We start from the raw sequence: 122,711 nt of genomic DNA, 5'->3' as shown, positions 1-122,711 counted from the left end.
TTATATATTTATTCTAAAATAATTGCCAACACGTGCCCTATCAGCGTCAATCAAGCCAAACAGAGAGCTTAAGAGTGTGATAGAGAGGGGGAGAGGGAGAGAGACGAAAGCATCAGTGGAGAGGCTGGGAGGATGGGGGAGAACTGTGTAGAAAGAGTCTTCGAGCAGAGGGAAAACGTTTTCGCACTTATGCACATCATTTAGTGCATTCACCGACAACCCGCATACACGGAAACACACACGTACTGCACTGAAAGAAAACAATTTAAGATGAATCCATGGAAATGAGCTTTCATTTGATTTCTCTGTGATATTCTGAACGACTCTTGCGTTTTCCATAAAAATCGCCCTGTGACATAGGGATATATTATTTTCTCTCAGTGCATGTGTATTTACTCGGGTGGTTGTTGAGTGTCCGCGTTAAGTAGCCGGCTAGCAACAACAGCATCTGATTTGGCGATAACGCCTCCCCCTCTTGCACCCCCCGTACTCCTGTCCCGCTGTGCGTTTCTGTGGCAATTTAATCAAATTAATTTTCTCACGTGTCGTAAGGTTCTCTGCTCTTTTGACACTCTCACAGCAGGTACCGCGGGTACCCCCAGCGAAAACCCGGAACGGATAAAGAACTCCACGGCTAATGGAAACGATGGACATATGGCACGGCAACCGCCTTCTTTGAAGTGATTTTTATTAGCCAACTGGAATGGATCGGTGGACTATAACAAAAACTATACAACTTCCTACAGGTCCTACGGGGCGTCCTTAAAAACCCCGTAATGGAACACCTTCTTGGTCCCACAGCCAACAGGGTTTTGTATATTCTTTGTACACATAAATAAATTAATTTTAATCAGATGAATTTTTGGAAAAATTTGTATTTCATCCATGTTAACCTGTTCAGCACAGAGAAATCCATTGTGCGTTGTTCTTGGTTGACATATAATTTTGAGATAACCTTTGGGAGGTCACTGTCCCTTCTTTGATATGATATTTATTTGCCAACTCGAAATAAGCGGTGGAATTTTGGCAAATTAATTTAAATCAGTTGATATTTCCACTCATTTTCATTTCATCGTTCTTGAGCTGTTCAGCACAGAGAAATCCACAGCTTTCTTATATAAATCAGTTGCATTTTGTATTGTGTTGAGAGAAGTACTAGCAATGCAATGTTCCATTGTATTCATATTATTTGCGATAACCTTCGGGAGATCCCTGTCAGGGCATTGTGAGGTGAGTGCAACATTCAGTTTATTGACTACATAAATCTAAAGAACATTAATGCGCCCCAATAGGTGGATGAATCTCAACACGAGTGCGGAGGATACTGTTACGTAGCTGTGAAACCGGTGCTGGAGTACTCGCCATCCTTCAAAACCGAGTGGAGTCCTACGAGGCCAAACAGCCCGCAGATACTCTATCAAGAATCGCGGAAATGGACAAAAAGTTGGAGGCTCTAGGAAGAGAGTTGGCAATCCAGCAGGAATTGAAAAAGAGCTCCCAACAGGTAGATACTCTCTCACCACTGGCCGAAATTGAAAAAAACGAAAAACTAGAGGCAGGATTAGAAAGGATCCAGCAGGAGTTGGAAAAGAGCTCCAAGCAGATGGAAGATACTCTATCAAAAATCGCGCAAATAGACGAAAAGCTATACACTCAAGGACGACAGATAGAGATCCAGCAGGAGTTGACAAAGATCACCCACATGCGACTTCAAAGATTGTTGGTTTTCGAAAAAATTGGTTCCAAATACTATTACATAGAAAAAAAAATTAAAATGAACTGGAGCGATGCATTGCACAAATGCCGTGAGATGGGAGCTCATTTGGCGAGTCTGCAAAGCGAGGATGAGATAAAGGCACTCTACAGGGTGCTGCAGCCAAACCAGTGGTATTGGATAGATTTGAACGATATAAAAAAGGATAGAGAGTTTATTTCGGCCACCACTGGCTTGCCGGGAACATTCTTTCACTGGAATGAGAACGAACCCAATAACAAGGACAACTCTGAACACTGCGTCGAGCTATACACATTCACATCCACCTCCCAATCGTTGATGAACGACCAATCGTGCAGTGACGGAAATTTTTTTATTTGTCAGACATCTTGGGATAAAATACAACATAAGACGACTCAGATTATATTACAATAACAACAAAAATGTTAATCCCTCTTAAACTAGCGTGTGAATTGATTATTTAGTTGGGCCGAAATCCCGGCGGTACTGCAATACCGGGCCAACCCGCGACAGAGGTGGAGCAAGCCCCTAGCACTCCGTCTGATTCCAAAAATCAGTTTAACATTTGTTGTTCTCCAATGGAGAAACTATCAGATGTTAAGCTGATAAGAACAGATACTACACTTTGATCTTAGCCATAAGGCCGAGAAGCGATAACTTGAAGCTGGAAATCAGCCACCACCTGATGACTGTGCGGCTAGAACTGGTTGGGAATTATAGTGGCACAAATTGATTTCAACTATTATTGCTTACTTCAAGGGGTGGAATTTCATAAGGTTTATGGGCATATATATCTGCAGTGCTAAAGCCTCTGATTCAGCAACTAAACGATTGGATTGAATGGAATAGAATAAAGAATTTAACTGTTTTAACTTTAAGAATCAGTATGAGGTTAGTATAAGTCATTGTGTTACCTATGGAGAGCTGCATTAGCTAAATTTGAGGAACGTTTTTCATCATTTATGATTAGCTAAAGGTTTAATTTCGTTCCGGTGAACAAGAAACCCCTTTCTTTTATAGGTATTTAAGAGACCCTCCCAAGCTATAACAAATATCAATTAGTCTTAATATTTTCTTTTTATTTATATGCGTTAAATTAGTGTTGTTTGTAATGTTTCATTATAAAATATGTTAATGCAAAGTGTGTACTTATTCCATGACATCATCCATAATTTCTCATCCTCACAATTCATCTCCTATTCCAGTTTAATGATTGATTGATCTTTGCTCCTTTCATAAATAGTTTTTTTTTTAAGCGTTCTTTAAATTTTTTCCGCTATTCTTGTCATTCTCAGTCAATATGCAATATAATTGTGTATTCTTTCGTTTCTGTTTTCTTTTATTTTTTTTATCAAAATATATCAAATGCTAACTTATGTTTTAAAGCTTTCTATTTAGTTATTGTATTACAATTCTGTTAATTTCCTTTATTTTTCCATTTTGTGGTCTTTTCGTTTTTGAATTAGGCTTTCAATATAAAAACAATTTGGCAGCTGCTTCTGGAGTCAATTGAAAATGCAATTACTTGTTTTATTTGATTTTTATCTGCTTTTCCGCCTTTGAATACACGAGTATACATATATGAATTTTATCTAGTAGTCAAATCTAAGCACTAGCCACACATTAAAATTCCTTTAGTTAGTTTGTCTTTTAGTGTTAGCTCTCGTTTTAGTTTATGTTTGATTTGAAAACATTTTTGATTGGTCAAAGATAGGATTAAGGGGTTTATGCTAATCCAATACTGTGTACGCGCTCAAAAACAAGATAGATTTCCTTTGGGTCTCATACAACTTTAGGCTCAAACTTACAGGGCGGAGCAAAATAAGACTTTAAATGAATGAATCTTTAAATCCATTAAAAAATATATTCAGCAAGTTTCGAATACTTGAAAACATGTGCACTATTTTAGTAGTACAATTGGGAATCTAGAAAAGATTTTATTACGAATTCTAGTGTAGAAATAATGTATAACTAAGAAAAAGTAAAAAATAAAGGATAATCTCTACATATCTCTAAGAAATACATATATGCTTTTTCAACTATATTCAGCAATTGATGAAAAACACTACACTGCTTTTGTAGTACAACTAGGAATCTCAAAACAGACTGGAATTAGATTTCAATCGTACAATCAAATTATTAATTCATATAAAGAAAAAGCAAATATTTTGTACAGCATTTCTAGGTGAAAAATCTATTATATTTCCAGCTTTTCATTTCATAGCGAACTGTTACCAGTAAATGTTTCTTTTGTTCATGTAGACAACCATTAAGTGTGTTAATTAGTGTTACTACATCATTAGGACTTATATTAGTAGAGTATTTTTTGTTTTTAATTATCTTGAAAAAACCTCTATCAGACCTCAATCAAGTCGCGTACACAGACTTTTCAACTTGTACTGTAGATATATCTCTAGTTTTGTGTTATAGTTTTTATCCACTTAAAGCAACATTCAAGTGAAAAGCAAAGCCAAAGAACGAGTATTTACAAAGTGTATTTATGGATCGAAGTGGGGACAATGCAATCGAGTTTATTGTTTTAAAAGATATAGTATGTATAAATTAATCGTATAATAATTAACTTAAATACAACTCGCTCAAAGTTGCTTGCAAAATGCTTACAGAAAGCTCTTACGCGTCAAAAGAAAAATTAGAATTACAGAAAACATTCGAGAAACAAACAAAAAATCACAAAAATACAAATAAAAACCGAAATTTAATTAACTTTTTCAATGAAACGTAACACCTTTATGGGGGTATGAAATGCATTAACAATTTTCATCCACTTGGGGGGTATAGGATGGTCTTTTAGTTCAACTTTCTCTCTTCCATCTTGATGCTCTTCTTTCTCCAAAACAAAATTGAATTTTGCATACGATTTCAGGGCGCAAGGCGTTGTCATTATCATTATATATTATTCTTGCTATCCAGATCCGAATCCTCAGGCGGCATTTTATAGTATGTAGCTGAAAGTGTCTTTGGGGTTGCCGCTCGCGCCAGATATAAGAGAGAATTTCCAATGCTTAAAAGTACATGTTTTAGAAAACTAAATAAAATATATAGCATATATAATTCGCTGCCGAATCCATTATTAAATGTGATTATATATATAGCAGAAGGCGTATAACCGTCTGTCTCATTATTTCGATGCAATTTAGTTGGTAAGTTTTGTTCTTTACTTAAACTCTATTGGTTTTGTGAACGAGATTCGAACATCGCTGTCACATCGCGTATTGAGAATTGTGGTGAGATCTTTTCTCTGTTGCTGCAAGAGGGATATATGGTGCATATTAATAGTCATAAAGATCAATGGGATATCTCCATTTAACACTCACTTGGCGCTCGCATTGCTCTCGGCTGCCAACGAATTCCTTTGTGGCATGCGCTCACGTGGCAGGGGCTGCGGTGGTGGGCCACGCACCAGCCCAGACGACGATGACGACGACGATGCTATCGATGCTGACGATGATGGAGCTGCCTTCTGGTTGCCGTATTTCTGGGCAGCCGTTTTTACACTCAGAAGCGTTGTGCCCACACCACCTCCACCTGCAACTCCACCACCACTATTGGTATCACAATTTTGATTCTTCTCATCGGAAATGCTACGCACACGCTGCTGCTGTTGTCCCTGCTGTCCATTTCCTTGCCCCACATAATCGCTGGGTACTGTATGTAGTGTGCTCTCAGAGCCACCGCCCGGTACACGGGCCAGTTGCTTCAGATTCATGTCCATGTCCTTTTGCAGTGAGTGCATATCACCGCGTGACTTGGATTTAATGCGCAACGACTCCGTGGCGGGGAAATTACTGTCGTCCGTTGAGTTGAGTTCCGTTTTGGATCGCGACTTCAATGTGTCGCCATGGTACTTCTGTGTCAACTGCTGGCGTCGCTCCTCCTTGATCTTCTCAATGCGCTCGCGATCGAGAATCACTCCCGCGACCACACTCTTTCGTCCGACAGGTGGGGGAAACGGCGTAGCTGATGCTGGCTGATCTTTGGGTACATTATTCTGTATGAGGGAAATGCGATTCTCTGTGGTGGGAGTGATGGCAATCGGTTCGGGTTCGCCGCCGCCGCCGCTGCCGCGCTTCTGACAAATCTCCTCGGTGATGCTCATACCCGGCAGCCTCTTTGGGGGATTCAAAGTCTTGGGACGCGTAAAATCGAAGCTCTTGCGGCGATTGTTCATTTCTGGCAGTTCTGGCAACTTGCTCAGCGACAGATCCTGCAACTGTTTGCCCCCAAACTCACGCACAAAGGCATTCTCGTCCAGCGAACGCGTGATCTTCTGTGCGTTGTTGAGTTTCTTTAGTGGAACAGGTGCGGGCATGGCCTTGGGCATGGACAGAGGCACACTCAACTCATTTGGCTTCTTCATGGAGCCGCCGCGCACCGAAAAGTCAAAGCTGGGCAGCTGCTCCACCGGAGAACTCTCGAATTTATTGGCCAACTCCTTGACACTGAACGATGGCGATTTGCTGACTGGCATGGCTGGCATTGGTGCCAGATGGAGTTCTGTTGGCAGCTCGTGCTCCTGTTCCATGTTGTCGGGCAAACTGTCGAGACTATCCAATTCGATTCGATCACTGTTGACGACTGGTTTGAGGTCTGGCTCTAAAATGAGTTTCATTTCCTCGCCACGTAGATTTTCGTAGACTGTTTTCGGTTTTCGTAGCTCAATGTTTTCGTACAGCAATTGGGATTCCTGCTCATCGTCTTCGGTCAGTTCCTGATGCTCCAAGAGCTGTTGCTGTTGCTGCTGCTGCTGCTCCTTTTCCAATTGGAGCAATTGCTCTGTCATCTCTTCCGCCTTGCTGGCACACACATCGTGCTCCTCCTCCTCGATCTGCTTCAGACAGGGCGGTCGCGTCTCCTGGTCTCTCAGCATCATCTGATTGACTTCCGTCACCGAATTGCGGAAGAGCTTCACCTGCTCGTACACGATATTCTCGTCAAAGTTGGTTTCCAGCAGCTTCTGCTGGGGCTTCTCCTTCTCCGGGGACTTGTATGTGATGCTTATGGTTGACTTAATGGGACTTGTGGCTGCCACCAGTTTGTGCAGTCCATTGCTGGGCGTCTGCTCAAAGTCCTCGTACACCGGGGAGCTCTCCTCTGTGGCCAGCAGCGAGTGCATGCTGAGATGCCGCTGCAAGTGCTGGTAGCCGTATTCGCTGGGCGTTACCGACTGACTAGTGTTGTCCGTGAAATTCGAATTGTTGGGCGAGGCAGCGGCTGCTGCTGCCTGCAGTTGTTCCTTCACGGGCAATGTGGCCGCACGATTCGCGGGCTGCGGCAGGCGTGGCTGCACTGGTTGCAAATCTAAAGACAACTCTCGTTTCAGGGCATTCATATCACGCTGATCCATGTCTTGGTGATTGTTAAACTGAAACACAGATCGTTAGAGTTGGAAAGAAGTATTGTTTCATTCACTTACATGCTGCCCCAGACTCTCATGAGAGCTACCGCCTCCCATCAGCAGCTGCTGCTGCATGTTGGAGGATACCCCAGAGATGCCCGACATGGCTGAGGTTCGCATCAGTGGCTCCATATCGTATTGGGGTGTGGTCACAGCCGAACTGTTCTCAGAGCTCTCCTCCGTGTCGCACAGCAGCAGGCTGTATCGTGGACTCCTTTGAGGCGTTGTGGGTGTGGCCACCGATAGCTTTCCCTGCGAATCGGTGGCATCTGGCGGCAGTTCCACTCGGGGTTTGGTGCGCATTGGTACCGTGTTATTGCTGAAAGAGATTACAGAGGAATCACAGTTTATACAGAAGCGCTTCTTTTGTTCCATGATCTACTCACTGCACTGCGGGACGTGGGGTCTGCTCTGGCTTCCCCCCTTGCTGCATGAACGTCCCCTGATAGCTAAATCTCTCCTTGGCCGCCTGCTGCTCCTTTCGCTTGGCCCCCAATTGCACTGACGGATAGCTATACCGCGCCGAGGCAGGAGATGTGGGTCCTGGCGCATGCGACCTAGCGGGCTTCGGTGGCGGATGCACTTCCACGCTGGCAAACTGTTGCTGCACCGTCGGCGCATGCTCGGGCGTGCCGCAATCAATAAACTGTATATCGCAGAGCTGATCCTCCAGTTTGTAGCGCTTGCAGCAGTTCTCCGCACCCGCTGGCTCGTGGCCGCAATGGTGCTGCGGCCCCGGTTGAGCCGCTGCCGCCACGGCAGTGGCTGGCAATGGAAGAGGCAGGGCCCTGGCCGACGAGGGAGACAATAGATTGAGACGCGGCTGCTTCTTGGGACTGGGATTTACGCTGTTCGTCTGACTGGAGAACTCCTCGGGGCGGGCGCGCATTATCCTGCGCGTGGCGCATCCCGACGCCGGGGGGACGTTCTCTTTGCCCACACGCGGGGAACTGACGAGCGATTCGCTCTCCGAAAAGATGCGCATCTCCGGCTCCTCGCGATCGAAATTGAGCCCCAGCTCTGAGAGCTCCCTCGAGGGGCAGGTGGTCACGTGTCCCCGCTGGGGGGACTGCAGCAGATCAAAGTACGAGTCATGGGAGACGCTGCGCGAATGACCCACCGTCCGCAGGCTGTCAATGGAATTGGAGCGTATGCACAGCTCCATGGGCTTGGGCTCTCGTTCGTGTGTTGTCTCCAGCAGCTCTATAGATTTGGGCTTGTCGTGCTTCGAGAGCTCCTTACTGGCATGCGCATGGGAGGCCTGGACAAAGCTAACGCGCGAAGACACAGGATCCAATTTTCCGCCACCCGCTTCAATGGTGATCTTGTGGCTGGGATCGACATTGCCCTGACGCTGACTGCGCGTAAAAATCGACTTCCATGAGGGCGTTTTGTCTGGTTTACGCTTCTGCCAGCTGCGTGGCGCCGACAGCACTGTGTGGTATTTGTCGGGGAGACTGGAGGGACCTCCGCCCACCTCGATGTAAGATCCTATATTGGTGGCTGCGTTCCCAGCAGCAGCAGCGGCATTGGTGGTGCTGCTGCAGCTGCTTGCCAGCATGCTAATCGGCAGCGAATGCTTCAGATCTCCCCCCTCGATGCGTGAGTGTCGCTCTTGGGCCTCCTCCAGGCTGATGAGCTTGGCTCCTCCCGTGCTCAGGCTCTTGGGGCGCTCTACCATACCCAAAGATTGATCCTGTTCGCGTTGTTCCACCAGCAGGCTCTCGCAGTCGGTGAGTGACTCCAAACGGAGCTCTACTCTCTCGCTAGGATTCAGTGCCACTGCCACTGGCAGCACACTGTGACGCTGGTCCTCCAGAGCATCGAATATGTTATGGCAATTCCGTATCAGGTACTCGGTGACCACGGCCTGGACGCCAACGCCTCGAAGGGCGGCCACCCCACCAGACTCGAGGGCAGGGGAACGCAACAAATTGGGGGCCCAAACAATGGCCAGGTTCTTGTCCGTCATGCCAGTGCGTTCGTGATGCTGCGAGACCTTGTACAAATGCTCAGCCAGATATTTGAGGGTTCTACGGAAGGGAGAAAGAGTTATTATTTATGGAAGATCTCCTGCAACTCCTCCGATCCCTACCTGTAGTGTGGCGGCGGCAGCTTCAGTACCGTCTCCTTCATCAGCCTCAGACGCTCATCCGCCTCGTCGGCCTTCACCTGTATGGCCTCCACGAAATTGTCGTAAAGCTGGTAGGTGCACAGAGGATTTGGCAGCTCACGGAAGTACATTTTTAGCAACGAACTGACGGCATGGATGTCCTGTTTCATCTCCGGATTGCCTAGATCCGGGACTCGTTCCTCGTCAAAGGCGCGTCTCAAACGCTGGATATTCGAGGTGATGCCAGAGAGTCGATAGATGCCATCGATGACACCATAGTTCTCTATAAACTCCGCACAGGATCGCAGGACCATGGGTATATCCTGGCCGCTATTCAGCAAATGTTCCGACAAATCGCAGTTGAACACCCGTTCGCGGTAAATGCCGCTCTGTTTGAGCCGTCGCCGCGACGGACGCGACAGGATAAAGGATCGAAAGAAGGCTATCAGCTTGCCATGTTTACGCAGCACTGGCTTCGTCGGTGAGGCATCCAGATGGCCCACTAGGGGCGCTGGCATGGGGAAATTCCTCGGCACCTTGTCCCCAATGGTGGCCACGCACGACTGCGGAAAGAAACCCACCTCGTAGAGGGACTTTTGCAGATGGGACTTCTTGCCGCGCCACCAAATCGACTCGGCGGGACTGGGCATGTCGATCACTGAGATCATATCCCCCACTTCGATGTTTATTTCGTCCGGGGCCTGGGCCTGATAGCGCCTCACGCCATAAGCTGCCCCCACCGCCGGGGTGTTGATGGTTCGCTGCGTCTCGCCATCGGCCAGGGGCAGGCGTCGCCCCTTGTTGTCCAGCTGCAGCCACGTCAGGATGGTGCCGCAGGTCAGGGAATCAGAGGCAATCTTCGAGAAGCGCTCCAAGTACTTGCCCACCGCATACTCCACATCCGTTTCGCTCGGCAGCTCTTCGGCCAGCTCTGCCATGTTCCTCAGGCCACTGATCTTTCGATCGTACACACAGCGATGCAGCATTTCGTCGAGCAGTTGCATATTCTCAAAGGATCTTTTGATCAGAAAGGGCTCGCAGCGCTGCGGACACACACGAATGATGAACCAACAGCTCTCGGGGGAGAAGCTCCTCAGCGAGCTGTGCGGCAGATCGCCGCCAATCGACTGGGAGGCTATGCTGCTGCCCATGTGCTCGGACTTGTCATCCAGCAGCTGGACAGAGAGGGGTCCCAGTTGTACGCGCTCGTAGTGGAAATGTGCGCACTCCTCTAGCTTGGGAAAGCGACACGATTTCTAGGTAGACAAATCAAAACATAAATCAGTCTGAATACTGATGGAAAACTCAAGGAAACACTTACGGATGTGGTCAATGGCTGCACAGCCATATGCTGGCGACTGGGCTTTGGTGGCGGGGGCCCCATTGGCACACCCAATCCCAGACCCAGTCCCAGTCCCAATTGTGGACTGCAGCTGGAGGATGCCTCGGTGGAGGCATTGGAGATTTGTGATGTGTTCATGGAAGCAAACATCTCCTGGTAGCTCAGGCCGGGCAGACTGTCCGCTGGCATTATTTTGAAATTCAACTGCGCACTGATTGCCGCCGCCGGGGCATCCATTTCGAACTGCAGCGGGGGATGGGCATCCTTTGTGGTGGGATGGTGGCAGCCGGCAGCGGCGCCACTTCCGTCGGTTGTGGCCAATGCATGCGAATGCAATTGCGATGCCAAGGACGCGCTCACCTTCTCGGACATGATCGCTTCGGCTCTCAAACAGTCAGCAACATCTGTACAAATAAATCCAGTAATAATAGAAATATTAGTGATATTTTGTGACTGTATGTAATTTATATATTATTCTCTAGTAATTTTCACAGATCTGTAAAATTAAAATCCCCCAACAATGGGGGAGACCTTCAACTACTATTCTGCCTCTCAGGTTGCCTTTCGATTCCATTTGCATATACGGTGTACACTGCACACTGTACAGTGTGTTGACAAAGTATATGGCCATGTCTGTGGGAATTTCGACGAAATAATAAGAGTTCTAAAGAGCATAGCGCTAGCAAAATGTAAGAAACCCATGAGAGACCCAGCATGGAAACAGTAATTACTTGAAGCCGGCTCCCAGTCTCTGACTATCCCCAGTAAGCTCCCACAGAAAGCACAAAACTGAAGGAAAGTACACTCGTACTTCCCCGAGGCATCGTTTAAGCATTCAATGCTCGTTTAGGCCCGAAATCGCGTTTACTTTCTAATGGCACGCACGATCTGTTTCTTTTATCAATTAACCCAAGCCCAGACCCCAACCCAGAGCCGCGACCCAATGGAACGGAACCAAGCCCCGGTCGGTGTCTGTCTGACAGGCTGCCCGTTCCAATATGTTCTACTTTTTGGGGGGCTAGCGAGCGGGCTTCCACTCCACTCTCTCCTCCTGTGAGACCCACTCTCTCTCTGTCTCTCTGCCTGTGAAATGGAACTCTCTGTGGTTCTCTGCTGCTGTTCCAAATGAAAGAATAAGGTCACTGGCTCAGACATCCTTTGTGGCATGGATATATGGCTGTGGCACTCGCATATATCGCATCGTATCGTATCGTATCGTATCTCTTTCTATAAGTATATACAATAAATATTTATTAAGTTCAAGCCAGTTGGGGAATGGGGGATTGTTTATCGAATGCGAAATGCATGCAGCAGCAGCAGGACAACCGATGATGACTCTTTCTTTGGTTCCAGACGGGCAAAGTAAGAGTATTCGCTTTTATTAAGTATATAGATTCCAGATTGGGTTCCACATTGGAGTATAGCCCACATTTAGACTTGGAATTTGAAATATATTCAAAATATATTCTTAAGAACCAAATATGCTTCCTGTCAGGGTATCAGCATCGGTGGCACTCACAGAAAAGACTTTTTCCTTTCTCGTTTTAGATGATCATCATGATGTTGTACGTAGGGGGGGATGCCTAGCGGTAGTTCTGATTTACAGGCAACACGAAATGCAATCGCCGCCAGGCTTTGGAGCATTTAAACTTTCATAAATTAAACAGAAAGACAGACAGACGGCTGGGATGTAGGAGAGTGGGGTGAACAGGGGGAGCTGGCAGCAGAAACAGAGACAGAGACAGAGCCCCAACGGGCCACGGGATGTGGCAGACGCGACAGACGAGACACCAACTTTTGCAGCCAACAAAATCATAGAGCGGGACGGATAAACGGGTTTTTCAACTCTCATAGGAGAGGCGATAGGAAGAGCTGCATCTCCCCACAGAGAGAGAGAGAGGAAGAGAGGGAGAGACCATGCTCTGGGGGCCGTTCATCAAATGCAGCAGCAGCTCCCCAAAGCGCAACAAAACCATTAAAGCAAATGTTAACGCTAACGGTCTCAAAATGCAGCCACATAAAGAAACGAAAAACAAAACAAAATATAAAAGAAAAACCAACGAAAAACGAGAAGAGTAAAGAAAATAAATGACAAAAAAATAATCAATAAGTGTGCATATAAAATCGGATTTAAACAAACGGCAACGACCTGCCAGGGAAAAAATATACACACACATGGACAAAAAAAATACAACTAAAGGCAATCGAAATAGTCCCATGCGACAAGGCGATACCCTCCCTATTAATGGGTATCTGTAACTGTAACAAAAATATATGAAATATGATTCCATTTGAGTGAAAAATACACGTATCGAAAGCTATGCTTAAACCATTTCTATTAGGAGGGGAAAAAATCATATGAGAAGAGTTCTTAAAAAAGTTCTCATTAACAAAAGTGTACCCTTTAATTTTCATTTTATTATAATGATTTAGGTGTATACGAATCTTGCAAATAAGAACCGTTCTCTAATTTAAAGATTCATACAAAAAATAAGAATAAAATGAATAATTGATCAGAATCGGCAACTATAGCTATTATATGCTCCGAGATCCCAAAGAAGATATGAACAAGGTCTAGATCGAATAGATCATGAATATATTGCATATTAACGTACTTTATAGTTCCCTTAACACCTGTCATCTGTCATAAGTATACACAAATGAAATATACCCTCCTCATACCCTGCAAATATCAGACGTCAACGACCTAGGAGGAAAAACAAAAGATCTAACCATCGAAATGGCGCTCGTAATCCGTTATCCAACAAATGAATGAATGAGTGTGCGATAATATGACAGAATGTTATTCCAATGAGTTTCCAAAGATTTCCTATTGTTCTCTGCCGTTGGGAAATTTTTAAAGAATAGAATATGATTTTATCTTTTTGTTAATTTCACAGGGGATCCACCATACCACACATATTAAGTGATGGAATAAAAAGAACTGAGAAAATATTTACAAATGGATTTAAAATTCATTATTTAAATGAATTTAATTCCATTAAAATGAAGAAAATATTGCCAGCGACAACAAAAAAGTAACAGGCCATAATGCAAAAAAAAGCCACCGATATTTTAAAAATTGCATATAATTCCAGACCTGGATTTATTTATAGAAATCTTTTCTCCACGAATTGTGGGTTCCCTAAATTCATATTTTTTTAAAGTAAGATTAAGTTTATTTTGAACTTTTCAAGGAAAATGTAATTGGAATTTGCCAAAATTCAAAAATAAGTTTAGGCGGTTGCAGGCAACTTTCAGTGTGATCTGATCGATGATCAGCGGTTATAGGTTTCTTTCTTCTACGATATGATTTTCCCCCGCAGAAATTTGAACATCGAATTAACGTCTTTTGCACCCGAGGAACAGATCGCCTCAGATTTCCCAATCAATAGGTCTCCTGTAGTTGTTTTTGCTGTAGAAAACATGTTTCCATGCTCAAACATTAAATTAATCTTGAAAATCAAGTGTTTGGCTAAAAAAAAAAACACAATGTAACAATTGATTGCATCAAAAGTTGTTTGGAAATACACGTATTTTCATCTCTCACAAAAGTTATGCTTCAAAAATCACATAATCAGACTTGTTCACATAAGAGTCTGTCTGAAAACAAAAAAAAAACAACAAAAAGCCAAAATCGAGAGATGGTTGGTTGTTTTTTTATCTGCTGGCTGTAGCTGCTGTGCATATTCAATTTTCTCGATTGCTTGATTGCCCGATTGCAATGAAGACATTTTCCCAGCCTCGAAGCTACGTTTTTTGGTTCATTTTGCTGCGGACCGAGACCGAGTCCGAGACCGGAGAGCCTCACTTTCTCCAATCAATTAAACACTGTCCATGTCCAACAGTTAGATACCATGTCCAACAGTTTGTTTCGGGGGGTAAAACATTTCAATCGAGAGACTCATCTAATACTATGAAATAACTTAATATTGGACAATAGTTAATGGTTTTTTAATGACTGTGTTTTTCTTCTGTTTTTCAGCTCTACTTTGCTGCTGCTGCCTCCTCCATCTCCATCTCCATTCCATCCCGTCGCTGTATTCTGACCCAATTCGATGGAGAAACTGAAAGCTGAAGTACATTTGACAATGATCTATAAAGAAAAGCAAGACTGGAATTGTTGGTGCGTGCGAGGAGGAGGAGTGAAGTCTAACTAGATTCTAGAGAGAGAGAGAGAGAGGAGGAACAACATGCCACATGAAGTGGCATAAAAGCTGATTGTTGTTGTTGCTGTTTGTGCTAATTTATGGCTTAAAGTGGGTCACTCGTTCACTCGGCAGAAGCCTAGAACCAGAGAGCCAGAGAGCATTTTCTAGAGCAAACAATTGCAGTGAATGATGCCGACCATAAAAGACTTACGGCTACGGCAAAATGCATGCATAATGTGTGCTTAAAGCTAGCATTCGACTCTGAGTGTCCGCCTGTCTGTCTGTCTGTCTGTTTACCAGTTAGTTAGTCAGCCAGTCAGTCACTCGTGACATTCATTCAGTCATTCACTCACTCAAACGACAAGTGCCCCATAAAGAGGCTGCTGCCCGAATGATGTGCATCTAAATGAGACGGATACGCCGAGGGGCAATTAAATAGATCTCTTTAGGATTTCTGCAGCTCACACATTTCCAGTTTAATTATGAGAGCATTTATTTTCAAGACAGGCATCCCACATCCTGCATGTAGAGCCAGAGTCTTCTGCCTTAATCTAGTATTAATTAGATCATATGTTAAGGCATGCAAGCGACCACTAGAATGTAGGTTAAATCAATGCAATAGCTGGTTTGAAACAAACCAAAAAAAGTGACCAGATAATGAGGATTAATTGAGAGAAATTACTTGGAAAATTAAGATTTATTCAGTGAGAGAAAATGGCATGGCAAAAAGAAAACCCACACTCTTTAAATTAAATAATAATAATAGTTTTAAAAATACAAACAAACTGAAAATTTAATAGAAAAAGTGATGTCTAAATATAAATAATAATAAATATAATAAGTAATAATATATATAATGAATAATAATAAATAAAATAAATAATAATAAAATAATAAAGATGATTTTAAATATAAATCAATTAAAAGGTCTGGGAACTGGGTGCTCTCTCTATAAGGATTTCTGGCATAGCTGTACAGAAGGAGAGGAGAGGAGGAGACTTCTCCTGTCCAGCTCTTAGCTCCTCCAACAAATACCACAATGTATCCCAGAAAGAAACAATGGAGAAGGAGAGCACTCTTAGAGAACTCTTAGACTCCGATACCAGCTCCTGCGTTTACTTATAATTATGATTAAATACATACTTAATATACATTAAATAATAATCATGTCAAGGGGCAATCAGGAATTTCTAGGAATTAAATAATTGTTGTAATTTTTCGACTCGCTAAACTAATTTCTGTCCCAAAACTAGAGAATCGCTTTGGATCATTTCTAAAGAATACTCTCCACCACAGTTAACGGATTTTCTAGGAAAATTTGAGAGCCTAAAAATCACAGTATCTTTGCATGTATTAATATAATCAAATTAAGCAAATATTTCATTTAAATATGAAATTTATTTATTTATATATATATATTTTTTTTTTTTTTTTTTTGTCGTCTGCGGCTTGCCCTGCATTGATTTGCGGAGCAAATCGATTGGTTTAAATGTTTTTTTCTTTATATTTAAAATGTAAATAATGTTAGGAGAGCACTGTTTCTTCCCTTTCTGATTAAGCATCGTGTTAGAACCTTTTCTGACCATTAGATGACACTCTTAAACACTCGATTGTGGCCATAGATGATTCACATTAAATTTTAGATGAATGTAAAATGATATACGATATAGTCAGAGAGACTCTGGAGAGACTCAAATAAAGGCAAACAGAATAACAAAATGACTAATGGCTGAACATCAGAAGTGATTAAACGACGGGACCAATTTATGCCGATCCTATAAACTATGCGATCTGTCGCCTCGCAGCCCCTTCTCCCCCAACGAGACGAAAATCATGGAACAAATTGCAGCCCAAGGCTAATCCGGTTGCTGTCTGTCCCCCCCTCTTGGCTCCATGGCTCCATGGCTCTATGACTGTTTGCTGTTGTCGTTAATCTGTTGAACAGCATCGTCGCCGTATCAATCTACGCCCCACAATCGACTGCCGACAGGCAGACAGACAGACAGACAGATCTCTGTGGCACTTGTACTTTTGGGTGCCACTGCCCCAGTGCCACATGCCACAGAGCTTCTGTTGGAGTGCGGAGCGCCACTGTTCGATGGTAATCTGATCTGCCCAACGCTTCGGTTGACTCATCATAAGGGAGATTTGCTTACATTCGATACGATTACAATACCTACTATATATGTATTGTTTGCAGGGTTTTGTGGAGTACGAAGGGTATAGAAAGTATATGTGACAGCATTCCAGTAATTTCCAAATCTATCTTTTACTGGACACAGAATACTGGGGAATCCCAACCAAAAAAAATCGTTTTACATATTTTTTAAGCTCAACAGAAATCTACAGAAACTTGTGCTGCCTACAATTTTCCAGCGATAAAGCTTAGTTTTGGTGTGATTATACATAGAGATATTATCAAAATAAATAACAAAAATCAGCTTGATCGGATAAGTATTACATATGTATGGATGGAAATAGGTGTAGCTGTCACATTTCAGAAGATAGAAAGCTCTGATTTGGTATGATTGCGTATAAAGCTATAATCTACTTAAATACCAAAAATCATCTCGATTGGAAAAGTATTTTAGAGTAGACTAGCACTGTACTTCTTAGGAATTTCCAATTTCAATCCCCTGTTGAATACCTATTCAATGATTGTTCCTTTAGTTTATCCAATTAATTTGAGTATCGCTCAAAAATGTTCTCTGTTGGGTTTTTCCTCGAGCAGACCAATCGATACCCCACCCTAAAACCTAGAAACCTCTTCTGGATGACTCACAATGAAAAGTATTGGGACCCCGGACCCCGTGGTGGGGGCTAAAAAGAGAGCAACAAATGCAATTAGTCGTAACTGGCATATTAGTCAACGCCTCTGCTCTTGGCCTCCGCTTGGAGTCCGCTGTTGGCCCAAGCAGCTCTAGTCGATTTCATTATTTCTAACCAACGGACACACGACTCCCATGGACGGGGCAGACCCCACGGCGGACGTCTCTTGATTGTCGGAGCTTTTCGAACTTCCGTTCACACAATTATGCACACACGTACCCCAGCCACCAGACCGGACCTGAACAATCGCACGAGAGTATATGTGCACCTATAAAGCAGGTGCCCGCCCCATAGAAAAAGCTTATGAAAGAGGTAGAAAACCTTTGGCGGATGAATGAAATTTGTATGCCCTAACCACGGCAAAGGGAGGTATTTAGTTATGGTTCAATCATGATTAACAGATGTAACAGAGGGCAATAGATCTTGCAGATAAGCCCTTGATATTAGATTAGATATATTTCGTTGTAAGTTCAGTTATCTCTTTGCCAAATTGTTTGCAATGTTTAAATATCGTCAAATACCAGATGAAAGATGTGTCTATCCTGTGACAAGTGTCTCAAGCTGTAATCTGGATATATATCCAGAAAAACAACGTTATGTGTAGTGTATATTGTATGTAATTCTTTGATATTGGTGGGTTCTCTCTTTAATACTCAAATTATTATAACTACCTATTACAAAACATTTTTATTAGCCAAAACCAGTGATACCTTGTAATGTAATATGTATGGCAGTATGTTAAAAATGCTTTCAACTTTCAACATAACGAGTATCTTCATGGAAAAAACTCATCAAGAGACATTTGTAAGGGGATTTACGCAAGAAGAAAAAATAGGAAAAAGTTCAGCCGATAAAAGGGGAAAAAAGTAGAGAAAATAAATAGAAAACAAATATTAACAAGAAAAAAAAAGTAAGAAAAGAAAAGCGAAATCGTTTGGATGTAAATTTTCTACTTTGACATTTTGTTGCAGAATTTCGCTTCCTCTGGGGTATGGGGTATGGGGCATGGGGTAATGGCCCCTGCCTCAACAGCCCTGCTCTATAGAGATAGATACCCCTTGCCGCTGTCCCCTTCTCCATAAAGATCTCCGCCACTGCCCCTCAATGAGACCAACCATAAAACCTAGCCTCCTAATGTCATTTTAACGTTGACGACAAAACAGGTACACCATAAACGCACACATAGATACATGGACAGATGCATAGATACAAATACGCACACACAGATACAGATACAGCTACAGTCACATAGACCCAACAAAAGTTCGTATATATTTTTTAATGGAAGTGAAAGTTTGATTTTTTGCGAGTAAAAATATAGAAAACACGGAGTGGACACAGGCGGCATAACTAAATATTTAGATATTTCGTAGCGCCAGCGCACATGCCAAATATTTATAAAAACAACAACACAACGAGATAGAAAAAATCGAAAGCAAAAAAAAAGTGTAGAAAAGTTGTACAATAAAAATTCACATTCCAACAAATATGTGAAGCAGCTGCTGTCCGGCTGGAGGAAGGCACCGAAACAGCGACAAAAATATTTAGAAACAAACGTCAGAAGCAAAGATACACAAACCATAGAGACGGAGACCACAGACAGAAGCCGGCCGTTTAAATAATTTAATTTAATTATTATTCATTTCTCTACGAGAAGCTGGCAGCAGGCGGCAGACGGCGAACGGAATACGAGTGCCTCGTGCATATAAATTGTTGAAATAAAGTGTTGAATTTCAATATGAAACAATAGCAATAACGAGCAACGATCGAGGGCAATTGGCACAAGCGTCGAATGAGAGTTCCATAAACAAATAAAATACACTAAACAATGCGATAAACAAATATTGTATCTTTCTTTTTATATGAAAGCTTTTATGGCTTGTTTTTCAGATTATTGTGGGATCCGCAATAATTGTGGGGCTCTATGAGAACTCTTAATCGATGGTGAGAATTATTTAATCTATAGGAAATCGGTATTTATATGTATTATATTTTATTATTTTATTTTATTATTCTTTTTTTATTATTATTTTTATTTTATTATTATTATTTCTATTTATTATTACTATTTTTATTTTATTATTATTATTTTTATTTTATTATTATTTTTATTTTATTATTATTCTTTTTATTTTACTATTCTTTTATTTCTTTTGGAGAACTATTTTTTCTAAAATGTTTGCGACGCTCTATAATTGGTCTCTAAGGTTTATCTGGGTATCGAACGGGCAGTAAGAATCATAAATTTATAATAATTAACAATAAATAAAACATTTATTATAATTACAAGAATTTAAAAGAATTAACTCATGCAAAGCTCTACCAAGTCTATTCTATTAACTATTCTATATTTATTTTATTCTCTATTTCTCTGCAAATTCATTCAGAATTGTTGCTCTAAAGACTTTGTGGCGGCATGATCTATCTATCTATCGATCTACAATCTATGCCTTTAGATTATCCTGTGCATAGGAATTTGGTATTTCGATTCTCTATCTTTAGCATATCTATTAATACAACAAATGAAGCAGCAGCAGAGGTAGCAGCTAAATAGTTGACAGAGCGACAGGAATTCCTATGGTTTATTTTCTCTATAAATAGGGCATTGATCAAGTCCGATCACACGATTCAAAAGTAAGAGATTTCACTTTTCACTGATTCAAGAGATAAACCACTAATTAGGTGGGTTTATCGATCAAGTTTTTAATCAGAGAAAATACCCAAAAACGTTGAAAGAGAGGCACAGATTTAAACAACGATTTTGGCTTATAAATGATCAAAAAATTTAGTTTTCTTTTACTGTAATTATTTCTGATAAAACGAGTCATTAGTTTACTGTATAAAGCACACATTTTGATCCATTAATCTAGAAGTACATATATGTGTTATATTTAAATGTTGATCTTGGATGAATGAATTCCTGAGTGACTGATAAGAGACTTTTGTGATCAAGCATTCAGTTTGCTAGATGGGATTTTCATTTATATAAATAGGAATATGCTATAGAAAACCCATAGGAAAATCCCTATAAATGGGAAACTTCAAAGAATGTAGAATAAAAGTTCCTCCTGGAAGCCATAGAACGAAAAGGTAGGGTGGAAGAAAAACCCTCTGATATGAAGAGAATGAGGACTGTTCTGTGCAATCCATAGAAACAAAAGTACTCTCCAGAGCAGCCATAAAAAGTAAAAGTACCTTCTGAAACCCCTGAAAAATCCTGGGTACTTTTTTTTAGCATATCTCGATTTTATCTATTTTCAGAGATAAGAGTGAAAGTGAAACCGATATTTGTTTTCCCCTGTTTTTCCATGATTCATTAACGTGTGACACACAATACGGAATGTTCTTTTTTTTTACTGTTTTCATCATCGAAACACGTGTATAATTTACCTCATGAATCATCGACGCGATTTGAATGGAATGTAGAATAATAAGATCTATAATTTCATGCAATTATTATTCAAGAGGTATACACCGAGTCGGTGTTTGATGTCTGTATGATATCTCGTATGTAGATCTCGTAAATTTTAAGAAGGTGTTTCCTTATATGGTACTGTAGACGACTCTCCCCGTAGATGGCCCCCGCAAATCAATAACAATACAAATTATCTAGATATATGGGCTTCAACACTCTATAAACAGTCGTGTCTATGCGATCTAACAGTTTTAAATAACAATCGGATTAAAAATAAGGCAAACATTGCCAAAAATGGGATTCCGGTTTGGGAAAACAAAACAAGAATTTTTGGAAGAGAGATAGATCGTTTAGGTTTTCAAGGATTTATGAATCTTTTTACTCAAAAGTAGAGAATTTCCATGAATTCCAATTGAATAATTTCCCTTTGGATGAATCTATTTTCTTTTGATGCATGCATTTTCCCTCTTTACCCTTTTTCTTTTTATATAATTTCCAATGAGGAATGAGGTACAATCCCATCAGTGCATTCCCCATTCGATGCAGTCCATCAAGCACGAAACACGAAGAGCACCGAGCCCCACGCAGACAGACAGTAGTACATACATCGAATCCAACATTTGAGGGGCATTTTGATGGTTTTTGTTTCATATGAGTTGGCACTAACGACCATCGGAACAACAACAACAGCAACCACAACGAAATCATCAGCCCAGTTGTCAGTTTTAATTGAAATCAATTGAGCTCAATTATTTGATATGCGTATATGAAACGAAAACCCCCAACAGAAACCAGGCAGCACAGGAGGGAAGAGGGCCTATCATTGATAACCGAAGCTAGGGATACCCTTTAAGGGCCAATGTCTTGTGGTATAGATTCTTGTGGTATAGATTCTTGTGGTATAGATTCTTGTGGTATAGATCTTGGAAGAACTTTGAAAAATCCTTTTAAACTGCAGGATAATCTTGAAAGGAATATCTTTAGAATAGGGCTATCAATGGATGGTTGAAGGTGGGCATACCTTGAAGATAAATCAAACTTAGCTTAGCTAAACAAACAATTTAATAAACAATGAAGTTTTCTTTGCGTAAATTCTATTTATAACCAAACAAATCCATTCCGAAATGTTCCCAAATCTATTCGTTGTGGTTTCTAATGTTGGTTTTGTTCCTAATGATCAAGAATCTATAGATTATGTGCAAACCCTTTCCTTTTTCTTCTCTTCCCTGAACACATCTCGTCGTAAGAGCCATACCCTCTCTTTGGGGAAGGGTACAACAAATTAGAGTCCCAGTCAAAGGCAAAGCCGAAGCCAAAAAATTCTTAAAGTGTTGTGTGGGCTTGGCATGCGTTGCCTCCTCCCCTCCCCCAGCTCCAAACAACAATAAACCCACTGGTACTGGGGGGCGCGTCAGTAGCCAAATATGGAGCGAATTTAAAAAGAATTTTTTGTTGTAACATTTTCATGTAAGCAAAAAATAACAAAAACTAAATGCGAACATGAGACGACGGTGGCGGCGGCGGCGTCGGCGTCAGCCTGGGATTCCGATTCGCCTACGGAATAAACAGGTGTAAGCGGTCATAAGAGACAACAGGCGAAACGAGAGAGAAACAAAACAGAGACAGCGAGAGACAGAGAGAAATAAAAGGAGGGAAACGACAGAGCAACGAAAGGCAGAGAAAAAGAGTAGAGGGGAAAGCAGCAGTTTTTTTGTTGCTGTTTATTTTTTGCCATTTCTTTGTTGCTTTTGTTGGGTGGTGTTTTTGTTAACTCATGAGGAGGGGTCAGACACTGGACAACAAAAGTTGGGAGCAATAATTAAGTGTGCAACAGACAGTCTGCAAAAAAACATTATAATTAACTCTAAGTGATATGCAAAAGTACTTTTTTTGAACCAAAAATTACACAAAACCTGCAAAGTCATGCAACAGCTCTAGATAATATTATAATATCTTAAGATCAGTGGATTTTCGTACCTGTAATACGATTGGATCTTGATATGGGTGCTCTGTTTCGCAAATATAAAGCTATTGTCTATCGGAGAACCAACAAATCATTCAAATCGGATCAATTTTACAGTCAGAAAAGTAACATTAATGTGACATAAACTCGTTTCATATGGAATTCCCATTGTCCTACCATTTTCTCCCATTGTTTAAGTATTTCCTGAATATTTCCCGCCATTTTTACATTCCAATAAGATCACTTACCAATGGAATACAAGCCCTGCATACGATTAGGGGTTCCGGTTATCGTAAAACTGGAATGTGGACTCACATTTCAACCCCCTGGCTGCAGTCTAGTGTGTAGTGCAACCCCTGCTGTCTAGTGTAGTGCAATGCCGCTTCCAAAAAACCAAACCAGATGCTCCCTGCCAGGCCATGCAAATGTAACCCTAGAGAAAGGGGTTTCTGGTATTGTGATATTGGGAGATACGATGTTATACGATGCCTGACGATGGAGCAGTGGCATGGGGGGCACACACGGGGGGCAGTGTGGCAGATGTGGGCAGTGGGTAAATGTAGTATAATGTGTAATAAGGTTAGGTCCCCGCTGCGACGAGGTAAACGCTCTGGTACCCTGCAGCGGCGCTGCAGAGCGGATGTTTGAGTTGAGTGCACAGCTACCGAGGCGCAACGAAATTAATCGAAGCTCAGAAGCTCCCAGACAGACGGCTCTCCGGCACTCGTCTCACTCTTCTCTCTCTCTATGGTTATGCTCTTGCACAGCGACTACCATATATGAATGATGTGTAGTATATATGGAGGATGGTAGTAGATATATCTGGCCAACTTGACACGTTTTTTCTGCAACAGGCAGTAGTCAACTTTGCTCTCGTCATCGTTGGGGCAGAGCCCCACAGAGGCAGCAGAGCGCGGGCGGGGGGCAACACGGGCTATGAAATGTGCCATAATCGTGCGCAGTCGCAGCGCGAATCTTTTTTCCCAAAGACGTGAGCCACATAATAATAACAGTATGGCTTATACATATGTACTCTTCGTATGATGTACATGTACATATGTACGAGTATGTATATTTATGTAGTATGTATGTACTTATGTACGAATATCAGACATCGTAATAATAAACGTGAAAGCTTGGCCCCGCACATTCCCGCACCGCCATAGAAAAATGAGTCAACGCGAAGTGAAAATGCTCTCATAGGATGCATAGCAAAGAAATCTTCAGATATGATAAACTTGGGGGTTGATGGACAGGTGCTATAGGAATAAGACATATTTAATAGAATCCCCTAAATAGAGAAGCAAAAGATCTACCCATAAGGGAAGATAGATCTGCACTAATTGTACTGATCTTTAGGATATTTTCCCAATCATTATCCAATTGCCTCCTTTCACCGAAACTCTTTGCGGTGCCAAAAAGGGTATAAGGAAAAAGTAAATGTGGCCGAAAAGCGAGCGAAAAAAATGAAAGGCCCGGCCAGGAGCGGCTTTTTTTTGGAAAGTAACGGCAAAGTCAGTCAACAGAGAGGGGTGGAAAGAGGGTATGGGGCATTAGCGAAAGAAGTGGGAAAGAAAACAGAGAGAGGAAGAGAGGGAATGAAAGGAGGTACAGTACGAGGATAGGGAGGGAGAAGACACTCTGCAAGAGAAATAGAGAAGGAGAAGGATATTCACTGAGAAGGCGAGAGGGAAAGAAATCCTCTTAGAGAGAGAGAGAGAGGGAGGTAGGAGGATATCCTCCAACAGAGAGAGCGAGCGAGAGAGAAACAGATGGAGAGTTCAATGTCAACCACAAAACTTTTTTATGCCTGCTTCCGCTTGAATCCGTGGGGATCCATGTAATACACATACATTTGTACATGTTACATGTGTGTAAAGCACGACCACACCTAAACATTAAAAACAAGAAAATAAATTTCCTTTTTTTTCTGTTGACCAAAAACAACAACACGTAAAGGCGGCGGCAGACGCAAACAAACACACACACAAATACTTGAACACACAGCGAGTAAGAGAGATACACTGCAAATGGGGTGGAATGACAGACAGACAGAGAAGACAGATAGACGGCACGGCGGACAGTTAGGCGCAAGGCATATGGTGGAGTTGTCTCAGGTGTGTGTGTGTGTGTGTGTGTGCGCGTATGTAAGAGGAGAGCGGCGGCAGGCAGCAGCAGGGTGACAAAAATTTAGTGTGAAAAACGCTCATACACAGACACTCATGAATAAAGCGTAATCATAAGTATATGAGTGCCTGATAATGCTTTCAATTCGACAAAACGACGCCGTAAGATGGTAAATATGGCTCCAAACTGTATTAAATGTAATTACCCTCTTTAATACAGTTAAATACAGTAATTTCGCTGAAAATTTTCATACATACCAACTATTCCAATAGCAAAGCGCGAGCATAATGCGTGGGAAACGAAACAACACACTTAAACAATGGGTGAGAAATGGAGATACAGGATGGATGATGACAGCAGCAGAGCTAGTCCTCTCCTTCCACACGCACACACTTCAACTTGCCCTTTCCCGACACACACACCACACACTCTTTCACACACACTTCACTATCATCCCGTCAAAAAGCGGGGAATAATTTGCTGTTATTTGGCACAAAACGCGTCTTGGAAATTGGATGATGGGAAAAAATACTGGAAACAATGCCACAATTAAAAGACCTCTTCAGGGGTCTCCCTTTGGGAAGACGTCGTCGCCAAAACGGTGCTAGAGCTATTATTTATTATATCTTGTTGTTGCTGCTGCTGCTTATGCTCTTTTTTTTCTGCTGCCGCCGCACAATACACTGACACACATTTTTAAATAGAGAAGAGATACTTTTCTTTCCTCTTCTTCTTCAGCTTTTCAGCATATCTCTTTCTTCTTTAGCTTGACACTCTTATGTAGGGGCGGGGGGCAAAGTGAACAATTTTACACACCTCTCGCTATGTCGAATGAAACACTGGTCGTGTAATAAGAGTAATATTACAACATTTTATCAGGGCTTTGACTGGCAAAGAGCAAGAAGCAAAAAGACTTTAACGGATCGCCGTTTGCGAACGGCAACGCGACAAGACAACAAATGTGCGGCCCGGTGTGACCGCGGAGTAATCAATGGAATATACCGTCCGACCCACAGAAATATACCGAGACAGCGTCAGGTTTCTTAGATATACCGTAACTATACCGATGAAAAGACGAACTTAGACCACTTAGGCGGATAAACAACTAGAGTTAAGCCACGGAAAATAATACTGTAGACCCATCCAATCCTTCCTCTTTATTTCCAAAAATACCACTATTTCTTTTACCTGAACTGTGCTAAAATTCTTAGTGTCCTAATTTTCGCATGGTGTATTTTAATACCCACTGGTCGACAATGGGTTAAGCGTTTAACATATTCATCAATTTGAACGCTAAGCCCTGAACAAATAGTTGTATGCGAATGATGACTTAATTTCCTAGATGATTGGCTTATTTTAAGGAATGAATTTTTGAATTTGTGTATCGAGCTAGAAATCAGCTAAGAAAACCTTTTATCGACTTCTGATTTCAGTATTTAATTGCATGGTGTGATTGTTTTTATACGGTCACACTGCTAAAACATAAACAAACTGAATTGTATTTAATTTTTAATTTACATTAATAGCTAGAAAAGCAAAATGAATCCCCTAACAAATATGAAAAATGTGCTAAAACTCAGCGAGCAGGACCTGAAACAGGGGGTGGGGAAGAAGAGCTGGCACGACATGTACCGCGACTCGGCCTGGATCTTCGTGGCCGGCTTCCCGTACAACCTCTCCGAGGGCGACATCATCTGCGTCTTCTCGCAGTACGGAGAAGTGGTAAACATCAATCTGGTGCGCGACTCGAAAACGGGAAAATCCAAGGGCTTCTGTTTCCTGTGCTACGAGGATCAGCGCTCCACTGTGTTGGCCGTGGACAATCTGAATGGCATAAAAATCATGGAGCGGACATTGCGCGTGGACCATGTGCTGGACTACAAGCCGCCCAAGGAGAACGAAAAGATGGACGAGGAGACACTGCGACTCTATATGGAGGGCTGTGCGCCCAGGCCACAGATGGGCGATGTTAAGACTGAGAAAAAGGAATACAGAAACAAATTTAAAGGCAAATAAAATTGAATTTAACATAATTTTAAAGATATATTTCAATGTAAAACAAGTTGAAGCATTTTATTTATCATCGGCACTAGCAAAGGAATCCTCATCATCATCGGCATCGGAGTCCAAGTCCTCGTGACTAAGCTGACTGCGGGGGTTCAAGCCCTCCTCGACCTCACGCATAATGCGACGCCTATAACGCTCATAGGCACTGCCACGCTCGCGATCCGTGTTGCAGAAATCCACATCATCCGCAAAGCTATCATTTGAGGTGTTAATTGAATGGATATAGGGATCATGATAGGTGTTATAGCCCTCCGAATCGCTTGAGGTGACATTTCCATCTTCATCTTCATCGTCGTCTGAAGAGAAAGTGAAGGACTCTTATTAAGCATTAAGGATTGTTCAATATATGCCACTTACCGAAAACAAACTTGTTCATTTCACGGGCCAAATCGTCATCAGAGCCCATGGCTGCTTCCTCATCATCGGGATAATCGTTGGCATAGTAGTTCTCCTGATTGGAGTCCTCTGAATCGTACTCTTCATCGGCATCGTTGTAGCAATCCTCTAGGATTATATCTCCCATGGGTATAACGCTGTAAATATTGCGAAAAATGCATTCACAGTTGAGACCTTTTATGACCGTATAGAGTATGTAATTCTGGTTTAGGATGATGAGCGATGTACTTTTGTTGAATTCTAAGCAAATTGGAGGCTCATTTTTGTTGATATGTAGAGGAACCCCTCTCAAGATCCTTCTTAAATTGGAAGCTTTAAGAATTCCGTGCCAAAGGTTACTCAAAAAAGTATTATTACTAAAGAAATTTCCCTCGAAATATTTGTTTTTTGTTTTGCATTCATATCCAATAAAATTCTATCAAAATTTGAATTATTTATTATAAATCTATCACAAAAATCGTTGGAACTAAAGTAAGCTGAACACATCGGTGGAAAATATAGTATTTGAACAAAACCAGATGCATCTACACCATACATCTACTATAGAAAAATTAACCAAAGCGATATAGTTTCATGTTTTTATTTAAATCTCTACAAAATATTCAATTCAGATGCCTATATTATGCTTCTACCAAAAAAGCATTCGACCTTTAGCCCCTGAAGCTAGTCTTTTATTTCTTTCCTTCATTGAAACATCATAGTTTTTTTTATTTGGTTTATTTATTCAGTTTATTTTTTGTAATCACGGGGGCAGCTCTAGACCCCAACAAACACTAAAAACTATGCACTTAATTAGACTTTAGCACAAGAGTTTCTCGGTTTACGGGCTCTGATTTCTGGGTTTTGTTTTGTATTTTTGTGTGGAATGAAAGGAACATTAACGAAACGAAACGAAACGAAAAGAAAAAAAGATCACTGGCGGGCAAACTGGCACGAAAATAATGGAAAAATCAACACAGAGAATATGGTATGGTGTGCGTATGGTCTGTCTGTGGTGTGTGGCATGTGGAACATATAGTACCTAAAAGCTATACAAATCGAAATAACTTATGCTAGGAAATGGCATAGGATTAAGGCTCTACCGATTGATTGGTTCGTATGATGGGGCAGAGGGCAGGAGAGTCCAGTGAAGAAAATGTTTTCCTTTTCCATCTTTTTCAGGCACTAAAATGGCTTACAAAAACAGATTGTTCTACAGAGGTTATTATTATTATTGTGATATAATAATGTAAGAGTTTTCTCTAATTTCTTTACATTTTATGGAACTTTGGCACTAAAGATTTGGGACATTTATGGGATTTTCTATTAAGTTCTTAGCTTAGTTTTATGCTTCTCCATAATAGCGATACTTTGGGGCGGGGACTTGCCTTCTAGGAATTATCTTTCACATCGAAGAGATGCCTTGTCCTCTTACGGATTGCACTTAAGTCAATTTATATTATTTCTTAGGTTTGGGGAACAACTTTTTGCATTCCAGCAATTTATTTTGCCCTTTGAAAATGTTCTCAAAATTGGTCAGATGATTGTTCCATATAATAGATGAATCTTCCTCTTGTGTATACGAAACTTATGGAATTTTTCCTAGATTTCTTAGACGTATTTTTGATTTTTATAATATAATTATACCCAGTACTCAAAGATTATAGTTTAATTTTTTAATGTTATAGATGCATTTTCCACTTTAACCTCTTTTAATCTTAGGGAAAATCAAGGGGTTTTCTACGATCTTGTATTTCCGATACCCAAAGAGTATAGAGCTATGCTATATTTGTTCTCGCTGAATTTAGATCCATTAAATCTTTAGGTTGCAGTAGCACGTTTCTACAACAAGAACAAAGAGTTTTCTAAGGACCACAGTGTTATTTTCCGCACAACTCAAGTATAGAATCGTTTCTTTTACTGCTTGATTTCATTTGAGGATCAAGGCGATCTCTTTCGGTATATGCAGATACGTCTTTTTCTAAATCTGATGTTTACTTAAGGATCAAGCAGTCATGTTTCAAAATAGATGCGTCTTCGTGTCTCTGAACGACTTTATCTACAAAATGTTTAGTGATGTTTTCAGCAAGCAGATTATTTTGATTATAAATGCATTTCCTGCTTATAGATGTATCTATCATCTAAGATCAAGCAGTGCTCCTTCGACGAATTGAGGGATCAGTTTTGTTTTTTCGTCAACATAGAGTCATTTCCTTTTAAGTATCTGAAGATCAAGAAGATTCTGTTTCTACGTAGATCCATCTGGCTCCTTCATAATCATATATTCCGCTAAATACTTGGCATTCCCCTTCGTCATAGAAGGCTCAGCCGCCTGCTGTGCATTGACTGCACCATACATATTCGTACATTCATATCTCATATATCTAATGAATTATAAACCAATCAATCGATAGAATTTTAAGCACTTTTTGTCATATTAGTGGGCGCCCACAGGAGCTGTGGTCGTGTGTGGCAGTCCTTTCTTTCTTTGGATGGGGGTTTTGTTTCTGCAGTTGGCCTCTCGCTCTCTCTGTCTCTCTTTGTGGCAAGGCTCTCTCTGTGGCAAGTTGAGCTGTGTCCTACCAGTAGCAGGTGTAGTAGTAATTAAACGGATAATTTAACCTTTTATAGAGAACGGAATCGATACGGAGTATGGGTGGATTATTGAGCAGTAGACATGATTGTTTGTTAGCTTTTTTTTGAATTAACATTAAAATTATTGGATAAATGCATAAATGAAACGACTGCCACGAGGACTACAAAATACACCACCCAACGAACAGGAGCGGGGGAGGAGGCACACACACACACACCACCCACATATATACACACACACACACACACACACAATCAAGCACCTACAAATACAAACAGCCATAACCGGAAACGGAAATGGAGAATGACGATGGCTTATCCGCTCTACATAAAGGTATTCGTGATGCTAAACGTTTGCTCATGTGGTTCAATGTGTATGACGAACCTTAGATAATTGTCATCCATCATATCGACATAGGCCGCCTGCATCTCATTCTCGGGTACATATAAATCGTAGACATAGCCAATATCCGAATCTGCTGGCTGTTGTTGATCCTGCTGTAGGAGGCCTCCTCCCGGCTGCAGTTGCTCATCCTCTGCTAGCTGTCCTCCTGCTGCTGCTGTTTCTGTACGTTGCTGCTGCTGCTGCTGTGATTCTATATCCAGAATTGTGATCTGTGAAGCTTCATCTGTACTGCTGCCGCCTACCGCACCCTCGCTCTCATTGGTGTCATCGAGTGTGGTCCTTAAACAGTTTACGACACGGAAACGTTGCTCGCGTGTGGTTTGTTGTGCCTCCTGGCGTTGCCTGTCCCTGCGCAGAGCACTGGCAATGGCCGCATCATTGGATTTCTGCTGTACCAACTCCTTGGCCGTGGCTTTGTTGAGTCGCGCCGCTGCAAATTGTTTTGTGGCGCTGTCATCCTACCAAAAAGCAGACCGAAACCTTTAGATCTACTAAATATCTATACCTCATGTATCCACTCACCTGCTTTGCCAGAGTGCCGGCAAATTTCAGCACGGTTGTTAGCTCGTCTTTGTCTGCGGCGGCTGCAGTCGGATCCGCCCCCGGCAGTACTTGTGCTGTGGCCAAGGAATTCTCATCGTTGTGCAGTCGTCGCCGTTTCCCGTTCAGCACAAAGGCCGTGTGTGGTTCTTCATCAATACGCCGTTTAATACGCACCACGGCAGGCATTTTTCTTGATTTTTTCGTTAAAAATGTACAAACAATTCAATAAAACGATGTGGCAGTGTGACCGCAGATTTATCAATAGAATATACCGTCCGACACTCAGAAATATACCAAAATATACGGTATCATTTTAAGAATATACCGTAAATATACTGACGAGTTCAAGCTCTATTATTAATAATTATTATTTTGATATTCCGTCGAATATTACTATCTATATAGAACATTTTGCCATGCCCACTTAATTTTATACGATTGATGAATCTATTTTTTACTTAACTGGCTTGTTTTAAATACTTGCTTTTATTGGATGTTGTCTAAAAAAAGGTTTCAGGTTTCTTAGCTTTGCCCACATAATTTTTGTATGATTGACTAATTCATTTTGTTCAAGATTAACTATTTTTAAGTACTCTCATGCATTTTATTTTGACAAAAACACGGTTTCAACAAAAAAAACAGTAGCAAAGTTGTGTCGTCATATTTAATGGTACTTGAAGACTTATTTCTTGTCAACAAAAGTATGGGCGTTGTATATTTTTTCAAGCTGCTATCAAACGAAATTAATAAAGACCTTGTCTTAGATTGCACTTTTTTGGCCTATTCATGAATTTGAAATACATATATTTTTGTATATTTGCCTGGCATTTCCTAATTCCATAATATCCTTCCCTAGGGTATGTTTTTTCCATGTTGCAGCAGCAACATATAAACTTAGTTTTTTCAAATATAACGCCAAATAAATGGTTAAAACGGACGACGCGATTTTTGCTTCCAGCCAATGAAAATCGTCAAAAAGGAATTGCAAAACATGTTGCTGTTGGAAAATAATATGAAAAGTATAACACTTGAAAGGTATAAAGGAAGGCACCTCGGTATAATATTACGAGGTACAGGACGAGGAGGTTTTTTATACCATATGTTATTGAATACACCTTTAAAAAAGAAAATTGATTAAATATATCATTATATACCGATATATGTAGTATAAATACATACTTTTGTAGAACACGAGCGATTAAAGTATTATTATTATTGTTACTGCAACGCAATATATTGATGTTTTGGTGTCTATCAGGTGTCCATTTCTACTGGTTTAGCTTCTTAATGTTATATGCCAGGTGACAGTGTCCCTCCTTTCTTAAAGTGAGGAGTCGCACTATTAAATTTTGTATGATTTTTGTTAGCTAATAAAAACAACAATTATTATGGGTATTCCCTATATCAATAATGTCTTCGATAGTTTAAAAGACGAACCGTTTACCAACACTTACTGGTCCAGCAAACAGCTGTTTCGCGAATAGTGGTTTTTTTGTTGAAAGTCCTTGCGAAAAAACTACTACAAAAACTTAATTTGGTGAGCAATGTACTGGGTACTACAGGTACCGTGACAGCGTAACCGGCATCCACCCCTCAATCCACAATTGCAATGAATCTGCGGCCGCGCTGCCGCAAATGGTTGCCGCTGGCAACGCAGCAGCTCCGTCTCCGCAACCTGACGCGTATCCAGGGATTCAACATTGTGTGCCGCCAATTGAGTGGAGTGACGGAGGCGGAAGTGGAAGCTGAGGCGGATTCGGAGGACGTGTTGCTTTACTATACGCTTCACACAGATAAGGCTAGTGAAGCACTCTACACGAGCGAGCGGCTGCCGCAGCGCCATCAGCAGCAAAAGTGGGCGGAGATCGGTGCAGACGGCGATGCCTGGCGGAAATCTAATGCGCAGTGTGTGTGCGTCAAGGTGTGGAAGCACTGTCCGGCAGCCAAGCGATCTGTTGGCCAAACAAGTGAGACTGACGATAGGACGAAGGACATGTGCGGGTAAGCGAGAGGTTCGTTCAAGGTTGTCGGCCAGTTCCGTAACGCTTTCGCCTTTCAGGGAGCATGGGAGACGCCCCGAACTGCTGTTCAGCTGGGGCGTATACTTCTCCGGCCTGATACCCCTGGCTCCTCTAACGATTGCCCAGTGCGGCCAGAACTGTTTGATTTTCCAAATGAATGGCGAACAGTTTGTGTCCCCGTCGATGATCAGCGAGCAGGGCCTGCATGCGCAGCTGCATCTGCACTATCAGAATTACGGGGAGGAGGAGAAGGAGGAGCAGCCGAAGGACCAGCTCGGCATCAACTCTCCCAACACCAGTCGCAGCGCGAGTCCCGTCCTGAAAATGAGCACGATGCGGCACGTCCAACTGAAGTGCCATCGGCAGGAGATTCGCCGCAGCTACAACCTGGACAAGCTGCTCTTGCTGCAGCGCCTGCAACGACTGCAGCAGCAGAAGCTGCGCCACATGACTGAGATCGGCAAGGAGATTGCTCGCCTGAGCGTTCACTGCGTCACCAGGAACGAGCTGCGGCTCAAGCCCCGCACCACATCCCTATCCGGAGACCACTCCCACCACATTCACCATTCCATGGGGCGTACGCTCAGCGTTCTGCTGGCCGAGCAACAGCAGATTGCCCCCCTGGCGCTGTACAATGCCCAGCAGCTCACCAAGCAGATTGAAGGTCTGCGCTGCAAGCAGCGGCTGCTCCAAGCGGAGCGCGAAACCTGCCAGCAGCGAAACGAGAAAGCCACCCTTCGTCTGGAGGCACTGGCTGAGAGAAAGGAAGCCCTGCAGCAGAAGTTGCACAGGCAGCGGCATCACCTCGAGAAAGAACGCCTAGAGCTGCAGTTGCTGCAGCCCCAGCACCTGGCTCAGCGGGATCAGCGACGCCAGATTATGCGGCAGATGGAACGGCGCATGTCGACTTTGGTGCTGGAGCTGCAGGAGATCTACAACATCCAGAGCGTGGGCGGGGGTCAGCAGCTCAGCATTTGCGGAATTGCGTTCCCCCACATGGAGCAGTACACAAGTGATTCGCGGCAGGCGGCCAATGCCCAGGTCCTTGAGAATGTCTCACCGCTGGCGGTGAGTGCGGCACTCGGCTATGTGGCTCATCTAGTGCAGATGCTGGCCATTATCATGGACAGGCCCCTGCGGAACCGCATCCTCTACGAGCCCTCGAAATCGAGGATTGTGGACGAGATCAAAGAACTAACCTACACCACAAGAGAGTAAGTGCAGGTGTCGTATTTGAAAAGTATTCCTATCTTGAAATGATGCCCCTCTTTCGATCAGGTTCCCCCTCTATACGCGCTCCGTTCTGCCGTCCCAACAGACCAAATATGCCATCTACCTGCTGCGTCAGAACGTCTCCCAGCTATGCTTCGACATTATCGGTCACTGTGATCTGCGCAACACCTTCGGAAATCTCCTGGAGCTGTTCAGCACCTTGCGATATATCGAACGCACCCAGAGGGGCGACGAGACGGACAGTGGCAGGACGCGACTGGTAAATGGTCTGACAACCCCGGCGAACGCGCACTTGTCCCAGTCCCATTCATCGGTGGACATGAATCATGTGGCGCTGCCCACCACCGCAAATGCGGCCAAAGATGCCCTGCTCCAGCAGCTGCTGCCACCGGGCGTGAGTCAGGCTCTGGCCATCGAGGGTTATGCGTCAACGCAGCGGTATGATAAATAAAGTTATAGAGGGACCACTAATAATGATATCTTTATAGCATTTGTCGTTCAGTGGGTTCCTACTCGGATGGCGAGGATGAATTTCGACCCAGATTGGAGCACAACTATTCCAATTCGGACTCAAACATAGCCCTCCAAACGGAGCGCAGCTGAATGGGGAGCACCATACCAATATATCTGATGTATCGAGCGTCTATACTCGTATTTAAACACCCATACTCCCCGTACCATAGCCTAGCGATTAAAGCCCCCCAAAAATCAAAGCAATCTGCACAGCTGTATCCCAAAGTGATTGTATTAGTTGAAACACATTTGTTCTCCTTTAAATTATTATTAGATCGGATGTGTGATTGCTTTGAGAACAGCCCAAAATACGGACCGCGTCTACTGTGTGCATATTATTTTTAGTAGTCTAAGATCTCTATGTAAATGGCCGTTTATTGTTTTTTCTGCTAAACTAAGCTATAAATAAACATTAAACTTTTTATACAAATTTGTTGATGCTTCAATCTTAATTCTTGGTTTAAATTTGAATGTAAACTTACCGCCAATCAGTGCTGTGTACTGTTAGCAGGTTTCATTTTTTATCCTCATTCAACTATTTAATAGTTGAATCGGGATCAGGATATATATACAGAAAACAGATCAAGTGCAGTAATATGTCAAAAACATGAGAATCTGTGAAAACGATATAGCAGTAGCAACAAGGAAGCATGAAGAGCAGTTCTTTAATATTATTACGAAAAGGGGTATACAAATGTCCATACTTCGGTTGACAAGCAACAAGTCTTCAAATGCCACTTTGTTTTTGAGGATCTTTTTGCTTAAACCTTGTTTTAGACGCAATACAATAAAAAGGAGTTCTTAAAAGTAGCATATCTTGTGAAAAATGTATTCATCAATGTAATAAAATTGTGTAGGCAGACTTGAAGGTTCTATCTAGCTAGTAATATTTGACGGAATATCAAAAACGCAGAATATGTATGATGGAACTTAAATAATTCGACAGTATATTTACGGTATATTTAGAAAATAGGACGGTATATTTCTGCGGGTCAGACCGTATATTTTATAGCGAAGTCAGGTCACACTGATATTCTTTCCCACACATCTCGCAAATTGCACACATCTCATAGTATTTTCAGGTATTTTAAGACGCATTATGGCTTTACTCTCCTGTGCAGGTTTTCACACTGGCGCTTCCATGTGGTTTATATGAAAAAAACGGGCAAACAATTTTGAAACGTACACATTTCCCCTTCAGGTGTCGCTCCTGATAATTACTCAAAAATGTAGTTAATATTTAGCAAATGTGTGTTGAACGTGTATTTACCATGCAAGGAAATGAATTTAGTGGAAATTGTTGTTTGTTTTAACCTTATTTCAAGCAATGCAGTATAGACGAAAACTTAAGTTTAGGAAGTCTTGTAGGAAATTGATTTAATAATCGGATAAAAATTTGAGTTCAGACCTGAGGGTTTTAGCTAGCTAGTAATATTCAACCGAATATCCAAAACGAGGAATATGATGCAACTTGAATAGAAATAATTCGTCAGTATATTTACGGTATATTTTGAAATTTGTGACGTACTTCGGTATATTTAAAAAAAAAACAAAAACGTGTCACAAAAACAACAGAAAAGTTACAGTAAAATGTGCAATTCGCTCTTAAAAATAAATAAAGTAAACCCCAAGCGTAAATGTTGACGAAATGTGAAGAAGCGGAAGAAAAGTTTTTATTGCAGTGTGTGTGTGTGGGAGCTCTCGCGGGTGTGTGTTGGCTGTGTGTGTTTGCCAATGGCCTTTGGAGTTTACGAGTTTATTAACAAAAAATCATGTAGTCGGGCGTTCGATTGTTCGGTATCACTGGCGTTTATAGTGACGAATGGTAGCCGGCAACCGTTTCTGATGATAAGAAGTGTTTTAATCGTGCAACACCACTACGAAATAAAGGTGTTTTGTTGATAGATGGAATTTACGGTTTTATGACAAACACACACCCACATGTTTACCGTTCAAACAAATCGAGAGAGGCGGCAGGCTGATAAGGAGCAGACTACTTCCAGCACGTGAATAGCGCCTTGAGGGGGGTCTCTCAGGGGAAACGTGGCAGAGAAATATTTGAAATCAACAGACTGAATCGACTTCGAAATCATAAAATATATAAGCAAATGCAATGCATATTTACAATTAGGTTAAAGGCAAAACATCAAAATTCCCCTATTTGAGGCAGGCGCGCAGCCAAGCAACAACAAAAACACCTGTGTAAACTCTCTTTCGCTCTCTTAAGATGGCTGAAAACAATGTGCCGCTACGAGACTTTGACGAAGAGAGCGAAACCGACTCTGAGACAGAATTACTCATACGCAGAGACGTACGGACCGCGAGCTTCGCTGCCGCCAGCAGCAGCATCAAGAGCAACAGCAAAAACAACAGCAGGGGCAGACACCGCAAAAGCTCAACTGGTTATAGCGGTGTCGTCAACAGCAGCAGCGGCGGCGGCGGCAGCTTTCTGGGGAATCTCTTTGGGCACAGTCTTGGCTCTGCCGCCGGACAAATACGTTATAGAAATGAGCGAAGTCGCGAGCGCGCGAAATACTCGAACAGCAGCAGCAGTGTTTCGAAACTGGCGCAATTAACGCAGACGTCAGCGGGTGGCAGCGCTGTTGCTGGTTCCGCTGCTTCCGGCCCCAGCGGGGGTGCGGCCACAGGTGTGGGCGACAGTGCGGGAGTTGCAAGCGATCTTGGCAACGGGACACACAGCACCGTCATCGATCCGGAGAACGGCTCGGCCACCGTCTTCTACCAGAACAACCGCCGACGGAGCAAGGGCCGCAGCTTCGGAAGCATCTGCAAGCTGTGCCTCTGCAGGTGAGTGAATGCTTGGGGTGCCACGTTGCGTATGCGCAATATTTACAGCAAGTGTGGCAACAAAAAACTACAATAAAAAAACAGATGTTTTAAAAAGAATTGTGGTATTTACTGAGTTTAAGTCGGAGATAAGAGTATGTGCACCCAGATGGGTTCTTAAAAGCGGTTTCTAGGAAGTAAATGGAGTGTTCCATTACTGTTTCCGCCTTAGGAAAGTGTCCTCAAAATAAAGATTGTTTTACTGATTGTAAGCCATTCTCTGAGGCACCGAATCATCGACCATTGACCTTTCTTCTTGACTTATTTCAATAACTTTTCCTATGCCAAATTGTTCCCTTCTAGACAACTTGTTGCCCTCCCTGCCACTGTTCATTATTACAGTGAAATCTCTATTGAAAGGACGCATAAACTGGGGCTCCGCAGATGTCTTTCCACATATGATTCGCTGTATTTGGGTTTCGAAATTGTTGCGCCATAAGAACAGGCAACGTCTTCTGCTGCAGTGCGATTTTCTTATGGTCGAAAGCTTTTACGAAAAACATTTCCAAGAAATCGTTCTAGTGTGCTCTCTCGGTGAATTTTGAAATGTGAGTCGCGATGTGCCACACATTGTATATGTATATGTGTAGCCGATCCCGAGATATATTTTTAATTTACCTAATTAGAAAGGAAAACGCTAGAGAACATGGGAAAGGCAGGGCACGGGCACACACTTGTAAGTGGCTGGGGAAAAATAAATTAAAAACATTTCGAACTGCAAATCGATAAACGTGACAGACAGATCCCCGGTCCGTCGACCGTCGCCGTAGACCATTCCAGCTTTGTGTTGGGTGAAAATGTTTCAACAAATAGAAAGAAATACAAACCAAAACAAGACTATAAATAGTGTTCGAGCGACAACTGTCGGCTGATAGGCAAAAAACAAAAGGAAAAACTCTTGTTGGACTCCAAATGTTGCAAGCCCCAGCCCAGACCAACCCAAACCTCCCCCAAATTTCTCTCTCTCTTAAATCTAATCGATGTTTGCCGTGCCGTGCAATTCGTTAACTCGAAAACAGCTCGAGAAGTCACATAAAAAAAAAAAAAAGACTCACAAAAACAAAACCAGTTCCCATCATATCCATGGGCACTGGCTTAAAAACAATACACGAAATGCTGTTTTCAAGGTTTCTAAATTATACAAACGAGTTCCGCAGAAGAAGAAGTCGCTTAAAGGTGTTTGTTCCCCTTTTTGTTTTTTGTCGGTCGATTCTTTTTGTGTCAAAAATTGAAAGTTTTGTTCCTCCGTGCGGCGGCTAATCAGAAGCAGGTCATTCTTTTAGCCGCAAAAAAAAAGGAGCACAGAAATCCGCATTGCGTCGAGAGTCAGCTTGTAAAAATTATGAGTGTGCGTCTCGAAAAAGGGTTGGGCATACTCCATAAGTTATCATTTCATAAAAGTTTAAACAAATCCAATTATCTGCCAGAAATATAACTGTACTGAACAAAGAGAATAAAAGAAGAGTAAGAAACCAACACTAGGTGACGTTTTACAACACTTGTGACCCTTCTATCACCGAATCGTTCAATCAGCAAATTACAAGCGTATGAAGTTCTGATTAGTAACTGATTAGTAGTTATTCCTTATAATATATCAGAACTCTTTTGACCCTTGCGGTCTGTGCAGAAAATATTTTGTAACTATTTTTATCATTAAAATAATTAATTGTAAAATACTTGTACATAGCTCTCCTTGAAAATATACCGTCTGATTCACAATAACAATTTACCCACAATGTTTCATTGGCGCAAAAAAATCCCTGAGAGATAGATAATACATCAGCAATATTTATAAAACAAAAGTGCAGCAATCTGCTGTTGAGATTGTCTCTGGCTTTGTAATCATGTGAGCAGTAAAATGTGTAATTCACTTTTATTATTGAACCTACGAATGGGCTCAATGTCATCTCTTTTGATTATTTGTTCAAGCATTCAAAATCAGCGTCTTTTTCGATACCACTGACCATGATGAGAGTCTTGAAACCCTCGCACTGGCTTCAGCTTCATCTTCAGTTTTTCTCCAATTTTTCGACACCCATTTGCTGGAAGGTTTTTGTTTCTTTGCGGCCCGGCTGTTGCCTGGTTGCCTGGCTTTTGTCTAGGTCTAACTTTTGGTTGGGCTTTTCGCTTGAATTTCACCGCTCGACTCGACTGGGCTCGACTCCGATTGCCGTTTCGGTTATATGAGGCTCAAAGATTTCGACAGCCCGATTAGAATTGCAAAGTGAGGAGGCGCCATGCGGCACATTCGTTGTTGTGGCAGCACTGTAGTGAAACCAACAGAGCGTTTATTTCCCCTATTTTCCTATTCCCCCACACATAGTATTTACAGCTACACATTTTTTCCATACGCAACAGATGTGGATATAAATTCCATTTGTGCCGAAAACGCGGCAGACGGTGATAAGGTTTTTCCATCTCTATTCTCGGACTGTTGTACTATATTGTTTCGGCAATTCATTTAAAACTAGAACTGAACTATACGTACTTCCATAAGCAGCACATTCACTTTTGCGGATAAGGTTACCCTGTATCAATGTGTCCCTTCACTTATGGGAAATTTGTACAGCGAAATCAAAACTTTCATGATTCTAAGAATTCGCCTAAACGAAACAGGTACATCTATGGAATATTTCTTTGGGAATAATTAGGGGATGAAAGAGGTACACGAGCAGATGTTCATACGCTGATATCAATCTCGTAGTCAATTCATACCACAGGGAGAATAATCGTGCTATTCGATCATTCATTTTTCCAACATATATATCTATTGTTTTAATAAGGGCATGAAGTTCCTTCACAGCCAATAAATTGATTGGCAATCGACGTACATATGTATGATTAAACTGATTGGTTGGAATATTGCCCATTGGAATATTATTGCTCATATTAGGAAAGAGGCTTAGGCTGAGAAAATGTACACTATACAATCTCTGTAAATCGACTCTTTATTTATTTATTTCCATCGCCAGGATATTTTGAACTATTTAAGCCACTTTTGCGGATTTCTAGAAATCACCCGCCCACTCACGGGGCTAATTGGAATTGGCATTAAATATGGCCATTTCCAACTGGCGACAGACTTTTCCCGTGCTCGTGTTACCGCCATCGCATGGAAATTAGTGCGCCGCCAGGCCCCACATGCCCACATGCTCCACCCCCCTGCTCCACGTCAAACTGTCAATGGCAACGCCTCATAATATTATTTTTAGTTGTTCTGTTGGCTGTTTGCGAATGCAAACAGTTGGTGGGAAATAGAGGAAAAGCGACAACGATTGACGCCCGCAATGGGCTCTGCCACTGCCAACGCTCTGCGCCACCCACTGGGAATGTGGGCTAATAACCAAACGCCAGAAAGTAACATGTGGGCTCACTCGTCATATCTGCTGTACCTTTTACTCTTTTTCATACCCTTTTAAAGGGGGGGTAGAAAAAAGGTTTTAAGCTCCCAGCTGGGGCAGACCCTCCCGCGTTCTTTTTAAATAATCTTGGTTTGGAAAACCTTCATACTTATGTACACAACTCAGCCAAAATGCTGCCCGTATAGTTTTATATGAGGCACTCAAACCCTACAGGGGCTATAAAGATTAGATATATTAGTAGATAAAATCTGGATCAGGTTAGATTAATATTATTTAAAGAATTAATTAAAGAATATGCATTTTATGGGACTTTTGGCCTGATCATCATTTGAAGGTTGAACTTTACTTCTTTTACCAACTTCATAATATTTTCCATTGAAGGAACTGTAACAATAAGAAAATAAATATGATAAATCGTAATTATAAAGAGCGTTATTTCTGAATAAAAAATGTCTACCATAATAAGCAATCAAAAAACCACCAACCACCTCCTTGATTATCCGCGCAGTATCTTGAATGTCTATTGAATATCATTATCCCGGTCCAGTGTGGAAAACTTAATTTTCAGATGATTACTTAGTAAATCTCCGCCTGTTCCTGAATACTCTCCCACCGATTTGAGTTCGTAGACTTCGCCTTCGCTCCCTACTTGAAATCACCGAAATGAGCATAGCTTGTGGCTCCGTGCCCATCTCGAAGTTTTATGTATAACTCGTGTGGTTGATTTTGGGTCATTATATAGATTTTTCCAGTCCCAGAAAGAATTCTCCCCTACTTTCCTGCGTTGAATGTCAGCAAAAGCCAAAATATGATCAATGCCAAGCCCGAGTTCCGCAGGTTCCACTTGACTCTCTCTTGACTAATCTGATTTCCAATGGAAATCTCATGTTAATATTTTAATTCAGCAAAGTCTGATAAGAGTGTGCAGGATTAATAAAATGTGTACCTTGACCCTGTTGACCTATACACCCACTCATACCCACTCACTTATGTACTTAATATGAAATATGTTTTTTATTAATTTCATATTTAGATTGAATATTTATCGTAATTTAATTATTTAGCCGTACTCGTAGCTTTCAGCTAAAAATGTACCATCCTCAGTAGATACATACATAAGTACGTTGAATATGCCACCCAGCCATCATTCATTCATTCATCCATCTGCAAAGGCGGCTCCTCCTGGGCGCGAGTGCGCCAGGTGGTGCATAAATTATACAAATCATTCACTCAGTTCTTCAATTCTGTTCAGCGACTATTGTACTTTCGATGGGAAAGAGAAACCTGCTGTGCCCGGTCTGGTTTGGTAATAAGTGTGGAAAATTGTCCACCACACACTTTTCCGGGCATTCCATTGTATTGCATGGGGAAATCTACGAAGATTGGTGGATATTTTTACTCATTTCTGATGGATCTACAGGCAGATAGATTCTTAAGCTTGAAGATGATTGAAATCTTTCCTTCAGACATCCAATAAACTGGATTGGAAATGGTTCCCACTCTATGCATTCCCTTCCTCTAGCTAGATTTCATTTATCCCTTGAAAACTGCTTATAAGAATTGTTGCAAGTGCGGATGCACTGCAAACGATGGACAGTTAATGGGAAATGGCGTATGCAATATCGGATTGAGCAATCCCATCCATCCACTTGTGTCATAATCCGCTGATGTCTACGAATTGTTTCGAAATTTCCAGTTAATTACTCAGACTGAGATGCAGTGCTGTGCAGTGTACTTATTTTTAATGTCAACGAATGCCATTTTATTCAAATCGAAACTGAATGAGTACGCGATTGAGTTGAATCACATTGGCCGATAAGTGAATCAGGAAAGGCACATAAATGTTCTAGGCACATACACTCGTATTTAACGACAGTGACACACTTTGTGCTTATGGCAGAAACTTTAAAGCTAAAAAGCGCTGAAATCTTGTCGGCTCTCCGTCCCTTTGAAGTGCCCTGTGAGTCATTTACTGAGGGCCATAAGATGGAAAAACAGTGCCAGAAGATTGTAGAAGGTGGAAGGCAGAAGGTGAGCGAATTCCTGGCCCTTTTGTCTGGGCAAATTCTTTTGGCTGTCGCCAGTCATTGAACTCTTATGTGGTTGTATGTAGCTGTTGCTGTGGCTCTTCTTTTTTGATGGCGTTTTGGCAACTTTTTCTTATGAGATCATAACACGAAATCGTGCTAAGAATGTGCGTGTTATTGACAAAACATTCAGTCGCAAGAATCCAAATAGAATTCCTATTCTATAGCGATAAACATCTAGAGAGAAAACAAGTTTACACAGAGCGTCGAGAGAGAGAGAGGAGTTGAATGGAGTTGGCACAATCTCATTATGCCACAATATTGCGCTGATCTAAGCAACTTAAATGTAGACAACCAGCCCACCGACAAAAGCTTATTTAATTAACGTCTCGGTGCGAACGAAAGCGATGTGAAGCTGCTCCGTCAGCAGTCGGCGACAGCGACAATCGTAAATTTCCATAACCCGTCCGATGGCATTTAAATAGAGCGCGCTCGACAGGGTTGCCAGTGCCCAGGCCGCAGTCATGTGGCAACTCATCAGTGAATTGTTTAGTGGTCTCGCGTCTCTTTCCCACTCGCAGGCTACTGCTTGGCTTATATTGATTTCTGTTTTCATATGGAAATTTTCAATTTAAGTGCAGCTTATCGAACAAAAATATCGATATTACTGAAACAACAGAAATATGTTGTCTCGACCATTGTCGACCAGTGGTCATTAAATATACAAGAGTAATTCTTATTAATATTATTATTCTACTCTTTGACTCAAGTTGTTATCCTGTTTAAATAAAGGGAGCTTAAGTGGGCTAAGCTCGTTTTTTCATCGGTATATTTACGGTATATTTTGAAAATGAGACGGTATATTTCGGTATATTTCGGATGGTCTGACCATATATTCTATCGCGGTCACACTGTACGGAATTTTTCATGTTTTGTGCATAAGAATTTTGCAATTTATTTTATTTTTCAAGTGCTTTGTGTGTGCGTCATGCCCCTGGACAACAGTCGTGTGCCCTGAGCCGCGCGTATAAATATGTAAAAGCCAAGTTTTAGCGAACTAAAAGCAAAACAAAACGAAAAGCAGCTGCCGCAAAGAACAAAGGACTTCAAACAGCAGACTGCATTAGATTCGATTAGGAAAAGCCATATGAAATCCACATCAAACCAGATGGATGATGCTACATCGCAGACCTCGGCTACAACGCCCATGACACGGGAGAATATTCCGTTGCTAAATCGCCAGCGTAGTCGCTGGTATCTATTCAGGTGAATCATCGTCATCCCCCGCTGGCCGGACGTCATGTTGATTTTCGCATTACTTAAATTGGGGGCAGGAGGGAAGTGTTATCATATTGGCACACATAAAAGCTTTGGAAGCAGACAACAATTACAGCTAATCGGTTCCCTGTCTGACCACCTCTCGTGCCCGACTTTCTCACTCCCACTCACACACCCACACAAATTCTATTAAGCACTTCTTAAACGAGACAGCAGCTGATTTGCAGAAATCGTGACGTAGTTGGGATAAGTTTTGTGTGTACGCAGTGCACATTTTTTGCGTGGAGAATTCCGTTGCATTAATGCAGATGGATTTGCATTCTCATTGACTGCTACCAAGCAGCTGCTGTTTCGTTTGGCCAGTGCTTAATGGCTGTCGTGTGAGTTTTCACTTTTGTTTCTTTTCGAGTTTTTATTATTGATTTTTTTTCTGTTCAAGGTCGCCTCCCTTTGCATATTGTTATGGACTCGAGGGGAAATACGATTGAAATTTTAATTAGCGTGAGACTGTAGGGGGAAAAGCGGAACGAATGATAGATACTGATATGATAGAAAATAAATTAACAAAAGAAAAAAGAAATAGTATTTTTAAATTTAAAACAATTTGTATGCCTCCCTGGATGTTCCGCTTGTGCCCTCCTTCGAAATCGTATCAAAAAGAGGGCCAGTCAGAGTATGCGGAACGGCTGACAGACAGAAAATTTTGACTTTGATTTGGGAATCTGGGCAGAAGAATGCTCCTTGGCTTTGGTCGGATTAAGAGCATCTATATATTGATTTTCTTGTGTCTTTACAGCTGCTGGCGAAAATGGTTCAGGCCACGGGAACTGCGGGCCCGCACCGTCAACCTGGGAAGGGTGAACACGGAGAAGTTTCCGCCGAACGAGATCCGGAACCAGAAGTACAACTTCATTACCTTCCTGCCGCTGGTGCTATTCGAGCAGTTCCGCTTTTTCCTCAACCTCTACTTCCTGCTGATGGCCCTTTCGCAGTTCATTCCGGACATACGTATTGGCTATCCGTACACCTACTGGGGACCGCTGGGCTTTGTTTTGATGGTGACCATTTGTCGTGAGGCCGTCGACGATTTGCGGCGGCACCAGCGCGACCATGAGGTCAACTCCCAGAAGTATAAGCGACTGTCGGCGACCAATGGCAGCGGCTATGAGATGGTTCCCAGCTCCAAGCTGAAGGTTGGAGATGTCATAATTGTAGAGAAGAACGAACGAGTGCCCGCGGATCTTATCCTGCTGCGCACCAGCGATCGCAGTGGCTCTGTCTTCGTGAGAACGGATCAGCTCGATGGCGAGACGGACTGGAAGCCCCGCCTGGCTGTACCGTACACCCAGAAGCTCAGCCGCGACTCCGAGCTGCACAGCATCGATGCTAGCTTCTATGTGGAGAAGCCCCAGAACGATATACACAGCTTTATTGCCACCTTCTGCATGACAGACGGCAGCGAGGACACCGGCCTGAGCGTGGAGAACACGCTGTGGGCCAATACGGTGGTGGCTGCCGGCACAGCCACTGGCATTGTCATCTACACGGGCTGCGAGACTCGCAGCGTGATGAACAACTCCCAGCCCAGGTCCAAGGTGGGTCTGCTGGACATGGAGATCAATGGATTGACAAAGGTAACAGAATCTACCTACTAAGAACAGATTTAATTTGTTTTTGCCGTTCTTTCAGGTTCTTTTCTGTGCCGTGTTGGGCCTGTCGCTGGTCATGATGATGCTGAAGGGTTTCGGTGGACCCTGGTACAGATATATGTTCCGTTTTGTCCTGCTTTTCTCGTACATCATTCCGATCAGCCTGCGGGTGAATCTGGACATGGGAAAGGCCTTCTACTCGTGGCAAATGCAGAACGACTCCAACATCCAGGGAACTGTGGTGCGCTCCACAACCATACCGGAGGAGCTGGGCAGAATCTCCTATGTGCTGACGGACAAGACGGGCACCCTCACCCAAAACGAGATGGTCTTTAAGAAGATCCACCTTGGGATTGTCTCACACGATGCGGACACCTTCCATCACATTGGCCACATTATACAGAAGCTCTCGGGCAACATAATGCAACAGCAACAACAGCAGCACCAACAGGGCAGCGTCTCTAGCTCCAGCAGTGGGGAGTCCAACACCGCCACCAAACCTATTATGTTTGCCGGCAATCGCATGCGGCGACCCGAAGGCTGGCGGGAGTGGGAGGCGGTGCGCGCTTTGGCACTGTGCCACAATGTGACCCCCGTTAGTGATGAGGAGGACAATCGGTCTGTGTCCACGGCATCCACGGTCACGGGCGGCAACAACTCTCCCACCAAATCTGTGATAAACATCGAGGCCCCAGGCAGCACAGACACAGAGCATCAGTACCAGGCAGCATCGCCCGATGAGATCGCGCTGGTCAAATGGACGGAGCAGGTGGGATTGACGTTGATTGCCAGGGATCTGAATACCATGACGCTGCAAGTGAAAACCCCCAGCGAGGACAGTAAGTAGCGACAGTCGTGTAGCACTCGTATCCCAAGTAAATGCCTTTTTTTCCAGACGATATCCTACTACACTATCAGATCCTGCAGCTGTTCCCCTTTACCAGTGAAAGCAAACGCATGGGCATCATTGTGAGGGAGAGCAAATCCGGTCAGATAACGTTCTATTTAAAGGGCGCCGATGTGGTAATGTCCAGTATTGTGCAATACAATGACTGGCTCAGCGAAGAGTCGGGCAACATGGCCCGCGAAGGTCTACGCACATTGGTCGTGGCCAAGAAGGTGCTCACGGAGGAGCAGTACTCCGACTTTGAGATGCGGTACAATGCGGCCCGCTTGAGTATCACAGATCGCGTGGCCAAGGTGGCTGCCGTGACCGAATCGCTGGAGAGGGAACTGGAGCTGCTCTGCCTCACTGGGGTGGAGGATCGCTTGCAGGAGAATGTGCGACCAACCTTAGAGCTGCTGCGCAATGCGGGTGTTCGGGTGTGGATGTTGACGGGAGATAAGCTGGAGACAGCCTGCTGCATTGCAAAGTCTTCGCAGCTAATTGGCCGGAACCAGGGTCTGCATGTACTGCGCTCCGTGAAGACGCGCACGGATGCCCATCAGGAGCTGAATAGCTTCAGGCGCAAGCAGGGCCATGCCCTTGTCATTGAAGGCGAGTCTCTTGAGGTTTGCCTGCAGTATTATCGACCAGAGTTCCTTGAACTGGCTACCGCCTCCCCGGCTGTCGTCTGCTGTCGATGCTCGCCCACCCAGAAGGCCCAAGTGGTGGCGCTCATCCAGAAGCACACGGGCAAACGCACTTGTGCTGTGGGCGATGGCGGAAATGATGTCAGCATGATCCAGCAGGCGGACGCCGGCGTCGGCATCGAAGGACGCGAAGGCAGACAGGCCTCCCTGGCTGGCGATTTCAGCATTCCGCAATTCTCACACATTGCCAAGCTGCTACTGATCCACGGTAGGCGGAGCTACAAGCGCTCGGCGGCTCTTTCCCAGTTCGTCATCCATCGTGGCTTGATAATCACCACCCTGCAGGCAGTCTTCTCGGCAGTTTTCTACCTCAGTTCGGTGGCTCTGTATCAGGGCTTTCTCATGGTCGGATATTCGACATTGTATACCATGTTCCCGGTGTTCTCGCTGGTGCTGGATCAGGACATCACCTCGGAGACGGCTGTCACGTATCCGGAGCTATATAAGGATCTATCAAAGGGTCGGAGTCTCAGCTATAAGACCTTCTTTATTTGGGTTTTGATTAGCATATACCAAGGCGGTGTCATCATGTACGGCGCCCTGATACTCTTCGTGGACGAGTTCATACACATTGTGGCCATCAGCTTCTCGGCTCTGATCATGACTGAGCTGATCATGGTGGCCCTCACTGTGCGCACTTGGCACAGGTGAGTTCCTACGAAAAATACGAGCTATGAGCATTCTAAACTGTACCTTTTTTTTTGCAGACTAATGGTGCTGGCAGAGCTTTTCAGCTTGGCCCTTTATCTCATTTCACTGGCCGTCTTGCACGAGTATTTCGGTAAGTCTGCGACACTTGACTGGGCAGAGCCTGCTACATTACTAACCTCGTGTTTTTTTGGCCCGCAGACTGGGAGTTCATCTGGTCGTACGACTTCCTTTGGAAGGTGTCGCTCATCACGCTAGTGTCCTGCTTGCCTCTGTACATAATCAAGTTCTTGCGCAAGAAATGTTCCCCGCCTTCCTACTTGAAGCTCTCTTAGATCCGATGGCTTCTATTCCTCAATAGTTACCCCCGCCTAAAGATTTAATTTCTGTGTTTGTGTATGGTTTAATGATTATTAAAATCTATTACAATCTGTCGTCTCGTTTTGCCAGAGCCCAACCCAATCCCCATATACGTGATATAAAGTTAAATTGACTCTCCTTCGACACCTTTGCACTCTTCTTGTTTGTTGTTTTTGTTTCATTTGTAAATTTTCACAAAAATGCAAGAAGAAAAGTGAGGCATTCTACCATCGTTTGATTATTAAACAAAACTAATTTTAGTTTATAGGCGTGTGAGGAGTAAAAGAAAAGTTTATTATTATATTTTGTCATTTTTTTGTATACCTGTGTGTATTTGATTAATATTTAAGTCGCAGTAAACCAAATTATGTTACTAATTATTTAATGTTAAAGAAAAATAAAATACTAATTGTATCTATGACTAAACTTAAAAAAACACTGAAATCAATTATGAGAATGTACGAAACAAAATGTAAAACGACAAATAGATTTTTGTATTAAGGTTTAGAAATCGCATTGGATTGTGAAATAATGACTTATAAATAAATATAAAATATATATCTCTATTTACATAAATGCAAATCACTTGTAGACTGAAATCTGAGGTTTGTTGGCAAATCTTGAGGTATAAGTGCAAAGTTGTCATTGGGTTGTCTCCAAACATATATGTATTCTGCCTATGATCAGCTGGATTTCCTTATAGACCACATTGAACGCGAGTGAAGAGCTCTACGGCAACTTTTCATATAAATTACATCGTAAACTGATATTAACTTAAATTCTTAAATTGTTTGAAATATTTTTAATTACTTAAATTATGTTTCTTGGTTCCCAAGTCATATGTGAAGCATAAACTTTGATATTTTTTATGCCCATAGTCGGACATTGGATTTTTCTAGAACACATAATTCGAAAATTTCAAATAAAATCATACGCGAAGATCCTTTTTGTCATTGACAAAAGTACTATGGGTCAAACAGAATAAGGGGTCATCGCAGGTATGAATAATAATAATAATAATAATATTAATAATAATGAATAATACTTATTGTATCTAATCTGATTTGGACAGGTAGAAGGACTACACACAGATAATGGCGTCAAGTACACCAATAAAAAAAACACCGGCTTGTTTGCAAAACGGTTGTAGATAGCTTTCTTGTTCCGGTGGCAATATTTGGTCGATCGGTAGGTGCTAATCCTTAAAAAAAATAATTAGGCAAGGCCGAGACGACAATTAGCAAGACCAGGTCATAAAAGAGATTCCCTGGTCCACACAAAACGAATATTTAATAGTATGGTATGGTATTACCCAATAAATGGTATCACATCCTTTTTTACCTGATCCGTGTATAAAAGCAGGTTAGAGCAGAGAGTCAACCATTCACTCAGCAAACATCTGGAGAACAGCATCGTCATCAACCGAAATGGATAACTCTACGACGACCTTAAGCTACACCCACAAGCAGCTTGACCAACGCCCAGAATCGAACACGGATAGTCTGACGTACCAGGAGAAGCAATCCGCCAAGCGCCGCCAAACCAAGGAACTCTTCCGCCCCTGGCTGGACAAGGCATCCCCACCCACAGCCTGTCCACCAGAGTCCACTGCTCCCGCCTTGGGTCCCACCTTCAGGCCGACACTCGCTGAGACGCCCCGCCAGCTCAGCCCCCGGGAGCACCAGCGTCGACATCGCAGTCTCCTGGCCAGTCGCCGGGCCGAGCAGGCACAGGCGCAGTACCTCGAACTTATGGCCGTGCTGGAGCAGCAGGCTCACACGAATCTCTACTACCGTCAGCTGCTGCCTCGGCAACATCAGCAGTTTCTCAAGCAGATGGCCCTCGACCAGCAAATGCTCGCAAATGGAGCACAGCAATAATATGGACGGCGAGGCGAAGAGGAGATATCTATATTGATTATGGACCATAATGTGATTTAGACCCTAATTTAATAAGCCCTAATTTTTTTATTGAATAAAAAAATCTTTACTCGGTGTTAGTTTATCTACTTTAATACTTTGCTCAATGAAAGGGTTCGAATGGAGTTCACTCGAGGCATTGCAGCCAGCAGTACTATAAAGTTTGAGGGAAAATTAAGCCTCTTGTGCCTCGATTCCTAACATAAGGGTTGACCGTAAATGTTATAAGTTTAAAAATAACAAATAACAGTCTAACAATTAGTTCCCAATTTTTATTAAAAAATAAAAAAAAAACCATTATGTTGAATGCAAAATCGTAAAGTATACGATATTTCTTTCCTGCACTCTGTGCACCACCACCACCAACATTATAACGGTTTCCATACTGAACTGTCTCCCAGTATTTCTTTCTCCCTTAATTTCTCTTCTTACCAAAGAATTCTGCACACAAAATCGACTCTTATATGTTAGTCCCTAAGCCTGGCCATATGCAGGGCGGAGGGACGGACGGATATGGTTCTATCGATTCCGTAAATAAGATCTAAGAGCCAGTAGCTATTTGCAGTGTCAGAAAAGGATTTATTAGCTTCCGTTTCTTCATGCACGCCAATTTTCATCGTCCCAGTGCGATATTCAGTAGTTCCGGGTGGCAGATGGATCCAGAAACGATGCTGATGGAATTTTCTGATTGTTGTGATTAACAACTTAACTAGTTTTTGTTTACCTTTTACATTCTTTATTTACCACCATTTGTTTGCCATTTTTGTTGGTTTAATACTAATTCACAATTCTTTGTTTTCAAATACATAATAATAGTTAATAATAATATATATGATGCCTGTACGTACACGGGCATATACATACACATACACGTTGTACGTTTTCTAATGAATTTCGAGTTATACTTTTCTGTTTCTTCTTGCTGGTAATACATATTGTACCTTTAAAATGCCTTTCCCTTCCATCATTAGCGTTAACATTTTCATGCGTTTTCTAACGATTTTATTAGTTTTCCTTTCGAATTTTGTTTTTGTTTTTGTTAGCTTGTTGTTGTTCATTGAAATCTTGTTTCGTTTATAATTTGAATGTGTTTTCGTATTTAATTGGTTAACAAAATTTCGACACATTTAATTGGAAATGTTGAACCATTTGTTTTTTACGATTTTGCTTAAATGCGCAGAAATACTCGTACTTTTGAAGTAAACAATTTGCTTGCTTGTTGTAGTTGTTGTGGTTTTTCTTTTGCATTTGGTTGTTAATTTAGTTTTAGTTACTTACTCGTAGATTTCACTATTACTCGTACGTTGAAATTTAATTTATTCTCCTTAGCAATCCACGACCGCATGCAGCTTATTAAAATTTTCATTTTGGTGTGCTCTTGTTAATAACAGTTGAGTGAATGATTTGTTTTGTATACTCGCATCAATGCCTGACATCTCCTCACATCTACTAATGCCCGTCCCCTGTTGAGCAGCCGTCCATGGGACGACGACCATGTACGACCCTGGATGAGCCAATGGATGACTCCGATTGAGCAATTAATTCAACTTTTATTGGAGCGTGTAAATGTTTCGTCCAACCATTTGGGTTTCTTAAAGCTTTTCCATTCTCTCGTTTGTTTCCCCAACAACTTCTGAACAAACTCTCGCCTCGGGTACAGAGAGCTACATGTCTATACTATGTATTGTATATGCAGGGATGTGTGTACTGTATGTACTGTATGTATGTATGTATACAGGGGGTATATATTTTAGATATATGCTGTCCATGTTCACGTTCACTCACTTCTAGTTTACTAAAAATCTACAAAATATAATATTTGAATTTGTCTCTCTTTGCTAAATATATTCTGCATATAGTACATATACTCGTATTCGTATTGTAATGATTGTTTAACATTTATACATACATATTTCTTTATGCAAGTTTAAACATTTTGGTTTGTTTGGTGTTTGGTGATTCTTGATGAGGTCAACTTTGAATTTGTTTACTTTGAAACGTTTGCTTTCCGTTTAATTTAATTTAATTTAATTCATTTGATTTAATTTAATTTATCTTTTGCTTGCTTTTTCTTTAATTTTCATTTAAGAATGATCTTGTTTAATTATTGATATGTGCTTACTGTTTTACGTTGTGGTTAATATGAACTCTGGCTTTAGTTTTTGTTTATATTTTTACACATTCCAAAAAGGTTTATTCGCTTCTTTTATATATATTTTTTAATTATTTTTTTTTTGTTAGATTTTCTTCTTTTTTTAATAATATTCAGTCTATATAAACATACATTTATACATTTATGCTAAATGTTGGAAAACAAATTGGGAGAAACGAGGCGAGGGAAACTGACACGAAAACGAAGCACATTTTCAGTTCTGCTAAAAACCTAAACCAAAACTGGTTAAATTTATCTAAAAAGAAACTGGGAAAAAAATAACATCAAAATGCTGACATCAAACATCAAACAAAGCATCCTGGAGATCTGCTAAGGATCCGATCTGTCTGCAGTTCTGCTTCTGTGTGAGAGGTCTCTAGAATATGAGCTATGAGCGTTCTGTTTATGTAAATCTATCAAAAATTAATTGCATTACTTTACTAGGCTTTACATTCTTGTATTTGCATTTGTATTTGTATTTGCATTTGTATTCGTGTGTGTTTTTATTTGTATTTTTATTTATTTATTTATTTTAAGTATGTGTGTATGTACGAGTATGTATAGCTAGGGGATGCTACTCGTATTTGGTTGCACTTTGACTTCTGTATATTTAGTTAAATATGCTTTGTATTTGCATTTGTATTTGGTTTTGCTTTTGCTTGTTAACACATTCCTCTTGACGAGTTTTATTCATTGCATTTGATTTTGGTTTTTGGTTTTTGGTTTTGGTTTTCGTTTCATTGTTGCATTTCGGTTTAAGTTGACTACACTTTTATACGAGATTTGATTTCATTGTTCAACAGCTTCCCTCCCGTCATTGGGGGTCGCCTATGCATTTGAATATAGATAGAATTCGCTCAACATATATGAAAACAACTATTTACATACACATAAATATACGTACATATACGTACGAGTATGGGTACTTCCATATTTCCATTTCCATTTGGCTGTAACTCTAATCACTTGCTAAGTGTTTGCATTTTTGGGTTCTTAGGGTACTTAGGATAATGCTGTAATGGTGCTGTCCGTATGGTTCACAGAAACAGAAACCAACAAAACAGAAAAACTGAAATCATTCTGAGCCCCTCGTTAGGTACAGTAATTTCGTTAATTTGTTTGTTTCTTTGTTTGTTCTGAGCAAAAAGTATAGGTCCTAGTTATTTACTTTCAACATTTTATGCTAAAATATAGATATACATATATTCTTTTTATATTATTTTTCGGTCGTGCTTTATATCGTAGAGTTATTTTTGCAGCGTAGTGCTTGCGCGGAAAACATCCATTGAAATAATGTATTTTATTTGATCAATTTACTAAACACTAAGCAACTCAATGCCAAGCATATCTTAAAGTTAAACTTTACTCATCCCATCCTCTATATTTGCGCCACTAAAACTGCCAATTAAATTTGTCAAGTCCAAGTCCATGCACAGTGTTCCCCAAGAGCAGACAAAAACTATTATAATTTTTTTATTGAAATATTTTAGCAATAATTTGTTGTCCGACTCTGGCTGATCTTGGGGCCACTGATCATGTGCATGTACTTGCTTTACACCTGCACCGATATATAAAATTTAGGCGGATAAATGGGAAATTAACTATGTAAAAATTACTTAAGCAACATAATTTTAGGCAGTATGTGTTTGACATTTCGGTTGTTTGTTGTTCTTCATAAGGAGTATGGGCCGAACGTATTGTAACTATTTGTGGAACGACAATCTTGAACACAATTGATGCATTTTAAGGTATAAATATAACTGAGCTTTAACTTAAGGTGCTACTAGTATGAGTTGTAACATATCCATGTTCAACTTAGTCCATTCAAAGTGTTTAAAATTGTTGGAAATTGCATCCAGCATACAGCATATAGCATCCAGCATCCAGGAGCAACTACAATACGGATATCCCCCCCAGCTATCGTAAGGGGATATCGTAAGGGGATGTTGCTAAAGGAATATCCCTAATATTCTAAATTTATTCAATATTATGGTCGACAAGCACTCCTACTCCTCCTTCAAGTCGCTAGCAGACAGAACGAGTCTACACATTTAAAAAAAAACTGGCAAAGCTTTTACAAAATTACGAAACTACGTTTACAAACTACAATGCCGTACAATACCAAGTGCAATACTGATTCGATCCGATCTGATCTGGCAGATACCTAGTTGGGAATTTGATTTGAGCAACTTCAAAGCAACTCTAAAGCTAACCACTGTGCCCGCCCCCGCCCCCGCCATCAGCGAGGTGGCGCTGCTCCTCGCTGATGGCGTTGCGCGTCGCCTCGCACTGGGCACAGTGCTTCTCCAAAAACTTCATGGACAAGTGGAACGTATACCGGTGCCGGGTGCAACGCCTTTACATCTTATACTCGACGATCTTGTTGGGGTTAAGGAACTGCTCCCGCTGCGACGCATCTAAGTGGGCTACGGTGCGCGTCAATGCCGAGCCCGACCCCGAGCCCGAACCAGAGCCAGAAGCAGACTTGTGTTTCCCGGAACCATCGGCCACGGCAACACCTACACCGCCTCCGCCCCCACCACTGGTTCGTCCGGAATCTGTGCCAATCGGTTGATACACTCCCTCCGCACTGATCACCCCCACATTGACGCCAGCAACCACGGGCTGCTGCAGGTAGCCAGAGTACTGAGGCGGAGCCTGGTAGTTGGCTGGCGGCTGCTGCTGCTGATGCTGCTGTTGATTGCCGGCCCGCGGCTGCTCCGTATGCGGAATGGGGTATTGCTGCTGGTGGGCATAATCCTGGCTGCTGCCACCGGCGCCAACACACACAGAAGTAGCGGCCGCCACCGAACCACTGAACCCGCCTCCAGTACCGCCCACAGTGCCACCGCCGCCTCCTCCGCCCATGCGAGAGCCCGAGTCATCGTTGAGACCCTCGCCCATCTCCCCGTCCCGATTGTGGCGGCCCCGAATGCACAGCTTGGTGAACAGCCAGACCCGGCCCCGGTACAGTAGGTAGCAGCAGAAGTGGACAAAGAAGGTGAAGATTATGGCACAGGCCGTAACAATAATGGCCTTGCCCGGCTTGGTCCAGTCCATCATAGGATAGATGGCAGTTTGATTTTTCCTAAGAATCAGAATAAGAAGCCATTAATCAGGCGGACTGCCGAGGAAAGTGCTGACCACTCACCTGTCTGTGCCGCCGGCCAAGAAATAGATGCCAGTGAATATGGCATACGCCAGTCCAATGCCCGTGGTAAAATAGGCGTGGCTCATCTTAATCGGATGCCCAACAATGGCCAAATCAATGAGCATTATAATCGAGTTTAGCACATGCACCATAATGTTCAAAGTATCAATTTTGTGGATTTCTGAAAGGGGATTGCAAATATTAAAAAACTAGAATTCGACTTTGATGTTTAGCTTAGGTTATTCTTAATTTAAGGTACCACTAAGTACTACTCTCAAATGAAATGATTTGCACCCAAGCAATTACTCCTCAATCGTTTCCATTAATACATACGATTACTATATATTTCGGCATTCATAATAGTACGAATACTATGCAATGTCGAGTACATTTTAGTAATTTAGTCTTAGAAGAACATTCCGATTATAAAAATGCTCTTCCGGCTGGGTTGCCCGCGGCTCATATTCCGCTCCTCCCGACACGGGCCATGAGTCCTACGGTCTCTGAGCGAAACAGTCTGTCGTAGGCAATCTCGATATCGTCGACAGCATCCAGGAAGGCATAACAGGCCAGAAAGTCGATGAGCAGAAGGATCGAGCAGAGCGGTATGTCCAGATAGGGTGACTCATTGCCCCAGTATCCGTTGATCACCTGCGACTGGAAAAGCAGCAGTGGGCAGATGGCTGTCCAGAGAACGAAGCGAGCTATCCACACAGCCACTTTATCGTGGTTCTCGTCGGTGTGGTCCGATATGATTTTGCACAGGAAAAAGGCTATAACCGCTAAAATGAACGAAGTGAGGGCAATGTAGAGCAGCGGGTGACACTTCGGTGGCAGCCAGTAGCCGAGCAGTAGAAGGAGGCCCATCATCACGATTACTTCCAGGGCCAAGAGAATCACATGGCCGGCCGTCTGCATGCACAGCATAGAGGCAGTGCCCAAACCGAAGACAACAGCCATGCTGCAGCTCATTATCCAGTTGATCGGAAACTTGCGCCGCAGAAACATCATGTTCATATAGAAAAACAAGGAGAGTAGGCCGAGGCTGAAGAAGGAGAAGGCAGCCGGGCAACAGCTCTTATCGGGCTCGTTGTTGATGAAGCCAAAGGATATGATTAGCAGGATGCTGATGAAAATAAACACTAGGGCCGTTCCATAGATCCACAGATACAGCCGCAGTTTGGAGTGGCCCCTTAAGCCCCTGTGTGGATCACTCATCGATGTGAACCGTTTTTGTGTTTTTGCTTTTATCGTTTGGCTCTGTCATCTGTCTGTGTGTTACTTTGGGGCACTGAATCTGACAGGCAGTATGTCAATTAATAAAAAATCTGTACACAGCCCGACTTCGCATCGGATATCCACAGCGACGCAAACGGATGTAACGTCGAGGCCGGACGAGTACGACGATGTATCTCTTTATGACGCGGTTGATCCCAGTCCGAACGATTTCTTTCCATATGATGACGATCCATACAACAATGAGCCGTATCGGGACGGACCATATGAAGAGAGTCCGCAACAGGAACAAAAACAAAATGAAGGATCGTCCCAGCCACGGGTTAGTCCCTATGGAGACACTGAGCACGACATTCAAACGGAGACCATATACCTCGACGTGGATGAGGAAAAGAAAACTATACTGACAGGTGCCCGAGGACCCTCCCTCTTGGCCTTTCGCTGTTACGTGTACGTCCTCATCTTCGCCCAAGTGTCCCTGGCTTCGCTGCAGTGGATGATCGTCACGTACGCCTGGAAGCCCAAGCTGTACCACATCGAACGGAATATGAATGTGCTGCTGCTGTTCTTGGCGTGGCTCAACTTGACCCTGGGCTTCTTCGGGTTTCGGCGGCTGCAGTTCACATTCCCCCTAAATTGGATCATCTTCGGATGCATCTTCGAGAGCCTAACCCTGGCGGTCATGTGCTTCAGCCTATGCGAACTGGCACTCACCTGGCACTTCGTTCTCGCCGGCATTAGTGTGCTACTCATCTACACCTTACTGGGTCTGTGGGTGCCGAAAATGCTGACCGCGGACCTTTGGATTCTGATATTTGTGAGCATCACTGTGTTGATAGTATCCATTATTACCCTCCTCTCGGGGCTTGCTATGCACGTTTATGTGCCCTTAACCTTATGCTTGGTGATCTTCGGACCTTGGGCTATGTACATGTCTCAAAAGCTACATTCAAAAAAGCGATCCGGTTTCACCACACACCAGTACCTGGATGCAGCCGCCAAGGTGTACATCAACTACGCCATGACTGTGGGATGTATTGTCATGGCGAGCCATATGTCTGACTACTATCTCGAAAACGACGAATGTAAAGACAAATGGTTCTGTGATAGACGGTTGTTGGTAACCTAAGACTTAATTACTTTTTGTTGTAATCGATGCTTTGTCTTGAGTATGTCCATCTATTTTTTTAGAAAATTGTAGCAATAAATTAAACTTACAGAAATCTGCTTAACCATATCTTTTCAATGCTGTCAATGCTATACGTCCTTCAAAGCCAGCCGCCAACACTCTTTAAGAGTACTTCTTCATCCACCCTATAGGGTCCCCGAAACTTATAAGTTTCAGCATCTCAGCCACACGAAAACCTAAAACCACTTGATAAAATATTCGACAACTGAAAATGTACATTTTGTGGGGCGGAGATGGAAGTACAATAAAAAACCCCATTTAATCGCAGACATATGAGATTGTGATAAAATTTAAACTGGATATTTATAGTTAAGGTATTTGAAGTTAAGTAGTTATTAGTTGGTAATATTAAATAGTGTATATCGATCGACTCACCTGAATTGTGGACCAGCAGCCAATAGCACATGGTGACAATGAAGGCATAGACAGTGGCACAGGTGTAGAGCACCCAGTACAGGTGATGCAGACGACTCTTCTTGGCTTGGCGCACGATCTCAAAGTCCTCGCGCTCCACCATCATACCCTGGGTGACTATCCAGGCGGCCAGCCAGGCCTGCACCGTGCAGAAGAGCAGGCCCCAGTGGGTCAGATAGATCCACCACTTGGCATAGTGATGCTCAAAGTGCTCCTCGGTGCGCCCTATGTCCAGCAGGGAGCATACCAGCGCCGCCAAACAGGTGATGGCCGTTATCCAGCGATAGAACAGGTACACAATGCGCACCTGCGTGTTCCGCTGCCACTAGATGGGGAGAGAGAGTGATGGGTTTAGTCTTACGACTTAGTCTTATGTGGTGCGACCACATTACCTGGCACAGATAGAAGTTGTGCCGATGGACATGGTCCGGCGTGAACTCCGGGAAACAGCTGTTCCACAATTTGCTAACCATCATTCTTTGGTTGCCCAGACAGCTGCTGGTGTCGTTGGCGAAGTGGTTGAAGCCCTCGCAGCTGTCCTGCGATGGATATTGGTACGAGTGGTACGCCTGTTGCTGATGTCCCTGCGATTGCTGCGGGGTCTGTTGGAACTGCTGCTGCTGCTGCTGTTGTTGCTGTTGCTGATGATGATGATGGTGGAATTGCTGCTGCTGGTGGTGATGCTGCTGCTGGTACTGGTATTGGTGATAGCGTTGCTCAACCGTCTCGCGTTGCGACTGACCGACGCCACCACCGCTGATGCTGCCTCCTCCTTCCGTGCCGCTCACGCCCCCTCCTCCGCCTGTAGTAGCTCCCCCTCCCCCTCCGGCTGCGGCTGAGCCGTGCTCCGTCTGGTATTCGTGTTGCGGCGGCGTCTTGTGGCTGTGTATGCTGCCCCTGCTGCTGCCGCCTGCGCCGCCGCCGTAAGGATGCAAAAAATCGGGCAGGTCAAGTATGTGTGCCAACTGTGTGGCAACCTCCTCGTCGTCCTCGTCGTCGTCCTCCTCTGCCTGGTGCTGTAGAAAGCGCACTTCCTCGAGACTGTCGCAGTCCGTGGAGAGTAGGGCCGCCGGCAAGCACTCGTCGAGTAGGTCCTCCTCGTCTTCGGTTGTGCTGGCAAAGCCCGGCAGGTAGCCGTAGTTGTCGTAGGCGTCGTAGCGCCTTCGGGGCGTGGCCTTGTAGCGATAGCCAGCTTGCAGCTCCTCCGCCGCGTTAGCCGTGTACTCTTGGAACGGCGATAGTCTGGCTGCCGATGCTGCTGCTGCTGCTGCTGTTCCTGTGGTGGCTCCTATCGCCGTTGCCGCTGTTGGTTGCGGTGGAAGCGTGCGCGTGCTCCGGCTGCTGAAGTAGTAGTCGGTGGCTACGCTCGGCGCCGGGGGCGGCGGGGGTAGGACTGCCGGCACAGGGAGCGGCGGCAGATAGCCAGGCGAAGTCCCAGCTGATGCTAGTAGTGGAGTGGGCGAGGCATCAAAGTTGATCAAAGCCGCTGCAGGATAGCCGCCGCCGGAATAGGCTCCCAGTCCGCGGTACGGATATGGGTACGGGGTTGTACCTGCGCCGCCGCTGCTGGTTGTCCCGATGTAGATGTGCGCCGACGTGGAGGGCAGATGGTACCTAAAATACCAGAGCATCCAAGATAGTTCGATGAAACAAGTAGGTAATACATATATGGTGGCGTGACAGCCACCTATAAATTAATACATTACTCAAATAGTACAGGGGTATATTAGATTTGTGGTGAAAGAGGATGTGTGTAACACCCAGAAGGAAGCGTTTGAGTATCGGGTATCGTTCCTTTTGCAAGGAAAATTTTACATTTTTGAGGATCGTTTTTAAGTGAGGCAGAAATTGTGCTTGGGACCATAATTATGCATCGAAACTCAAGAAGAGGATACATTAGACGGAAAGGGAAAGCTATGAGTTACTTTTTCGAAAAAGAGATTGATTTCATGAACGTTTGATGACGTCAGGGTCAGGATAATGTACATACCAGCTGGCTAGGTTGCCGCTGCCCAGACCGAAGCCCAGGCCCAGTCCCAGACCCAGGCCGGAGCTGGTGCTGGTGCTTCCCCGACTGAAATAGTAACTATATTGCTGCTGTTGCTGCTGTTCTTGTTGCTGCTGAAGATGCTGCAGATGTTGCTGCTGCTGATGCGGATGCGGATGCGTTTGTTGCAGTTGCGGCACAAGTTGCTGCGGTGCGGCGTAGTCGTAGTGGCTGCCGGAGAGCCAACGCTGCCGCACGGGAGGGTAGCTACACTGTGCCTGTCGCTGGCTGTATAGAAGCTGCTGGTGCTGCTGCAACTCCCGTTCGATCTGTTGCAGCAGCAGTTGTTGCTGCAGTTGCTGGATTTGCAGTTGATGCTGCTGTTGGGCTAGCAATTGCTGCTGCACTATCTGCTGGTGTTGCTGCTGCGTTTGTTGCTGCTGTTGGCCACTAATTGGCACCGGTCTAAGGTAAAACTGCGCGTAATCCAATGTGAAGGCGTTCCTCTACAACTCCGCCGCACGTCCACCGCACTCACACTTTCCAGTTAATACTCGTACTCTCTTGTGCTTGTTGCTTCTGCTCCTGCTGCTGTGTCTGTGGCACGTTGCAAGTGGTCTCGCCTCGGTGTCTGTGGCTGCAAGTAGACGGTAAGCAAAGCATAATGATAAGCGTTGAGTTGAGTACTGACTGCCTTTCACATATGACTTCATAAGACACTAATTAGGCAGGCATTAAGCATACGCCATGTAGCCCAAGATGGCGCAAAATGAAAAAAGTTCTTTGCTTAGAAAGCACTTTTCTGTGACACTAATTTGCAATGGCAAAGACGCCCTCAGCTCTGAAAGAGCTTGAATTGAAAAGAGCCGAGATAGACAGTTGGAAACCAGGAGAGTACTAGTTGAAAGTAGTTTAGTTACAGCAAAAAAAAAGAAGTAATCCCAAGAAAATTCTCTTGGCATCGGAAAAACAAGTCCCGGGTAATAAGAAATACACAATCTGGAGTTAAAAATAAAGCGTCTTAGTTAGAGGCGCTTTATTTTTTAGGAAAATAACAATACTTCAGAGGATATCACAGAAATCTATTCAGATTCTTGTTTGCTCTCGAGATCAACATTTAAATTACTGTCTCCGATTGTATCTCTATAATTAGTCGAGTATTGAAATCTGCATCAATTTCATCGGCCCTCCACCAAAAAACAGAAGAGCAGAAATTCACTATTCGAAATTATAGTAAAAACTTACAAATTACTGAAATTTCTCTAAATCAAATAATTAGCGAGTTGAGTAGATATATTGTGTCTGTAAGTGTCCATAAATACTCGTATGGTATGTATAGAATTATCCCGACTTAAACACACTTTTGACGAACTAGCAGAAATCATTGCAAGCTCCCCCACATAAACTTATCAAAAATAGATTAGGGGATAGCCATAATAAGTAGAGAAGAGGAGAATGCTGCATGTAATACTCGTATGTACATATGTTTTGGCCAAGTCTAGGCCAAATTGCAACTGTTGCTCGTGAGCAGCGCCTAATGGCCTTTGCCAGAGTCTGAAGAGCAGAGCAATGAAATCAAATCAAATCGCGCGTGCCTCAGCGAAACGCAAAATGGCGGCCAGGAAGGCCCGTTGCGGCCATTTTGGTTGCGTTGCTTCCTCGTTTGTGAATTGAGTTGCCGTCAGTTGAGTTGTCTGCATGAGAGTACAGTGCAAGGGCGGAGTGCGGAGTCAGAGTAATGGTGCGGTGGGGCGGGGTAAATGGGGCAGCTAAATGCATTTGGGTGGTTTCTGTGTCTCTTTCTCCGTGTGTGTGTGTGTGTGTGGGTGCCTTTTGACGTCATCAGCAAATACTTTGCTCTTGTTGCTGCTGTTATTGCCGTTGTTTACACAGCTGCTATGAGGGTCGCATTTAGTTGTTGCAGGCGACTGGTTGTTGCAACATTTACATTGGCAATTTGCTTGAAAAAGCACTTACACCAACAGCCTCCTTGTGGGAGCACACACACATACACACACACACAAACACACCACTCATACATTGAGCGCACTGACACAGACGCTTACGTGCACACTTCCGGCCACAAGTCTGTGCTTGGGCCTAACCCGAACTTCCGACATTGCCACCATGTAGTGGATACACTTTATTCCATTGGGTCCACTGTCAGTGGAGTGGACACAGACAGTGGTCATGTATCGATTTCGCACTAGTTTGTTAAATATGCAAATTCCCGAGAGCCATTCGAAATTTATCTTTCTGCTAAGTCCCTGATTGCGGGACCATTGCGATAGACAACTTTTAAGGGGGATACTGATACTCGTACAGTAGAGTTATTTGTATTTGTTATTTTAAAAGATTTTCCATTTGAGAGCATTCAAGATTCGTTTAATTCACACTGTGATTGTTTTCTCACTTTTTTCCCTGCAACTTGATTCAACTTTTTGTTTTCTTTTTCTTTGCTCGGTTTCAGAATTTTTTTTTCTACTCACTTTGTGTTTAAAAACTTCGTTTAACTTGTGTGCAAACTTTTTGCTTGAATCATTTTTACTTTCTTCTGTTTGACGGCAGCCAGAAGAGAAAGAGACGGCAAGTAGATATAGAGAGAGGTAGAGAGTAGAGAGAGGAAGGGAGATGGAGACTGGAAGTGGGTAAAAAGTTTTGTTCAACATTCTGTTAAAGTCTGCAACCCTGGGTGTTTATTTATAGCCCTCTTGGCAAAAATTTGACAATAGTTTGCTCGCAGTGGCAATTAGGAGCACGTAGCCACGCCGTTGCAGGTCATAAAACACGGAATGAATTACGCTACAACGTTGCAATTGAAATGAAAATTGAAGTTTAATTGCTCCGAGCAGAAATCGCACAGATCCGAGTCCTGGGCAGAGCAGGGGAGCGAGGGAATAGCTCAATAGTCGAGCAATTGTGTGCATAAAATGCGTCATAAATTCACTCAAGTGGCCAGGGCACGGACAGCACGTCGTATGAGCGATATTTGATGAAGCCTCCACGCAGAGGCGAAGGACGAGTGTGACGGAATGTCGGAGCCGTAATCCCAGCGACAGCATTAATGCTAATTTAATTACAAAAGCGTGTCTATGCCTGCCTCTCGGGCATTGTCTCTGCTCTTCCGCTTCTCTTGTTACCCTCCTCCTCCTCCACCCATGTGTGGCTGGTACTTTCTTTAATGTTGCAAACGATTTCTCAAGGAATGCTCCCTTCTGGGCGAGTAAGCGACTTATTAGAAAGAGATTTCCTTTGTTAAAATACCTAACAAACATTCTCTGAAATTTACTCGTTAATTATTTGACTGAAATTCCCATTTGTTGGCTCAAAGTATAGCTATTCTGACAAATAACTTACGGAGCTCATTCATAGTAGAGCCTTGGACGATGGAGAAGAAATCTGCAGCATTTTGCCCCAAGACACTCACTATACTACGCGTACTCTCTGCCTCCGCCCCAAGGAAATGAAAAGAAATTTTGTTCATTTTAATTAAATTGCATTCTCGTCGCTGTGCCACTCTCATCTGGCCGCTGGAGGGGAAAACTTTAAGACAACCTCCACCTCCACCTCCACCATGACACCAGCAAAACCAGCAGCACCAGCCGCAGCCTCACTCCACTCCCCGGCAGGCAGACTTACACTTGGCTGACTCGGAATTTCTGTTAATCAAACGCAGCGTTCAGTGTTCAGCATGAGAAAATGCTTAATTGTATTATTACATAACTTTCGCTGGGATGAATGGAGAGACACTCGAGACAGTGGAGGGGCGGCTGTGCCCATAATTCATTTACCACTCGATACAAAAGTCGTTGGCTATTAATTCACGCGTTTGCCAGGAATAAATCGATGTGGCCTCAAAGGATAATTAATGCGTCACCAGAGCCAGGAGGCCTGCAAATGGCAGTTCGCAAATCCCAGCCCTATACGCTATGTGGTATAGTGCATCAGTGGATCATCAGTGCCATTACCTAAACATATGTTTATTAGGCATTCGTAAATGATAAAAACATTAAGTTCCAAATTGTAAATCATGGCTTTCGTATAGCATTGTCAGTGCTGTGCTTATCGGGGCACTAAACTTTCTCTAGAGTGTCCTCCACCCCCACACACACACAAATACGCACGCGAATCCTAAAGCCCTCTGATGCATACATATATTCTGTCTATATATATATATATATAAAGAACAAGCGCAGTTTGTGCTTTTGTATTGAAAACAAAATCCTTGTTGAGCTAATGTACAGTTTTTTTTTTTTTTTGCAAAAGTTGGAACCTTGTGGGCAGGGAGGGCTGGCTGTGGCATCAGACACATTGACGTGTTTGCTTATGTAAACAGGAAGTGGTGCGCTGCAGGCTACACAGAAACAACCAGCCCAGCCCAGCCCAGCCCATTGACAGCGTCAGTTCGAGTGGGAAATGGGAGGCAGAGTGTCGGCCATGTTTGCTGTCCTCCCTCTCCCTCTGCCCCTCACTGTCTGCCACTCCGGTATATTGCTCGAATGTGCCACAGCAAAAATATTTGCCCACATGAAATTATAGTAAAGCGCACATTTAATGAATGGCCACCACCTGGGTGTGTGTTTTTAATGAGCAGAGGCAAGGACTGCAGTCCTGCATCATGAATGGTTATTGGCAGGCGGATGTTCGCTGTGGATGTTTGGGATAGCGCACACTGTGAATATAATTCCATAAATATGGATACACGTGGCTCAACGTGTACGAAGAGGAGATGATGATGAGACAGATCCACCGGGGTGGTACTTGCATGAATTGTTACTGAATGGTGACTAAGTAAAGGGATGACTGGGTGTAGATTGGGAATAAACTAAAACAAACCAGAATAAAGATCGCCGGCGGGTCAAAACTTTACTTAAGACTTAACAGAAAGACAGAGGGCACAGACGATGCCCATTCATCTCAGGCGAAGAAATTTGTCCACTCAAGAAACTTCTGAGCAGAGTCAGCAAATCGTAAGTAAATTTACTTATAATGGGAATGCCAAGATTTTGTCCAAGTTTTGTTCGTGCAGCGGAAAATTTACGAGCCCGCATTTGAATCTCTGGCTTTTCACTTAATATTTGTTTATGGCATATATAGTTTGGCCAGCGACCGAAAAAATAGAGCACGACTGCCATAAATCAAACTAAAAAAATAAAGAAATATATATATAAACGGGCCAACTCGGGCTAACACAAATATTGCCTCAGCAGCAGCAGCAGCACAAAGAGAGCCTTGATAAACTGCTCTGAGAGGGGGAAAAAAACTGTAGATGGCACATAGCCTGGGCGGCAAGATGGGGCAGCGAAAAAGGAAAATATTTAGGTATACGTATTTCCGACGACGACATTCAGGTGCAAGGCAGTACGCGTCAAGGAAGTTGTCAAAACATTCAGATAACATTTTCTGGCCAGGGCCTCACAAATGACATTTAATAGCCGGTCAAAAGTGGGGTATGTGGTATGGGGTATGTGCTGGCCCTTTTTTTCGGTCCACCTTAAAGCCCAATTCTTAATTTGCGGAGAAACCCTCGCTCTTTGGAAGCTTCGTCGTTGTGCCACTTTTTTTTTTGCTTAACTGCGCAAACATTGATAATAAATTTTACCTTGGCGTTCATTTAACATCACCTCTTTTTTTACCCTGAGCTGCCATCTACATATTTTCAAGGATTTTCCAGGAAAGCCTTCGAAAGAAATTAATCTGACCGACGCGAAATTTACGAGTTGCCTGGCTAAAGGTGCCCACGTTTTTTTTCAGCCAATAGTTTCATACATACTATATATGCACCAGCTTTACCAAAAGGTTTACACAAATTTCAGTATTAAACGACCAGCTCCAGGTCGAGCATTTGTCGTTTCTGATGTTTTGCATATGTTGATTGGTTCCAAATAATCTCATTTCGCTTGGATAAACACAATTATATCAGTGTTATTATTCGTGCTACAAAGTATCAGTAATAAGCTTGTTTAAAGCCATTTTGTATTGCTTCTTTTAAAGCGCATTTGACTTATTAATACGGATAAAAACGATATCAATAAACTGAAAAAGATGTATCCGAGTATATCAGTGTCTGCTTTGCAAAATTCCTAGAAATTGGCGGCACTTCTCTCCATCGGAAATCGAGCCCGGCTTCGGACATGTGGCCCACATACTTTATTTATCAAAGATTTTTCTAGATGGTACTGATTGATTCTACAAAGAGTTTCAGATACGAGAACCATATATAAAATACTTTCTACCTATGTTTATTTCTATTGAATAGAATATGAGTGCTGATGTATACATACAATACATACAATAATATTCAGATTAAAAGAAATGACGGATGAATTGAATTCCAAAGGGAATCAATTCAAATTCCGAGTCGAACAATAATATGTAGCTTTGATACATTTATTTCATGTAAGCCAATGGCTGTACACAATATCCATTCTTGGATAAATTGAAAATCGACCTCCTCCTTTGGCACCTGCTTGGGGCAGGGACAGGGGCAGGGGCAGGGGGTTTGGGATTGTTGGATTAGCTGCACCCTCGACATGCAGAAGTCCAACAAAGAGGGCAGCAGAATGGGGAAAACATAGAAATTGAAAGCGGCCCAGACAGCAAAGCCCCTTTGGCACCCGAGATGGCTCACAACAATGCTGTCAGCTTCCCCTCCCACTACCGCGTCACTGTGGAGGAGATGCGATGCGGCAGCCACCCCCACCCGGCTGTTATGGCGGGCCTCCGCGCTGATCTTCCCGAGTCGCCGGGGAGGGGTGGCCAGAGGCGTACGTGTTGGCTTAATTAAATGTTTTGCTTTTAGTTTTTGCTTTTGTTGTGTGAATGTGATTGTGAGCATGCCTGTCATGTATATGTATGTATGTATGTATGAAGTACTTCCGCTTGAAAGCAGGGCGTTGATTTTGACGGCTTGGCTTTCATTTACCCTCTAGTTCTGACTTATCCGCAGAGCTCTTCTCATTGCATGCACACAGAGGCTATACAATTCAGTATTTAATTTAGAAGTAGTTGTATTCCTGTCCATATCTAAGAATATTTAAGGTACTTTCGAAGAATTTTGAGAGGATACGATAACGATGCCATGGGAGACCATGCCATGAGACTTTGCCTGTAGCCCCTGATGTGTCCGAACCCTGGCCACGACGATCGCTTCGTTTTGGCCGGCCTGCTGGCCGATGTTCCCCAGCTGCTTGCCGCTCAACACATAGTGGATAGACCAGATGCTTAGGGAACGCGATCTCGGCATACGGCAGTACATGGTGTAACCAGATTGGGTATCGCTTGTAAGCAACCCACATATAAACAATGATTATTCATCGGAACTACTTCTGTGAAAGCGATAGCGGAATTCACTTGAGCAGTCGGTCGATTCCAGGAACGACGATTCCCGGCGTGGAAGTGGAATAAAAAGCGACCAGTCTGGTGGGGTCTTCCTTCAGTCGTTTCGGGACAGAGGCAGAGATAAGTTCACCTTTGCTGCCAACTCCAGCTTCAGCTACTGAATATTCTAGTAATCCACGAATATGTTAGAGCTCTGGTTGCTGATAGCAACGATTGGTCTTTCGCTGGACTCGGCGCACGCAGGGCCATGGTCAATGGAGGATGACTTAGTCCTGGAACACGATAAAGTTATCGGTGGTGGGAGTAATATAAAATTTTCTGAATTTGTGGTCATCTTAGACCAAATCAAAGAAGAAGTGAAAGCTCCCATCTATCCGCGTATTATCTGCCTGTGGCTCTGCTTTGGGCTTTTACTGATCCTGCGCCGCTACCATCAAACAAAATATAATAAATTACTAAACTAATACTATGTGACAAAACAATATATTATTTATACATTTATGGCGAAGACCCACTATTAGATTATATTAAAATAATTATTAATTATTAAAACGAATATAATCGGTTCTAATTGAATAATAATTTATGGAGCTACATTCGGCGCACCGCAATTAGACAACCCATAAATACACTCCGGTCATGAAAGGATGTGGTGATGTGGGGGAGAGAGAGAACGAGGAAGAACTGAAATGAGAGATAGAAGGCGAGTGAGCCCGCAAGGCAAGGGATTCATTCACAGAATATTGTTTTGCTTATTCTGGCTGTTCCTAATAAGAATTCGTAAGTATTTAAAAGTTTGCACTCAAACGCACTATGCTCTAAAAAAGCAGGCGGCAGCTGGGCTGCAGCTCACGTACAAGTGTATAGCAATGGCTGCCACCGTCTTTCCTGCTTACTCACACAAACCTACTGCAAAACAAGTGAATGTGTGCGTGCGTTAATACTGTTCGAAGGCCAGGAGCTCGGAGAGACAAGCGGCAGGTTGGCTTCAGCTTATTTTCTTCATTCTAGCTATAGCATTGATCCGATCTCAACGTTAATTCTTTGTGATTTGTAGTTCTCCTAGCTTGAAAATTGTAAATGCCACAGACTTTTGCGGTGTGAGAAGGCGGCACCACAGCAGTGGCTAAATCGACTCGGTCTCTGACGACCAAGAAAATATATCCTTGATGGGGTCGGAAACTCTTCCTTCACGAATTTAAAATACTCCTGTACTCTTTGAGTACCGCGGAATACAAGGTCACACAATAGATAACAAATATAAATATATAAACAATGAAAAATAAAATTAAAAAAAATATACACAGCCTAAACCCCAGGCGGGACTTGAACCCACAATCCCCGGCTTAGGAGGCCGGTGCCTTCTCCATTAGGCCACTGGGGCTTGTTTAACTACTCAACTAAACAGCTTTTTAAATTCAATACAGATCCTTTTTTTGTCCCACAATTCCATTGGATCCACTGGGATGTTACATCCGACGTTGAAAGCAATCTTCCCTTAAAAATTAAATGGTTGTAACTGGAATTCTATCACTTCTATCCCTCAATGATGGCACTTCCCACTCGTACAGAGGTTTCTTTTCAGGTAGTCGTCATTCGAAACGAATATGTCCGTTCACTTATCGGTAATTTGTACAAAGTATTTCCCATCATTTGAAGAATGAATCGACCGTGGACAGATATATGTAAGTGCCATCGTTCGAGTGTTTAAGGCCTTTGCGTTCGAAGGTAACGTTACCCTCCCTAAATTATGGATTTACATATTTCAATGGCATTGCTGAGTGTTGTTGTCAAGGAACCCGAGCCCCTTGACTATTTTGGTGGCGGCAAGAGGATGACTTTCTCAGCAGAAAGCAAGCTCCTTGTATGGGTATGCAGGCCAGCATACGGGTATGTGTGACTTCCTTCCTTGGGAATTCATTGACTCTCACTTATCGTAAATCAGATGTTCATGGCTGACATTCTTGAAAAATCATGCTTGTAACGAGTGATGAACGACTCTGGCAGCGCCATAAAGTTGAATGGCATAAATGTGCGATACAATGAAAATAGGGTATGCAAGTCTCACTTTGGTGGTTTTCTGCTCGCGACCCTCATAAATCAAATAAATGTGTGGTAGCATACCCACACCGGCAAAAAAAAAGAGTATTGAAAAAACAACACAAAAACAAAAGAAGAACAGAAAATACATCAGCTTTTGGTTCAATTAAGCGGTAACGCGGACAGCTTCCCAGAACCCCAGAGCCGTAGCATATGCGTTGCATGGTGTACGGGTTAATTTATAGGTAAATATGGTAATGTGTGGGCTCGCGTGTGGTCGGGGTTATCTATGATTTATGCGTAAAATAATACTTAATTGCCATTTCATGGAGCCTCGGAGCCTCATTATGATCTGCCAGGAATTCACCGAAATTAAGCATACGCCACATGGACTGCCTGGCAAAATGTTAACTATGGACATGTGTCCAATTAACGTAGATATTTGAGGAATTTAAGCTGTCAGATTACCGCAAAGGCCTTAAATTCATGCAGGTAGCAAATCCCATATACACACATGCATATGCATTTATTAAAAACTAAAAATCATCAATGCATACGAAAAATCGGTTTTAATTGAAGGCCCTGTACTGTGGTACAAAACATATCATATTAAATCAATCCACCCGTAAATATAGAAAAAAAAAACGGTTCAAAAAAAACTATGATTGAAGAAATTCGTAGAATAAAAATAGTGCTACACTTTTTCTAGCTTTCAATCTGCCACAAATGTTGCGTGTTCTGGGATCATTAAAGAAACGGAATGATTAGAAAAACGTTGACCAGCGACGCAAAAGGAAAACCACTTTGAGAAGCCAGAAAATGGGGAAATGCCGATAAATCAGTGAACTGAACATATTTCAGTTTTTAATCAGACTTCAAGCGGATGCTTGCGGTATTTCCAATAAATATCGTTTTAAAACAGAAACTGTTTTATTTGATCGTTTTGTAGTCTCAATCTAACGAGCGGAAACGATTGCGAAACAAATCGAAAGTAATTTCGTGTATTATTACATTTCCATATTATTGCCGTTCGACCAAAGGACACTGTGCCTCCGAGGACACCGAGAAAAAAACATATACAAAACAAAACGGGGGAAAAATAGAAAAACCAACTAAAAAGAGGTAAAAACAGGCAGCAAGAACATGGGCTCATGGACAGGCAGAAAGGACAGACAGACAGACAGACCGACAGAGATGAACACAGCCCCACAAATGCAGAAAATGCGTTTCATTTGCTGCCAGCGTCGACGGCGCTGTCGCTGCGAATCAATATGGAAGCAAACCAACCGAAAGCGGGGAAAAAAGCAGGAAAAACAACGGCCATGGAAGAGAGCTAAGGGGTGCACAAGGGGTGTACAGGGGGAGGCTGGGAAAATATACCTACAATGGAATTCATAGCATATGCATCTAAAAGTATGCAACGATACCACGATGCTGCCGCTGAATTTTTGTTCCGTTTTCTGGCTTCGGTTTCGGTTTGGGTTTTGTTTTTATTGTTTTTGTATTTCTTCATTTGCCATTTTACGAGTGGAAGCGGAGACAAAGACGCAGCCACGCTGACCGCAATTAAAGCGAAATGCTCAGGTGATGGGGCTGCTGTCCCACAACGGTACTGGTGGAGCGGTAGGTAGGCAGGCTTGGTGCTTGGAAGCGGTTTTTGCTGCCCAGCTGGGCAGCCACAAAGGCCCCGTCTATCCCTGACAGTTGAGTGAAAATTTACCACAAGAAATTTACTGTCAGCCAGAGCAAGAAAAAGAAAATTCTTGGCGAAATTTTTTTCCACGGCAATGGCAACGGCAACATGAAAATAAAAGACAAAGGCAGCCAGAAGGAAATGGTAGGACAATGTGACCATAGCCCTTGGAGGACATCTTTTCTCCGACTTTGTCACTTTTCGACGGAAGGAACAGTTATTGGTGGACGCTTGAAGTAGTGTTTCAAATCTGATGCCAAGGGATATAAAGTCGTTTATGAAATCCCAATATTGAGTCGTTATGCATCAAAAGAGAAACCCAAGGAGGGGCGGGTATGGGGAGATATGTGAGTATACAATAAGTGAGTGATAAATGGTCTCCACAGACCAATGTCACTCTCAAGATATTCAATGTAATGACAATACCTACACCGACCACTGTGATATATCTGAGTTCACATATTGAAAGTCATTGTGCTGCACTAACTCCTCTCACCGACAGATGGCTGCACTTTCGTACTGGCCAACAGACCTCCCCATATCGCTCATATCCACCATATCACCCGACCCTTCTTGATATATTGTGTGAGACGAGTCAGCTGCTTGGCCTATTTTGCATTTTGCGAGACGATGGCTCTGGGCTGGATGGATGAGAGTGGCTTAGGTTGCAATTAAAATTGCTAACTCTACTGTAAAATCGCATTGGGGCCGTATGTAAGTGCTGTTGGTGTGGTCCTAGAACTAAACAGATGTCACCTCTTGGACTAGGGCCCAGAATTTGTGGCATAAATAATTAAGAGAAGGCAATTAAGTGGTGGCAAGGAAACTTGAATGAGGCTATGGCTATCGAACGAGGTTATTGACATGAGGAACTGCCAACACTTGGCCTTAAACAAGACAGCAGTGCCGGCGCTTGTGCCAGTCTCAGTGCCAGCCAGTCTGTTCTGTTCTGTTCAGGCTGTCCTTTAAGTCCTGTATCTGATGGGAGGGACATCAATTTTCATGCCAGGCCATTAAAGCTTAACTTGACAGATTCGTGTTCGTCCTTCAAACTGGTCCACCAAGCGGAAGCTGTAAAATCATGCCGGGATTGCTGCACAGAGGGATACGCCCACGGCCCATCATTGCCAACTCGATATCCTCCATACATATTCGTATTTGTGCTTGTTTTTTTGTTTGCACACACGTGTGCATGTACTCTGTCGATTTTATCGACCATTCAAAACTGCAGCAGCAGATGGACCGACTGGCACACCGACAAATAGTCCTGGCACATGTGGAGTCGAGGCAGGAACATGTGTCGCCTCGCTCTTTCGACTGCATCTTTGCGAAATTGAGAAGTCGCCTTAAAAACATGCAAATGAGTTTCAAAAAGTGCCATAGCCTCTGGATCTGCTGCCTGGTCTGCTGCGCCCTGTTCGGCTGTCATGTCGCTTGCCAGAGCCAGAGAACGGGGCCGGCGACAGGGAACGGCTTGTCGACGCCTAAATGTATGCAATACATTTGTGTTCTGCCCGCATATTTGCATGCTGCCCTCTGCAGAGGAACTTTTGTCTCTGGCTCAGCCTTCTGAGTCAGGCGGAAGGCGGCATACGGCATACGGCATACGACACTGAAAACTTTTACTGGCAGTGAGTGCTCTTAAAAATAAGGAAAGTAAACTGCCAGCCAAACAATCGGCAAATATTTATAGTCTAATTGTGAGTGCGATTGAGATGGTATACTCGTACACCACCCCACCATCCCACCACTCACACACCCCTACCGGGCCCTGCAACCTCCAGAGACCCACTTCGTGGCGCCGCACAAAGAAATCTTCAATTATGCCAGCGCACAAAAGATGAGGGGCCGCTGCTGAGGTATGAAGCCCTAGGCTTCCTCCTGTTCACCTTCACAGTCTGTGATCCGGGGTCACATCTACACACTGACTCATACTTGTACATAGATATCCATGCATCGCTATCGAAGGCGCGTCTTTTGTGCCGCTGACACTTGTCAAAGCTTTTGGAATTCTCAAACAATCTATGTTGGCAGGAGCCGGGAGCCCGGAGTAGCGCACAGTGGTTGAGAACCTCATCAAGGGGTCATATTCAAAGAAAGTTCTATCAGAAACTGAGAAAGTACTTTATGATGTGAATTAAACGTTCAAGTGGGGTTATGTCAATCTACATTCAATTTAAATTAGAAGTAGGTTCCCTTACAAGATTAAAATACACATGAATGTATGGTATTCAATGGTATTCCAACCACTGTACTTCAATTTCCTCTTGTGCAGATTCCTATACATTCGTGCGCGTATGTATGTATCTGAGTCTCGATACGTCTATAAGTTTGTTGTGTGTGTCTCTGGCACAGTTCGTTGAGCAGCTGCTGGTTGAAGAGGCCACAAGAAACTCACATTTAGGAACCCTCTGATACCCACCCACAGACACACACACACACACACACACACGCATAGAAGGTTGGGACCCTTAACTGTCATAAACTAGGATTATGTTGCATAAGCCCGCCTGGCCTATTGTGGTACCAAAGTTATTGTTGTTGTTGAGGTCTGAGGCGGAGTCCTATTGAATTTAAAGGGAAAATAAAAGTTGATGTTGCTCCGATGCCGATAATTACATTTTCATTGGAAATTGATGCGTGTTTCACATTCGTATTTGGGTGCGGAGATTGTGCCCGAAATCCTAGTAAACTAATTGCTGCCTCCGGGGTGTGGTGGGTGATCGATGGTGGTGCGAAGGCGCTCCTTTTGAGAGCCAATTAGGCCGGTCGACATTTGTAATTTGATCTATTTTCCAGATGAAAACCGGGGCCAAGAAGCAAGGACAACCAATAGAAGTTTCCATTGCGCCAGCAACTAAATCAAATATTCTCTTAAACAGCTGAATCGAGAGCATCCGGGGTCGCATAATCAATACGTGTGTTTCTGTGGGGGAACACGAGTGCCTGTATGCCTGTGTGCCTGTGTGTGGACGTGTGAGCTTGGGGCCGGAGGCAGAAGGCAGGACAATAGCGAAAAGTTCGACTTGCTGCTTCATTAAATTTAATTTATAAACTTGCCATAAGCACTAAATCACTGTACCGCAGCTGGAGGAGCAGACAGCGATGGGAGAGATGCCCGTACCCGTGTCCGTGTCCGTGTCCGTAACTGTATCCGCAGGGTGGCTTTGGCCGCTGCGTCTCCGATGCGTTGGCACTGAAGAAACTGCATAGAACGGCGACCAGTGGCCAAAATGGCGTTCCATAAACATCGCTACCCTCGTCCTCTTTTTTGTTGGCCATCATTTGCACAGCAGCAAACTACACAAGCAAAAAAATGGGGGAAAGCGGAAAAGGCCAGAATATTTATACATATATACATGCGAGTATATGCAAAAAGGCCACGCACAAAGGCCGCAAAAAAATAAACACTTGAAACCGTTGACAAATGTGTAGGAAATAAAAATGAAAGTGAAACGTATATACTCTTTAAAGCTGTTCAAATATTCATTTTGTATGTATTAAACTGCTTTTGGTCTGATTGAGCTACATATCATCCTCTTTCCTTTGTATTTTGACACAAACGACTATATTCCAGAGTCAAACTTATAAAGATTGAAGATAAAGAACATCTTTCGCCGTTAGGGGTACTAAAAGTTAAAAACAATGTGGAACTAGGGATGAGTTCTGAATATGTTTGAACTTATTAATGGTGTTATTCATTTCATTTTAAAAATTGCATATGTATTGCCTGCTTGAAGAAACTCCGCACTATTTTTCATATTCGAGCAACAGTGTATTCCCTTCGATTTCGACTCTGCGGTTTCATCTTTGATTCCACCCAATCCATGGCTTGGGCTCTTGTTATTCTCTCGTAATTTAATGCCATTCAGCAAGCCTAATCCCAATAGTATAATAATCTATTGCTAGGGTATAACTCAGGACAGCAGGAGGACAAGGGAAAGGCGAAGCAAAAATCAACAAAACGCTTGACACACAGAGCGGCAACAACAAAAGCAACAACCATTACAGCAACAACAATATGTAGATATTGTTGTTGTTGTTGTTTTCTAAGCCATTTGTTTGTTGGAGGCATTTCGTTTCGTTGTCATTGTTGTTGCTGTTCTTGCTCAAGCATTTCCTTTGGCGCTAAAATGTATGCTACATTTTTTGCGTTCTCTTGCCTCTCTTACAAGACAAGCACACTTTCACCCAAACATACACACACTTGGGGACCGGCGACTGCTGCCTGTTTATGTCAGAGACCGTCTTTAAGGCATGGCAATTTATAAGGCCACGCCCACAAATGGCTGGCCCTCTCGCCCTCCCAGAACTGCGTTTGACGGGCGCGTGTGTCGAGTGATTTTTATGCGCGCTGACTTCTGATACTCGTTCCTCGCCTTCGGTTATACGAGTAGTCATCACGTCCTAGGCACCTTTTCACTTGCCATTTTTGCGTGTGTTTGTGTGTACACTGTCCGTGGGCCTGTGTGTGTGCACATGTATTTGTTGGGGACTTTCATTAAGTTGCTGCCAGCGTGAGGACAGCTGAAAGTTTGTCTTTACTGACAAAATAAAGTTGAAAGTTCGAATGCTCTTGGAAATGCATATGCAGCAGGTAAAAGCGGTACTTTTAATATGAAAACAGGAAATATAGCTATAATCCAAATATATGATCCCGAATTCTACAGTTTTTGTATAGCTACTCTCCATTTACCAAAAGTATTTTTTGTATTCCACTTTTTCATTCGAATAAGTTGTGAAAGTTTGCCGATGGAATAGATTCCATTCCATTCCCCAACCGCTAATTGAAGAATTTCTATGATTTGTACACTCTTTGTAGCCTAGAAGCCAAATAAAAACATTAAGCAAACTCTTGGCAGGAAAATACACACATCCATATATACACACACGCACACACATACAGCACACACACGCGAGCACATTCATGTTGGGACGTGTTGTAGGACGTTGCATAGTTATGGGTGCTTGCCAAGCAGCAAAACACGCAAAAGCCAAAAAGGGTCCAGGCCAAAACAAGAAACATCAGCAACAAAAAAGGAAAAAAATTCCATGCGAATAAACTTTTACTGGGCTGGTGTGGGTGAGTGTATTTGCAGTGGTGTGCGTGTGTTGGCTGCTCTTTTGCATGTTAATGCAAATGTTTTCCAATGCAGGCCATGCTTAAATGCGTAGGTGTCCTGCGGAGGATTGTGTGGCTGTGTGGATGCCAACTATGTGTGCATTTGGCTTGCATTTCATTTTGTGGCATCCCCAGGGGCATTCGGGGGCAATCATTTGAGCTCTGACCGGAAAACTTTTACATCAGAAATTGGCTGGGATATCTTTATACATAAGATAGCCACCGCATGCTGCATAACCAAAACCATCCACATTAGTTGCAGAATGCACATGCCGCATAGTAGACTACTGGTTTTATGAGCTCTATCAAAAGGTGCTTGAAAAAATGAAAGGCATGCGAAATAGAGGAAGCATACTAGAAAGCCAAACAAAGTCCTTCTCCAGCGTTTAAAAGCCAGAGCGCCAACTATAAGTAGCCTAGAAAATGGTTACAAAAATGACCCCGGAGAGTAGGCGTAATGGTTTTTTCCTAAGGTTTACTTAGTTCTAACTAAAAGGTTTTACATTGTGAAATGTGAAAGGCTGTTTAAAGCCTTGATTTATAATTTGAATATGTTGAGCATTAATTTAGACGTATTTATATCTCCGATTGATGAGTAGTTAAAAAATGGGACATTAGCAGGTGGCAGGGCCTGTAAGTTGTTTGTCTCTGGCCTGAAATTTAAATCAAACGGAACTGCAATCAACAAATCTTTGATGTCACTTTCAATGGCACTCTGCTTTGAGTCCTTCTGGGCCCTAATTAGGATACCAAGTGCAGAAGTACAAAAGTTATTGCACACAGGCTATAATAGGCGACTGACTGCAACGGCTTTGGGACATTCGGGCGCCCACTTGAGCTGGAGAAATAGTCGCCCTTCATTCTCCTTCCCTTTTTGGCAGGCCAGACTGAACTTTAACAGGTAAAAGACAATTGGCGCCATCTAGCGAAGGCATTTTGAATTATGTTAAGTGCCGGAATCCATTCTACCCATTCAATGCTAGGCGAGGCGCCTCCATTCAATTCTATTTGTTATTTGCGCGCACTGCGCCCGAAAGTAGGCAATGCCAGATGACAAAAACGACGCTTGACCTTAGGGCGCAAAAGGCGAATCCTGAGAGCCACTCAGAGCCACACAGGATGGAGGCGCTGGGGCTGGCACTGGGTCTGAGGCTGGGAACATGTTTGTCGCCGGAGAAAATTCGCCAAAGTGACACACTCGCAGTGACGCTGCCACGCCCCGCGCCCCACTCACTCACTAGGCAGGCGGTTAGCCGGGTGGGCAGGCAAGCCAGGCCAGGCAGGCAAGGCTCGTGTTCATAATGATGAGATGCTTTTTTCGCGCTGTCCTCTCACTCACTCTCGTGCGCGCAGCCTGTTTTTCGCAACAACAGCAGAAATTTTCAATGTTGTACGCGAAATTGTTGACAAAGTTTGCCTCAAGGCAAACAAAGCGAAGAAGGCTGTGTGAGGCGTGGAGACGGGGAGGGGAGGTCGTCTCAGTTTCAAGGCAGCCGCCGCCTTCAGTCGACTACATAAAAATAAAATTACACAAGAAATTAAATTAGCGCAAATAAGTGCGCAAAAAATACGCATTTTTTTGTTGCAATAAAAGCGACTGCGACATTGTTGTGACACTTGAAACGCGAGGCAGATGGAATGGGTGGGGTGGGGAATGAGGGGGGATGGGGTGCAAACAAACAGCAACGAAAACAATAAATTAAATTCAAAGGAGCACGGCCAGGCCACGTCAAAGGCGACTGAGCATCCCAAGTGGCAGGCTCAAGGATCTGTGGTCTCAGTATCAGCACTCAGACTCGAGTGGCCTCATAATAAACAGACAAGTGCAACTGTGACGCATTCTGAGGCAGCCACGGTAACAGTCACAGTCACAGTCACAGCACAACATCAGCAGCAGCAACAACAGCTGCACCAACGACAGACACAAATTGCCATTGCAATGGCTGAGCTGAAGGAGGTACGCCTGAAAGTCGGCAACGGAACTGGAAATTAACTTTTTTATGAGCGACAGGTGGACAGGCAAAGCAGGGCTGGCAGGTACAAATGGATGGATGGATGTACAGTAATAGCCAGGAATAGAAAAGCTTACAGTACTTGACCCCTTGTAAGCGCATACAGGATATGCCCGGCTCCAATCCTTACACACTCAGATGCCACCTGCCAGTGCGCTTCTGGAGAGCTCATTTCATATTTATAAGCAGACAATTGATTAGTTTTTGTTTCGGCAATTATGTGCAGAGCTAACCATGATCTACTGCTGAGTCTCCCCCCCTTTCCCTACCCCTATGGCAGTGCCTATATATGTACGTATGATATTTGCACAACTACTCGTAAATTGCAAGTTGGGGATGAAATGTTTCAGAGATGACCCACAATGGGAAAGTATGGAAAAAGATTCTCGAGGTCAAGTAAATGGAAAATTTTTGATTTTACATACTCCACAAACATCAACATAACATAATATTAGTTTACAAATCATCGATCACTAAATACAATATTCAATAGGGAATAATTTGTATGCAAATTTATATGAATAGAGGACTGTTTGCCTTGACAGGTTTTATAGTTATCCGAACCATTAAATCGGAACTTAAGCGCCTGACTCATCTTAGCTATTGATCTATCTGCATTTTTTATTTTGCATTGTGGGGTATCTTCTGCCATCTCCGCCCCGTCCCTCCGCAGCCAGTTTTGTAAATGTTGGCAACAAATTTGGCAAATGGATTTCACTTGACTGTTTCTGGCCATCCTTGCTTACCTCGGGGGATGCTGAGCCGAAGGACAGCAGGACTGTGTGTCACAATCTCTCTCCGTCTAGCGCACTCTATTTACCTCTTTCTCTTTTGCTCCCACTCCCCCCCTTACACCCTGGCTGTATGTATGCTGTGCAGTGTTTGTGCGTTTTACGTATGTCAATTTAAAAAGCGATTGGAATTGCGACAGCAAACTGCCAACTTCTCCCACTGGGGGGATCCGAGGCGTGGAAGAAGAGCAAATAGTTTTAGCTGGCCTGGTGGGAATACAAAAAGGGGTAGGAGTTGAAAAGGGCGATGGGGAGGTGCAAGAGTAATGAAACAGAGCGTCAAATGTTGGCCAAAAGAGATACAAGTTTGCAAAACTGCAAAACGAGGAGCGACAAAGGCCGCAGCACGGGCGCCATGGAAAATGTGTGCTGGCAGTCGAAATGCAGAACCTACGCACCCAGAAGTTCACAGATGCAAAGATACACAGAAGTACATATGTATATCTATCTATCTTTTTGTATTTGTCGGGGCTCAGGGGACAACTTTCCACAGCGAGGTTATATCCCCGCTCCCTCGCCCTGTTGCCCACCCTCTGACGGACAACGGCTCCGCCCATTCTTCAGCCTCCGTTTTTGCACCCCTTTCACATGCCTGCAAAACAATTTAACAAAAATTGACATAGACGACGCCTCCAGCTTGACAGGCTCTGTGGGAGGGTAACGCTCTCAGTTTCCAAATTCCTGACTATTCTGTGGCAAAATTGCATTCGACCACATACAAAAATACTTCATTAAATTATTTCCCAGAAAGATTCGCCCAACTGGAAACGAAAAAAGAAAAGGGAAACGGAAACAGAAACCCCAAAATACCAACATGTGTCTATTTGCACATTTAACAAAAAGGAAACATTGCGAGAGCCGAAACACTTTGTACCCTTGCAGGTACTTTGAGAATGGAAAATGCTTTTTGGATCGAAATATTATACACAACAACCATTCAGAGTGCCCTAGTTATCTATATACTTTACAGATATTTGTCCATAACTATTATCTACGGCATTAAGAAGGATACAAAATAAGATCCAGTGATCCATATGTACTTCTGAAATTTTTACAAAACCAAAAATAATATCTTTCGCACGCTGGCAACTTTCGACAACAACCAAAAATGCCACCAGAAGGGTATTGTAGCTTAAATGAGAAAAATGCATGATAAATTATTCTACTATTTGTACACTTACATATGAAAATAAAAATGAATATAGCATATAGTATTTATATAAAATGAAACAATTGTGCGTGACGATTTGTATTGCCAAGGGCATAAAAAATCCATTTGTATAATCTGTTGCCATTGACAAAATTGAAGAAACAAAATTTACAAGCCTCAATGTTGCTATTTCCAGGTTACATTTGTTTTTTCTGGTGATGATCGTAAATAAAAAATATGAGCCACAGTCACAGAAATTTCAGGCTCGAATTTCCGTTCCAAAAAAGTGTCATAAAAACACATGTTGGAAAAATAGCAAACATCGTTTTACAGAAAAATGGTTTCCTATTTATTTTTCCTTTTTGCGGCGGAATGCCCCCCTGCGACAACATTTGAGTTTTCAATGCCAATTCAATTCTGATGGGGATTATTTTTGTCAATCAATTCGGATGGGTTCCATATAAATATGTATGAATTGAACAGGATATTTAAGATAACCTGGTGGCTCTTTGTTCGGAATGGAATGTGTAGAATGTAAGGATACGAGCTACTGTTTACACAGTGAATATTTCATGTTTATAGTGAAATATGAATTTAGGACTATTGCTGCAGGAACAGATAAACTTTAGGGAGTTGGTGTTTGAAAATTGTATAGAATTTAAACGAGAGTTGGGTTTAGAATGAAAGAAGGATAGCTGAAAGTCTTACCAGATTTGGTTGCATACTGTTTCTCAGGAAATGCTGATAAATATCTTTTCTAATCATCAAATTTCCCTGGTATCAAACTATAAGGTTCTTAAGAGTATGTCTGTGATTTAGTATGCCTTTAATTAAAGTACACAGATATGAATCTTCATTTGAATGGTAGATACACAAATATAACCAAATACACACACACTTAGAGATACGAATTTCTGTCTGATTTGTTGGCTTAGCTCATGGCACTCCAACGGGGAACGTGATACGATTGAACATTCCATCCCCGACATGAAAACTAATTAAATTAACAAAAGCCAGGCAGGCATATTGGCGCTAACTGCGCTCCATCAGCCAGCGGAGGATTCAAACAGAACAGAAGGCAAACAAAATTAACCACAATTCAAACTGAAAACCGAAAGTCGAAACGGGGCGCCAGAACATAACTCAATAACAGTTCAATAAGCGCCCTACATTATCCTCAAAAAATCATCTCTGCCTACTGCCAGCCACCATCACCATCAGCATCATCTCATCCCTCCGCACGGTACCCATTCCCTTTTCAAATTATTTTTTTATGCAAACACCGCGTGATGCAGAGGAAAGCTGCAGGTAAATTTAAATTGAAACAAAATGTAAACGAATTCCGATAAACGGCAGCCGGGAGAGAGCGAGATGATGTTGAGTATTGAGCATTGAGGATTGAAGTGGATGCGAGGATGTGGGGATGTGTGTGCGTTGCTTTAAAGCATTCGGGCATTCTGGCATTCGGGCATTCGGGCATTCGAGAAGGTTGCCTACATTTTGGGGCTCGTGCGCAATCAATCATGAGCGAATTCAATTTCCATGCATACACAAATACACAGGATGCTGCGAGGGTCGTTCAACAAGTCCTTTTGCAAAGCCTAAAGATGTATATTCGAAATATACAATTAATTTGAAAAGCAATTTTTCAAGCCTGAAATGCAATAAATTTGTGTAAGTTTTGAACGATACTGATCGATTTTTATCTTGTGAATGTTAGTGAATGATCTTAGTGAATGTTTAATCGACTCTCTTGTGCAAAGGGATGGATGGCAGTTGCGTAGTTTTTCGAATGCCATCCATTCCCATGGACCCAATGCTGTGGCCTTGTTATTGTCTATCTTAGCAGATGCTGTTGATTCTGTTCCAGGAGCTGGAGATGGGCACAAACAATGCTCATTAAAATTGGCAAATCATGCGGAAAATGTGTAAATAGCAATTACAAGATAGACGCTGCGCAGCGCACACGGCGTATGTGTGATAATGATTTGGTGTACTGCGCCATTGTCGAGTCAGGACTGAAGGAACTGCACTCGATGCTGCTTGACAAGGCAATGATAATAGATGGCATTCCGCCACTCAATGGTTATTGTCTTTGTGCACCGCTCCCTGAATATACGTACCTACACGTACGTAGGGCAACTGGCTGGAATCAGTTGATGGAGAGTCATCTCGAGAGCATAGGATATACACCTGTCGCTTATAGGGAAACATTGGCTGTCGAGAAACGAGAGGAAAATCCCTGGACTAATTGATAAGCTCAAGCTATCAGCTCAAGCGAGGCTACAGTAAAAACATCCACCCACCACTTACAATACCTATTCACCTCCTCCCAGCTCTCCTCAAAACTTGTGGCAATTCCACCGGCTTCGATTTTGAATCACACTTTAAGCAAATTATTATCTCATTGATTGGCCCCCTACTATTGTCGATAGGGCACTTAGCCTAAAAGCTTTTCTTTGTATTGCTGCCTGCCGTCCGAATTCTCGGCCCAGCAAAAAAGTTACACAAAATCCTGTGGGATTCCCTCTTGTGGGTATCTGAGCATCTTTTCCTTGATAGAATTTGGGTGTTTAATTACACTTATTTGGGAGTAAAATGAAATAAAAGAATATAAAAGTCAGCCCTCATGATTGATTGTCTACTAAGCGGCTTTGTTTGTTTTGGCCAAGCGTTTTTTAATGTATGCAAATCTGCTTCGGCTTGATTACCAACAAAAAACAACGAGTCTGTGTGTGTATAAGGAAAATGGCAGAAAATTTGTTTTAAATTATAGTCAATTATATAACGGCACATTAGCTTTGAATTATTTTGGCCATTTACGCGCTTGACTGCAGCCTGTAATGGTCATGGAGTGTAGGGGGTTTGAGGTCTAATTAGCTCTGCGGTAAGGTTTTTTTTTGGTTTTCGGGGGTACAATTTCTCAAATGCCGTTCTGTGTCAGGTGAATGAACTTGAAAAGTGGTTTGAGGGTTAATAATTATGCCCCCCTTAATGACTTGATGGACACAAATATATTTGGGCCTTCTCTCCCTTGATCTCTTACAAACCGATTCACTTTCATGTTAGTGGATATTGGTACCATTGATACAGGAAAACTACTTAAAATATATTTAAACTGCATTTAAAAGTGTTTTGAAGTAATTCCCTCGCTTGAAACATATCAGAGAATGGATCAATGGAAGACCGATTGAAAGGAAAAGCTAGTCTTCCTCGAATAAATCTATTTAATTTCCCAACTTGAGTCATAAAAGAAGCAGATTCGAAGATAGAGGAAGTCGCTTCTCCGTTTCGTTGGTAGTATTTTTAGATTTAATGCATTTCCCCTGAGCGGATGCTTCAAACTGAAATCACATCTAAATCACTTTGTGCATCAGTTCTGCTAGTGCTTCCTTTTAAGAATCGATTCAATAAGCAAACAGAGAGGAAAGTGTATTTTATATTTATCTAGACTTGCGTTTGTTTGATGTTTAAATATTTTGTTTATTCACAAATATGTATGTTTGTTTACCCACTCTATTCCTGCTCCACTTTTAGAGGCTTCCTGCTTCGCACACTTCCTGGCAATTAAATACATAGATGCTTCCTGTTCGAGCATCATGGCTGCCCTTTCGCACCTATCCAGCAATTAATTTGGGCCGGTACTCGAGCAGGTCTGTTTGTGTTTGACAGCAGATGGCGGCTCTGGGCCATAAAATCAATGCCACATGTTAAATATCGTGGGAAAAACACAAACACACAGCACACTAAAGCGGAGAGCTGAGGGCTGGGGGCTGGGAGCTCTACGAAAGAGGGTTAAATGTTGAATGAGAGATGGCAGCAAATTTGCACAGGGCAAAGCATAATGAACATTGTTGCCGCTCGCGCGGCTGTTGTTGCCGGGTCATAAAAGACGAAAATACTTGAGGCACACAAAAGCCAACAGCGTTGACGAAAAGTCAACTGCCCGGAGTGTGGGCTTGAGTCGTAGTCGGAGTCGGAGCTGCTTTGGTGTGTCCTGCCTGGCGTGCCGTAAAGTATGCAATATTTATTTTGTATAAAACGCGTGCCAGGCATAACAACAGCGAGAAAGAGAACCCATTAAATGAGGAGCACATGGGCGGACCCAAATGTGTATACTCCGTGAAAGGATATTTCAAAATGATCCAGAGGCCAATGTGCTGCAAGGAAGATACCTATTGCTAGTATTATCATCAGACAGGAGATCTTTTAAAGAAATCGAGCCAAATATTACCGATTAATCTGAAGTTCATTCTTATCAACTAGATACGAAAAAACTACAGAATGTAGGGTATCAATGGTTCTCCATTGTTGGGAGAAACCATCCACACTTGATTTTTATTTCTTTTTTTTGGAAGCATATAACAATTTGGCATTGTTGGAGATGGGCTGAGACTCCATATAGCTTTGCTGCAACATTAATTGAAATATTTATGACAGAATTTCGGATGTAGGTTATTTTTAGAGTGCCAGAGTCGATGCTCAAGAGCAGATAATATTTTCCAGTAATTATTTATTCATCTGCCCCTGCGAATGTGATTCCATCTCTCGGAAGCCCTAATTTACACGGAAATCCAGTCAACCATGTAAAATGCCACGCCCCTTAACCCTAACTGATAATCTGGCCATATTATTGAACATTCCTTTTTACATTTTATTTTTTATAATCACGATTATTTGTATTATTTGAGTACATTTTATGTAAATGCCTTTTTTTTTGTATATTGTTTTTTTTTTTTTGATTTTTTTGATTCATTTGCAATGTTCTTCGAAGCGAGTCAAAACAAGAGATTAATGTTCGTAAAAAGAGAACAACAATTAAGCATTTTGTATGACATTAAGGAGGGCGTGGGTGTGGCAGGGAAAGTATGACAGGTCATTCGAGCATGTAAAGGGTTAATGCAATGAAAACATATTTCTGCTATTTCAGCTGTGGAAGTAATCGAATCGGAAAATAAGCATCAGATTTATGGCCAATGTCAGTTTCAATTCTATTATGTTCATAAGGGTTTATATATGTATAAACACGTATAGGATATAGCAAGTCTAAACAGTGTATTTCTCTTTTGCATCTGATAAATTAGGTGAATAATGCCAGAAGATTGTTAGCAATTCTGCCAAATCACTCAATTGACTTCAACCCGTTTCGGTCAATTGAAATTGAAATTAATGTGTTTCCGATCGCACGCACTTTATTAAGGGGTGCAAACATTTTCCCACAAATTTCGATTGCAATTTGGCTGCCATTTGTCAATATCAACAGATAATTCAATATATTCTTAATTGACTCAATTGAATCAGTTGGCTGTGCCCCTCATAAATTATAAATCAGGCCAATTATGCAAACTGATCGATCGCAGTGATCATAAGGAAATGTATGGGAGGGGGATGTTGCTGGGGATGGATGGATGGATGGATGGGGATGCATTGACTTTGACATTGCCCAGTGATTGATCCGAGCCGGGGGCAGGAAGGTAAGTCAGTGCGAGCATCGTGTCAATTGGAGGTGCTGCTTGCCACATGCGAGCGAAAGTTTCCCCAATTCGGGGCACATTGATCAATCGAGCCATCGCGATCGTGATCGTGATCGCGTTCACTTATTGCTGTCTTGGTTCAAATTAATTGACCGTGTCGTGTCGTCGGTGACGGTGACGGTGACGTCGCACATGCAATAAACTCATCGGCGTGGGAGCCCAGTCGGCCCACTCGGCCGACTCGGCCAACTCAGCCCAGTCTCTGATCTCTATAAAGAGAGTGCGACCCGGCTGATGCGTGCCCCCAAGGTTGCCCAGATGTCAATTGAGAGCGACGCGTCTGCAGCACACGTGCAGCAACGTGTGCGGGAGGGCTTGCCGCAGAATTAACACAATAAACGAGTGCAATAGCGGCCGAGGCCTGCGGCAAATTTATGCCGACAGCTTAAATAATTCCCCGGTGCGGGTGGGTGGCCAAGTGCGGCCCAAGGACTTTCTGCCAGCGTGGGTCCAAAAATAGCAAGCATCCTGCAAAGTATGCAACGGCAGGCCGGCACACACTCCACTCTCCTGCCGAGCACCGAACATTAAACCCCATTTTAATTTCATTGCGTTGCATTCCACTAATTTGTTTTGGTTTCAGCTCTGTGCACCGTTCCCTCCATTTTCATTTGCAGTATTTTTTGAGGGACTTCTTGCACTGCCAAAACATTTCATTTTCATTTGTCGTCCATTAAAATGCATTAGGGCAAAAGCCTGGGCCCCTGCGCCTCCCTGCCGAGTGTAAAACCAGGCAGAACTGTGGCTAAGGCTTTAATGAAATACTCGTATATCAAGAAATTGAAATTTATTATATCCCAGTAAGACAAATGGAGCCGGGACTGAGCCTCGAGAATGTGCGGTTTTCATTTATAATTTATTTTCAGGGCATACTGTGTTATGGGCTGACGCTAATTACGAATATTTATAGGAATACATATATTTTATTATTTATTATTATTAAATTATTTTCATGGAAAATGTCTGCTTTAGAATTTTCAGGCGAACACTTAAGAATAATATAAACACCCAAAATTTCGAAAAACCAGCTCAAGTTCTTGCTTAATGATTCTGGCCCTAGGGTCTTGTTACCAAATACCTAACCTGCTGTACGCTTTGATAACTAATCTGTATAGGCAGGACAATCTGCAAAACAATTTCGCAAAATCAAATTTAATGACCAAAGTCCGTGGCAGCTCATTGCCAAGAAACTGCAAACTAGCCTGGCATTAATTTTTAATTTTTGCTCTTTTTTTTTACATCCAACATCCAGCATCATGGCTTCTGGTTCCTGGCAAACGAAAAACTTTAACAGACCGTACAGCAAAAGGAAGAAGGAAAAACTTTGCGCATTGGGTAATTATGCGCTTATCTTTGTTGCCAGCTTATCCTGCCGAGCTGGCCCAAGCCCAATCCCAAGCCCCCCGTACCCACCATACACCAAACACCTCTCTTAGCCCGGTTTAATTTCATTTAGCATGCAAATCGCGCAGTTCTAGCCAGCTGCTGATTGCTGTCGAGTCTTTTAGAAGCATTCCGCGTTCGATTGTTTTTCTACGGAAAAAACAAAACAAGGCAGGAAGCGGATTCTCAGTTGGAGAACAACGAATAAGTTTACTCTGGTTTTTGGGATATTGGGATATTAGTTGTGGCAGCTAATGTATCTACATACATACTAGTGCATATTAGATACAATCAATGAGAAGCATCCTTCTATCGATAATAACTATACATTATTTATTATCCTCATTTATTGGTCTTTCATTTTGTTTTGCAAATATGTACATATAAAGTACATGAGATTTGGCAGCTTGCAATTCATAAATATAATTAGTCGTTTAGATAAACCCCATGCAACTGATTCATGGCTCATCATTATAGCAGAGTAATCCGTGTGTATATATAGACAAATCAGAGGTTTTCAATAGGCCAAGAAGTATAGATGTTTCTTACAATCAATACTCCAAGCAGACTATGCTGCTGTCCAAGCGCATATGCCTGCGACGCGAAGAGTATGAACGACTTTGCGCAAAAATCTCATTAAAAGTTTTCGGCATTTCTCGGCTCGTCTTTGTTGCGTCTTGAATTTGACTCACAATTATTTGGCATAATCAGCCAGAAAGTCGCGTGTTAACCTGGCCAGGACCAGGACCAGAATAGGGCTCGGAGAGGAGGGAGGATAGCGAGCGGAATTGTTGGTGGCCATTCATGCGTGGCGGGTTGCGGCAGGGATCGGCACAGTGGGATAGCAGGAGAGCAAAGGAACACCAAAAAAAGGTTCACCTATAATTTGTTTTTATGTATTTTAATTTGTTTTGTTATTGGTCAGCAGCCGGCCACAGGGAAACTCGTGCTGCACGCAATTTTTGGAAATTCTTAAAAAGAATATAATTTGTTTTTTTTTTCAATTTTGTTGTTGAAGGGAAGCAAAATTTTAAAGAACACAGGGGCGGAGACTGGGAATAGGAAAGGCATTTCTAACATCCTCTGTTCGTTGGGTGCACATGCCCCTGACATTTAAGCTTGATACGAGCCACTGACTACAGCAACAACAGGGGCACCACTAGGACCAGAAGCAGCAGCAACGGCAGCAACGACAACAACAACAGCAACAACAGCAACATTTGTGGCAGCCAATGTCAGAGAACGCCACTCGCTGATTGGCTGCCTGCAGCATGCTGCATGACCAATTGTTGTTGCCACTTCGCTTCCCGTCCAATGTTTTTATTCCCAGAAAGGAAGATGGCACAGAAATCTACAGCAAGTTTATCAATTTTCTTACCTGAACTTTTGGCGCTACATTAGATTCGGGAACGTCTTCTTGAAATGGTTTCTAAACGGATTTTACACTCGGTTTTCACACGATTGGATCACTTTGCATGTTACATGCGTATTTATTGTTGCTGCGATAAAATTATTCTCTTATTTAACTAACTATTCTGTCTTTTCGACACACACTTTGAAGAAAATCCTTCGAGGACTCTCAGCTCTCGGGTTGGCTGTCACCAAACATTTGCAGGCATTATTCAGATATTGTACACGGGCCACAGCTTTCGATGCGTCTCCCAAGCTCTCGGATTCGTCGTGTCTAGCGTTTGCAGAGTCTGTCGCCCAACTGAACTCGAGAGCGGAGCAGCAGAGCGTTCTAAGCCAACGGTGAATGCAGAAAAGCTGTCACGAAGAGTGCGTGTTTCTGTTTCTGTTTCTTTGCGTGTGTGTGTGTGTGTTTGTGTGAGCGTGAGAGAGAGAGGTGAAAGAGAGGTGAGAGTGTGTTCGTGGCAGGAGCCACGTGAACGTGCGTCAGCTGTGCCAGGGATGCCGAAGGGAGGCCAAAAGCATAATTGCCTCTTTAAGGCAAGCCAAGCCGCTCTCAAAGCTCGCTCTCTCGCTTTCTTTCGAGCTTCACGTCACCTGATGTGGCGTCACTTTTTTCTACATTTTCTACATTTGTTTTCTGCTTGTTGTTTTGTTGCAAAAAGCCGGTTCTCTGCACTGGTAGTGGTGGTGGCAGTGGTAGCTGGTAGCACTCAGCTACTGGTGTGGGCGTCAGAGAAGGGCTAGCAGGGATAGAGGATGGGAATGTGTCAGAAGTGGGGAAGTTTAAGGGATAAAATGGCAACTACATACATATATTGGTAGCTTTGAAGGGTAAGTCCGCATAACGCGATTTGAAGCAGGTGGGCTTATAAATGATGGATGAATCATTAGTCAGAAATGAAGGCCTGCCGTGCCAAATGCTGCAAATCGATTAAAGTTTCATACAAAATGTGGTGATGGCTTTTACTAAATAATAAGTTTAGCTTTCATCTGACAGTTTTTTGTGGCACAATCAGAGTTAGAGTGTTACAACCCTCTCGTGTATTGCCGTAAACACAGGCCGGAGATACAGTGCTGTTTGAGATGACTTCAAGGTGGATTTTTCCATAAGTAGTTCGTCCCGGAGTAGCTAACCCTTCTCAGCCGATCTTAACTCTAAAGCTCTGACTGTCTTGGCGCCCTGCAGAGACGCCTACAGTCCCCTCCATTCAATTCGCTTAGACACAGCGGCGTCTGCTCCCACTGCCAATGCTCTCTCTTTTCGTGCTCTCTCTCTCTCTCTCTGTGAGAGCTGGGTAGGCGAATGGACGCCTCAGTCCCAGCACGTACCTGCCCCAATGTTCGTGCGTGCTCAATGAAAAGCTGCTTGGCTCTCCCTCAAAAGCTCTGCGCCGAATTTGATGTAACACATTCTATTCTGGCCTGGCCTATGCAATATGCAGGGCGCTTCCTGTCTGGGGAGGGCGGTGGCGTGGCAACATCGTCAGCGGCTGAAGGCCGTCGTAATCGTTTTTTATTAGGAAAGGTTAGTTGTGGTTGTTGTTGTTTTTGGCCCGGCTGCTGCAGCATCAAATTTTTAACAGACAAAAGCTGCGCGTTGTGCTTTTTGCAAGAGGCGTGGGCGTGGCTGCGCCACAGACCTTGACTGCTACATCGCGACTCGGAGACTCGGCATCGGCCAGAGTTGCAAAATGTGGCTGCAACCGGGGAGCCGAGGAAGGTGGCAAGCAAACACAAGATAAATGAAGCTATCCTATCCCTTTGTTGTTTGCCCATCCAGCCTAGGCCAACGGATGGGTTGGAGGTAGAGGCCCAGGTCCTTCCAACAAAGTGAAAGTGCTCGTCCCTCTGGCCCGCAGACTTTCACTTTTAGCAGAGCCCTGCCCCCGCCCCTCCCCTGGCTCGTGGCATCTCCGCTTAATTGCAAGCTCCGGCGATTGTTATCACTGCTGCGCTGGCAAGTGGGCATTGTTGCATTAAAATTTGATTAGCAGCCACTTGCCGTGGAAAAGCCCAGCATTGTCCGTAATTGGGAAAGTTTTCCGAAGTGTTGTTTTCAACAAGGCAGCTAAAGCGTGTAAATAAATGGGACAAACTGTTATTAAAACATATTAATGTATACGTGAAATAGTAGCTTTTAAGGCTATCCCGGCTAGCCATTAATATCTGTAACATGTAACTGTCATTAATATATAAGCATTTACCAACACTTATTCCATAAAAAGCTGTTTAAAAGCATTCAAAGCTCTTTGCAAGTTAGTAAAAGCTGAAAACTAAACGATTTGCAATGATGTGGCAAGGCTGTCATTTATCAAAATAACCGTTTGTTTAACTGTCAATTCGTTTTAAGTTTAAGGTTCGATAAGGAAGATATGCTGTGGTAGTAAAATGGAAGCCAATCTTGAATCTTTATTTTGTTTACACTTTCCATATGAATATTATATTTACACTTTTATATAGCACAGGAACATAGCATCCTTCAGGTGGCAAATAATTGTCTGTCAACTGAGACACAACGTGCAAGCAGAGTAGGTTTGGAAACAGTAAATTATAGGTCTTAGATATAGTTCTTAGATTTTGTTCTATCCAGCTCAAAGATTTGTCTTTTGGCCAAAAGTTCGGGAAGGAAGCGGACTTTAAAAACGTTTGGGGCTCTGCCAAGCACGATCTTGGCTCTCCAATTATTTTGATGCCGCTCAGAAATTATGGGATATTGGATGATTGGTTCTCTCATGAGTTTTCTGCCCATTATTCAACTTTAATATTAACAACCAACTGATATCGATGAAAAACCGCAAATCTTTGAACAAATACTACTTTATGAATTATTACAAAACCAATATTAGAAACACGGACTTAAAATAGACTCACCCACACGTCTGTAGAAAAAACGGCTTGGAATAGCGTCGAGGGACTTTTGAAAAATCTTACATATATTTTTTTCAAGTATTTCCAGTAAACAGCCACAAAAACAACACTTTTCATTCAGCCTTATCAATTCAACACTTCTGGATACACCATCGGAATGTGGCCGCCACTTGAAGCCGGCAATTGCCAACAATTGCCAGTTGCGAGACATCATATGGAAAACTTCCATGCCCCGAAGGGATGATGACAAATAAGTATGAGTTTACTAGCATATTACTCTCTTTCTCGCTTTCCTTCCGCTGATTTAAGATCCATCTAGTGGAATCACTTGCAACGCCAAGTGGGCAAGAAAATAAATAAGAGGTTGCATCTTGCTTCGCAGTGCAATGAGTACATACCCTTAATTGGTCTCTCAAAGGGAAACGGCGTTGCGGATGACTATAGAGGATTTATGCAGCTGAAATGCGAATGGATCGGACTATATTGGTGTTCATAATTGTAGTCCCCAAGACCGGATTTCATTATTTTGGACAATATTAAAGTTAAGTCATCATTAGAAAATGCAATCAACACTCCCCAGAAGATATTAGAACCTTATCTCTGTATGTAGGGGATCTATCTTTTATAGTAGTTGATACCAAATATTAAGGATATTAAGTCCTTTATTTTATTTATTTATGATTCGATTTCAGTTCCTCTTCGCACCTCAAAGAAGAATAACTGGTGGATTGGATCCATTATCCTCAGTTCCATCTGATTGATCTTTAGGCCACGTGCAACGACTCAGCTTTATTTTGGCAATCTTTAAGTACATGAGCAATAATATTGTATACAACGATTGTATTCTACCAGCGAGAGGTGGGCATGTCGGACATAATGCCAATAAATCTGAGAAGTCTGTTCAAATATAGTGATAGTCTCTCCAAGTGTCAAAAAATGTACTTGTGCTTAAAATAAGTTACATACTTTTTATATTTTCTGATACATTTGAATTGCATACTTTTTCCTTTCGATTTCTTTAATTTTCCAACATATTTCCGAGACCATTTGAAAACTTCATTGTATAATGATAAGACGTATTGATAGTATTTTTTAGTCTTCCAATATCAATAAAATAGATACTACTTATATAGTATAGTAAATAAACCTTTATTCTTGAAAGAAGCTAGCGAGTGATTGGCGAAAGCATTTTCCAGTAAATGCTTTAAGCCGAATAGTTTGCCCCTCATTTAAACCGATTCGGTTCCGCTGTATATGTATTATGTAATTTGCGCATATTTTGCGGCACTTTAATGCGCTTACGCCTAGGGCGATAGCAGACCAAATATTTATGTAATGCCGTATTACTCAATTAATTGATAAATACACCCATCTACAGTGCACCTATGAATACATAAGTGATGTGTACACATTAATGCAATTATTTTCTGCATTTGTATCAGTGGAAAAACAGCAAAATATAATTAAAATGCTATACAATTGGTGCTTGGCTTGGAAATTCGCATCGGACTTTTACATCGCAGTAAATATATGTACATAAATACTGTTCTATAAATAAGCATATTTTCATATACGCGTTATGCACGTGTTTTATTTGTATTTAATATTTTTCTTTTACCTCCAAGATGATTTCCACGTATTTTTTACTGATTGCGTAACCTGTCTGTAGACATACATATAACTTTTTAAACCTTTGTTTATTTGCATTTAAATCGTGTTTGCTGCAGTTAATTATATTTCACAGCTAATGGCGAAATGTCAAAATAATTTAAAAACGCCCGCCACAGTTCGGAGTAAAAGTTGTCCAGCCGATGGGATGATAGGAATGGTAGTTCCATTGTGGAGTCCAATGCATAATTGACAGGCGGTTGCCTACTGTCAGCGCCGATTAAGGTGCAAAGCCGATTAATTATAAATTAAATTTATGATAAATAAATGCTGTAAGTCATCCCACTGCACCAACACGACTGGAAGCAAGAGTCGCAGCTATCATTCGAAGGGAATGTGAATGAAAAAGGTCTGATTTAAGTCTGACATGCTTTAAAGATATACGCAATCCGTAAAACAAACTCCAGTATGCAAAATCACGCTATTACTCGTACTTCGTTAAATTATATAGATTATAGGAGTCTGTCGCTGAAAAGAGTTCAACATTTTGTGACTGCATAGAATATTATATTTTAAACCTTAGTTTGAAATTATGTCCGAGACAAAGGACTATCAGTGGACCAATGAAGCGGCCAAAGTTGGGCAACCCAACGGGAATGGGGAATTTATTATTAATAGACAAACGCATGACCAGAGGCGCGTGTCATTTGAAACGTTTTGTAATTAGCCGACTGGAATAATGCACAGCGAAATAAAGCAAGTACGAAAAAAATTGAATAATTACACGGCATGAACCAAAACATATATGATTATAAATTAAAATCTAATTAAATTAGCAGTAGCGCAGACAATTGACAAAATGAATGAATACGCATGTGGACAGCAGGTGGAAAGGGCGAAAGACACGAGAGACAGAAGTCGACCCATCACGCATCACTGAGAGCGCATAAAGAACTGAATAATTGAATGAAAAGGGTTCGGGTTGACACTTAAACATTTGATTGTCTCCAACGTTGGTTCTTGGCTAATCAGTTGGGTTCGGTCGGAGTGTGGAAAAGCAGGCTGGACATCTTTTGAGTCGTCCTGGTTCTTTGGCTAATTGCTGACAGAGTTCATTACCAGGGCTCTCCATCTTTCATACGCTTGTGCATACGCATACATAGACGAGTGTGCTAGTCTCATTAGCATAGTGATATTGATTTTCCGGTTAACCATCAATCAACAAAACGCCACTCACACATGTATGAGATGTATGAGATTGCTATGCAATTGAGGCTTCAAACCGCAGCACGCTACGCCCGAGTGCCTTAAAGCGCCTGCTTGGTATGCGTATGCAACAATTTATGTCCCACACACACAAGGACCCAGCAATACTGGGACCCAGGGAGGGTGGGCGAGACGCCATCTGCGTTTCGCTCGGAGACTGGGCTCGAAGTCGGTCTGGAGCTAGATACAGAGCTGGTTGTCTTTCCGCGGTCATTGGGTCTCGATAAACAATTACGGCCTGTGCTGCACAGCCAAGTAAATTTACAACACGACAAGAACAATTAACGTTTGCGCAAATGTCACTAATTAACTATTAAGCTGAAATTTCACTCAGATAGAGAGATAGATATATGTATGTATGTATGGCTGTGTGCATGGGCATGCATTTCATCGATAAATTACAGACAGAGCAAATAATGAGCGCAGCGCATCGAAGCTGACAGCAAAGAGATGACAACTTTGGGGGGAATTGAGACCATCAATTGATTAAGGACAAAGGGCTTTCTCATTCGGAAACGACATGCCGAATGTAAAGCAATTAAGCAATGGGCGATATAGTAGAGTTGCTAAATATGCCATAAACTCGTAAGATTTTGTAACTGTGTAACAGAAGCGATTTGATTGAAGTGAGTTCGAGCCATTGTGCGGACCCCTTTATCACGAAAATATCACTTCAATCTGTAATATTTCCCAAACGAGACCACAATATTGTTAGAAGGAAAGGTCGGCACTGCCTTCCGAATGGTATTTTATTTATTTATATGGCTCATGCTGCACTTATCGAACGGCTTCCAGGGGAAAATTATATGTTAATTTAGACTTTTGAAAATTGAAACCTGAAGGTTACTTTTTTTTCTCTTTAAAAGCAAGAGATTAATATTTTTTGAGGCTGTACGATTAATCAAATCATGAATTATTATTATTATTTTTGTACTGTAAGTATATTATTATTCGTGCTATATTCACAGCCAAATACTTCGGTGCCGTTCAGTCTTGCAGCCCCAGATGCATCCATCAATTCATTTATAGCCAAAAAGTTCATAAATCATTGCGCAATGCCACTTTAAATATGTAATTCATGTGCACAAAGCCATTGCCGTTGGAAAGCTTTCCGTTGCAGCAGTCACTCAGGTGCCATCGCAGTCAAATCTGTGTGTCCTGCAGTGCATAGTGAGGCAGCAATTTAGAAGTTTATTATGGTTGAAATATGTATATGCCAAAAATATTTCACACACAAAACCACAAACACCCAAAAGGAGAAGGCAATGCAACTTGCATTGATTTCCACGCAGACACTTCCTTGCCTCTGGCTCAGCTATTCTCCATTTATTCGCTTCTCAGTTGCTTCTCATTCCTTTAGTCAAAGACACAATCAAGCCGTCTGAACTTGGTATTGCCATTCGTTGACTGACTTCCGCTCTATTTGCTGCGACAAAGTAATAGTAAAATTTCATACTTCCGCAAAATCTTTGTTATCCGCACTTACACATACACCAGAGGGTGTCCTGGGTGGGTGACTGCCATGCCCACATTCTTGTGCCACCGACCGCCCTCTGGCTTCTGTCGCTCGTCGCATATTTCGTGCTCGCTCAATTATACGCCAAAATGAAGCTGGTTTTCAAGTCGCGCCCCGAGGCCAACGTCAGTCCAGTTGAGCCCTACCAGTCTCAGTCGCAGTCGCAGTCCCAGTCGCAGCTCCAGGACCAGGCACCCTCTTCATCCCCGGCCCCTCGCTGGCATTCCTGCAGCCCTTACCCAAGCGATTTAACTGTTTGGTTTTGCTGGCATTTCATTTAAGCGCAGCAGCATATTTTGTTGCCATTGTTTGCAATGCGTCCGCATCCGCATTCAGTTCCACTTCCACATCCCTAGGGTGCCCAATTGCCTCCTTCTCTCTCCACTCTTTCACTATTCCCGCTGTCTATCTCTCTTCCTCTGCTTGCAGCTTTGGCACGAATGTAAATCAGTTATTGATAGTCGAAATAATGAACGATGCCATTTGCATAGTTAAGATTTCAGTTTCTGTTTCGGGCTCGCTTGAGAGCTGACTAATAGCTAATTGATCTTTTAGGGATTACGAAGGAGCTTTGTAGGGTTGGATCCATCCTTTACCAGGCATATGAATATATGTAATATATACCTACATTTTTGCATCGCTTGAGTTGTATCATTCGTACATATTCAACCTCATCTTGTTATGAAATCAGATGAGCAACTCGATTTCCAGGAGCCACAACTGCAACTGAATCCGCATTTGCTTACCGAAAGAAATGTGTCAGACCCCGACACGTCAGGTACATAAAAAAGCCGAGCTCCTTTCCCGTGCATCATGCAGCGAAAGTGTGCAAAATGTTGCGCCATAAGTGTGAGAAACAAAAAACAGACCAAAGCACCATATGATGTACAGTTCGTGCATCCTTGGCACAAAATAAGGAGCAAAAACAGGAAAACCTTTGACAGGTGGTTGAGTGGGGCCGAGCGGGAAGGGGCTGGGACTGGGGCTGGGCTTGACATTGACTATAATATGCCAAACACAAGCCAAAGCCAAAAACCTCGCTTCGACCGTACTAAGCCATTGCTTATGCACGAATTGAAATAAAAAAAACTGGTTGCATACTTCCAGGAGCGACAGGACTCCTGAGTATGTGAGGGGTGCATGGATGTGTGTTAACTGCAGAGCGAAGAGAAAAACTTTAACTACTTTTTCAATTGTTTGTAAAATGCAAATGCGGCACCGCTCCTTCTCCTTCTCCGTCGGCTGTGTCTGTGTCTGCCTTTCGCCTTGTTGGTCATATGCGTTATGCATACAATATTCTTCGCTTTTTTGCCCTCTGCCCAGCCGCCAAGACATAAAGATATGATAACGCTTTTAAGCCATTCGAACGGCACCGTAAGTTACGATTGCGACCTCAAGTGAGTGCGAATGTCTCTGTCCGTGCTTGCATTTGCTCAGGGCTTATTCAATTAGAAATTTATTAGCAAAGTGCCATCTTCCATTCGGTTTCTGGGAATGTATCTTTCCGCGACTCTTTTGCATCTATGTATACGAAAGTGGGAAACCATTCTGTGCCTTGTTAAATCCTAATAGAAAATAAAATTTATACTTTTAGTTCCGGTTATGTTATTTAAAAACAGCCGAGCAAATATCATTCTTTCAATCATTATATTATAGCTGGACTGAAAACTTTGCTTCTTGTTTTAAAATATTGTATGTGTGGTACTGTTAATTTTGTTGATATTTTTAAAATTAGTTTTATATTTAAATAATATTTTTCAAAATTAATAAAGATTTCGTCCATACGATTCGGATAACGCAACGCATCGCGCCGCTCGTAATTTATTCATTGTTTGTATTCCAGTCTATAAAATGTAACAATATTTGCCCAATTAATGTTGAAAGGAAGTTGTACGTGACCCTTGATGTTACACTCTGTTAATAGTTTATTTTAACTTTACATTTTCCACCAGAAGTTTTTGCGACTAAAAAAAGAATTTCAACAGACTTTAAAGCTTTTTTAGTGCAGTCAATAGAGTTACTAGAAGGATATTAAGCTTTACGGTTGCAAATGCAAATACAGAAATGGAAAAAAATGTTCCTAAATAAGGAAGACACCCAGACATGATGGCTCATCATTGAAGCCGGCTCCCCGACAGCAAACATCAATCAGGCCGAGGCATTGAGCCGCCAATCGCTTTGCGCACACAAGTAGTCGGCAATTGGCACACAGATACAACCATACACCCTGATATGCAGGAGGATACATTCAACATTCAGTAGTTCCATTTTGGAAGGGCCAATTATGGCTGCTTTGATCATCAATCAGCGGCCACAGTGGCAGACGCCAAACGATTGACCCCAAAGACGCAGACATCGACGATTCAGTTGGCCACGAACTAATAAACCAAAGACTCAAGGACTCGAGTGTCCTGGCAGCCAGTGTGCGCCGGTCTGTATCTGTGTCTGTGCCTCTGTGTGTGTGTGTGAGTGTTTGCAAATTTTTGACAGCTGCCAAACAAACGTTGCACATTAACGGCAATTGCTTTTAAATTGATTGATTTGCCCAGCCGAGGCTATAAGCGGCCTCCAGAGCCCCTGTCCCCTGGCTCGTGTTTGTGAGTGGGTGTGCGAGTGCATAGGCAAACATGAACAGGTCGTGCAGGACGTGCAGTCCTGCCACTGACAGAGCCTCTTGATTGCATCCCGATCCTGCCCCCACCGCAATCCCCAGCACCACTTCACTCAAGCAGCCGCCGCGTCCGTCTAGCTTTTGGCAAACAAAATATGATTGCCTGCAATTAGGCGCAGCGATTTTGGCAGCCTTCAAAATCATTCTCACCTCGAGCCATGGCCACCCTCGCGTCCGTTGCGTCCACTGGCACCGGTTGGCGCATACAATAAGAAATTTGCCAAAATTTTCAAAAATGACCTCTCAACACGCCAAAAACTAATTACACGGTCTACGGTTGCATTTCATCTGCATGCTAAAGAAGAGGGGCGGCTGTTCGGTGGTAGGTTGGTTGTGGAAAATGTCAAAGGCCCCATATAAAACAGTACCAGAAACGTGCCCACAAGCTACTTCGGACCAAATTAGGCGATTTTCACTAGCCACAAAACAACATAAACGAACGACAAGGACCCGGTATGTGTTACTATTTTCTATCTGCTGCGACTATATGTATATCTATCGATTTTCGAATTCAAAACTGAACGTTCTTCGTGCAATCAAATTGAAAACTGCTATACTATAATAAATAAGATCTGTACGTTTGCCTTTCGGCAAATACCCTCGCCAAGGTCCCAAAAGGAGCTGCATCTCGTTTGGCATTCACGCCTAAGTCGACGGTCATTTGCCATTTTCTGTGAGCGCACTTTTAATCAACAAACTGATGAGGCAGCATCGGCCCTTGTAACGGTATCGGCAGACGTACATGCCTACCATGGACACGCCCACTGGTGGCAACACAATGGAGTAGGGTACCCAGAATATGCAATTTCGTCAGATCGGCAGTTTTGTGAGCAATCAATTTCGATGCAAATTCACTTGTACTTGACGACTCCATGAATGAGGCGAGACTCTGCGGCCGACTCCACGTGGCATATGAGTGATGTAGAATAAGCAGGAACGCATCACCAGAATGGAGACAAAAGAAGACAACACGCGTCATCATCACTCACAATAGCCACATCAGCAGCTGCAACACAATTTATTGAGATTGATCCTTCTCTCCAGTAAAGAAGATGCAACTATTCCAAATAAATACCAGATCATACTACAACAGAACAGAAATCGCAATGATCCTCCAAAACAATCACTTTCCTGTTCGGGTTACCTACCAGACGGCTGTAATTTTGTAAGCCACCATCAATTAAAATATTTCATAACCCGATTATTGAACAACAAAATACTGTACAAGCAAACAAAGGAAAATTAATTTCACTCTTATTTATTTTCAATTGTTTGTTGCTTTGCCGACCAAATATGGCCTAGAACAGGGTCCATGTGCGTGAATAGCATTAAACTTATGCGCATTAATTTTATGCCTCGTCCCGCCGGGATGGACCATACGGGAATGGTCTGGACTCTACTGGCATATAAAATGCGCTTTAACTTAATTTTTATTGTTGTCGAGATTTTCCCACTCTCTCTCATCATCATCGCCACCATCATCCGAGCCGCGGCATGTGTGGATTGCATTTTTATTTTAATTAAAAAGTCTCCGTCACAAAGCGAATCGGTCGAGTCCATTCCCCATCAATTCAAGTGGCCATCGTCCGATGCCAAATGTATTTATGGCTTCATTTTGTTTACTTGTTTGAGACTCCTGGCCGGAGTCCTCTGCCAAAGTTTCCCGCCTACCCACATGTTTGTGGATTAAAGAGGCTTTAGTTATAAATGCGATAAAAAAATATATTTTTGCCTCTTGTCGATTATCGTTCAGGCTATCGTAGTATCACTTGATTGAATCGAATTGATTAAATTCTTAATTAAATGCACCCGGTCTCTGGTGGATGGAGTCGCTGTGATGTCACTATGATATAAAAACCACTGAAGGGAAAACATATCCCCTATTGTATTTCTATTAAAAACTATTCCTATTAAGGACAATATTTTTTCAGGTCTCCAAGCTGAGTCCTTTTATATATATTCACTTGCTTATGGATTCCAAAATATCTGAAGGTTATACCTCTTTGTAGGACAAAACAATCTAATCAAAATTATTTGAGTGAATTTAGTCTATTAAATTTAAACTGATTTATTTTTTGATGTTTTAATTTATAAAGCTCTTAATGTATTAATCTACTCAATTTAAGTATTCTCTTTCAATAAATGACTCAGTTTCTCTTAGCACTAATGAAGAGCACGAATTTCAGTTCAGACTCAAGATATTCTCTTGAGCTAAAATAATGTACTCAAAACAGACACTCCGAGCAAAACTCATTTGGATGCTTTGCCACTCGGCAGCCTTTTCCATACCATACATTTCAGCGCCAGCTTGCAAATATTGCAACACCGCCATGTGGCATGTATTGAGATATTATTGCACCTCTATACACAAGCACACACACACAGAAAATCACACACTCTAGCCCAGAAGCATGCATGAATGCAGGTGAATAAAAATTGTAGCAATTTGCAATGATTTATGATTTTGATAAATTTTCTTCAGGTGACTTTATTATTTCTTATTATTCCTAATAATGATCTATGGCCATGTGCGCCGGTAGCACAAAAAGGGGAGAATTTGAATTTCTGTGCCATAAAAGGAAGTTAAAATAAGGAGATTGAAGAAAATGCGTGCTTTTTGGGATAAATTGGGAATACAAACCACAACAAAGCCGCAATTTTACACAATTGAATCTTTATCATCCAAGTGACAGAATGAATGGGAAAGACAATTTCAATTAAGTACTATTCATTTTTGCTAAGATTTATTAATTATAATCCACAATTTGCTTATGTTTTTACCTAAACAACACGAAAATAAAATCGAGGAAATATAAACCACTGTAACCTACATGTTTGTATATTTTCTTTTTTTTATTGAATCGAATTGAATTGGAAATTACTTAATTTAGTTTAAAATAGTTCTTAGACTTTAAGCTGTTAAATATCCTATCTTCATTCAATAACCTTGACCCAAAGAAATAGTTCAAACTGAAATTCCCACAATGAAAATGTAATTTATCAAAACGTTTCAGAGTGAAAAAGGAATTCAATAATTTTTGGCATATTTCAAAACAAACATAAATGTAAAAAAAAAATAATATTTGTGTCGCTATCGAATCCCTTGCCATCATTTCATGAATTTCACACATTGCATAAACAACCAATTGGTAGCAATAATAAATGCATTTTCATGTACAATAATTGCCATGTCTGCACCGGCCCTCTCTTCCAAACATTCTGCCGAAAATATCAAAACTTTATTGAGGCAAAAAGTTCGGCATGTCAGCAAAAAATGTTCGAGGGCAAATACCAACAACTGCAACATCCGCAGGAGCAGAAACAACACAGTGAACGACATCCAGCCACTAAAGCGCATAAATAATGAAACATTTGAACTAAAACCCAGAAGCAACCACCAACAGTGGGCACAAGAAAAACATGACAAGATTCGTTGATGCAATGTTTAGACACTCTTCCAAATCCATCGCTTATAGCATAGCAGGCTGAGCAGTTTCCATCTTTAATCCATCCATCTTTAATCGATTGTTCCTTTCACGACCAAGGCTTGTGTTTCAACTGATCGTTGATGGTGGTTCCTGCTTATATATGTATGTACAGGGTCCAGGAAAACAGGATGTATGAAAAGGTTATATAGGCACTTTTTTGATTGTTATAACAAGCCCCAGTGGCCTAATGGAGAAGGCACCGGCCTCCTAAGCCGGGGATTGTGGGTTCAAGTCCCACCTGGGGTTTTTGGGTGTATATTTTTTTGTTTTGAACGAGTGCATGGGTAAAGTTCACTACTCATATTCTTTAAAAATACCCTCTACACCCTATATTTTTAAGAAATTCATGTCAAACGAATAAAAGAAACTATGATCTGAAATGTAAACATCGTATGGTGTCGCAGATGCTTCCTTCTGTTAGCCACAAATGTATGACCAAAGTCGTAATACTCTGGAAGGGTATAAAAACACTAAAACTAACAAAACTTGCCTAGTCAGAGCAACAAATTAAGGCAAAAACGAGGGGGAACGTTGTGAGTTGCTGCGGACACCGCAACTCTACGGTTATACCCGATACTAAGTCAGTATGGCTCTCCTCCGGCAGACGCCGCTAATATTTAACGACACGACAAAGAGTGCGTGCGAGAGAGACAGAAAATCAGTCTGAGCGTGACGTCGGGCGCTGCGTAGCCACTGCAAATTGATTTGTTCCTTTTGGCTATAAAAATGATCTGATCTGATCCAGATTCAGCAATCTAATAGATATGGTCATTATCTATGATTCTGCGTTTTTAGTTTTCTCAAATCTGCAATATTGTGGATGCAACAGATTTTCGTCCTTTGTGGGGGCGGATGGGGGTGGGGCGAAATTCTGAGATATACGTTTTATAGTGACATCTTAAAGGAGTGTGTGCACCAAATTTGGTTACTCTAGCCTTAATAGTCTCTGAGATTTGTGGTTGCCTCAGATTTTCGTCCTTTGCGGGGGCGGAAGGGGGTGTGGCGAAATTTGGACAGGAAACGGTCAAGGTCCGATATCACAGGAGTGTGGATACCAAATTTGGTTGCTCTGGCTTTTATAGGTTCTGAGATCCTTGAACTCATATTTTGCAATTGGCAAAACCGACCATGAAACCTGTGTGTTAGAGTGAGACAGAGCGAGAAAGAGTGAAATTGTTTTCGTGATTCTGGCTGTAATAATTATACGATCTGGTTCAGATTTTGCACTCTAGAAGATATAGTCATCTTCTACGATTCTGCGTTTTTAGTTTTCTCGTATCGTCGAAATTGTGGATGCCACAGATTTTCGCCCTTTGTGGGGGCGGAAGTGGGCGGGGCAAAGTTTTGAAATATTTTTGGAGCAGTGACATATCACAGAAGTCTGGATCCAAAACATCGTTGCTCTAGCTCTTATAGTCTTTGAGCATTAGGCGCTGAAGGGGACGGACAGACGGACAGACGGACGGACGGACAGACAGACAGGGCTCAATCGACTCGGCTATTGATGCTGATCAAGAATATATATACTTTATAGGGTCGGAAACGATTCCTTCTGGACGTTACACACATCCACTTTTACCACAAATCTAATATACCCCAATACTCATTTTGAGTATCGGGTATAAAAAGCTGCGAAACAAAGCGAAAAAAAATACCGCAGAAACACACAAAAACAAACCGAGCACCGAGAAAATTTGATAAAAATGTGCTAGAGCAGGGGAAGAGGTAGTTTTGTACCGGCTGATGCTACCAGCACATGGCAATCGTTTCAAAATCAAATTCGGCTGTTTTAAATCAAATTAACTGCACAACGCGTGGCCTTCGGCGAAGGAGAATGGCTCAAAGAGATATAACCGAAAGTCAACAGCAAAAAATTTTGCACAAGTGACTAATCTTGACTTTTTGATACCCGTTTCTGACATTTTTACTGATCTCTGGTTAAATAATAACCAATTTTTTTTCTTTTATTATCCTGTTTGAGTGGTAAACAAATTTCTAGAAATATATTTATATGAGACACGATGTACTAAAACTAAAGTCCCCTGGACTACACAGTGAGTAGTCCATAAAACTCAGATACCTTTTACCTTATTTTGTGTGTATTTTTGGAGCTTGGAACCAAAGTCTGCCACGGGAATAATTCAAAAACGCACCGCCAGAGAATGATAGAACGGGGCGGCAGCCAAGAGAATTCCAGCAAATAACCCAATGATCCAGCGATGGCGTGGTGCCAGGACCATGGGCAGGACCAAGACCAAAACTCGACCTCGAACCCTAGCCTTAACCCAGCCCCGAACCAGTCACCAGGACATTTGGCATGTCAACATAATTGCCTCGAATTAACTTTTTGTTTTTGCTTCCCAAAGCCGTATACTCGTACCAGCGACAACATTTCTGGAACTGCTGCCCACTCAACTGGTTGTGTGTGTTCCGTTCCTGTTTTTGTTTGGGCGAGCTGGAGTTGGAGCTGGCGCTGGAGCCGGACAGTTTTACATGCGCAAAATAATTTGGCTCTGACAAAAGTTTGATCACATTTTTTGGCCAGAGCTTGTTCGAGTCTCCCGGTCCTGCACTGCCCTGCCCTGCTTTGTGTTGCTCTTTGTGCGTTGATTTATGCTGCAAAATTAAATGCCAGAACCACAGTTGTTGGCGTTTGCTAATTTAATTAGCGGCTTTCGCGTGTGTCTCTTTTGCAAATAGTTGGCCAACGTTTTGACCGGCCACAGTCGAGATGCCAGTACAATGTTTTTCCAGGCAAATAAGCTTTTCAGTGGCGGGGGGCACTGGTGGGGCGGATGCCAAAATATTTGTGGTGACGGACTTAGAAGATTGTTACAGAAAATATAGACTCGGATTTCTGATGGGACACATTTCATGGCATTTCATTAACTACTCGTTTTGTGAATGAATTCCATTTCTTATTATCCATTCACTGTCTTACGTTTGACACTATCGATTGGCTTTCCTCTCTGTGAGCTCAACTTTCCATTTTGTGCCTTTAATGAACGAATTTCGATACGCAGCCATTCGCAGAAATTCATTTATTGGTCGGGGGTTTTTTTTTTTAATAAAGCCCCGTGCATACACAATGCCAGTATGCATATAGACTCCTATCATGCGTCCAACAGACACGACATGGAGCCAACGACATCGACAGAGAGACAGAGAGCGACAACGACGAGGACGAGGACGAGGAGGAGGCGACGGCTCAGCTGCCCGGACCCGTGGGCTGATTAAAACTGATTTATTGCTTTAAATGCAATTTACATAAAAATCAGACAGTAAGTTTGCCTGAAAAAGGCTCGGGAAATGGGGAAAAGCGGAACACTTTTGAATGCGTAAGTTGTAAATATTGCGCATTTGTGTGAAAATGTTGTAAACCAATCCAAACATGAACAGGAATTTAACTTTGGAAATGTGCTTATATTTTATAAAATATATTTTGCAGACATTCGGAAGAGTATGATCTCAATTAAGGAGGGAATAAATATCTTATTGCCTTCAACTTTTCGGCATTCTTTTATAAGATGCCAAATGGATTCTTATACGAATCTTACAGATGACCACCTTACACTTACTTTAGAGACTCCATTATAGCGATGCGCTGCTTTTAATTGCATAAATTACTTCGATCCCTAATTTTCGGCAATGCCTTTTTTTGTAGCCCTTGGACGGCTCTGCGCAATTTTCGGATGCCGCAGGGAGGATGCCCAAAAAAGTGATGGCTTCTGCGGCTGGCCGCATATGTGGGCCAACTTAGTGGCAATAAGTTAAATTAGCATAAACTTAATTAGCATAAGAGTGTCGGGCCAACAGGGAGCTAGACAGTGACCAGGACCCTCTGCATATTTCACAGCAAATCCGCAGCGCATTAAAAGAAAATACGTGGCGGGGAAAAAAGTGGAAAATAAAATGCACAGCTAAACAATGGCAGCGCGCGTTCAGAGTCTGGGGATTGTGCCAATGAAGTAACGACCGCACACACTCTGCTTTAGCAATGTGGGGATGGGATGTGGCTGGGATGTGGATGTGGATGGCTAAGGGCACGCTAAGTGACTGCTTTTACACATTCAGCCGAGGCTGATGGGATTGCCGGGTGATATGGAGAAACAGAAACACAAAGAGGTACAGATACGGATACGAATACAGGTATAGCCGTACAACATTTAGAGGCGAGCATGCCAAGCTGGCACTTTCATATGAACAAATGTACACGGCTTGCTCTCTTACCTGGCGCTTGATCCCCAGAGCGAACAACGCGACAAGATAAAAGCTGCCATACTAAATCTGTTGTATGTGCGCCCAGGGACTCGGGACCAGCTCAGCCGAGCATCTACTGCAGTTCCCCGGCTGTTTCTTTGGCTCTGGCAACGCTGCGTATGAGCAATGCTCGGTGGGCATCCACCTGGATTCGGCGACTGGCCCTGGCCTGGCATATGCAAAATAATGCGCACACTATTTTTATGCTCGTTGAATTCACTTAGCCCAAGTGAATCTCAGAAAATGATGCGTACGAGTGTATCTGAGCGAATGCGCATTTCGATCTGATTTTTAGATACATTTGTATGTACGATGGTTAGAAAGTAGATTGAGGGAGCAACCCTCAAGGTGGGGACTTGGGTTGATGCTCAAATAATTACACACCTTTGGATTGCACGGTTTGAGCCGCAATAAATCATCGACCGTATCTGATTCCATATACACGAATATACACAGCAATTCCAATAAATTGCACATGAAATACGAAGGCCCATCATTAATGCAACCATTATTTAACAATTTTTTGTTTCGCTTTTTATCTGCGGCAGGGGCAGGCCTGAAGAGGCCAAAGTTAATTTCAGAGAACACTTTACGTGGTGCAATTTGGAAAGTCAGTTGCATTCAGACCCACAACCAGGGCCTGGCTCAGGCACCGGACCGGACCAGCAACACATTTGGTAAGCAATAAATTGACCAAGCAGCCAACGCCATCATCTACTTTAAAAGCATTTGTTGCCCCACCCAATCCGGGCACTCCACCGCCACCGCCACCGCCACCTCCACCCACCATCCATGCCACTAGCAGAGATCCACCCGGGATGGCGCTCCCCCATTCCTTTGGCAGCCCGCAACACTCGAAGCGGCGACGACGCTAAAAAGATACCGGAAATGTTACAGGAAACAAAATGACTTAATGGCCGCGATTGCCACGGCATGGAATCGTTACAGACATCGTCCTTTGGTCCTCTGGTCCTCTGGTCCTTGCTCGTTGCTCGTTGCTCCTTGGTCCATGGTCCATCCTGCTAGCCATTCATTGCAGTTGCCGAGGTCAGCATAAAAGCATAATGGAAAGGTTATCGCTGCTATGGCATGACTGGTATGCTCTTTCACAGATCGAAATACTAAATACATCATTTATACGAGTATTCGAGAAAAGAGTTTTCAATATAGAGCTTTAACTTAATGCTCTTTTAATTGTACACTGGGAGGTTGTTTTCTATTTTACAAATTAAGAATACTGTATTGCACCCATGACAAAGAAGGTGAGGAACTCGATACGCCCCATGGGCCAGGATCTATAAAAGTCCTATCGTTCAATGAAGCGCAGACTGCCGCCACACTGAGGCAGGAGCCTTTGAATGAAACCGATGATGAGCCGCCAAATGAGCAAGGTACTGGCTCTCGCTGGCCCGCTGCTGGTGCATCCCCAGCATTCCACCGCTCAACAACGTAAACGTAATTGCACTGGCCGCATAATTATCATAAGCTACACTGGGCTGCATAATGTTGAAACGATTTTGAGGTTTGAATTTCTTTTGTGCCCAAACATATTTCTAATTAAATTAATTAAGCGAAGCGAGAATGTGGCAAGTATGCCAGCCAATTAGTGGAAAATGCAAAATTAAATGTCTGCTTTGGCTGTCTGCATAGAGTACGAAGAGGAGTAGAGATAGAGAGAGAGAGACTGATGTGGGTGGCAGGAGCAGGGCCATCTGCCACAGTCGACTTATAGTCGGTGCTGGTGCTGTTCTTGTCCACTCTTAGGGCGGAGAGCCCTTTGTTGGCCTCCTCCGCTCCGGCAATAATTGCGTTTAGACATGTAAGCTTTTCTTTTACCGTTATGCGTGTGTATATGTGTGCACGGGTATCCGTGTGGGGCTGTGCGAGAGTAGGTATGTTAGCGTATCTGTGTGACAAAGTTAATGACGGCATAATTAAACAAAACTAACAGCAGACTAATAAAACGAATGTATACGCTGTATGTCGCTCAAGGCCTTGCCACCTTCCCCTCTCCCTCTCCCTCTCTCTATCTCTTTCTCTTAAACATTCTTCGTCTGTGTATGTGGACGTTTGTCAAGCGACAATTAAAGTCATAATGAAAGCAGACAATCATTATACCTGACCTACTCCACCTCCCCCCAAAAAGTACACCATCCTCTCTCTCTGTGTCCCTCTCTCCCTTATGGGTTAGTTATGCAGAAAGTTCAGAACAAAAGGGTATAACCCGAGCGTAAACATGACGTTGACGGTCGCCCCGCGTCATTCCTTTGTTTTGCAGGCATATAAATTTCAAAATTAAAGCAAAGTTTAACCTTTGCCTTTGTCAACGGATGTGTGGGTGTGTTCATACATAAAGGAATGTGTGCTGAACCCGCATCAAAGCAGTCGGTCAGCTCGGAATTCGCGCTATCGACAAATTCAATTTTTCCACGTCTTGAAAAAATTATCGGTTCTAGCAATTGTGTTCCAAAGCATAAAGTGGAATTATCTCATAGTGTGGTTCCTCTTTTCTGTTTAAGTAGTCCAAAACTTCTTTAATTTGATTGCATTCAAATTACCTCAAGCTCATCGACATATTTACATATTTGTAAACAAGCATTCATATATATATATATCGGATATGATATATTTCTGTTGTTTTTTTAGCCAGCCCGCACTTTCCCGAGTTCCACTCCAATACGTCAACATGGCCAAACAGCTGCTCAAATATTAACTAATTAAATAGATTTAAGCTTTGATCCAATATTGAAATAGTAGACGGCAATCCTATTGACCAAGCTCCCAGAAATGGTATAAAATGTCGGATAACTGTTGGAGGGAGAGTTTAATTTGGCTAACAGTCGATCGAGAAGATGCACTTGACCAAGCCAACGCTACTCCTGCTCGCCCTAACCATCAGCACCGGATGTGTTCAGGCCAAGCCGGAGCCACAACTCCTTGAGGGATTGTGGAACGGACTGGGGGAGGCCGGCCAGAATATCATCGACGGTATCGTTGGTGCCGGGAAGAACGGAACGGCCATAGCTGAGGACTTCCTGGACAGCCTGAAGAACTCCACCTCTCAGTTCGCCCAGGATGCAGCCAATTTTGGGGAACAGATCGCCCATGCCCTCCACAAGGCTGCCGCTCAATCACTCTCAGAGTTCTCTTCTTTGGTGCAGTCCGTACTACAGATTCTACGTGGTGCCAACCTGAAGGGGACCGACCGAGTTAGGCGCAACGCCCTGCAAAAAGTCCTGAACGCTCTGGAAATAATCAATTCCACGACATTGGACCTGGAGGCCTCACTGGCCGATATTAGCGAGCAGCTGGAAGAGCAGAGGCAAGAGTATGCCGGGGAAATCAAGGAGCAGTGGGGCAGTGACTGGGCAGCCGACCAGCTGGAGCGCGTCGATGAGAAGACCGACGGTGCTGGCAGCGACGACGCCGAGGCCATCATCGACGAGCTGCAGAACCGCTATTCGGCCTATTTTCACAGCTGCCTGGAGGAGTTGCAGGTTCGCCAAGGACAGTACGAGCAGAAAGTCCACGAAACCATCTCCATTTTCCACACCGCCACCAACGATCTGATCGGAAAAATCGATAACTGCCTGAAGCGCACTTCCGGACCCATCTCATGCCGCAGGGGCATCAATGAGGCCCTCGCCCAGCTGCAGGATGCACCCGGCAAGCTAATCAGCCTAAAGTTCCAGGGTCTGCAACTACTAGCCGTAGGTCTCGATGCCGCTAGCTGTGTAGGCCAAACCCTGGCAGATTATGAGCTTGAGAAGACTAATGTGGAGCGCCAGCTGGAGGAGATCATTGAGCGTTATCAGGATGAGAATTCCACCACTGGAGAGGACTCTACCACCGAAGTATATAGCACATCATAACTACGTGTAAATATAAGTAGGTGTGGGGTATAGTGCAGCAAAAAATTAAAAAAAAACACTTTCAATGCAACAAACGACAATTTTGATTTTATTGGAATTGTATTGAATCATTGCATTGCTCTTTTGGATTAAACATGATCCTGAAATGTTGTGACACAACAAACTATTCGGAAATACAGTAAACACTTATAAAAAACCAAAGGTTACGCGCCGATGTACTCTACGACGACATTATGTTGTGTCAGAACTAATCATGTTCTATTTGCTATCGTCTTCTGTACGGGCTCGTTTTCGGCAACGGTTATTGGCCGTAAGTACTTTACCAGGCGGGCAACGCCCATTAGTAGGAAAAATAGTTTTTGGGTCCATTTCCTTCTGATCTATGGTTTGGGCCAGCACCAGAAAAGCAAAGACGAGAAGTTGCAGTAACATCCACTTCATTTTTGAGCGATTGAATAATTGGAAATACCTTCGTTGTTTTTCAAATATATACTGTTACATTGTTCACGGCTCATTTAAATAAGTTCCGTCAATGCCACGGACGTTATTTCTATTTAGATTAGATTAGTGTGGAATAAAGAAGGTAAATAAATAAAGAAAAAAACTGTGACGAACGAATTTTTACATTTTTACAACTATTACGAGCTTCCGTATAACGAAGTTTCACATGAAAATACCTTCGTTGCTTTTCAAATTTGTTACATTGTTCACGGTTCATTTAAATAATTAAATATTTCATTTAAATAACTTCCGTCAATGCCATGGACGGTATTTCTATTTAGATAAACCTAAAAATGCTGCGCACATTAACTATAATATGAATTTTGAGGATAATTTTGTATTCAAATTAGCAATACAATGATGGAATACAATTCCAATAATACAACAACGAACGGCAAAAAAGGGTCTCAAATTTAATTCTGTTAACAATTATAAAAGATTATACTTACATACAGTCACATGGCTGAATAAAAGGCAAGTTTCACACCTCCAGTTAAAAGTAAGAAAAACGATGGTTTTGTATGGTAGTTTCAGCTACCGATTAACTTCATCAATGGATCCACACATTTTTTTGTGGTCTGCTTACGCATTCAATTCCATTGCAATTATGATGTCATTCAGCCGCCTTGCCACTGGACACGAAATGTGCCATTTTTGCGCTGACCCAAGCGCAACGTGCATCCTCTGTTTAAGTGCAATTTCAGTAACGCCATTGAAACAGGAGTCAGCAGTGGGAATGCGATGGTGGTCGATAGTCGGAGTCAGTAGTCAGTAGTCAGCTCGGCCATTGCGCCAATTCTGACCATTAAGTCATTTTGTTTCCTGTTAGATTTCCGGTATCTTTTTGGCTTCGTCGTCGCTTAAACCTGACTGGAAGCCATTTTGAATTATAGTACATACTAGTATGTGTGTGTATGTGTGTTGGCGGCAGCGCCTTTTGAATGAGCACTTCTGTACCTACTGTTTCCAATATTTTTGAGGATCTTTATCCTTAAGACTAAAAAACAACCTATGTGCTTAATTTCCAAGCAGTTGTATAAACATGGAGGAGAGTTTTTAGAAACTGCCATATTAAACAATATATTCTTCTTGGCAGCATTTTCAGTGTAAAGTATAAAGTTAATTCCGACAATTCCTAAACCATATTTTAGAAGTAAGACATAGTTTTGATGAGACCTCATCTGAAAGATCTTTTAATCTGCCTTTTTTAATTATTTGTTTTTTAATATTTGAAAATGAAATTTATTGTGCACACGTGTGTTGCATTATACACAAAACTCCAGCTTCATATCTTTCTATTCTACTGATTATGAAATGTGTTTACTGATTGTCCAGACGACGACAATTGATTCAATATTGAATCAAGTCAAACAAGTCACAAGTTCCCTTTACTATACAGGCAACGAACCGCAATAGTTAATACCGACGTAGAAAGACCGAGAATTCTCGCGATTATTCAATAACTAATTAATAGGAAATAAAATATTTAAAATTCGATTTTCATAGATACATTTGTATCACAGATTTAAATGACCGACACGATAATTTTTAAAATATTATTATAACATTATTAAATGTTATATGTAAACCAACGTATCCTTATGCAATTTATTGGTATACGAAAGTGAAAGTATGTATGTTGGTGCGAGTGTGAACGACATATGAGCAATGATTCTGAGTGCTACAAAGATCAGCTCTCGACTGGCGAGCGAGCGCTAGAAGGAGAGCGTTAGAACAGCTGAATTGCTGCTAAGCATAGTACGAGCGATATATAAAGATATAGATCGCGAGAGAACCGATAGATGCTATAGCTGTAGAAACGAAGAAGTTGGATAGAGAGCCGAAAGGACGGCCGAATAATGTGGTGCAGTGGGCTGTACAAATAGTGGATTTACATTACTTTGCATCACTTGCTATTGCTATACTTGCTATATATAATGAATTATTTTACTACTATTGGGCAGGGAAACCCGACAATTATAATCTTAAATAATATTATTTATATTAATTATTTTTTTTATTGGTATCCGAATTCAAATACAAAAACAAATACAAATTTAAATAATGTCAGGCAGGAATACGGGCTTTGCAGTCAGATAACATTAGTTATAGCACTACTTCATTTAACGGTCAATGGGAAGAAAATATGACCTGAAGTTTGGTTTTTAGCCCCTCAACCAATCAGATCAATGCGTATGTGGGGAAAAACCTTTATTTCCCCTTACCAAAATACAGCTGGTAGTATGACAACTACTTTCCAGCTATAATCCTAGAAATATAGCAGAATTTATAATTTATAACAGCATGTGTAACATAAACATTTAAGGTTTTCATCTTGGTTTAAGGATAAATAATTATGCACATATGTATTTAGACTAGTATACATAAGTTAACGTAGAACAGTTTTAGTTCACAATATACTTAAATTACATTTATGTTTTAGAAATTTCTCAGTATCTCTCAGTGTTGTACGATAATTTTGTTGGTTAATTTTAAGAATCTATTAGAAATATGTTAAATTGTATAAGTATTTAAATTTTTTAAACAGAAATGCATATAGCAAATATATAACATATTAGGCAAAGCCTTGCAGTTAGTTAATCATATTTGGCTAATGTTCTACTGTTCTACTTTTACATTATATAACAATTAACATGTGTGTGACAAATAACATATAAATACCAACGCATATAACAGTAAAATTTCCTTAAAAGCTTTTTCGAACAAATGTCCTTTAGAAATATAAAGCTTTTGGCATAAAAAATATTTTAGAAAAAGGTATAACACTGTAATACTTTGAACGGAAGCTTTGGAAATCTGCAAAAGTCTACACAGGTGCTTAGTCATTTTGTATGGCCTCTTGAGTGCCATAATTTCTGCGGAAAAAAGCTTTTTGTTTGAGCTAAAGACAAGTAATGTTTGATGTAGACACAATGTGACGTAGGTACCATTTGTTTTTACATTACATTTACATTCACATTTTTAAATTAATAATAGAAAAGGAATTGATCAGGGGACAAGAATTGTTGAAATCCATAGAAACAAATCACAAGTTGTTTTCATATTAAATTTGGTTTATTTGTCCCATTATGGAATATGTACATATATGGACATATCTAAGCTAATAAGTAAATTTAATCTTTAACGCCCATCAAAAACTAATCAACACCCAATAACCGTGTGAGTACGTACACGTATTATGTCCCTTGAACCTTTTGTGTTTCTCTAATTCAAATTCAAAGCCAAATTCTGCATCAAAAATGCACAAATACTTCGCTAACCGAGAAATGCACGGACAGCCTCCAATGAATGGTAATCGAACTGCTGCTAATTGCATATTAATTGAAGGAAAATTGGCAAAATTTTCATTGAAACATTAACGAGACAGGGAAAATGAAAATTTAATATATAATGAATCACCCCTCCTCGTACATTCTCTTTCAGCCCCGCAATACCGATTCTAATTAGAAGTTGGCTTTTTGGCCATAAGGCCAATTCGATTACCGCATGAATGTAAGATAATTCAATTGTTTTATAATTTCAACTAATGTAATTATATATATTTATAGGTTTCCTTTTTTCCTGCTTTTGCTCTTTGTTTAAATTGAAGAAAGAGCACATTTCTGATAGGTTTTCAATTGAAGTGGAAAATTAAAGGATACTGCATTATTTTTGTGGATTTTCGAGCTTAAGGTAAGAGAAATCAAACACTTTACTTACCATTTTATTCGAATTTTCATTTAAACTAAAAGGAAACCCAGATTGGCAAAACAATGCTTGTGAAAAAATGTATCCACTGCACTCAAATTTAAAGTAGATCCCACAAAAATATGTTAAGCGACCTCGTTTTTCTGCTCCGCATAATTTAATTAAATCAAAGCCCATGGGGGGATATGGAAAAAGGAAAATGGGGAAAACTATTTCCCCTAAAGAGAGAACAACACAACACAACGGCTGACTTTTAAAATCCGCTCAAATTTAATTAAAAAAATATAACCCAGTCAGAGAAGTACAAATAGACGCGCTCAATCAATTGGGCTACAGCCACAGACAAATAAGCCCCGCAGTGGAACACCATATACATATACATATATGTTTTTTACTATTTCTATAGATATACTATGTACAGAAATAAACTGAAGCTGCGGCTATAAAAATAGCCTACAAATAGTAAAAAAAATGCTTTCAAAATAGTCGCAAAAACAGAAGGAAATCCATCCACAAACAGAAGGGAGAATAAGAATCCTAAAAGGCTCGGCCTGCCCCATAAAACTAGGCTACAAAAATGCATTTTCCAAAAAATTGTGACAGCCAAAAAGCGCACCATAAAAAACGTGCTGTTTTTTGTTGGATGGGAAGATGAAATTTTAGACCAGAGTTGAGTGGAAATCTGTCAGGGTGCCACATAGTAAGTGTGTGGCACATGTGTTTTGGGCAAACCCCAAGGGGGTTTTGATACGTAAACAAAATGTGGAGAATGAATTTAAAGTTTGGAGTGGAAAATGGCACCTGAACTGCAGTAAAAACCAAGAAATTATAACCAGAAGAGAATGTACCCAAATTATCTGTACAGTTTACACGAAAAAATGCAGAATTTATCCATCGCTGGGGGAATCCTTCATCAATTATTACCCATATCTCCAATGAACATACCACCAAACAGATGACACTACAAATCCCCGTTGTAGGAATATTTAAGGATATTTACTCCGGATAAACTCTGTTTCTCTCTCTCCATAACAAGCCAAACAACACTACAGCTTATACAGTTTATGAAGCCAATCCCCCATTCCCATTTATATGTCCATTCCATACCCACAACACACAAACAATAAAATAAACAACAATTTACAATTTTCAATATTTTCTTTGGCAAATTTCACATGTGACACATTTTTTTCTGGCTGCTGTTGCCAGGATTTTTTGTGGGCACGCTTTTATGCCATTTTTATGTGCAGTTTCGAAAAACTAAACGAAATTTTATGCTTAAGTGAACAGGCGGGCTCGCCGCGAGAATCGAAGCAACAACAACAATGTAAAGTGGGGAAATCTGTGGGTTTTTTATAGTTTGTACAACATTGATGCAAGGCAAGGTATTTTGGAAAGCCGCAGAAAAGTAGAAAACAGTTTTGAAGCAGACACCGCTCTGTCGAGCAGGAAAGAGGGGGGGTAAAGGAATAGAAGAAGGGAAGGAAAGGAAAGGAACGGAACGGAACGGAACCTACGAGTACCAGGGGCAAGCGAGCAGTCTGCGAGGTAGCTAGGAGTCAGGATCCAGGATAGCTGTGTGGAAAATTCAACGTAAATGAAATGTGTGTTTGCGTGACGCTGCCAGCGTCGTCTGTGTGTGCCTTCTCTCATGTTTGTGTTAGTGTGTCAACTGTAAAAACCGCACGTGAATACACACACTCTGCCATTCACACTGACACATACACACACACATGCACAAAGGGAAATGCCAAAGCCTGCACACAGCTGAAAGCAGCAGTCGCCAGTGTAACTGAGGAAAACATAAACTCAATTCCACAAAACCGAAGTGTTCGATACACTGAAAAATCCAAAAAGCCACTGTTTTCATGCACCTTTCAATACTTATTTCCCTCACTGTTTTTCCATCTTCTAATATTGATTTTAATTTTAATTATATTTTGTCTAACACTGTCTTTATAGCCTTCCAGCATACCATCGGAGCAATAGCATATATAGCCAGAATTCAGTTCCAGCGCACGTGCTGTTTGGCTGTTTGAGCACCTGGCTTTCGAATGATATTAGTGCTAGAGCAATGAGCTTTTTATTTTATACTGTTTGGATGGAGAGTTAGGAATGGAGAAACTATAATGCATTCCAATGGCTCAAATCAATCCAAAGAAAGAGTTTTACCAACAGTTTTACTCTTACACCAAATGTAAAGCAAATTTTCAAGGACTTAAAGTCTACTTCCTTTATATGCAATATACGAATTTCCATTTCCATTGCCAATCAATATTTTCCTTAACCTAACGCGTTGCACAAGCTGTTGGATCCGGCCTGTTCCCCTGTTGCTGGTGCTGGAACATTGAAATGTCACATGCAACAATTTCCGAGAGCATTTTAAAGATGCTTTTTATGCGCGCGTGCCATTTTGTGCCAGAGAGTGAGTGCCAGAGAAGCGAATGCATGCATGTTCATGAATGTTCCGTGAATATAGCGCAAAATTTTATTTGACTTGCGTGTAATGTTCCCACACTCTTTGGAGCACACATCGGAACACATATATATACATCCATGTAAAGACAGCTCTGTATATGGTTTGCCTATGCGGTTGCTTTAACAATTTGTCCCAGGATTTCTGTGAATGAAAGTAACTCGTATTTAGTTTCCCTTTTAGTAAGTTGTGCAAATTAAGCCGGAAAACACAGCATAAGACAAACAGAAATGAGTCTGAAAGTGTGACAACGATCCTTGACTTGAATTATGTCTTCATTTGTGTGCATCCTTGTGCATCCTACATGAGTTGGTGTTCTTATGTGCATCATACATTTTGTATAAATCCTCTGCTTAAAATGCTTTTTGGAGTGTCTCTCATTTTGGATTACAAAACCCCAGAAGAGTCTGGGATGCAGCTTTGGAAAGGATGTAATTGCATTTCAAAAGCTACAGCTTCTGATTCATTTTTCCCAGAAAGAGGACAAAAGTTGAGACCACAAAGAACAAAAAGGGGCCAAAAGCGGGAAAGAGAGAAGTTCAGGTTAATAGGTCACAATTTTAATCACAAGAAGAGTACAAAACGAAACTCTTTGAGCTTTGCAACTGCCTTCCGTCCTTCCTCTTTCCATGCCCAATCGGAATCCCAATCCCTGCCTTAGGCAAATCGTTCCATTCAATTTTCCGCTAATACAAAACCTAGCCCCGAACCACACAGAAGGCCACAGAAGACAGTCATCGTCGTTGCCTAATTACGCGTAATAGTTTATTTCGCTGCCAGCTAAATGCCACAACGCAACACCACAAAATCACAAACGACTTAAATCAGGGGGGGAAACGTTTTCTAATTCACTGAAAAAAGAGTGCAAATTCGACAGAAAGAGATGCAACAGTGGGTTACAGGAATGGGAGCCAAAAGCAAGCCAAAAACTATTTGAACTCACTTTAGTTCTCACACGCATCACGTATACGCAGTGGAAAATGATAAAACCGAAAACTGGGGGAAAAAGCTGTAGAAAAAAGCGATTGTTCGCCTCCCAAAATGTAGTCCTGCCAGATGACTGCTGTGTCCTGTATAACACGAATACATTTGCATGGACGCATGCCGGAGGAGGGAAGGCAGGACACGTACATTCCCTGCAGTTCCTAATGAAGAAGGGGCCGTCATAAACACTTTGTCTTCGCCGCCGCCCCTCCCCACCCGACCCTTTTGGGGTGCTGTCGTGCATGAAAGTGATAGTGAAAAGAGTTCTTCTATTTTTTAGAGTAGAACAGAAATAAAGTCACACAGGCACAAACACATACAGTTTAAAGCTCTCACATCCATGTAATTATGCTGGAAGGAAGCAGGAGTAGGAAGGGCTGAAGAGAAGTGTGGAGTGGTCTGAAAGTCTAACAGACAAATGAACGACCGAATGAGCACGACAGAGGAAAAGAGAGAGGAAGAGCATACACTAACAGCCACGAATACTTACAAGGCTAATACTAGTACACACGCACACAAACAAGGATATATAAATGTATATATAGCCATGCACGTGCCTCAGTTTTACAGGGACACGCCGAGATTTAAGCGCTTGGAAAATGACACAGGAGGACACACGGGGAGGGGGGTTGAGAGTGGAGTGGATAGGAGTTAGGGCTGAGAGGGGATTACAGGGGTAGGTGGCAGCCTTTTACAGGGCACAGATTTCTCTCCAGAGAATGGGCTGGCTGTCCTTTAGGGTGGCGCCTAAAATATGATAAATACTTAAAAGCGAAACTGGGGAAAACTAAGGAAAAAACGCTGCGATCAGCTCAAGATCATTCAACTCTACCTTTTACTAAGCTAATACCCCTACATTCCTGCATCCACTGTTCACTAAAACGAGAAGGGAAGAACATCTACAAAGCGTTTAGAAACCACGATATAGTAACAGACATATCGGAATGATAGTTAAAAAGTAAAGAGAATTTCTTTGAAAATGTTGAAACCCTCGGGAGCCACACTTAGAGGACTTTTTCGATGAATAATTTTTATGTTTAGTACAATCTATGTATATAGAAAAATTCCCTTATAAAATGTATTACTTCATGCACACCCAGTCGATGTAATACATGTATAGATTTATTCTGTTACAAAAAAGATCTATACATTTTAGGACCACTCTGAAATGGACAAAAATGAGGACAGGACGTTAGGTGCTTCGACTATAACTCGTTCGCGAAGGAACACCCTCAGACACACTGAGTCTGTAGCACCATATTAACTATGAAAAAGAGATAGACAGGGGCACAGGCATCGTCTAGGCATTGTCGAGTCCTGTCGAGTAAAGCTCATATGCAATCAGAGTAAACCAAACGGCAGAAGCAGAGGCACAGAAGAAACCCTGCTAGAGACAGCCCCAGGGCGAATGGTGGGGACACGGATTTTCCACCGTCGGAAACACAATTAAATTCAAATAAATGAACCTTATTTGAAGCAGATTAACCCCCACAGCAGCAGAAGCAGTGCCAACACCAGTCTCCATGCACCAGGGATATCCCTGATGCAGAGTGGTGGCCCATGCATGGGATGCACTGGGAGAAAAAAGAGAGTACTTTACGGAGGTATATGCAGTGGAAATCTACCGGAAAACGGTGCTAAAATGAAATGGAAAATTAAATGTTTGTTAAAGATTGATTCTGCGGGGAAGAATAACGACTTTGAAATAAAAGATAGTTCTGTAGATCTATTTTTTTGGAGAACGACATTTCCATTACAACAAAAATTGTTGTTATTTAGTTGTCATTCGTTTCTCTCAGTGTTTGGTTTGCTGTGCACTCAATGTCCTTGTCGTTGCGACCCGTCGACATTTGCCCTGCTTTCACTTCCGTTGCCATATCCGTCGTCATCGTTGGAGGAGCGACGCCTCCTGCATTCTCCTACCATTTTCCCCTTTCTGCTGTCAAGTGCTGCTTTTTCTTATATTTTTTAATGGAAATTATTAAACGAAATAGTTATTTAGTAGCCCAGAAAAGCTCCAGATGTGGGGTGCGTGTCTTGCTCAAGTATTTGGGTTATGTGTGCAGTAGGGAGGAGGAGGGGGACGTTGGAAAAAGTTAACTGCTTTGGCCCCCAGCCTATATTTCTTGGCCAGATTCCTGCCTGGGTTAATGTGCCATTCGCTTGCTGTTTCTTGCGCTCTCTTGTTGCAACTCGGCAACTGCAACATACATATAGAAACTGCAAGTGCACGCAAGTGCACCTATAAAATACCCATAGAGATTTGATAGGCAATGAAGGAGTGTTCTCAGAGTCAGAAACGCTAAAAAAAGAAGAATTTTAACGACAGTTGAACAGTTGTTAGCTTGGTTTTCTAGGTACGCGGCATGCAGAAGCGCCCTTCGGTTTGTTCTCCGTTTGTTGCCCGAAGACCATGCATTTCTAACTCTCAAAAGAACTCTATCTACCAGTTGAGTAGACAAACGATGGGGCAGGTGTATGGATGGGCATTCTGACTTGTCTGACAGCCAGAGCTCGGTATGACCATCCCCCTCACTCCCAGTATTTCTTAGCATTGAATATTGTGCATTATATAAAGCCAAATTAACGGAGTGTGCCAGATACCCAGATGCTTGGATGTGCATCGTAGAACAAGAGTTTTACCGAAACAAAAGTACCTAATTAGTGACAGGAAGCAGGAAGTTCATCACATAAATAATCAAAGAATAGCATATACCAAGAACACAGAATCACTTAATTTTCACAGAAGCTCATCAAACAAAATTCGACAGATCTTCTTAAAAGTATCGAGAAAATTGCGTATTTTGGTGGCTGCTGTCTGTGGTGCTTTATTGATCGTCATCTGATCCTTTGAACCTGATGCCGTTATCTTCGGGATTTCATTCAATTGAATGGGGGTTAATTGAGGTGCCGCAATCAATTTTTTCATATGTTGATAATCATAGCCCTCACACACTTTATACAGCTTGTCATCCTCGATCATCAACCCAGCTTCGATTCCTGATTCTAGGGCACCACCCACGACAAAAAGTAGTTCTGAGAAATCCCGCCATCGGATGTTCCATTCTTTGCCCAGCTTCATAACAATATCTTCTTTTGTGGCAGGACCACAATCTTGCAACACGCGAAGGACTCCAGTTGCCAGATGAACGGTAAGATCATCCAGAGTGCTAAACTCCATTTTAATATACTATTTATAGGTAAATTTTGTACAAAAGAAATTTGTAGAGCAAAAAATTTATCGAAGAAATTATTTTACGAGAATGATTAAATATTGAACGAGAGCTGTAGGGATACAACAGTGTGCCGATAGAACTGGAAATTCAAAGATAATCTGATAATCTGTCTGTCATATTAATGGTAATAGAGAGACAGCCAATGTTTTACCTAAATTCAATTGAAATTTCTTTTCAGAACATCCTACCACAACAAAGGATATTTTTTCTCATTTGAAAAACATAAATTTGTGTTCTTGTATTAATTTAATATTTCTGCTTTCTGCTGCAGTGCACAAATCGGTCATGAATATGTAAATATATATACTTATACAGTACGTATCACACTCGCACACTCTCACGTGTGGTGTTATGCACACACTTTAGGGATTAATTGATGGCATGCAAGTGGCATTAAAATTACTAGGTCGGATAACCCCCTGGGGCAGGGCAGGCACTGGGGGCTTTAAGGGTTGAGGGATTCGAGGGATTCAAGGGTTAAGCCGCATCAGGAGGGCACTTATAGTGAAGTTATGGTGTTTAAATTGTAAAACATTTTGTAAATATTATATCGGATTAACAAAGGATTATATTTCGATGTGTAAATGCTTTCAATGGCTATCCAGCGAGTCGTTTTGGTATGAAGTTTGAAGATTTTTTGAGTTTCGTATGGGGAATCGAAATGAATATAAAGATGTAAAAGTAATGCATCAAAAGAGAAAAACCAGAAAGAATATTGGCATACTATTTATGTCTTATTCCATTACTCAACAATCCTCGAACAATCCGTATAGAATGTACATATTCCTGAAATGTAAAATGCAGAAATTATTTAAAAAATCTTAAACTACTGAGTTCAACAAAATTTTGTTTTCAAGAGTAGTAGTTTTCAAAGAGCTGAGCCCAAAAGAAATTCGTACAATGAAATTCACAATGGAAAAGCATAATTTCAAAATTACCGTATTATTTTTTGTTAGAAATGAATATATCCAGTTCAAAAGCTCTTTAAAGTTGAAGTTAGACGAACTTCCACGTGCCCATTTGGGTTCCATCCATATCCCTATCCATATTGGTTTTTGTTTGAATAAAGTTTGAAACCTCTACCGTTGAGGACTTAGACCCACTGAAAAAGTTGAAATGGTA

General features: G+C 42.3%; 11 protein-coding genes and 3 non-coding genes across 18 annotated transcripts; 8 read left to right on the top strand and 6 right to left on the bottom strand.

The window, feature by feature from the left end:
• Positions 1 to 1,432: 1,432 nt before the first annotated feature.
• Positions 1,433 to 2,273, top strand: LOC6593385 (C-type lectin 37Db). The gene has a single exon (XM_002019048.2). The coding sequence runs from the start codon at positions 1,433 to 1,435 to the stop codon at positions 2,147 to 2,149; it is 717 nt and encodes a 238-aa protein (XP_002019084.1). The 3' UTR covers positions 2,150 to 2,273.
• Positions 2,195 to 2,390, bottom strand: LOC6593386. The gene has a single exon (XR_048011.2). It is a non-coding gene; the product is annotated as a U2 spliceosomal RNA (small nuclear RNA).
• Positions 2,391 to 4,228: 1,838 nt separating this feature from the next.
• LOC6593387 (GTPase-activating protein CdGAPr) lies at positions 4,229 to 25,980 on the bottom strand. 2 transcript variants are annotated; one of them, XM_002019049.2, is made up of 7 exons: positions 25,908 to 25,980; positions 10,586 to 11,010; positions 9,247 to 10,520; positions 7,538 to 9,184; positions 7,170 to 7,470; positions 5,071 to 7,118; positions 4,229 to 5,000 (listed from the first exon to the last, which is right to left on the bottom strand). In XM_002019049.2, exons 2-7 carry the CDS (start codon positions 10,976 to 10,978, stop codon positions 4,922 to 4,924), a joined length of 5,742 nt encoding a protein of 1,913 aa, XP_002019085.1. In that variant the 5' UTR covers positions 10,979 to 11,010; positions 25,908 to 25,980; the 3' UTR covers positions 4,229 to 4,921. The 2 variants fall into 2 exon arrangements, with proteins under 2 accessions (XP_002019085.1, XP_026842930.1); XM_026987129.1 differs by lacking the exon at positions 25,908 to 25,980 and adding an exon at positions 25,349 to 25,422.
• A 625-nt stretch (positions 25,981 to 26,605) lies between these two features.
• On the top strand, positions 26,606 to 27,134 carry LOC6593388 (RNA-binding motif protein, X-linked 2). The gene has a single exon (XM_002019050.2). It carries the CDS (start codon positions 26,631 to 26,633, stop codon positions 27,105 to 27,107), a length of 477 nt encoding a protein of 158 aa, XP_002019086.1. The 5' UTR covers positions 26,606 to 26,630; the 3' UTR covers positions 27,108 to 27,134.
• Positions 27,122 to 31,287, bottom strand: LOC6593389 (probable RNA polymerase II nuclear localization protein SLC7A6OS). 3 transcript variants are annotated; one of them, XM_002019051.2, is made up of 4 exons: positions 31,057 to 31,287; positions 30,514 to 30,992; positions 27,516 to 27,691; positions 27,122 to 27,454 (listed from the first exon to the last, which is right to left on the bottom strand). In XM_002019051.2, exons 1-4 carry the CDS (start codon positions 31,261 to 31,263, stop codon positions 27,165 to 27,167), a joined length of 1,152 nt encoding a protein of 383 aa, XP_002019087.1. In that variant the 5' UTR covers positions 31,264 to 31,287; the 3' UTR covers positions 27,122 to 27,164. The 3 variants fall into 3 exon arrangements, with proteins under 3 accessions (XP_002019087.1, XP_026843550.1, XP_026843551.1); XM_026987749.1 differs by lacking the exons at positions 27,122 to 27,454; positions 27,516 to 27,691 and adding an exon at positions 28,262 to 30,112; XM_026987750.1 differs by lacking the exons at positions 27,122 to 27,454; positions 27,516 to 27,691 and adding an exon at positions 30,046 to 30,155.
• A 1,294-nt stretch (positions 31,288 to 32,581) lies between these two features.
• On the top strand, positions 32,582 to 35,254 carry LOC6593390 (UV radiation resistance-associated gene protein). The gene is made up of 4 exons (XM_026987273.1): positions 32,582 to 33,078; positions 33,137 to 34,312; positions 34,377 to 34,769; positions 34,820 to 35,254. The coding sequence occupies exons 1-4, from the start codon at positions 32,687 to 32,689 to the stop codon at positions 34,932 to 34,934; spliced, it is 2,076 nt and encodes a 691-aa protein (XP_026843074.1). The 5' UTR covers positions 32,582 to 32,686; the 3' UTR covers positions 34,935 to 35,254.
• Positions 35,255 to 36,505: 1,251 nt separating this feature from the next.
• Positions 36,506 to 48,710, top strand: LOC6593391 (probable phospholipid-transporting ATPase IIB). 2 transcript variants are annotated; one of them, XM_002019053.2, is made up of 6 exons: positions 36,506 to 37,652; positions 45,155 to 45,992; positions 46,048 to 46,846; positions 46,903 to 48,247; positions 48,308 to 48,381; positions 48,450 to 48,710. In XM_002019053.2, the coding sequence occupies exons 1-6, from the start codon at positions 37,072 to 37,074 to the stop codon at positions 48,581 to 48,583; spliced, it is 3,771 nt and encodes a 1,256-aa protein (XP_002019089.1). In that variant the 5' UTR covers positions 36,506 to 37,071; the 3' UTR covers positions 48,584 to 48,710. The 2 variants fall into 2 exon arrangements, with proteins under 2 accessions (XP_002019089.1, XP_026843804.1); XM_026988003.1 differs by lacking the exon at positions 36,506 to 37,652 and adding an exon at positions 44,039 to 44,346.
• An 823-nt stretch (positions 48,711 to 49,533) lies between these two features.
• Positions 49,534 to 50,607, top strand: LOC6593622. The gene is made up of 3 exons (XM_002019054.2): positions 49,534 to 49,606; positions 49,681 to 49,908; positions 49,971 to 50,607. Exon 3 carries the CDS (start codon positions 50,036 to 50,038, stop codon positions 50,486 to 50,488), a length of 453 nt encoding a protein of 150 aa, XP_002019090.1. The 5' UTR covers positions 49,534 to 49,606; positions 49,681 to 49,908; positions 49,971 to 50,035; the 3' UTR covers positions 50,489 to 50,607.
• A 4,430-nt stretch (positions 50,608 to 55,037) lies between these two features.
• Positions 55,038 to 62,848, bottom strand: LOC6593625. The gene is made up of 6 exons (XM_026987307.1): positions 62,723 to 62,848; positions 60,660 to 61,162; positions 59,062 to 60,283; positions 58,631 to 58,994; positions 55,831 to 56,011; positions 55,038 to 55,767 (listed from the first exon to the last, which is right to left on the bottom strand). Exons 1-6 carry the CDS (start codon positions 62,846 to 62,848, stop codon positions 55,038 to 55,040), a joined length of 3,126 nt encoding a protein of 1,041 aa, XP_026843108.1.
• On the bottom strand, positions 56,117 to 57,105 carry LOC6593623. Its single transcript, XM_002019055.2, has one exon. It carries the CDS (start codon positions 57,046 to 57,048, stop codon positions 56,290 to 56,292), a length of 759 nt encoding a protein of 252 aa, XP_002019091.1. The 5' UTR covers positions 57,049 to 57,105; the 3' UTR covers positions 56,117 to 56,289.
• LOC6593624 lies at positions 57,094 to 58,405 on the top strand. Its single transcript, XM_002019056.2, has one exon. The coding sequence runs from the start codon at positions 57,140 to 57,142 to the stop codon at positions 58,193 to 58,195; it is 1,056 nt and encodes a 351-aa protein (XP_002019092.1). The 5' UTR covers positions 57,094 to 57,139; the 3' UTR covers positions 58,196 to 58,405.
• A 6,460-nt stretch (positions 62,849 to 69,308) lies between the features above and the next one.
• Positions 69,309 to 69,381, bottom strand: Trnar-ccu. The gene has a single exon. It is a non-coding gene; the product is annotated as a tRNA-Arg (tRNA).
• Positions 69,382 to 102,725: 33,344 nt separating this feature from the next.
• Trnar-ccu lies at positions 102,726 to 102,798 on the top strand. Its single transcript has one exon. It is a non-coding gene; the product is annotated as a tRNA-Arg (tRNA).
• A 6,836-nt stretch (positions 102,799 to 109,634) lies between these two features.
• LOC6593628 lies at positions 109,635 to 110,850 on the top strand. Its single transcript, XM_002019058.2, has one exon. The coding sequence runs from the start codon at positions 109,665 to 109,667 to the stop codon at positions 110,682 to 110,684; it is 1,020 nt and encodes a 339-aa protein (XP_002019094.1). The 5' UTR covers positions 109,635 to 109,664; the 3' UTR covers positions 110,685 to 110,850.
• Positions 110,851 to 122,711: the final 11,861 nt, after the last annotated feature.

The sequence above is a fragment of the Drosophila persimilis genome, unplaced genomic scaffold (assembly GCF_003286085.1).
Source record: "Drosophila persimilis strain 14011-0111.01,24,50 unplaced genomic scaffold, DperRS2 tig00000124-arrow-pilon, whole genome shotgun sequence".
In the NCBI taxonomy this organism is placed as follows: Eukaryota; Metazoa; Arthropoda; class Insecta; order Diptera; family Drosophilidae; genus Drosophila; species Drosophila persimilis.
Note: the sequence above shows the minus strand (reverse complement) of the source record. Positions and strands in the feature narration are given on the sequence as shown.

Bases quoted from the DNA above. Each gene is read 5' to 3' on its own strand.
- LOC6593385 (XM_002019048.2), top strand. From the start codon at position 1,433: ATGGACAAAAAGTTGGAGGCTCTAGGAAGAGAGTTGGCAATCCAGCAG.
- LOC6593387 (XM_002019049.2), bottom strand. From the start codon at position 10,978: ATGTCCGAGAAGGTGAGCGCGTCCTTGGCATCGCAATTGCATTCGCAT. The intron at 7,471-7,537 runs GTGAGTAGATCA...AATCTCTTTCAG, and splicing joins ACCCCACGTCCCGCAGTGCA to CAATAACACGGTACCAATGC. The intron at 5,001-5,070 runs GTGAGTGTTAAA...TCCCTCTTGCAG, and splicing joins GAGAGCAATGCGAGCGCCAA to CAACAGAGAAAAGATCTCAC.
- LOC6593388 (XM_002019050.2), top strand. From the start codon at position 26,631: ATGAATCCCCTAACAAATATGAAAAATGTGCTAAAACTCAGCGAGCAG.
- LOC6593389 (XM_002019051.2), bottom strand. From the start codon at position 31,263: ATGCCTGCCGTGGTGCGTATTAAACGGCGTATTGATGAAGAACCACAC. The intron at 30,993-31,056 runs GTGAGTGGATAC...GCTTTTTGGTAG, and splicing joins CCGGCACTCTGGCAAAGCAG to GATGACAGCGCCACAAAACA. The intron at 27,692-30,513 runs GTTCGTCATACA...CAATATTTACAG, and splicing joins ATGGATGACAATTATCTAAG to CGTTATACCCATGGGAGATA.
- LOC6593390 (XM_026987273.1), top strand. From the start codon at position 32,687: ATGAATCTGCGGCCGCGCTGCCGCAAATGGTTGCCGCTGGCAACGCAG. The intron at 33,079-33,136 runs GTAAGCGAGAGG...TTCGCCTTTCAG, and splicing joins AGGACGAAGGACATGTGCGG to GGAGCATGGGAGACGCCCCG. The intron at 34,313-34,376 runs GTAAGTGCAGGT...TCTTTCGATCAG, and splicing joins CTAACCTACACCACAAGAGA to GTTCCCCCTCTATACGCGCT.
- LOC6593391 (XM_002019053.2), top strand. From the start codon at position 37,072: ATGGCTGAAAACAATGTGCCGCTACGAGACTTTGACGAAGAGAGCGAA. The intron at 37,653-45,154 runs GTGAGTGAATGC...GTGTCTTTACAG, and splicing joins TGCAAGCTGTGCCTCTGCAG to CTGCTGGCGAAAATGGTTCA. The intron at 48,382-48,449 runs GTAAGTCTGCGA...TTTGGCCCGCAG, and splicing joins CGTCTTGCACGAGTATTTCG to ACTGGGAGTTCATCTGGTCG.
- LOC6593622 (XM_002019054.2), top strand. From the start codon at position 50,036: ATGGATAACTCTACGACGACCTTAAGCTACACCCACAAGCAGCTTGAC.
- LOC6593623 (XM_002019055.2), bottom strand. From the start codon at position 57,048: ATGAGTGATCCACACAGGGGCTTAAGGGGCCACTCCAAACTGCGGCTG.
- LOC6593624 (XM_002019056.2), top strand. From the start codon at position 57,140: ATGTCAATTAATAAAAAATCTGTACACAGCCCGACTTCGCATCGGATA.
- LOC6593625 (XM_026987307.1), bottom strand. From the start codon at position 62,848: ATGACCACTGTCTGTGTCCACTCCACTGACAGTGGACCCAATGGAATA. The intron at 60,284-60,659 runs GTATGTACATTA...CTGGTATTTTAG, and splicing joins AGCGGCAACCTAGCCAGCTG to GTACCATCTGCCCTCCACGT. The intron at 58,995-59,061 runs GTAATGTGGTCG...CTCCCCATCTAG, and splicing joins ACAACTTCTATCTGTGCCAG to TGGCAGCGGAACACGCAGGT.
- LOC6593628 (XM_002019058.2), top strand. From the start codon at position 109,665: ATGCACTTGACCAAGCCAACGCTACTCCTGCTCGCCCTAACCATCAGC.